Source organism: Propithecus coquereli, unplaced genomic scaffold (assembly GCF_000956105.1).
Source record: "Propithecus coquereli isolate 6110/MARCELLA unplaced genomic scaffold, Pcoq_1.0 Scaffold111, whole genome shotgun sequence".
Classification (NCBI taxonomy): domain Eukaryota; kingdom Metazoa; phylum Chordata; class Mammalia; order Primates; family Indriidae; genus Propithecus; species Propithecus coquereli.
The window spans coordinates 795,478-903,962 of record NW_012135081.1 but is presented as its reverse complement, the minus strand read 5'-3'; the positions used below and the strand labels follow the sequence as shown (position 1 = coordinate 903,962).

The window sequence follows — 108,485 nt, the reverse complement described above, 5'->3', positions numbered from 1 at the left end:
AGGCAAAGGTTTTTAAAGAAAAAAATAAGGAGAACTGCATAATTGTTTTGAAATAATTATCCTGGGCTACAAAGATCAATAACAATGATGATGCCAGTCCCAGGTTGGACAGGCAAGAAGTATTTTTTTGTGTGTGTAAGGTTGCAATGGCCTTTGTGCAAGGTTGTAATTTTTGTAGAGTCTTTTTTGTTATCAGGCACACAGTGTGAGAACCCTCTCTTCATGGCTTTCCCCAGCTCCATTTGTCAGGGTTTTCTTAACATTGTATACTGCTTATTAGATGCTAGACAGTGTTCAAGATGCTTCATATGTATTAACTCATTTAATCTTTGCAATCCCTTGGGAGGCAGGAACAATAATTACACTACAAACAATAAAACAAAGGCTCAGTTTCCCCAAGGTCATAGAGCTTGAATTTGAGCTCTGGGAGTCTCCTACTAGAGCCCACGCTCTTAATCGTTAGGCTATACTGCCTCTCATGGTACAAGCGGCATGTATTAAAGTAATTTTGAAAGGGTTTATGGTTTTTAAAAAACAAATAAAACCTGTAAAAGAAAATGGCAGTTGGAGCATATATTCAGGAAAACTTGCATCTATACTCCTCGGTTGCAGTCTTTAAACTTAGCCCAAATAAACTCTCTACTTATATTAAAAAAAAAATGGCAGTAGGCCGGGCGCAGTGGCTCACGCCTGTAATCCTAGCTCTCTGGGAGGCCGAGGCGGGCGGATCGTTTGAGCTCAGGAGCTCGAAACCAGCCTGAGCAAGAGCGAGACCCCGTCTCTACTAAAATTAGAAAGAAATTAATTGGACAACTAAAAATAAATAAAAAAAATTAGCCGGGCATGGTGGCGCATGCCTGTAGTCCCAGCTACTCGGGAGGCTGAGGCAGGAGGATCGCTTGAGCCCAGGAGTTTGAGGTTGCTGTGAGCTAGGCTGATGCCACGGCACTCTAGCCCGGGCAACACAGTGAGACTCTGTCTCAAAAAAAAAAAAAAAAGGCAGTAATACTTGACTTTAAGGGATAGGGAGTGAGTAGAAGGGAAAAGAGGAGAAAGGTAGGAAGACAGCAACAGATCTGCTTTCCAGGAGTTGGGGAGAAGGATGTGGCAGAGTTAAAGAGGAGATAAAAAGCAGGTTGAATTCCTCAGCCTAGGACAAGGATAGAGAGGAGAACAAGGTGGGGGCAATTTGGGAATGACTTGGGGGTCCTAGTCTAAACCTAACCTTAGGGAGACCAGTGTAGTTTCTCAACACATAACTATAAATACGGCTTTCCTGAGGTCACTTCTGTATCTCACACCCTTCCTTGTCTACTTTTATAAACTTCCTTCATCTCAAAACCACTGACCTTGTTCTGTTCAGTAAGTATGAGAACAAGCAGCTAACAGAAATGAAATACGTTAAAATCCACACCATCACCTATAAATGTGTGTGAATATTTAATGTTCTGGTTAAGATGCACGATATGGCTGGGAGCGGTGGCTTATGCCTGTAATCCCAGCTACACAGGAGTCCAAGGTAGGAGGATCACTTGAGGCCAGGAGTTCAAGATCAGCTTGGGCAACATAGCAAGATGCTGTCTCTACAAAAAAAAAAAGAAAATTAAAAATTAGCTGGTCCTGGTGGTGTGGACATGTAATCCCAGCTACTTGAGAGGCTGAGGCACAAGGATAACTTGAGGCCAGGGATTTGAGGCTGCAGTGAGCTATGATTGCACGCTAGGCCCGTATGTTAAGGAACAGAGGCCTTTGGCTAACAACTAGCAAGAAACTGAGGCATCCTGCCAACAACCATGTGAGTGAGGCATCTTAAAAGCAGTCAAGACTTCAGATGACTAGAGCCACAGTCAATAGCTTTATTGCAACCTCATGAGAGACCCTGAGCCAGAAGCAACCAGCTAAGCTTTTCCCAGATTTCTGACTCTCAGAAACTGTGTAAGAGAATACATTTTTGTTTGTTTGTTTTAAGCCTCTAAGCTTTGGGGTAATCTGTTAGGCAGAAATATATAACTCATACCCTTATGCAGTTTCCTTTCCTGATTCCAGCTTATAATGTGACAAAGCTTGAGGGTTTCACAGCTTGAGCACATTGAGGGTGCTAGCCATTGGAGTAAAGAAGAGAACTAAATGACAAGGAGCTAGCATGGAAGAACTAGGCATGTGACCCAATTAGTGTTGTAAAACAATCATTTTAAGGCTGGGCACAGTGGCTCATGCCTATTATCGCAGCACTTTCGGAGGCTGAGGTGGGAGGATGGCTTGAGGCTAGGAGTTCAAGACCAACCTGGGCAACATAGCAAGACCCAGTCTCTACAAAGAAATTTTTAAAAAATCTGTGACAAAATGGATTGTAAGGAAGCAGGAGTAGATAATGAGAGCTTGAACTAGAGTAACAATTTGTAATGACGAAGCCAAGTGAATGGATACTGTATATGGGGAAATCTGGGGGCGGGTCTAGGGGAGGGAAAAACAACCTGGCTTCTGTCAGAAATCACTTTTTTCGGGTCACCAGTGCCTTCTAACTGCTAAATTAAAAAATCCAGTGGCCTTTTTCTAATCCTTCTCCTCCCTGAAACTACTTTCTTTGGCTTCCCCTGCACAGTACTATCTGGCTGTCTTTCAGCCTCTCAGACTGTTCCATCTCTCCCTTTTCCTCCTGATTGCTGAATGTCTATCAGTAGGAACCCATTCTTCCTTTTACCCAGGGTTGAAACTTGGAGTTGTTCTTAACTCTCTTCTTTCTTCAACAAATAATTGTCAAGTTCCTGGTATGCACCCGATTCTATGTTAAACAATAGAGATACATTGGTGCAAATAGGCATGGCCCCAGCCTTTGTGGAGTTTCACTCTGGTGGGGAAGATAGACATCAAACAAATAATCACATAAGTGAATATATACAAGGAGTGTAGTTTTTTCTCCAGTCTAAATGTCTCTTCCTTACTTTAATTATTTATAGCTTTATTCAGGTACAATGGACATATAATAAACTGTATGTATATATTTAAAGTATACAGTTTCATGAGTTTTGACACGAGGCCATCATCATAATCGAGACCATGAACGTATCCATTATCCCCCCAGATTTCCTCATGCCTCTTTGTAATCCCTCCTACCTTCACCCTCCTCTATCCTTGGGCAATCACTGACCTGCTTTCGATCACTATAGATTAGTTTGAATTTTCTAGAATTTTATGTACATGGAACCAGACAGTATGTACTCTTTTTGGTTTGGCCTTTCACTCAGGATAATTATTTTCAGATTCATCCATGTGGTAGTATCGTAATTCATCTTTTTTATTCCTGAGAAGTATTCTATTGTATGGATTGCTGTAATTTGTTTATCCATTCACTTGTTGAGGGATTTGAATATTGTTTCCAATTTTTTACTATTACAAATAAAATTGCTAAGAACGTTGTGTACAAGTCTTGGTATACCTCTATGTTTTCTTTTGGGTAAATATCTAGGAATAGAATGGCTGGATCATACAGTTAGGTGTATGTTTAACTTTTTAAGGAAATGCCAAACTGTTTTCCAAAGTGGTTGTATCATTTTACCTGCCCAAAAAGCATATGAGAGGTTCAGTTTCTCCATGTCTTAACTAACACTTAGTATAATCAGACTTTTTAATTTTAGATGTGTAGTGATATTTCATTGCGTTTTTAATTTGCATTTCTCTAATGACTAATAATGTTGGATATCTTTTCATGTGCTTATTTGCCATCTATATATCTTCCTTGGTGAATGATCTGTTCAAATTTTTTGCCCATTTTTTAATTGAACTGTTTGTTTTCTTATTATTGAGTTTTGAAAGTTCTTCATATATTCTGGATATACATCTCTAGTTTGTGGCTTGTTTTAGGTTCTCCTAATAGTGCTTTTCAAAGAGCATTAGTTTTTAATTCTGAGGAAGTCCAATATATCAATTGTTATTTTATGGATTGTACTTTTGGAATCATAGCTAAGATATTTTGCCTAACCCAGGTCACAGAAAAGGTCACACAGTAGCCTGAAGGAGCAGACTAAGGGCCAGAACCAAAGACTAAACCAGCCACTGGGGTAGGCCCTGGGTGAGGAGAATAGGTGCAGAGGAAGAGATCCAGTTGCAGATGATAAGACGGTGGGTGGATTTTCAGACAAGCAGTGTGGTATATATGGTTGATTAGCATTCAGCATGCATTGCCATCTCCTTCTAGTGTACTTTCCTAAACTTAAGAGGCTGAAAAGCTAAGGAGTATATTTCTCAGAATACCTTGCAGCAGCCAGTCATATGTACTTGGGTGGGATTAAGAATGCAGAAGTAAGACAAAAGCCAACATCCTGCATATTTCTATAGCAGTGATCCTGTGATGTCTACAGCTTTGCAAATATTGACAGGTGGTTGCATCAGAGTAGCAGTGGCAATGTCCTTTTGAGATAGAGTCTCACTCTGTTGCCCAGGCTAAAGTGCAGTGGTGCAATCATAGCTCACTGCAACCTCAAATTCCTGGGCTCAGGTGATCCTCCTGCCTCAATCTCCTGAATAGCTGAGACTACAGGTGTGTGCCACCATGCCTGGCTGATTTTTCTAATTTTTTTTTTTGTAGAAATTGGGTCTTGCTATGTTGCCCAGGCTGATTTTGAACTCCTGGCCTCAAGTGATCCTCCTGCCTCGTCCTCCCAAAGTGCTGGGATTCATGAGCCACTGTGCCCAGCTGAGCCACTTATTTTTTTTTTTCTTCTTTTTTTTGAGACAGGGTCTTGCTCCATCACCCAGGCTAGAGTGCAGTGGCATCATCATAGCTTATTGCAACCTTAAACTCCTGGGCTCAAGAGATCCTCCTGCCTCAGCCTCCCGAGTAGCTGGGACTACGGGCATGCACCACCACACCTGGCTAATTTTCTGTTTTTCTGTAGAGATGGGGTCTCTCTATTGCCAGGCTGGTCTCAACTCCTGGCCTCAAGCAATCCTGCCATCTTGGCCTCCCAAAGTGCTAGGATTATAGGCATGAGCCCCCATGCCAGCCAAGCCACTTATTCTTAAACCCAGTCATCAGTGGAAACTTCCAGGTGCCTCACCCTCCCTGACTATGGCAGAGATAGCAGCTTCCCTGGTGGAGCACTTCTACCATGTCCTGGCAGTCATTCCTGGAGTTTCAGCCCAGAGCTGGCTCCTCGACTTTCCAAAGGATTTTATGAGCACTTATTTCCTTGTATTCTTAAAATATTTGGAGGGATTTCTGTTTGCTGCACTGAATCCTGAGTAATACATGCAGTCAGGATGTATCCGGGAGGAATGAAAGAATAAAAGGTCTTCCATCACGTGGGAAGAATGTGGGAAGTCATTTATTTGTTCAATAAGCATGTAACAGACATACAGTGGGTTGCACTGTAGCTAAACACCAGGAATATCTACCTGCACTGAAGGAGCTCATATAATCTGATGATTTCATGGTATGATGATAGAGAAATGTTAGGATACTATGTGTTCACAGAGATGTTCTCAACCAGACTTGGTAGAGAAGTCACAAAAAAGGTGACCTCAAAGCCTGATTTTAATGGATGAGTAGGAATTAACCAGCTAAGAAGAAGAGAATTCTATCTGCAATAGGGCAAATTATTCATTAAAACTCTTAAATATCTGTGTTCACATTTCCCCCACACCCTTCTAGGAAAGAGATGGAGAGAGGAGGTGTAAAGGGAGGGAGCTAGGGATAATGTAGGTGCTTCCTTGATAGGGGGTGGGAGTGGAGGCAGGAGTTTGAAAGTGCTGTCAGTAAGGAGGTGGAAGCAGTTGACCTAAGAGAGATTCTGGGCTTCCTTTGAGACTAAAGGTAGGACATCCTTAAGGGGGCCTCAACTCTTCAGTCTTCTTTACTTCCTCACGTCTGCTGAGAGAATCATAATGGCCTGAGATTCTGAAACAAAGCCCGGGTTCAGTGCCAGGGATACCACTTACTGGTTTGGTGGCCTTGGTCGTATTACTTAACTACTTTTAGTCTGTTTACTCATCTATAAAGTGAGAATAATGATAATATCTCCCTCCTATGGTGTTACAAAGATCAAATCAGATAATGGACGTGAAAAAATACAAAACACTGTAAAACTATTAGTCACTATTATTATCTGATAGGCATTATCTGATAAGTCTGGTTGATTCTATCTTGGTATATTTCCTTCCCCAACTTTACTTCTTTTCATCTCCCTGCTCTGATTTGATATCATTTCTGTAGACCTCTTTGTATTCTCAAACACTCCTAAAGAAATCTTTCCAAAGAGCTTACTTAAAACTGTCCAGGACACAGAACTATCTGCAGAATAAAGGGCAAACTACTCAGCTGAGCACAAAGTTCCTAAACTTGATTAGTCCTGCCTTTCTAGCTTTATCTCCTCTCCTCCCAGGACACATCCTACACTTCAGCCTCACTGAATTTCTTAACACTGCTCAAACATTCCACACTCTTTCACGGTTCTTCATTTTTACCTGTATTGTTCCCACCTCCCAGAATGCCTTTTCTCCTTCCTGATCATCACTCATCACTCTGTTCTTACTTTTCCATCTGGCATATTTATTCATCCTTAAGCCCCGGCTCAAGTATCATCTACTCCCCAAAGCCTTCCTTTGTAGATCTGTTCCAGTCTTCTCAGTGGCACTTTGTACACCCCTCTATTACAACATTTATCACACTGTTTTGTAAACATTAGTTTGAGTGCCTGATAGATTCCTACTAGATTGTGAGCACCTGGAAGAAAGTCACTTATTCATCGCTGGATCTTTCTTAGTACTTGAAACAAAAGAGGTATTGGACACATATTACTTAAGTAAATAAACAAATAAGTGCCACAGTCCAGACAAGACATAGACAAAAAATTAAACAGCACAAGGCCATTAAGGATCCAGGAGTTACATATCTACACATCTTCCATGGCATCTAGGACTAGCACAGTGTTTTGTATGTAGTAGGCGTCAGTAAATGTTGTTGAATTAAGTTTCAAATGAAAAGCAGAGAAAATAAGAGTCATGATCATTTGAATTCGGAAGAACTCCAGGACAGAATTTAAAAGCCAGTACCCACAAATATATTAATAACACCAATAATCTTATCTGGTACCTTCACATTTGGTCCCTGCCCTTCCTCCTCTCTACTTTGCCTCCTCTGCTCTAGACTTTGAGCTCTTTTGAAGTCAGTGGTGGGGGGGTGTCTCTTGTTCATATTTGTATTTTACATTCTTTCTCTATATACTAGTATCTAGCCAGATGTTTTGCACATGATAAACACCCAATAAGTGTTTGTTGCATTTTGTTAAAAAGTAAAGATTGCAGTGAGCCTGGTGGGATTTGGATAATCTGAGTAGGAGGAAGGAGAAATCCAGATCAGTAGAACTGCATTAGTTTCCTATGACTGCTCTAACAAATTACCAGACAGTGGCTTAAAACAACACACATTTACTATTTTATAGTTCTAGAGGTCAGAAGTCTGAAAATAGGTCTTATAGGGCTAAAATTAAAGTGTCAGCAGAGCTATGTTCCTTCTAGAGGCTCTGGGGGAGAATCTGTTTCCTTTACTTTTTCAGTTTCTAGAGGCTGCTGTATTCCTTGGCTCATGGCTCCACATCACCTTGACCTCTGCTTCTGTCATCGCACCTCCCTCCCTCACCCTGGCCTGTCTGCTTCCCTCTTATAAAGACTCTGGTGATTACACTGAGCTCACCTGGATGTTCCAGGATAATCTTCCCATCTCAAGATCCTTAATCACATCTACAAAGTCCCTTTGCCATGTAAGATAACATATTCACAGGTTCTGGGGATTAGGACATGGACACTTTGGGGAGCTATTATTCTGTCTACCACAAGGAGCAAAGCTACAGACATAAGAACGAGCAACTAATGTTTGGAGATGGACCTTCCCAGATGAAGCAAAGAGTTGATTTGATTAGAGCTGGGTGAGGCAGGAAAAGTAGATTGAAGGTGTTAGGGTTTGGAGATGATATAGACCCTTGAATACCAGATTAACAAGTTTTAGTTTTATGCTGTAGAAAGTAAGAAAGCATTGAATGTGAGTAAGCACAGAGTTAACAATGAAAGCAGTAATCTTCCAGAAGACTCTAGGATATGTAAATCTGGTGGGTAAGTTTGAGGCAAGCAAAAAAAAAAAAATAAAAGATTGGGGACCAAGAGACCCACAAAAGTGAATACAGTGCTGTTTGCTGTCCTATCAACTTTCCTCTTTCTGCTAGATGTTCTTTGAGCATCTCTGATGAATGACTGATGAATTATTTCTCCTCTTGAATTCTCAATTTTTGTCTAGTCTACAGTCTTGTTATAACCCCTCTGCCCAAAAAAGTCTGCCACAGAAGTTAGGAGAGTATGTATTTGGGGTTGTGGGGGTGAGGGTGGGGAGAAAAGGAGATAAGATGTGAATTGATTAATTTATCCAACTGATTAGAAGAGGCTGAGCTTCACAAGAGAGGGTTTCAATGGTCTGGAAAGACAGGGATTCTGCTTTTTGGTTGTAAACAACAGAAACCCAAGGCAGACTGATTTAGAAAAAGAATCTACTAGCTTTAGTAGCATCTATATGCTGATGATTTCCAAATTTATATCACCAGCCTGGATCTCTAGACTCATATCCAATTGCCTAGTGGACACCTCTACTTGGATGTCCAATAGGCAAATCAAACTCAATTGTGGTCAAAACCTGTTCCTGATCTTCTCTTTCCAATTCTCCCTCACAAAAACTACTCCTCCCATAATCATCCCTCATTTCCATTAATGAAAACTCCATCCTCCCACTTGCTCAGGTCAAATACTTTGGAGTTATTTTTCATTTATCCTTCACATTCAAACCGTCAAGAAATTCTGTTGGCTCCACTTTCAAATCCATAATGAATCTGACCATTTCTCTCCACCTATACAGGTACCACTCTGGTCCAAGGCACCATCATCTCTCACCTGAATTATTGTAATAGCCTGTTAACTGCTCTCCCTGCTCATACATCTATTCGGTGTGTTTTCAGTGCAAGAGCCAAAGTGATCCTGTTATAAAATGTAAGTTAGATCATAATATTCCTCTGCTCAAAATTCTCCAATGGCTACCTATCCTACTAAGAGAAAAACGAAAGTCCTTACAATAGCCTACAGTGCCCTATACAATATGGCTCTGGTACCTTTCCAACTTCCTCTTTTACTACTCTTTTCCCTGTTCATTGCACTCCAGCCACACTGGCCTCTTTGGGTCTCTAACACATTAGGCATAGTATGCACTTGTCATTCCCTCTGTCTGGTTAATTCTTCCCCAGATATCCACATGGCTTACTTCCTTACTTCCTTCAGATCTTTACTCAGATGGTGTTTTATTAGTGAGGCCTTCCTTAATAATCATCCTATTGAAAATTTTAATACCTCTTCCACTTCTATCCCCTTCCAGTTTTATTAACACTGACCACTAACATCTATGCATTTTACTTATTTAGTTTATTGTCTACCTCTCCTGCTACACAGCATGTAAATTCCAAGAAGGCAAAATGTATGTCCTGTTTGTTCACAGATGTATCTTCAGTGCCCAGCACAGTATCTGACACATAATGAGCTTTCTAATAAATATTTGTTGAATAAATGAATGAAAAGTCTAGGTGATAACTTCAGACATGGTTAGATCCAGGTCCTAAGCATGTAATTAGAATTTTGTGTCTCTCTCTTAGCTTTCCTTTCCTCTGCATTGGCTTCATTCTCAAGCAGGCTTAATGTGTGATAGGTGATGGATAAGACGGCTACCAGCAGCTGCATTCTAACAATTCAGCAGCTCAAATGGAAAGAAAGTGCTTCTTTCCTGATTGTTCCAGTGAAAGCCTTGGATATGAGTCTTATAGCCTGGGCTCGGGTCAAATGACAAGCCCTAAAACAGTGTCTGAGGGTAGAGAAGGAAAATGTTGTGACTGCTGGGGCCTGCTGGAACAAGAGTGAAGTTCAGCTCCACTTGGACTGAGAACAGGGCATAAGTGGTTCCCTAAAAGAAAGAAGAGGGCGGGAGGCTAGACTGGCAGAAACACCAGATATCCACCACATCATCAGTGATGACCCACTAGCACGCTGAGCCCAGAACAGCATCCTCTTGCCCCTCCATTTTCACACCCAGCCAGCTGAACCTCTGAACGTTGTTAAGGTTCTCTCCTCCTAAGTGCCTTTTCAGCTGTCTCTGTCAGTTAAGGGTCCTCTCAACTAACAGTTAAGTATGATCTCCCTCTTGATGACTCTTAACAGATGTGGCCTCTCTCCCTCTTCTGAGTATCCTAGTTATTTCTACCTCTTTTGTAGTTTGCTTTGTACATGGTGCCCTATATTTTACTTACTTGTACACGTTATGAGCTCCTTGTGAAAAAGGGCAGGGTCCATCCCCCTGGTGTCCCGGCCAGCGCCTCACGCCCGGCAGCAACCGCGACGATTCACTGTCTGCCACGGCCGCCAGGGTGTGCTCGGCCCTAGGCACGAGGCCGCCGAGGGCGGGAGGCGCTGTGATTGGTAGACGCGGTCATCAATCGGGCGCAGGCGGGGCGGGGCGCGCCGCCTGGAGGCCTGTGGGCGGGAGGCGGGAGGCGGGAGGCGGAGCCTGCATGAATGGGACGCGCGGCGCGCGGGCTGCAGTCGGCGCTCGCGGGGGAAGCCCGAGTCCCGGCCGGGAGTGGGTGGGAGGAAGCGAGGTGGGGGGAAAGGGAAAGAGCGCGGGGGGTGGGGAGGGGCAGCGCCCGAGCGGAGCGCCGAGAGCCGCTGGTGTGAGCTAGAGCTGGGCGCCGCAGTCTCCGTCGCTTCGGTGCTGCTCTCCGCTGCACTGCCTGCGCCTTCGCCGTGCGCCGGGCGGGACTCCAAGGAGCCCCCGGCACCCCTCCCGAGGCCGAGGAGTCGGGACTCGGGAGCCGGCGCTGAGGGAGGAGCCTGGTCTGAGCAGCCTAGCCCAAGGCCCCCGGGAGTGGAGGTAGGGGGCTGAGGCCCCCGAGGGGGCCCCGCTGCGATGGGCAACCTGGAGAGCGCCGAGGGGGGCCCGGGAGAGCCTCCCTCTGTTCCGCTGCTGCTGCCGCCCGGCAAAATGCCGATGCCTGAGCCCTGTGAGCTGGAGGAGAGGTTCGCCCTGGTGCTGGTGAGAGCCGAGCCCAGCCCCTTCCCCCTCCTACTGCCCCCCAGGTCCCGACGCCCCGGTTGGGACTTTGTGCTGGGCCCCTGTCCCTCCCACCCCTTCAGTCAGGGCGCCGACAGATCCTGGCTTCCAGTGTCTTCCCGGGAACCTCTGAGCAGCCGCTGGCCGGCCCGCACTACCCCACTGGGGACCTCGGGACGCCCCAATTTCTCAACATTTAGGAGGAGGGGTCCCCAGCCCGGAACCGCCCCAGGATCCAGGCTTCTCCCTCCTCCCTCCCCCTTCTGCCGCCCTTCTCACTTCTCCCCACTTCCTCTTCAGTCTCCCAGTCCCTACAATTCTCCTTCCTGAGCCTCTCGCTGGTGGGGGCGATTCAGAAGCTAGGGGCTGGCTTACTCCTCAGCCTAAGTCAGGCTTCTCTGAGCTCTGAGTGGGGAGACTGCCTCTCATGTTAACATGGAGGCTTCCCAGGGTGTGGGTCCCACTCCCAGCCCAGACCAGATGTTTAGGGGAGAGGGGGAGTGGGGAGGGGGCTGGCAGCTCTTGAAGGGGGTGGAATAAGGAGTGATGCCATTCTACTTATTTTCAGAAAGGCCTGCAGGCATCCTGCTAAGTTATAGTGGATTTGTCTGAAGGGCTGAACATGTGGATAAGCCATTTCACTGGGGGGTTTTTCCAAGTGAATGAGTACACAAACCACCCCCCCTCCTTCGAACTTTTCATGTTAAGCCCTAGTGCCTGGTTCGTGTTCTTTTGCCTGTGCTTCTTTTTAGTTTTTCTGTAGGTTCCAAAATGGTCTGTGTAGATGGGTTTTTAGAGCTGACTTTGGGATACTTCTTTGGTGTGGGAATTGGACATTGATGTCACTGGCTCCGTGAATAGAGAGGTTCTGACCTGGCATCATTGAGATGGAGCCAGAGAATATGTTGGAAGAATATGAAGTTTTGGAGAAAGAAAACATTTGCTAGCAAAGGTAAATCTTTGAGAAACTTGGGGAAATAGTTCTCAGTTGCCCAAAGAACTGTCTAAGAGGCAGTAATAATTCTGGTGTTATTGTTAGTATGGCCAACATTGCCTGTGAGGAGGGATAAATTGTGGACTTAGCAGCCTTACTGGATTTCATCTGCCTTGGAATAAGGAGATTAGATCTGTTGGCAACAGTGGAGCTGTCTAGAGATCCTGGCCTCTGCGATGGTAGAAAGCCTGACATCAGCCCACTGGCACCAGAGCTGGCTCAGAGAGGGTCCACGGTGTTCCAAGGGGAAGCAATGTCACTGGCAGTCCTCTGCCTACCAGCTCTGCTAAGGGCCAAAGGGATCTGGGCCACACATCCTGTGGCCCTCTGCATTTCCCCCAGCTTCCTCAGGGGGATGGGGTGAGTCAGTGATTACTAATGCGCTGTGACGGTCTTGGAGGCTGAGGAGGAGAGACTGGGACTTAGTGCCCTTGAGAACAAGAGCTCAACTGTTGGGGAAAAGAGTGGGAGGGAATCTGCACTCCAGTGGGGGTGTGAAAACCCCCAGCATGCTGGCATGAGTTAGCTATAGAAATGGAAGAGAAAGGGATGGCCTGAGGTGGATTGGGTGGGAGGCTGCCTTAGGTAGGGGCTGCCAGGCCATTTGTTCTGAGAGCCCAGAACTACAGCCCATCATGTCCTCATTGGAGCTTGGTTGACCAGTTTGTTTGGTTAGCAAACTGTTGGATTAATAGTCACAAAATGTACGGGGTGTGCTGGTTACTAACCAGAGCACCCAGATAGCCCAGGTCAAACAGGGGACTGGACCACCCACTTGCAAGCCTTCCTTTCTGTATAAAGTTTTGATTTGTTTCCTTATGGCTTTTGTTTTGGTCTTGTTTCTGTGTGCCTGAGCTGCTGCTGATGGAGGTTTGGAAGAGGGCAGGCCAGGGCTAGTTAGCTATTTCAGGAGAGGAGGGGATTTTACCTCAGTTTTCTAATACTGGGAAATCATGCTTTCTTGGGATTTGAGTTCTTCTCTGGGGGCTCTTAAAGGTCCCTCTTTCTATTGCTCCTTTCTACTATCTTTTGGGAATGGTACTGACTGCGAGTTAGATGTGTGATCTAGGTACAGGCTCAGGTGTATTTCCTGAACCATCAGGAGAAGCTCAGTAGTAGAAAAAGCAGTCTCTGTCTTAGCAAGTGTCTTCTCTGAGCCTAGATTTCCTCACCTGTAAAATGGGGCTAATAATCCCTGTCCTGGTGAGATTGTAGGAATTAAGTGAGCTCGTGTATGTAAGGTGCTTGGCACCCAGTAGGTACTTAATACAGATTAGCTTCTTTTCCGGTGGTGTGAAACAGTCAGACAAGCTACTCCTTTCTCACCTTTTTCTTTCCTGGATTGTCAGCTTCTTATCATTGGTTTGCTTTATGAAAAACGTATTTGAGGAGTTTGTTGAGGTGACATACTGGTGTCCTGGTTAAGCATGTGGACTTACAAGTCAGAGTAGTTTAAGTACTGTCTCCTCCACAGTCTTCAGTTAGAAAAGTGACCTCAAGCAAGTTACTTAATCTCTTTGAGTCCCAGTTTCCTCACATAAATGCAGATAATAATAGCATTTGCTACATGAGGTTGTTGTGTGGATTTAATGAAATTTGAAGTCATATACTTAGCAGAGTCTGGCATCTACTATATGCTTAGTAAATGGCAGCTTTTAAGTTTTGTACCTCTCAGCAGAGAGTCTGATCTGAGATCATTTGTATTCCCAAAAAGGGGTTTTAAGTTTAGAAATCCGATGAAGCCAGTTACCCCATTCTGTATACCCAGTCTCAAGATAAGGCAGCTGCTGTCAGATGGAGAGCTTCCTCTGCCCCAGTGTAACTATGGAAACCCCCCTGAATAGCACCCTGGCTGGGGAAGTTGTATCAGTGTTAAGTCAAGACCACAGGCTCCCAGCTTTCTGGCGCAGACACATGATCTGACCCACAGCCTGTCAGCTGAGGTTGGAGAGCTCAAGGTCTGAGGCCCTGAGGTGATTTTTTCATGACATTGATCGTAAGAGTCCTAACTCAGCCCAGTGCCTTAATCCAGGGCTTTCCTGTGGTGTGCTACACATGGGTCACAGGTGTGCTGGGATACTGAGTCTCTTATTCCTAGGGGCAGCTAAGGTCCCCAGTCGGTTCCCTCTCGCTGGGATCAGCTTGTGCCCCATATACTGTATAAATAGTATTATTTTCTATGTGTGCCCTGATGTGAAAAAGGTTGTAAAGCTACTGTGTTACACTGTTTTCAGGGATCCTTCCTTACCCCCTTATCTGAGCAGCAGTTCCCATTCTGTTCAGTATTGAGAAGTTTGGGATTGGGGCAATTACTGGAGCTCTTCTTTGATAATACCAGTGTCAGAGCCAATCTCTGGTCTAACAAATCCCCGGTGTGTGTTTTGGTTCCAACTAGGTAACTACCCAAGCTCAGTTGCTCAGAAGCTAGTGTTCTGGCCAGTAGTGGACATTCTTTTGAGAGAGGAGGTAGAGGGTTCTAAAGGCTTCGAAAGGATAGCTCTCTGCCTCTGGTGTGTTTGCACCCTGATTTTTCTCTTCATTGGCTTATTACAGACTTAAAACTGAATGTAAAAGTTCTGACGCCAGAAAAAGCCCTGGATATCCCTCAGGAGGAGGCTTGCAGGGTGTGAGGGCAGAGTGTGTGACAGGGGCTTTCCCTGCTGCAGCTCCTCCTCTCACATTTCCTTGGTGATGTCTGACGACTCAGGGTTTCGCTTAAGTGTAGCATTGATCTGGGAGCTAAGCTGGCCTGGGTGCTAGTTGTCTAAGAGGCTTCGAGGAGCCTTCTTTGATACAGAAAGGGACTAGGAAAAATTTGGACTTAAATATCAGGTTCCCAATCGCCATGGTGGAAATTTTTTCCCCAGCCCTGGGGATTGTGGTGAATTAGTTCAGGCTGGAATAAGACTTGGGGAGAAAGGGCCTTTTGACATCAGCTGGTCAGAGGAAACTTCTTGTTCAGAGACCCCGTAGAGAAGACCCTAGGCCACAGAGAGGAGTCTCATTCCCTTGACCTTCCATTATGAACCAGCCTTAGTCTTTAGTCTGGGAGAGGTGTGTATGTGTGGGGAAGGGACTGATGGAGTGGACTCTGTCATTTGGGAATGTTTTCATTGCCCCAGAGGGAGATTCAGATTTTTTTTTTTTTCTCTTAAAGTAATACTCATTCTCTAAAGAAAGTATGGGACAATTCAGAAAGAAGAGAAGATTGAAGATTTAGGTTGAAGAAAAACATCCCTATTTTCTCTAGTTCCATTACCAAATGCAGTGAATGTTTTTTAAAACCTTTTATATTTTTTTCTCTACGTAGAGTTTTGCACAATGTTATGATATTTGGTATATATATTTTTTATTCAGTTTTTTTTTGCTTTAGTTATTTCATTAGTTTTCCCAGGCTAGTAATTGTAAACATTTTAAAATGCTTGTACAGTGGTCTGTCAAGTGAATGTACCATTGTTTACTTAACCATATACCTTTTGTTGGACACTTAAGTTGTTTGCTTCTATTTGTCATCATAAACAATGCTGTGGTGAACATCTTGTTATACAAAGTCTTTTCAATATTTGGAGTTTTACTTAGGATAGAAACTCAAAATTTAACTTGCTAGATTGCAGGATATAAATGTTTTTATTTTCAAATGTCTTTTTTAAAAGGAAGTAACACATGTGAATGTCCTTAAAGAGAGGGAAGATGATTGAGAATAGCTTCTTTTCTCCTGATTATGAAAATAATACATATTTATTAAGCAAATTTGGAATTTGCCGAAAAGTATAAGGAAGAGAATTAAAATCACCTATAATCTCATCATCTATCAACATTTTGATGTACTTATATGTATATTTTAACAATTAGGATCATACTGTGCATATTGTTTTGTAAACTGATTTTTCATTTACCTTTTTTTTGAGACAATCTTGCTCTGTCACACAGGCTGGAGTGTAGTGGCATCATCATAGCTCACCGTAGCCTCAAACTCCTGGGCTCAAGCAATCCTCCTGCCTCAGCCTCCCGAGTAGCTGAGACTACAGACCCTTGCCACCATGCCTGGCTAATTTTTCTTTCTTTTTTTTTTTTTTTTTTTAGAGATGGGGTCATTTACTTTTTGAAGCATTGTCTCATTTGTTTATTCTTCAGTATCATGATTTCATGGCTGCACACTACTTTATAATATTTTATTACTGCCTTATCTTGCATTTTTTTTTGCTTTTATAAATAACACTGTGATGAACATCCTGTGCATAAATATTGTGTCCATCTCTGATTATTTCCTTAGGATAAATTGCTAGAAGTAGAATTATTGGGTCAAAACATATATGCTTTTTAAAGGCCTTCTAAAAAAAGTTTTATCAGTTACCTTTTCCACTAATAATATATGTGTGTGTGTCCCTTTCTCTGTAAGCTAACCATTACTGGCTGGTTTAATTCTTAAAAAATCTTTGCCAATTTCATTAATGAGAAATGAAATCTTGTCTTTGCATTTCTCTGAACATTTCATCATAAGTGTTTTGGCCATCTTTTGTTTGTGCCCTTTGTTCTCTGTTGGGAATTTATTATATATACATATGTCTGTGTAATAAATATATACATTTCCCACACTTTTTCATTATAAAATATTTTGCACATGTAACTATTATGTAAGGTTAAAATAATAATGAAATGAACACCGGTGTATCCACTGTGGATTTCTTGGAATTGCTTCCTGCCCCTTATTTTCTTCTTGCTGTCTGGGATGAAAAAACCCTTTAGCTCAGAACTTGTTGGGTCTGTGTTCTGCAGCTGGGACAGTCCAGGTGGCGGTCACACCAGTGCTTCATAACTTTTTCTGTGGGGAAACAACTGCTGCAGCTGGTGAGAACAGGAACTGGTCTTGGTGGAAATAACTAATCTTCAGTGAAGTGAAAAAAGAAGCCAAGGTAGAGAGGAAATGAGACCACAGATCCTCCCCTGCCCCTGAGGTTGCCTGGGAAGGCTGGGCAGAGCCAGGACACTGGTTCTATGGTCAAGACCAGAATATCCACCTCAGAACTGACTATAGTGAGCCCAGGGCACAGCAGCACTGGCTGCCTAAAGTCAGCATGTCATCTGGTATGCCAGACCAGCCACTTCCATTCTGGGGAAACATTTCTCCCACGTCTGAGCTGAGCTGCAGCAATGCCAGGGAGAGGCTGGGGATTCATCCCAGTTCGGAAATGACTTTAGAGAAGGGGAAGGACCTTTTTCTTTGAAAATAAGAGAGAGTACTGTCATCACACAGCCTTTTCCTCTCCTGCTCCTCAGTGGGTAATTTGGGGCGACCTCTTTGAATAGTAGCAGATGAGAAGGTCAGGTTTTTAAGGTTGTCATCCATGGAGAAGAGAAGTGGATTCCAGAATAGAGCTGAGATGGGCAGCTACAATTCCCAAATTCCCATTTCCAGTCTCTCTCTTTTGCCTCCCGTGGCAAAGCTATGTCATTGTATCTTGTTTTTCTTCCACATGAGAGTGAGCCTCCCGAGGAAGGTGTGGAGGTGTCAAGCTGCCTCTCTGTACTAGGGAGACTCTTACCGTTTTTGCCTCCCACCCTCCGCTCTACTTTTCCTCTTTCAGAATCCTCTTCTTTGCAGGTTCTCTTACCCTTTCTGTCTTCCATCACCTCACAACAAAGTTATGGATTGAGAGTTTGTGTTGAGTAGGGGAGGACCTTGATAGGGTTTTGGGGGGAGCAGTGTCCCCTCTCTCCTCAGCTTTACTAATATGCAGACTCTTCTATAAAGTACTTTGAGGTCCTTGAAAGGTGTTCTAAATACTGTTCAGAACCACAAGGGTCTAGCAGAATTATTTACATGGCAGTTTTGCCAGTAGAGGAAAGGTTTAGGCTGTTGGGGACCAGTGATGGTTCAATTCTTATCCTCATCTCTCCTCTCCCCTCCCCTCAATTTCTTTTACCACCTTCCCCTCCTCACCTAGGGTTATGGCCAGAGCTGGAGTTGGGGCTTGTGATCTTGCCTCTGGGTCCCTTACACATTAACGTGTGTTCTTTCTCCCCTGCTTGCTTGACTCTACTCAGATCCGGAATGGAGAATATCATAGTCCTCTTCCAATTGTCTGGCCCCTCTCTAAGAAAGAGCTGGGCATGAGCTAGGCATGGTGTTTGGGTACTTTAGGAGATAGTTATTCTGTTTTAAGAACCACTTACAGCTCAGAGCAGAGTTTCTGCTCTGTTTTTTACCTGCTTCCTTAAAGAGAGCTGGGGAGCCACTAGATCTTCCCAGTGTATCCCATGAAACTTAACAAAAAAAAAAATCTGTCCTGGGAGGAAGTAGCTGGTTTTGACACTCAGGTCAAGATAGTTTGAAAGAAAGACCATTAGTTCTGGAATCAGAAGATTTAGATTCTGATCTAGTTGTATAGTCTTTTTCAGCTGAATGACCTTAGGCAAATCCTGTAACTTTTCTGAGCCAATTTCATTCTTTATGACATGGCTATTCTAGGTCTTTTGTGGTTCCATATAAATTTTAGGATTATTTTTTTTTTCTATTTCTGTGAAGAATGTCATTGGTATTTAGATGGGGATTGCATTGAATCTGTAGATTGCTTTGGGTAGTATGGACGTTTTAACAATATTGATTCTTCTAGTCCATGAGCATGGAATATCAGCTCTTGACTCTATTATAGCCAACCAACTGGCCTTCCATTTTTCTCTATTCTCCCTTTCTTCATTCTCTCATCCATTCTCCACAAAGCAGCCAAATTCAAAATAAAATTCAAATGGCATCATTCCCTTGCCCAAAAACCTTTAATGGCCTCCCTTTGTATAAAAAAGGAAAAAAAGCAAACTCCTGCCACTGACCCTTAAGACTGTATCACTTGGCTCCTGCTGGTCTCCATACCCTTACTTGCCCTCCTATTTACTGAGCTCGCATTAGCCTTTGCTCATTCAGGACAAGCTTCTTTCTATCTGAGGGTCTCTGCGCAAGCTGTTTCCTCTCCTGGAATGCCCTTTGCCTGGATATTCAAATGACTCATTCTAGTTTGTGCTTTAGGTCTCAGTTTTTAAAAACTCCATGTCTCAGACAGGCCTCCCCCACTTATTATTCTCTTAGCATCTTATTTGTCTCTTGTATTATTTTCCATTTTGAAATTACTTGTTTGATTACGTGTTTATTATCCATCTCCCCAGACTGTTGACTCCACAAGGGTGGGGACATTGTTTGCTTATCACTGTGCAGCCGAATACCTGGCACAGGGTAGGCACTCAATAAATGGCTGTGACTGATAGAATCTCTCATATATATGTGTGTATAAATATAATCTAAAAAGGCAATTAAAACAAGACTACATACACTGCTTTATAACACCACATTTGTATGTAAATGTGTAGAAAAAAGGCCTGGAAGATCAACACCAAGCTGTTAACTCTGGTGACCTGTGGAGGGGAATGAGTAGGGTTGGGGGCTGAATAATGATTCATTTTTTATTCTATAAGCTTTTGAGTTGATTGAATTTTTTTTACAATATTTACTTGTTTATTTATTCCTCCTCAACTTTTAATGCAAAAAAAAGGAAGCTCCTCTCTCTTACTCTCTGCACTGAGCCAAAGGAAGAGTGCAAGAGAGAGAAAGGACACCAGTGGGGTCAGCAGCTGGCCACAGCCATTCCCTGCCCTGGCTGAGCTTGGCACTGGTTTTCATGTAGAAAGAATCCTAAGAAATGCTCTTCTGCCCTAAGGCTGTATTTTAAATTCTTAAATGTAGGCATGATCCTGGTCCTCCAGACACAGGCAGATTGTATATTTTTAGCCTCTTTCATTTCCAGGCCAGGGAAAGCTGCATCTCCAGCCTTAGCAGAGCTGCAGCAGGTAAAGTCAGCAAAGGGAATACACCTGAGCTTAGGCTTCACTGCACCTAAGCCTCTCAAAGTCAAGTCAGTTCAGAAACTCTGACCACCATGGAAATCATCTTCTCTAGATTCTTGTCTACTAGGGATAAGGATAACTAATAATTCTAATAGCTAACATTTATTGAGTGCTAATGGTATGGCAAGCACCATGCAAAGCACTTTACACACGTTATCTCATTTAATCATCACAACTCTGCGGAGTAGTTGTTATTATCTCCATCTTATAGAAGAGCAAACTAAGGTCCAGGGAGGTTAAATAGCTCACTTAGGATCACACAGATAGTAGGTAGTGAAGTCAGGATTTGATTCCAAGCAGTCTGACTCCAAAGCCCACATTCTTAACTATAATCTCCTCTTTCCAGGGTTGACTCCCCCTTGCTCTTAGTACTGCTTTGAAGAGGACTGAGTAAATTATGGCAGAATGTAGGGGAGGTACACCAGAATAAGGCCTCCTTTGCTAAGAGGTCTAGTGGAAAGATTTGGGCTTTGGAGTCAGCCAAACTTGGGTTTGAATTCTAGCTATCCCACTAGGACATTTGCTATTCAACAAGTTTTTTTTTTTTTAACTTATTTTTTATTTAACTATTTAACAGCGATACCACTAGTGTTGAAAAAACAAATAATGCCTCTGCCTTTATAGAGTTTAGAGGAAAAGACAGATATTAAACAAATAAATATTACAAATTATGATAAGTCCTTGGGAGGCAAAGAACAGGTTGTTAAACAGGTTGTTAAGAGAGAGCATGACAAAGAAGACTTCATTTAGGTTGGGAAGTCTTGGGTCTATTCTAAATGTTCATTCCCTTTTTCCTTTTCTTCTTGTTTATTAAGGAACTATGTCTTAGGTGTCCATTGTATACACAGCACTTTCCCCAGTGCTTTGGAGTATACCAAAGAAATAGAAGATAATGCTCCCTGTCTAAGTTGGAGAGACAATATGTACATTTAAAACTGTATTTTGAACTACAGAATTAAAGCAAGTGTGTGTCCTATTGTCTGTGAGGCTTTCCATGTGCCATAGTTATTTTATCCATAACATGGGAATACTATTTGTCTTGCCCAATCACACGTTTTGTGAAGACCAAGTGAGATCATGCAGCTAAGGGTGCCAGACAGCTATGAGCACAGAAGGATCAGCATGGTATAGGGTCACTAATCAGGCAGTGCTTTAAGAAGTACATGGGCTTTAGTCAGGTGTTAAAGGTGACAGGTGTAGATCAGGAGAGAGGAGGTTGTTCCAGGCCAGAGCAGTGTAGAAGGGAATTAGAGAAGAGGAATGAGGCAGCTATGTGAGGGGCAGCCAGGAGCCCTGCTGCTGGAATAGAGGAGCCTAGTTACAGACAGGCAAGCTCAGATCAGGACATATGGTCAACTCACCCTGAGCTTTGTTTGACTTCCTGATTGTTAGAAAAGGTTGTGGAGGCCTCCCTGCTCACACTTTCAACGGGTAGTAGAGATAGTTGGTAAATCGTCCCTGGCCAGTCATGAGTTTGCTCATTAAAAGTGAATGATTGAAATTTATGAGAAATAAATGCTCAATCCTCCTAGGTTAGAGAATCAGGGTAATTTGATTTAAGTGAAACTGGATAGAAAACGATCCCACATGTTGGAGACAGCAGAAGTCTCCAAATGTGGAAGCTTCCATTTCTAGTCACTGAGTTTTAAGCTAATTCTTTCCATTGCCAAATATATCTTGCCTTCCCTTAGAGTGAAATGCTGTCTTGTACTGAATAATTTGTGTTAACAATGCCTTTTTTTCCCTTTTATTCTGCTGCCTCCTATGTGATGAAACAATGCCTTATTTGTGGTAGGTGCTCAATAGATATATCTTAGTGTTCAATAAATATATCTCCTTATATATAAACAGTGTCCAATGTTTGTGAGCCAGTTTCTACCTGCTGGTGGTTTCTTGCACACTGTATTTTGGGGGGCATGGCCAGCTAATTATCCAGGCTGGGCACCTGGGAATCACTCTAGGCTACTGCCCCCTCACCTTCCCTCCATCTGTACTACCACTGTGGTAGTTGGTCCTCAGCTTTGGCCTGGTCTGTTGTGGTGGACTCTTTAGTGATCTCTTTGCTCCAGTTTTGCAGACCTATCCGCTCTAAGCCAACATCACAGCCATATGTAAAGATTTGGGGGAAGGATTTTCTAGGAAGAGAGAACCTGTGCAAAGCTTTGGGATGGGAAAGAACTTTACACATTTGAGGAACTGAAAGAAGGCCAGCTTGGTTGACAAGGATGCTGAGGAGATGTCCGAGAAGGCATAAGACAGGTGAACAGGGCCCAGATCACATGGGACCTTGTCAGCTTTGGTAACGAGTTTTGAAATTAATTGTAGAGGGAAGTTTTAGGCATGATAGTAATCTTATCTGCTTTATAGCATCGAGTTCACTCTGGCTGCTATGTGGAGAGTCCTGGAATCTGCCTCCCCATTGGGCAGCAGGTTGGCCTGAGTGAGACCCAGGCTCCTCACTGTACTCTGCCCAGCACGGTGGATGCTGCCCTCTGCCCTTTCAGGTTTGACTGGTGCTCAACCCTCACTCCTGTCTGTACCTACCCTCAGGCCAGAAAGGCAGTTCCTCTGCTAGGCTGGCCCCAGTGTTTGGCGTGCCTACCGGTGGCCTGAGCCTATAATTTGGTGGGTTGGCTGGTTACAAAAATAAAAAGTGTGACCTATAACTAAAGCTGAGTGGATTCAGTGAAGAGGGAGCTTTTAATTTGCAGAGGTTCTGGGCTGTATTTAACTGGAGGAGAAATGTGTCTCCTCCCTAGGTGCTGCTCCATTTTCTCTCTTTAGTACCTACTGTGGGGCGGGTTAGGGTTTGTGGGCCCCGGGGTGAGATGTGGAGGACTTTAGGGAGATATTTGGAGGGGACATTAGGGTCCAACAACATGTTTGGTAGGGCTTCCCGGGAAGTAGGCATTATTCAGTCTTCTCACATAGCCCACTGGGATGGAAGTAGAATTTTAAAATGTTTGCATAATCGCTCATTTATTCATTTAACAACTGTTTATTGTTTTCTCTGTATTTTAGCCATTAGGGATACCACAGTGAACAAAAAAGGCAAAAGACCAGCCTCATAGCATTCACATTGTTGTTGGGGAAAGCAATAAACAAATATACAGGTATTTAATGTTAAATAGCAAGAAGTGCCATGAAGAGAAAGAAGGCAAGATAAGGGGGTAGAAGAGTGATGAGGGCAATATTTTAGAGAAGATGGTCAGGCAGTTTGGGGGGTTTGAGGTATAAGAGAAAGCAAAATAGTGAAGAGCAACTTTCCGTGGACTCTTGATCCCAGCGCCTGAGCGTGTCTCCGAGGAAGGGGCTCCCTATGGCAGCGCAGCCAGTCTGGGCGGAGATCAGAGTCAGTGCTCAGGTGGGGGCCCAGGTGGGCCCCAGTCAGAGCCTGTGGTTGCTTCTTCCTGGCTCCAGCTGTCAGAACTGCCTGCAGGGCTGGGCAGGGTGCTGATTAACTGTAAATAGATACTTGTCTTTCCAGGGCTCATCAAGCCCGATTCTCTCAAGATTTCCCGAAGTCACTCGGGAAATCTTGAGAGAATCGGGCTTGATGCTCTGGGCTTGAGAAGGAGTGTGAAGTCTGGCCTGGGAAATAGCTGCAAGGAGTGCAGGGACTCCTTCTGCCTGTGTCCGGGTGCTCAACAAGGCCTTTTGCAAGAGCTTTGGGGCTTAATGGATTTGGATTTGAATCCTGACTCTGTTATTTATTAGCTCTGTGACCTTGGGCCAATTTCTTAACCTCCTTAAACCTCAATTTCTTCAAACCTCAGTATTATCCTGGATAACCAAGATGATAATACTTACCTTTTAGTGATTTTGTGAGGATTAAATAACATGTGAAGGACCCAGGGCAGTGTCTGGCATAGTGGATGCTCAGTACATTTTAAGTAGAAATATTATTTGAAGGCTACTAACCTCTTGAGTCAGGGATCTGCTATCAAGGAGCCTAATGGAAATATTCAGGAAATGTGGGTTATTGTTGATGGGTAGAGACTGGTTCGCTGTACCTTGAAGTTGTAAAATCACTGAACTGCCCACGTTAGTCACCTTTCTTTTCTACTCAGTGATGTTGGCCTAGTCATGACCTCTCCACAGGCCTTAGGGACCTTCAGGGACCAGGGAAACCCTTGGCTTTGCTGGGCTGCCTTTTAGCACATTTTATCTCTGGCACAGCCATGGAAGGACCCAACTTTTAGAGTCTTCTAACTAGAGACTTTTTACCAAGGCCAGGATAGCCATCATAGGCCTGCCAAGTCGAGACCTGTACTGAACTCTGGGATGGTAGAGCCACTGTTGTGTGGGCTCATTTTGTAGATTGGAGATCACACACTCCCCTCCCCTCAATGCCAGCCCTGGAGTGAGGCCCAGACAATGTTCTGGAGTTAATGAACTAGAGCTATCTGACTAGGAAAGAGCATCTTTGTTTGAACCTTCTCTGGCCAGAGTATGTTTGGGCCCCTTACTTGGGACAGACCTCTTGTTTGTGGTTGTGGTTATTTTGTTTTTGCTTGCTGCTCAGCAGAATCAGCACCACACAAGCTCTCATTATCCTCAGGCCCTTGGCAGGCAGGGCACTTGGTGAATCCTGCTCCCTTGCTCACGTCTGCAGATTGTTTTTTGATGCATCTGACATGAGTTCCACATTGATGGTCCAATAGCAGCTATTAATTGCTCCCTTTGGGCTTGTTTAATTATTGCTGGCATGGCGGGTGACTAAGGAATTAAGAATCTCTTGTGCATTTAGGGGGCAACAGGTTCTAGTGACCTCCCAAAGCATTTATTTATTTGTCATTTCCCCAGAATATCCATGTTAAAAGTTGGTAGCAAAACCTCAGGAGTTGAGGGGTAGCTGGCCTAGACAGTGTCAGGTAGCATTTGGCCTCCCAGTTGATTCTTTCCAAGAATTGTAAAGAAGCCATATATTAATAGCACTTATTGCCTGCAGATGCCCAGAGAAATGTCAATATGGTGTCATAACAGTATAAAAGCACTACCAGCTGCTTCTGATGGTCTTGGAGACCAGAAGCCTTACTCCATCCTTATTCTGGAGGCAGGTGAAGGTTCACATCAGTACTCCGGAGGGCCTCTGAGGAGGTGAACCGAGAGTGGTTAAGGTGTCATCTTCCCTGGCTGGAGACAGGGAGAAGGACAAGATACCAGCCCTCAAAGACTCACCAAGTGCAGCCTAGTACTCATTCACTCAGCAAGCGCTTAGAATTGTGTTACGAGCCAGAGAGATAAAGATGACTAAGACAGTCATCCTGCCCGCAGGAGTTCAGTCTAGAGTTTACATTAAACATATAATTATAATACACAGCTGGGTAAGTGCAATGGTATAGATAGGAAGCATCGGGGAGCTCCAAGGAGAGGTAGGGGCTCAAGGAATACTACCTGGAGAAGGAAATCTCTGCTGGCTGAAAGGATAATTAGGAGTTGGACAGAAGTGTGGGAGAGAAAGCATTCCAGGCAGTGGGATGGCATGAGCAGAGATATCGAGATGAGACAGAGCATGATGTGTTCAGAATCCTCGTAGAGCTGCTCAGAGCGGTTGAAGTATGAAGTGTAAGGCTGGGAGGCAGGGCTAGAGTGGTAAGGAAGGCTTTGAATGCCATGTGGAAAAGAATGTACTCACATGTTTCGTAGGAGAGTCAGATTGTGAGTTGTGAGTGGGTCAGTCTGCTAACCATGGGAGGGAATCAGAATTGGAGGTGGGCAGCCAAGTTAAGAGCAAGGCCTTGGTAGTATGGTGATGATGATGGGCGCCTGACCAGGGCCAGTTTGCATGGCGGAGATGATGGGACAGAATCAGATAAAAATTAACTATTAATAAAGAGTCAAAAAGATTAAAATTTCAAGATTTGATGACTAATTAGATTTGACATTATGAGGGTGGAAATGAGGGAGAAGGGAGGAATTTAGGATGACATCCAGATTCTAGTTTGCTAGATTAGTTAGATGGAGGTGCCATCAGTTAGGGGAACACAGAAGGAGAAATGCCTTAGAAGAGGAAGTGATGAGGCCACTTTGAGACACTTGAGGCAGCAGTGCCTGTGGAAGTCTGGGTGGAATGTCTAATGGGCAGTTGGATATTTAAAGCCGAAGCTCAAAGGAGAAGTCTGGGGTAGAAATACATATTTGAGAGTCATCAGTGTTTACTGGTTAAGTAAAATAGAGATTTGTGGCACAGTCGGACCTCAGGTTTGCAGACCACAGGTTTAACCTGAGGAAGTCAGAAGTTAATTGGGGAAGTGAGGGATTTGAACACTGTAGATAACTTGCAGAATCTTCAGATCTCTCCGCAGATAACAGGACTGTGGCCCCTAAAGTTTAGAGGAATGGTCCCAGATCATTCAGCTGCTCAAATAGCAGAGCAGCTTGGTCCCTTAATTCAGTCTCCCTAAATTCTGGTCCAGGTTTCCTTTGAATATCCTGGATGGCTGTTGGTGTCTTGATTTTATCTTTTGAAGTGGTGTGGTACAACCTCTGCTCTAACCTAGAGAATTATTGGATCACATGAGATAATGGAACTGTATCCTATGTATGTTTAACCTATACTGTTCAGCTATCTCTATATGCTCTTTTATGTATTATAAAGTACTATGAAATCATATTTTGCATGTGTACTTAGATGGTAACTCAAGTCAGATGCAACTTCTGGAGTGAGTCATTCCAGTTACTGTTTATAGAATCTTTCTCCTATGCTAGGCACCAGGCAGAGTCCTTTTCATTCATTCATCCTTTCACTTAATGTGATCAGTAAGAGGTAAATATAATCCATATTTTATAGATGAAGAAACTGAGGTTCAGAGAAAGTTAATAACTTTCAAAATTCAAATCCAGGTCATCCCTAATTCCAAAGCCCGTGCTTTGGAGCATTCTGGAAAGTTTAAAATGCCACTTAGATGTAAGGGATTTGTCCAAGAGGATGATTTCCTTGCCCCTGTGCTCTGCATAGTCAGTGAAGCTTGACCTGCAGGTGTCCAGCACATATACCTCATCACCTTGTTTCACCCAGTTGTGCTGGACAGGGAAGCGGTGTCTAATGATCAGCCAAAGCCAGTCAGACAAATCCTGGTGGACCTTTCCAAGTTAGAAATGGAGATTTGTTTGCTTTGTAAGGAGCTGCAGGACATGGTAGAAAACCTGTATGTTGGAGGCCACATATCTGGGTTTGAATCTAGGTTTTGCCACTTTCTGTGTGACTTTGAGCTAGTTGGTCGTAGATTCTTTTTTTTTTTTTTTCCTTTAGAGACAAGGTCTTGCTCTGTGGCCCAGGCTGGAGTGCAGTGCTGCAATCATAGCTCACTGCAGCCTCGAACTGCTGGGCTCACATAATCCTTGTGCCTCAGCCTCCTGAGTAGCTGGGATGACGTGCTCACACCATCACACCTGGCTAGTCTCGGATTCTTAATTCGCTCACTGGTTAAATAGGCATAATAACTTTTACCTCCATTAGTTATTGAGAGCAGTGAGTGAGATAATATGAGAAAAGTACCTGGCATATAAGAGATGCTCAGTGATGTTTTTCTCTCTATCTCTGGCCCTTGATTGAATATGACACTTATGATGCCAGACATTTCAAGAAGCAGAGAAGATTTGAGGTCTGTTTAGGTCGTGGGGAGGAAAATCTCAGAAGGCTAACTCCAAAAAGGTGTTTATTTCTGGCTGGACAATCAAACTAGATATAAAAAAGCTGGAACAACTGAAAAATGGTGTTAGGGTGTGGGTAGCCAAGACCTCCACGTCAAGCTCCAGCCTTAAAGGCATGGGGGACAACATTGGGAGCACAGCTCATGGGTCTAGAGCAGACTGGGGTCATTGTGACTTCTCCCAAAACAGGATAGCAGCACTGAGGCACTGAAGATATATCCCCATTTGAGAGCAGTTAAAAAAGCAAGGAGACAGAGAGGACTCGTAGTGCTTCTCCCTGACTGATGACTTGTGACAGATGTGTGCCTGTGCTGGGCCTCAGTTTACCCTTCCATAAAGCAGAAGTCATGCCCCTCCCACATGTGTCTGGAAGTAGGAAGGGATTCATTAAGTTTTATGATTTTTATGATAAGCTCCTGGATTTATGATGAGACTCCTGGAAAGCCAGAGCTGGGCCCCTCCCAGACTGCCTCTGCCATCCACTTGGGCAGCCACAGCATCTGTTAAGCTGCCTCTGTGTCTAGGAACAAGTGTGTTCAAGGCAGGGTCCTCAAGGAGCTTGCAGTCTCGTTTGGGAAATAATGCAAAATGTGAAAAATGAATAACAATATGAGAGAGAAGTGATTTTTCCCAAGAAATCTTGTAATTAAAGGATCTAAGGGAGGTAAGAGCAGTGAACCCTGCAGAAATTCAGAGGAAGGAGTGTCTGGGTAGTTTGGGGGAGGTTCCACGAGGAAGGTTGAAATTGTATTGGTTGGTCCTGAAGGAGGCGTACAAATTTAGAAAGGTGCAAAGAAGGGCTAACAGTTTATTGTCTCAGAGGAGGCATTGTGGGAGGTTCAAATCTCAGGGTTTGGAATCAAACCTGGGTTCAAATCCCAGCTCCACCATGTACTCGCTTTGTGACCCTGGGCAAGTTCCACAGCCTTTCCAAGCTTTTGTTTCCTGAATGTACAACAGGGATAATGATAGTCCCTACTTCATAGGACTTCTTATCATTGTGAGAATTAAATGAGATAATTCATATAGAGTGCTTACCACAGTTCTGTCAATAAAGGTTAGCTTTTGTCATTATTACTATTTTCATTGTAACAGTATTATTATATTGTCGTTATCCTGCTTATTCCCACCTACTCACCTTAGCTCATAAGACCCTTTGTCATCGTTGTTTCCTGCCTGCTGTAATTTCCTCCTACATACTTTCATTCCATTATAGCAAATCACTTACAGACTCATGGATTTGTTAATGGTGTTTTGTGCTTCCATGTATTTGCACATACTGTCTCCTTGCCTAGAATATCACCATCACCATCTTCCCTTCCTCTATTGCCTTTGCTTTACTCCTTCCTGCTTAATGTTTAAGACTAAATCCTGGCCGGGCATGGTGGCTCGCACCTGTAGTCCCAGCTACTCAGGAAGCTGAGGCAGGAGGACTCTTTGAGGAGTTGGAGGTTGCAGTGAGCTATGATGACACCACTGTACTGCAGCCTGGGTGACAGAGCAAAACCCCATCTCAAAAATAAACAACCCAACTAAATCCTATAACATTTCTTCTAGGAAGCCTTGCTTGACTCCTTGGTCTAGTTAGATGTTGCCTCCCTGGGATCCCACAGGGCCGTAGGTGTCTCTTTCACAGCAGTGAGCAGTGCTGTCTGTGCTCACCCCTGGTTTGCTCGTCTAACTTTCCTCAGGCAGGATATAAACTTCCTAAAGGTCGTGATCATGCCCTGTTTATTTTGGTGTCCCCAGATTCTAGCTTCCTGCTTGGTATATAGGTGTTTCCCAGCTACATGTTGAATAAAAATCCCACACAGAAAGACATAGCTAGCATTATGTGTAACATATACTATCTAGGTTCTGATTTAACTTATTTAATCATCACAGCAAACCTATGGGGTAGGTACTATTCCTACCTCCATTTTACAGATGAGGAAACTGAGGGTCACAGAAATTAAATAACTCTGCCAAGAACAAACAACTGGAAAGCAATGGAGCCAGGATTTAAACCCAGGCAGTGTGGCTCCACAGTCAGTGCTTTAACCACTACATTGTGTTTGTGCCTCTAAGTATCACTAAGATTTGTGATAAGGATGTTTATTGAATGTCCAAGAAAAGGCGAAGAAACTTTTGCGATAAGTCACAACTTCACGAACACGTAAAAGAGTTAATAGATGTGTGAAGGCAATGTTGGGGGAGTGGATCTCATCACTCTCACTTATGAAAGATTTGCTGGAGATGGTGGATTTCACCTGCTGTGAATTGGAGGCGGGGCATGGTTAGCAACTGGAAAGGAGGTGGTTTCTTTCGGGTGTAATGGAATAGAAAACTTGGGGACAGGAGAAAGAAGAGTATGTGTGTGGAGAAATTTAATTTTCCCTGTCATGTAGCCATACCTAAATTCAAGGGAAGCTGAGAAATATATTAATTCTAGGCTGTCGAGTGTTCAACTGAGCGTTGGAGGTTCATTACTGAAGAAGGTTTGGACAAGAGGTTGTGGGACAACAAGCAGGTCTCTGCCATGTCATCTTCACATGTGATTATACTCGGAGCTCAGAAGAGGGGTTGATTTTTTAGGTCGGGTAGTCACAGAGCTGTTGGATTTTAAGTCAGGTAGTAATAGGTAAGGATTCAGAAGATTGAGGAAATGTCAGTTACAATGCTAGGGTTAGGGAATGGCAAGAGTGGCCGTCCCAGGAGAGAGACAGTCCACAGAGTAGGAGAGGATGAGGCTGGTCAGAGAAGCTGGGACCAGCTTGGAGAGAATCTTATCTTGGAAGCTCTTACTGTGAATTGCTAAGAGCAACAGGCCAGGGAGTTCAGGTTCTTGTGTAAATGATAAGGAGTCAAAAAAGTTTCTGAACCAAGAAGAAACATGATTTATGTGCTTGGAAGTTTGGAAGTTTCATCCATGTGCAGGGTGGAGGGGGAGGGAAGTCCTGGAAGTCCAGGATACCAGCTCGAAGGTTATCCCAGAGGGCCAAGAGTGAACAATAAGGGCCATCCAGGTGGTGACAGAGGGATGGAAGGGAGTGTATAGATGAGAGACCTTGGGAGGGAGACCCCCTGGGCCTCAGTGGGAGATGTGCTGTGGTGTGGGGAGCGATGGGGATGTGACTCCAGGAATATTGTGTCCTCTCAGAGGTAGCACTGCCTGTTGGGCTCCCCAAGCAGGAGGACAGAACCTCATAAAGAGAGGGAGGACACTGGTTGGCTGTGGGGAGCATGTGAGGCTCTGCCCCAGACTCTTTGGCTTTGGAAAACCGGCTGCCCCCAGCGGAATAGTTTCCATTCTGCGTAACTGGGGAGTGTGTGGGTCTGGCTAACCGCGAGGAGGGGCTGAGGAGCCAGTAGACAGATCAAGTTGCTGTGGCAGTGGCTTTTTAGCTAGGGCCTGGGGGCTTGGTTGGGAAGTGCTAACAGGAGTTCTCCTATCTCAGATTGTTTGCTTCTTCACTGAGTAGGCTGAAGGGGGTGGCCTCAGCCAGGGTCTGGGGGCCAGGTTATCTGCAGGGTTACCTGATGTCAGGTATGAGGCCAACGGTGTGGCAGAGGGTAGAGCTAGGGGCTTTACTGGCATTGGGGACATGGCCAGTTTCCTTCGCCTTCTCAGAATCTGGTGGAGGAATCCTCTAGGGTGAAGAAGAGGCCTCAGGGGTGTAATTGTATTTGGAAAAAGCCATCTCTGAGTGATGCTGGCCTTTGAGGACCTTTCCTTCATCTGACTTCCCTGGTGTGAATTGCAAAGCTCAGCCTGAGACATCTGGTCAATCCATTTCTTTTTCCTCCAGGCTGCTCAGGGATGTGGCCTGAAACTGCTCAGCAAGTCATTTCTGGTTATAGAGTCATCAGTGACCACAGAAGCACGTTCTCCAGACGTGGTTCTGAGCCTTTGAGACCTGGCTTTTCCGTGATAGCTTGTCCCCAAAGTGATAGCTTCAATTAAACAAAAACAAAAAGGCAGACCTAAGCCAGACAGACACGTAAGTCAAATAGCACCCCCACTCTTCTGATGTCTTTTGTCATGCAGTACCCCAGCAACTTTCCCATATGTCTCACAGGGCAGCTCAGGCCTAGAGAAAACTGTGTGTAGCTAGAGTGTATTATACCCACATTGTCCTTCCTGTGCGTGGGGTCACGTAGGATGGGGAGATGGGCAGCAGTGGGGGCTGCACTGGTGAGGCTGTGGAGCTTGGCAGAACCAGGCTGGGAGGCCTAGAATCCAGGGAGGTAACTGCTGCCTTCCACCCTTCCTGTTCTGAGTGCTTTGGTGTGCAGGGGCTGGATGAAGTGTTTACCTCCACTCCATCAAGGCAGGGCAGAGACTGCCTATCCTTCCAGCCAAAGGCTGTTGACTGTTCCTGTGATTTCCCTTTCTGCCGTAGGAGATAACAGTTCTTCGCCCAGAACCTTTCACAGTTGACTCAGGCCAATTTTGAGCTGCCTCAAGTTATCATCTCCAAACCTGAGCTCTGGAGAGGAGGATGGGCGGGAGTCAGGCGGGGAGAGGAGAGCAGTCAGCTTCATCTACCCAGTTGGCAGTGAAGCCAGGCTTGGCCTTGCTCTGTGAGGGCTGCAGTGGGGATCTGGCCATCGATCTGTTCCATTTCCTCCCCTGCACTACTCCAGCCAGTCACGGGGCCGGGGAAAAGTGTGGGTGTTTAGAGGGGCTGCTGTGCTTCCCATGTCTAGACTTTTGGGAAAATTTTAGCTCTTGGACCTCTGGTCAAACTCTCTGATTTTATTTTTTTGGTTTTCTTTGAACAGGATTGCAGTTTTTGGGGGGAGTTAGGAGAAGCTGTGCCGAAACAATGAGATAAACAAACAGTGACGTGGAGGTGGCAGCAGCATAGGCAGTGGGCTGGGCCGGCCTACCGTCTGGGCCGGCTGGGTGGAGGAGGACTCCCGCCCTGCACACTGGCCAGCTGGCTTGCGTTAAAGCGCTGGCTGAAAATAACTCTCATTGTCTGGGAGCTGCTACTGCAGCAGGGCTGGCTGTGGCCACCAAAGGGCTAAGGCAGCAGGAGCTGGTACCTCCCACCTTCTTGGGCTCTCGCCCTTTGGGAGCGGTGCCCAGCTGGCCACAGCTGTGCCTGCTGCCCACCAGCAGAGACATGTGGATGGCAGGCTGGGCCATTCCTAACACTCTGTCCTTTTGGTGGCTGGTAATGGGCCTTTGTGCCTTGTGTTGCCTGCTTTGCCATTGGCTCGGGGGCAGATTCGTTGGTTTGTGAGGGGGATCCTAGTAGGAACACAGGGTGGGAACCCAGTGTTACAGCTGCTCCTGTAGCAAAGTCCTGGACTCCCAAACTTGGTGCCCTCTCACCACTTTCCATCTCTGCTCCTCTGCCCATGGGCTGATCTGTGGATGCCAGAGAGGACTTGTGGCACCTGCAGCCAGGTGCCCAGCAGCATGTCGAGAAGCATGTGATGCCTTGTTTATCTGCAAAGCAGTCCTAGATTCTTCTCCCCAGGGCTTCCCATCGCCTGAGCTGAGCACAGGGCTGGGGCTACCACACTTGGGAGAAGTGTCCAGCCATAGAAAACTTGGTGGGAGGTGGTTTCAAGAGGGAAAACATTAATAAAACTACCACTCACTTTCTGTATTTGCTCAAAATATACAGCCCCCACTGGAGCTTCCCTAAACCCTCCGTGGTCCTTTTTCCAGGAACATTTCAGATGTTTCTTTCCCTGTTTCTCAAAGAAGTTGTGCCATTTTTGTCTCTGCTAAGATTTATCATGGCTGACTGGGACTAACAGAAATAGTTGGGAAATTTTGGTCGTTCCTATCTGTTTGTTGGGTTTTCCCCAGGCCTGGTCCAAGAAGACTGGCAGAGTAGGGGTGAGTCCCAGAGCAGGGTCTGTAGCTTTGAAGGAAACTCCAAACCCCACTGGCATTTCCCTTCCCCTGCAGTGGGAAGGAAATGAGGAGGGGCAAACTGGACGGGGGTGCAGAGCAGGAAAGGGAAGGGAATCTCTGCGACCAGCACTGCCACCTCCTCCATGGCTTCCCTGGGGCTGAGGGCTTGGGTGGAGAGTAAGGAAACCTCACTGGAGGGACTGGGAACCCCCAGAGCAGGGCAATCTGCCTGGCCTCACGCTGGCAGCAAACCAGAGCAGCCTTGCAGGAGAAGCATCAGACCCGCACCTTTTGGCTCCTTCCCGTTACAGGTTTTTATTGTTAGACTGCTTGCTGGTGCCCTGCGATTTAGGAATCAGCCCCAGAGTTGCTTCAGTTTGGGTTCATCTTCCCCCTTCTCTTCCCATCTCCTGTGTGGTTGTTTTGGCTGTGACTTGTCTCCCCCACTTCCTCCTTGGGGTCTCCCATCCCCCCAAGGGTAGTGGGACTTAGATTGCCTCCTACTCTGAGAGGAAGCTGGAGAGGGGTCAGTGGAGGGGAAAGGATTGCTCTGTAGTCAGAGTGTTGAGAAGCAGTTGCTGAAAGAGGGATCAAGGCAGAGAGAGACAGCCCAGAAGCGAGAGGAAGGGTCCCTGGGATGTCAGAACATTACACAGGAATTTTCAGGCGGAAGGAGAAGGGAACTGTGTTGAACACCCACAGTGTTCATACGTAAAATATTTATTATTTAATCCTCGTAAAACCCTGTGAAGTAGGGAGATTATCTCCAATTTATGGATGAGTTCACTGAGGTTCACTAACTCTGAAGAGCTCAAGTTGATCTTGGGCCCCCTGACTCCACCCACACCAGTGCTCTCGCCTTTCCCAGACCCTTTCTGTGCAGCAAGGGTCTCAACCAGGAGTTAGCAAGAACTCAGATTGGCTTCTGCCTTCTGAGAGCCCACAGTCTCTGTGGAACCACTGAGGAAAAATGTCAAGGAAACAAACCTTTGACTGAGACCGGAACCATGTCAGGTTGCTCCCTGGCTATACCCAGAACTCAGGAAATTGACCTTCCTAAGAAGCTAAGCAGAGCTTCCTCAGGACACGGGGGCCCTGCCGGACTCATGCACGTCATCAGGTGGAGGCGGAAGCCCTGACACCCTTGTCTGGCAGGAAGAGAACTATCCTGCCAGGCCCAGTCGTGCCCCCTTGGCAAGTGGCTCCCACGCACAGGTTTCTTGTGGGAGTGCTGGAACCTGGGGGACTTCCCCTTCCTCATCTCATCCCCCTAAAGAAGCAGAGAAGGCTGCAGCCACTATCCAGAGAGTGCCACCCAAAGCTCTAGGCAGGAGAATGTGGCCTGTGGTCAGATCTGCTTCACACTGGTGCCATCCATTCCATACTCTGGGGTCCACCTTTCCCAAGGATCTAGAGTTGGACCAGATCCCTGATGTACTTCTTCCATGCTTTAGGTAGGGTTCCCAAAGGGGGTGACTTTGCTCAGTCTTTGAAACCCAGAGGGGACCAAGCATTTTCTTACCAGTTCACCCGGTAGGGAAGTGTGAGCCACAGCACTGATAGTGGTGGCTGAGGGAGGAAGTTGGTATAGACAGGATGCAAAGTCTGCCACAATAGTGACAGGCTGCCCCTCCCCACTCCAGCAGCTTTCTTCCAGGGGAGACAACAGAAAACTATTTTCATGGCACAGACGGGAGAAATGGTCAGATGGCAGCAATGTGCACAGAGCCAGGACCAGTCCCGAGGACTGTTTCTGCTCAGTTCTGTCTTGGCTTCAGCTGGCCACAGTTAGGCTGGAGACCTGCTCTGGGCCTGCCTTCGACTGTTGGGGCCCTGTTTTGTTGAGGCCTCCTGCTTCCATCCTGCCATCCACACAGACATGCTGCCCAGTTCCAGAGAGAACATTCCAGGCTTGCATTTGTTCATCTTGCCATCCGTACCACATTGGTTGTAGGGAAAACTTGGTTAGCCCCTCTTTCCTATGGAAATTCAGGCAGATTCATGGGGCAGCAGAAAGCACGGGGAGCGGTTCGATGTGGTGGTCTTTTCCCTTCTTTTCTTATCTCACTTGCCCCACTTCTGTAGTCCTGAATTCTTCCGTTTGTAAACTCCAACCAGAGACCTCAACCCTACTTTCTTTTTTGAGCCATAGTGACCCTGTTTCTAGCCAGTAGCTGGGCCCAAATCTTGGAACTGGGAGCTCTTACCCATAGGTTTGTCATCACCTTACTCCCCGCTAGGTGCATGTTGGGAGTTGGAGACAGTAAGAATAGACACAGCCCTCTAGGAGCTAGATGAGCTTACAGGTGGTTTAATAGTGTGTGTGAGATAAGTACGTTAAATGGATAGTGTTGCAGAAATAAATGATGTTTAAGAATTTTCTTTTGGTTCCTTAGAAAGCGGAGGACCCCCTCCCAGGATTCTTTTGCTTCTGGAATAATGCAGGGCCTATGTGACTCCTCAGGGACCCTGGGTGCACATGATTCACGTCCCCAGAGATGAGGATGTCAAGGAGTGGGCAGGGGTAAGCCAAGTGGCATGCTTGGGTCACCAGGGAGTTAGAGCTGAACTTGGAACAGTAGGTAAAGGAGAGAAAGATGAGAGGAAGGCCTTCCAGGTGGCTGGCAGTGTGCTGGGGGAAGAGGCTGCATCTGTGGGAAGTCATGCAGGTTATCAGACAGCTGTGACACTTCGGGTGGGGGATCATATTTGATTCAGGAGTGGGGGGGGAGGCAGGTGTAGTGGTCCGATTAAAGTGTCAGAGGGCTAGGCATGGTGGCTCATGCCTGTAATCCTGGCACTCTGGGAGGCCGAGATGGGAGGATTGCTTGAGGTTAGGAGTTTGAGATCAGCCTGAGCAAGAGCGAGACCTCATCTCTACAAAAAATAGAAGAATTAGCCAGGTGTGGTGGTGCATGCCTGTAGTCCCAGCTACTCAGGAGGCTGAGGCAGGAGGATCGCTTCAGCCCAGGAGTTTGAGGTTGCAGTGAGCTACCGCTCAGTCACAGTACAGTGACACCACTGCACTCCAGCCCAGGCAACAGAGCGAGACTCTATCTCAAAAAAAAAAAAAAAAAAAGTGTCAGACTGCCGTTAGAGGCAAGGGCTGTGACCTGGAACAAAGGCAGCCAGACTGATGAGCAGACAGGCTTGGCTGGGTGGGGATAAAGGCGGGAAGGTGTCCTGGCATGGTAGCCATGGCGGGGCTGCATGGATGCCTTTGGCTTCACTCACTCACTTGCTCACACTTTATTTGTTATTCATTCACCAAACAGTAGTGAATAAAATAAAATGACTCCTGGTCTTGTCCTTCAGTGTCCTATGTCAGAGTGTTTCAACAAGGGGTCAGGACACTTTGCTGTGTCTTAATTAATTGGGAGGTGTGTTGTAAGTAATTTGCTACTAATAATTAAAGTCCTTGATTTTTGTGAATTTTTTCATAAAAAAATTTGAGCAGTTATCTTTATGCTGATGTCCATCTATCACTTGTATGCTGATTTGGGGAGGAGGGGTAGAGTTGCAGCATCTACAGAGGCTGTGGGTGGCTAAGGATTCACCCATGGAAATGTGTGGCACAGGAAAGTCATGGGGGAAAGGTGAATTGAAAAAAAATTGCTGCTTTAAACTGGTGGTTTTCAAATTTTTTGACCCATCTCATGTTAAGAAGTACATTTTATAGCATGACCTATGTGTATGACATATATGTGTATATGTACATAAAATATAAAAGAAACATGCTTCATGAAACATTTATATTTCATACTTGTGATGAATTCTGGTATTTTCTATTCTATTTTAATCTGCTCATGTCCATTTAAAATAAAGTTAATCTTGATACACTAAATTGAATTCACAACCTGTGGTTTGGAAAATGTTGCTCTACCAAACTCAACTGAATAGGAAGGCAGAACTGTCCCGCTTTTCCAAGCCTCCCTTCTCGGCAACAGAATGTCAGGTGAAGTCTGAGGGCCCGGGAGAGGGAAAGGTATGGGCATGTGGCCTTTCTCTCCTCCAGGTGGGTGGTGGTTTCAGCCCTGTTGACTCAGATTCTCTCCTCAGAGCTCCATGAACCTGCCTCCCGACAAGGCCCGGCTCCTGCGGCAGTATGACAACGAGAAGAAGTGGGATCTGATCTGTGACCAGGTACGGGGTTTGGGAAAGGGCAGAAAGGTGAGGAGTGTGTCTTGGGCTGGACAAGGCAGCAGGGCTGAAGGCATTGACTGCAGCCCTGAGTCCCTTGAGGAACCCTGGCCTGGACTTGGCCTCAGTCTGTGCTCACTTTCTGTTCCAAGAGGACTCTCATGACAGAGACAGAGCTGGTAGGCCACGTTCCCCTGTAGCTCCTGCCAAGCCCTGTCTTGATTTCTACCAGTGGGCAGCGGCATGAAGGTGGTTTGTGTAGGTCTGGAGTGTAGGGTCGGTCGGCTGTGGAGTTTGGTGGTTTTCCCAGCAGAGCCTGTGTCTGCCTTTCCCCAGTTAGGGCTGTGCCCGGCAGGGTATTCCAAAGGACCGTTCATCTGTTACTCTTCCCCAGACCTGGCACATAGCAGGGTGTTTCTCGTTACTACAGGCCTTTAGGATTGAGAAGCCCCAGTTCCTCTGTTCCCAGATCTCAGAACAGCCAAGAACCGGAAGCTCTCCCTGCATGGTAGTGTTTAGAGCTGGAGGAGAATAGAGATCGTTGCTCAGAATCGAGATCTTCTAACACCTACGACCTGGCTCTTTCCCCTGTACACATATGAAGATCACAAGTCATAAGTCTGTGAACTCAGACAGGCCTGTCTGCAGGGCTGGGAGAGTTGGCTTTTGCTTCCTTATCTCTTGAAAGGTATGGAAGTACCTGGCACAGAGTGTGGGCTGTGTGTGTACGCAGCACTTTGCCATGGAGGCTTTATCATGAACAATGTTATTCTTTCTTTTCAAGCCCTGAACAAAATCATAATAGCTAACGATTATTGAGTGCTTATTATGGACCAATACTGTACATATACTGAAATATCTCATTTCATCCTCGCAAAAACCCTCCGAGGAGGGCACTGTTGGATTTTATAGGTGAAGAATCCAGGGCTCAGCAACTTGCCTAACGCTGGTGAGTGATGGAGCCAGGGCGGGGCTCGGGCCAGCAGATGCCAAGTCTGTGCTAGCGGTTCTGTTCCGTGGCCTCCCCGGGGCACGCTGCTTGACCCGAGCTGGGATTTTGTTTCAGAGATCCTAGACCTAGTCCAAGTCCCTTCCTCTCCAGCTGAGACCCATGTCCTTGTGTTCTGCAGTAGGAGAGGCTGGTTAGCACCTGCTTGGGGTTTGGAGAATAGTAGCCCTTTGGTATTAAGGCTCTTTAATTGATAATCTCTCAGTCTTTTCTAGGTCACATAATTTCAGCTCTTTCTCAAACCTTTCTTTTTTTCTTTCATTTATTTTTAGGTTCTATCTTCTAACATTCTATCATTATACCATTCTCCTGGATCTTTTCCAGCCCCTCCACCCCCAGCTCTTCAGATAGCTTACTGGTGATGGCCCTTATAGGGCCAGAGTGCTTAGAGATTTTCCCTGAGTTTCTTAGTAAGTTGAAGGGATTGGGCCAACATAGAGAGGACCCGGTCTTATGCCTGTGTAGAAGGGGATTGAGGGATTGCCTTGCTGAAAGTAGCTGTCAGCATTTGAGGTTGCTTTGGATTGTTGGGGTTTGGGGCCTGGGCAAGAAGCAGAAAGTGTGTTTGCAGCCCTGAGCTGTGTCTATGCTGCAAAACCAGGCCAGTCCTGACTGCAGGGTTCAGGGCTGAGAAAGCTGGACTCTGTGAGGCCAAGCACCTCTCCCCTTGGCCGTTCTGATCCCTGTCCATCAGTTGGCCAGGCAGTGAGCAGCCTTTCCCAACCATATCTTTATTTTGGGTACTGTTCACAGATCTGTAATCCCTGCATCTTCTTAGCAAGCAGCAGGCCCTTAAAATAACTTTTGACATAGAAAAATATTTTAGGCTCAGGGAGCACTAATTGGAGGAGAAGATGTCAACAGATGGGAAACACCTGGGGATAATATGTCATAGAAGGGTTTGGGTGATGTTTAGAGCCTGGTGACAACTTTGGGAGGCTGTCCCCTCCCACTGAACACTATGAGTGCCCCACTTCTCAGGGTAGTCGTCGGGTATCTGGGCGTGTATGTGTGTACACGTATGCATGTTTCCCTTGCAGGAACGATTCCAGGTGAAGAATCCTCCCCACACTTACATCCAGAAACTCCAGAGCTTCTTGGACCCCAGTGTAACTCGGAAGGTGAAGTATGGGGCAGAGAGGCCCCGTCTTGCTGCCCTCAATAGTCCTGTGGGGATTGGGAGCAACCTTTGACTTGTGGCTCAGAATCTGTTTCTGAGCAATGGGAGTTGCGTTTCTGGGTTCTGCGGCCAGGGGCCCGGAGTGGCTGGCCAGTGACTGAGGGGGAGTCTGTAACTGCTCTCTTGTATCCCTTCCTTTTCCTTTTCTACCCTTTTTGTTTGTACTGTAAAGTTGGATTGGGGGCCCTCCATCAGTGACAGAAAATTCCATGTTTACAGAAGTTCAGGAGGAGAGTGCAGGAGTCAACCAAAGTACTAAGAGAGCTGGAGATCTCACTTCGCACCAACCACATTGGGTGAGTTGGATCTGGCCACTGAGGCCTCCTAACCTGGCCCCGGGTGGTTGGTGGCTGTACAGGATCTGGTGTCTTCTGAGGATGGCTTGTCCTTCATGCTCCCTGCCACAGGGCAGAGTTGCCTCTTGAATGGCTTCTGGCTTTCCAGAGCTTCAGACTGTTCCTTTTCTGGCTTTTCCTCCCTCTCAGCCCTGCCAGCTGCTGACTGGATGCTTCTGGCAAGCCGGGGGCCTCTCGTGGGGTCCTCAGCCTGTGGCTTTGAGTGGGAGACATTCCCACAGCAGCTGAGACTGGAGTCTGCCTGTGGCCTGGTGCTAGGCCAAGCGAGGCCCAGAGAAGGCGGGGGCGGGGAGGGCAACATACAGCAACTGAGACCTCGTTCCTATTTGGTAACTTTGTGGACTTTTTGGTGCCCAGGGCATTATTTGCTTGTTTGAGAAATGACAATCTTAGTTCATGAGCAGAAGCAGCTTCCTGAAATACCAAGAAAGAAGATGCGAGGCAGAAGGGCAGGAGCTGAACGTTTTCTGGATTCACAGGCTGGTGTTGCCAACCCATCGACAGGGCCCCTAGGAGCTGTGTCTTTCTTTCCAATCTCTGCCTGTGGAACCAGGAACTACTGAACAGGCAGAGGGCTAATGGCGTGAGGTACAGCAAAAGAGGGCAGTGGCCTTAGTTTTATGAAACCATAACCAGCAAGGGTACGTGTAGTGAAAGTGAGAGAGAGAGAGAAAGAGCGTGTGTGTGTGTGCGTGCACACGCACGTGTACACATGCAGAGAGGACAGTGAGGGACACCTGACGTAGAACTGCAGACAGGATCATGGACCTGGCAGGGGCCTGGCATGCATGTCAAGCTTACAGGAGTGAGGAGCGGAGCCCGGGCTGGGGTGGGGAGTTCCTGGTCTTCCTGAGAGTAGGGTGAAAAGAGCCAAATGACATATCAGCCTTTCCCCTCCTGTCACAGCAGCCACCTACTTGTCCACCCCCAGGGTGAGCCTGCCTGGAGCTGTTTAGAGGGAAGGGACACCGGCATGTAGCCAGCTGCGGCAGCAGTCACAAGGGAAATGGCATAGGAGAGAACAGGAAAGGGATGGTTCCTGGCCTTGGGAGTTGTGCTCTGGTGGCTTCCATATCTCATCTGTGAACCAGACATTGCAAGCCAAGCCTCTGGGAAAGGTGTGGTCAAGCCCCCACCTTTGTATGGTAAATCCTTCATGGAAGGACAAACTGGCAGAGGCTTCTCAGTTGCCCTGCGTGTGAGGGCAAGAGTGACGCCGATGGCAGCCCCAAGCACCACCTGCCACCCCGTGTTCCTCCACAGAGCCCTTCTTTTCCTTTCAGCCCTTCTGTCTTCTGCCTTAAGTCCTGCTGTAGTCGGGGTGAGGATGAGGTCTGCTCTTCTTGGGAGACAGCCACAGAGCAGTGTGTGACTGTCCCTTCTGCCTGCCCCCTCTACCTGCTGCCTGCCCCTCTGGCTGCTAGCCAGGAGCTAGGGCCAGAGCAGCATGGTTCCCAGGCCCAGGGCCTCTTTGCAGCTGGCACACAAGTTAGAGGTCTGAACCTGGTCCTTGGTTCCCAGGGGATAGCTTAGTGCCTGGCATTTTAGGAAGCGCTGCCATCTAAACTGAGGCTTCTCTGGGTAGAGTTATGTGCAAGGGCCAGCGTCCTTCCTGGATCTCCGAGCAGGAAGAGTTTGTCAGACTGTCAGGCTGGCGTGTGGTGCTTCAGGGTGATAGGAACCCAGGGCAAGGTGGGGAGTGGAGTGTCCTGTGTTGGTCATAACCAGGGCCCGCAGAAGCTGGGTGTGCAGGGGCAGCAGACAGGAGCTCAGGCTCTGGAGTGGGGCGGGCTGGGAAGTGGGATTCCAGAGCCTCTCCAGCTCCTCCTCTCTCCCTGATTTGTATTGGCTTCTCCGCCTTGCCTAAGTGCCCTTTAACCTCTCCTCAAAGTGTCAAGATCCTGAAATAGCAGTACAGACTCAGACAGGAAATGAGAAGGGGGTGGGGAGCTGGAGAGCAGACAGACAGGAAACAGGAGGCCTGTCGGGCCCCCAGAGAGGAAGCTAACTTCAGGCAGCTCCAGTGTCAGTCAGCTTCAGCCAAAGCCTGCTGCCAAATCTCAGCCGGGCCTGTGCTCTGGCCCCCACGTCCCTCCGTAGCTTGGGGTGTGGCCGGCCGACATGGTGCTGGTTTTCTAGCTGTGGGAGCAGCTGCCCTGCAGGGCAGTTTGGGCACAGCTGGCCTGTAAAGACCCCCCAACATTCAGAAGGAGTAGAGCACTCTGGAGAGTAAGGGTTTCATACTGAGGGTTTTCCCTCTCCTGTGGAACGAGCCTGTCATGTAACAGTCCCCTAGATTCGCTCTTGAGTTTCATTCCAGGGATATGTCAGCCCAAAAGAATTGAAGGCAGAAGGGTGAAAATGCCCTGACATTGTCCTTGGGGGCCTTCTCGTCTGCCTTCCTGCCTTCCTGACTGAGGGGCCCAAGTCCTCAGTCTGGCTGCAAGTGGTCACAGCCATTCTGGAGTTCCTTGAGTTTCTGATTGTTCCCCAAGCCTGTTCCAGTTCTACTGAACTTACTCTGACTAAACACAGAGCTCCTATACATCCCTGTTTGCTCACTGCTTCCCCAAACTCCTTCCCTGGGCATGGTGGAGAGCCCTTTGGCCCAGTGTGCCTCTATCCCAGAGCTGTCTTTGACCCTTCCTGCCTGTATCTAGGCTGAGACGTCAGTCAAGCACGACTCTGCACGTGGGCCTGTGGTGAATGTTCTTGATACCTCCCCAATTCTTCCAGCAAACACTGAGCACAGGCAATGCGGGGGGTACAGAAGATGACTGAGCCGGGGCACTGGCCCGTAAGGAGTGAGTGCCTGAAAGCTCGTTTGGCTGGAGCACTTTCTAGATGAAGTGCGAGGGATTTTGGAAGGGCCTGTACTTTCTCCATCCCTGGCTCCCCTGCCTAGGGGACATCTAGGCCGGTGATGTGACCATAAATGGATCTCTCATGTGTTTTGATCTTCAGAATTTTCCTAGCCTGGTGCTAGGTTCCAGAAGGATACAGGAGAAATTGGTGTTGGGTCAGAGACCCATCACCCTCCTCACCCTTGAGCCACTCTAGCAGATCCCCTTCACTGGGTTTCCTTTATCTGCAGGTGGGTGCGGGAGTTTCTGAATGATGAAAACAAAGGCCTGGATGTGCTGGTGGATTACCTGTCCTTTGCCCAGTGTTCTGTCATGTGAGTATCACCCTGGGGCTAAGGCTGGCGGCCAGTTGGTGAGTTCCACTCTGCTTTGATGAGGAGGGGTAAGAGTTCAACAGTGAAGATGGAAATGGGAATTGCAGAATGGGAGGGAGGAGCCAGGCAGCAGTGTGAAAGAGGACAGGCAGCCATGGGGGTGTCCAGGGACCAGTGAAGAGTGCCTGTTGGCTGGAGTAGAAGGTGCATTTGGGGAGCAAGAAGAGAGAGCTTTGGAAAGGTAGCTTGGAATCAGAACCCAGAGTATCCAAATGCCAGGCTGCAAGCAATCCAAGGAAATGGTCTGGCTTCTGGGAGAGATGCCTTGATGGGATTCATTGATCTTTGCAAAACTGAGTCTTCAAGAAGCAACTTTGGGTCTCCAGATGTGAGAGGGTTGCCCCTGGTCATTATTGAAGAACCCAGAAGAAGTGAACATGACCTTTTGACCTGAACAGAAAAATGAAGCATTGAGGAGACTTTTTCAAGCAGTCTGGGGGCTTGGAGGCATCCGGAAATGGGTTAGCACAGGAAAGACAGCATGGTGTCGTGGAAGGAGTGAGGGCTTTTGAGTCATACAGAACTGGATTTGGGTCTCAGTTCTGTCATTACTGTCTGACCTCAAGCAAGTTTATGTCGTCTTCTATGAAGGGCGATCCACATTCCAGGGTTGTTGTAAGGATTAGATGATGATGTGTGTTAAAGCACCCTAATATGTTTTGAACATTCTAGGTCTATACTGTGGTAGCAGCTTTATGGTTAATTTTATTATTTTTCAAGGTGGTTTACCCTACCATAATTACCTGAATACATGGAAAGAGGAATTATAATGATAACAAACATGGTGACCAACACATTCAGACTGATGCCCTAGGAAGGCCAGTCTTCCTGGTGTGCCCGTGGTTTTCCTAGTTTCCCCAGCATCCTCAGAAATCCCTCAGTCCTGAGGCTTGGCCCTAACCTAGACTCCACTGTTCCTATTACTGTCTTGCCCCCTTAGCCATTGTGCTCTGTCTAGCAGGTCTTGAGTGTCATCTCCTTTGGAGTCTGAACTAATGCCTTTCCTGTGTTTGGCTTCTCTGTCACCTTTTCCGGGTCATCTTCTTTTAAAACCAAGAGTGGCCCACTCCCCATTCTTTCCCTGTAGAAATCATACCCAGTGATCCTCCTAGCCCTTAAAAAACCACTCTTTTTATAGAAAGAAATGAAAAACATTTGCTGAAGTGTTTTTTTTTAAATTCAGAGCTTTTATACTAAAAAGATGGAGATCGTTTTTTCCAAATAAGCCTATCTCTCTTATTTGAAAAACAAACAAATCCCAGCTGCTCTAAACCAAGAATACACTGGAACCTCAGTATTGTAGTGTCCATGGCAGTACCGTTGACTGTTTTAAAAAGAAAGACTTTGGGAGGAAGAGAGAGAATGTGTGTTTGGGAAGGGTTGAGAAGAAGAGGGTGAGGCCAAATAGAGTTTGAGTGAAGGCATTTATTTGTAAACTGCCTACACCAGTGCTAGGTGATACAGTGCTATTATTGATGGAGGGAAGCCACCAGCAAGCTGTTTCCCTATGAGGAAGACTGCTCTAAGGTCTATAGGAGAGCCCATTAAACACCCCCCGATCGTCAACACTGCACTGCCTGCTCCCACTTCCTTCGGAACATGCTGGCATCTATGGATATCCCTTCATATTCCAGAAAGCCTCAGGCTCTGTGCCTTTGACCCTGGGGCTGTGCAAGTCTGAGCTCATTGGGGGAGAAGGGCCTGTGGCAGATGCTCCCTCAGTCCTTAGTGACCTACATGGGGGAAGAGGGCAGGACAGGAGAAGGGGACTGTTTCTCAGAGGGGTGTATCCTGAAGCGGGGATGTGTAAGAGAAGTCCCTGTGGGTTTGTGACCTCAGCTGTCCTCCTTGCCCTGGCCACAATCACAAACTGCTAGTGGTGGGAGACATCTGGTTCCAGAAGCAGTAAGTGAGAAACAGAGAAACCATCCCAACTCCTATAGGGGCTATACTGCAGGACCCCAGTCCACAATCTAAACCTGCGATGTCTTCCCCCAGGGAAGCCCAATGAGCATCTAGACCTAAAAAATCTAGAAAGCTCAAGTAGCCAGAACCATAGAGAACCTGGTCATGAAAACCCAGTGCTAGGACAGGGCAGTGTGGTGCCCCTCCTAAACATCAAGGACTATCCCACGCTGGGTTTGCCAGGACCCCACCTCTCCCTTCTGTTCAGTCCTGCCCAACCCAGAGCCAACTGGGCTCCCTCAGGGCACTGAGAGGCCATTTGGCCGCTGCTGTTTGCCAGCTAGCAAGACCTGCAGTTGTCCTGTTCCCTACCACTCCCTCTGAGGGGCAGCCTTCGCAGGGAGCCACAGCTTCTTGGAGATGTCCCATCAAGGCTTGGAGTATGCAAAGACTACCAGCTCCCCAGCTGTTTGGGGTAGCCATTCCTCCTGGAGTTGCCTGGCCAGTGGGGAGCAGTGGAGTTGGCCTCTGTCAGCGTCCCATCTCCTCAGATCCGCCTCCTGGTTGCTGCCTGTGCCTACTCTGCCCCTGTTCCATGTCGGTGGCTCTCCCGACCAGGATCGGGTCTCTGCTGCCCAGCTCTGCTTTCTGTCCTTGCTGCCCTTGCTTCTTGTTGCCCTAGAGGCCTGAAGGGTAGGGGCAGGCTCACCTGGTGGGGGCTTGGCACTGAATTTCTCCTATGTATGTGCCTCTGTGTGCGCACGTGTGTCCTTTCGTGCTCCAGGTTTGACTTTGAGGGTCTGGAGAGTGGTGACGATGGTGCATTTGACAAGCTCCGGTCCTGGAGCAGGTCAATCGAGGACCTGCAGCCGCCCAGTGCCCTGTCGGCCCCCTTCACCAACAGCCTCGCTCGCTCTGCGCGCCAGTCTGTGCTCCGGTATGTGTGCTCTCGCTCGCCCGCCTGTCCCCAGCCCCCGCCCCGTCTCCCGTCTCAGTACAGCGGTGAGTGCTCATGCTCCTCCCTCCACTCTCGCTTCCAGGCTCAGCTCTCTTGCCCTCTGCCTGCCAGTCTGTCTCTGGTCTGTCCTCTCTGTCTCCTTGACTCTGCCCAGCAGTCTGTCCTGGGTAAGTACACGGTCTTCGGCTGTGCCCACCCCCACCTGGGGTTCTGGCTGTCCCGGCTCCTCACCCCTCTCTGGGGCCCTTCCACTCCTCACTCTCGCTCTGCCATTCCTCCCGGGCCTCTCAAGCAGGGCACATCTCACACAGGTCCTTGGCCTTTGTTCTTCACCGGGTGGTCCAGCTCCTGCCCTCATTCTCTCTCCCTCTGGCTCTTCACTCTGCCCCGCCAGCTGCTCGGAGACCAGCTCCCCCAGCGTGCTTGCCCCTCCCCCTCCCCTTGCTTTTTCCTTCCAACCATTTCTATCCAAGACTGCAGCATGTTCATTTGTGTGCAGTGTCTTAAGAGCCACCCTATCTAGAGGTAGGCGGATGAACCGGATGACTTCTCAGAGACCCTTCCTCCTCAAGGCTTTCCTTTGGGTCTTGTGGCCCTTTCCTTGGTCTCTGTCTCTCATGGCCATGCTTTTCATTCAGTCTCCTTTGGGTTCTGTCCCTTGGACATTGTTCATCGTTCTAGTCATGCATGGGCAGATCTCATAATCACTTCTTCCTCTTTTCATGAAACATCATTGAGAGGGTGGAGGGGCAGTGCAAAGCCAGATGTAGCCCCCTGGCCTTCTTAGAGCCTGTGGGGATGTGCTCTGCCTTTTCGGGGACAGAAGTGGGATGAGAGCCAAGATGCTCCTGCCCCACAGATTGTGCAGAAGGTGCAGCAGCTGGAAGTGGAAAGAGGGAAGGCTGAGATGAACACCTTTCTGGAGCCATCTGGAGAAGTGGGAAGGCCTATACAACTACTGTTGTATTTTGAAGGATCTCTAGGGTTAGCACGGTTTGGGCACTAGGTATAAAGCTGGGATCCTGGGTAGTTGCTGACAAAGGCCTGTTCCAGGGAGGTGAAAACAGGCTGACCACCCTGCCTCCTGCACCCTGTCTCTCTTGGCTATTGGTACAAGGTTCTCTTTCCTCCTTTTTTGCTGCTGCTAAGGGGCAGCTTGCTGTCTGGGTGATGGTGAGCACTCCTAGACACTGCACCAGCAGCCCCAGCTCCCACCTGACTGCCTGGCCCGTCTCCCCCAGGTATAGCACTCTCCCTGGGCGCAGGGCCCTGAAGAACTCCCGCCTGGTGAGTCAGAAGGATGACGTCCACGTCTGTATCCTTTGTCTCAGAGCCATCATGAACTATCAGGTAAGGGGCGGCGCTAGCCATGGGTGTTCTACCTCTTCTGCCACATCTGCTGAAGAGCAGAGCTAGGAGGGCAGCAGCTTGTCAGAGACAGATTTGCTGGTGGGCCTGCAGTCAGGGTTGGCTGGGCGCTCCCTTCTCCACCATCAAGGTCCCCTTCTTCTGTCCTTTCCCTTGTAGTACGGATTCAACCTGGTCATGTCCCACCCCCATGCTGTCAATGAGATTGCACTCAGCCTCAACAACAAGAATCCAAGGTGCGTTCCTTCCTTCCCGTTCCTCCCGACTCTGCTCAGGGCTCTGGAGATACGGGCTCCCCATGTCCCTGACAAGAAATCCTGCCTGGATTTGGGTCCTGTCAGAGCCTTGCTTTGGCCCCCTCACCTCTGCTGGAGGAGAAATGCTCCTGGCTTCCCTTGTCTGCACAGCTCAGTGGGGGAGCAAGCCTGCCTGCTCCTGCCTTTTTCCCCAAACCCACCCTCCCCTACCATTGAGGCCATCTCCACTCTCCAAAGCTACTCCCCTGTCGTGGGAGTGAGCTGTGCGGTTGTCATCATGGGGAGCCAGAGTGTTATCTTCCTTCTTCACCCCTTAGGACCAAAGCCCTTGTCTTGGAGCTCCTGGCAGCTGTGTGTTTGGTGCGGGGAGGTCACGAAATCATCCTTGCTGCCTTTGACAATTTCAAAGAGGTCAGTCTGCTGTCTTCACGTGTGTGTATGTATGTGTTGGGGGAGAGACTGGGGAGCCAGGTAGGTAAGCACCATTTCCCATGGTCTCCAGTGATGTTTAACATCCCAGTGCTTGGCTAAGCAGCCTCCCCCATCCCTCATTTTTTTTTTTTTTTTTTTTTAAGAGACAGGATCTTGCTCTGTCACCCAGGTTAGAATACAGTGGTATAATCATAGCTCACTATAACATCAAACTCCTAGGTTAAGCAATTCTCCCACCTTAGCCTCCCGAGTAGCTAGGACTACAGGCATGCCACCACACCTGGATGGTATTTTATTCTTTGTATAGATGTGTCTTGCTGTGTTGCCCAGGCTGGTCTCAAACTCCTGGCCTCCAGCAGTCCTCCTTCCTCAGCCCCTCCAAAGTCCTAGGATTACAGGCATGACCCAGTGTGCACCTCCCCCACCCAATTGTCACAGTTTTTAAAAGCAAAACCAGAACTTCAGTCTTACTAGATTTTGTGATCTTGTGCTGGGAAACCTCCGACTGGCCAGCTATAGTCTGAGATAGCCGAGGGCTACAGTCCAGTGGTCCTAATCTGGTCATGCATCAGAATCACCTGCCTGAGGAGCTTCTTGCAAGTACAGATCCCTGTGTCCCATCCTGGACCCACTGCAGGGCTGGGTGTCTATACTTGAAGAGACTCCCCAGGTGGGAGTAGGATGCGATGAGCCCACTAGTAGAACCCAAAGCAGATGTGTTTGCAGTGGGAGAAGGTGTGCAAGGATGTTTCCTGGGTTGTTGGCTGTTATTGGTAAGGGGAAAGGTAGCTCCTATGTGGAATTTCCCCAGCCTCTGGGCCTGGCTCTGGAACCTCTATCTGCTTGAATAGGATTCTTCGACATCCAGCCACAGCTGCTGGTCCCACCCCTTCCTCTTCTTTGGACCTCTTCCCTGGCGTCCATTGTTCAAGCCAGGAAATGGCGCTTCCTCCGTGAAGCCCAGAGGCTCACAAGAGCCTCTGGACCCCTCTCAGAGAGGGCTTTCCTGCACACTGGCCCCTCCCCTACGTCCCCACTAGGACCTCAGCCTCCTGCCTCAGCCAGGACCTGCCTCCCTTCCTCCTTCCTTCCCTCCTTCCTTCAGTAACTTAGAAGCATCAGATCCCTGTGTTTCTTGGCCTATGCCCAGAGGTACCTAAAGGCCGGCCTAAGGGCACAGGCTTTACTGAGTTCCCTCAGCCAGTGGTGGGAGCCAGAGACCCCGAACCAGATTTCAGGTCCCAGGTTTTCTTTTATAGTGTCCAGAATGGCCCATTTTATAGATAGAGTTGTGATTAAACTTTGTCTGAACCAGTGCTTTGCTGTGACATTCCTGGGATTCAGAGGCTTGAGTTCTGCATGGGGCAGATCTTTTCACTGAGAAAGTTTGCTCATACAGGTGTGCAAGGAGCTACACCGCTTTGAGAAGCTGATGGAGTATTTCCGAAATGAGGACAGCAACATCGACTTCATGGTGAGGAACTGAGCCTGGGTCAGGCACACACCCAGCAGTGCTGTGCCCTACTCAAGAACAGGGGCCAGGCCAACAGCATATCTTTTTGTTGTTCTTGTTGTTTTGAGACAGAGTTTCTCTCTGTTGCCCAGGCTAGAGTGCCATAGCATCAGCCTAGCTCACTTTAACCTCAAACTCCTGGGCTCAACCAATCCTCCTACCTCAGCCTCCTGAGTAGCTGGGACTACAGGCGTGTGCCACAATGCCAGGCTAATTTTCCTATTTTTAATAGAGAGGGCATCTCGCTCTTGCTCAGGCTAGTCTCGAACTCCTGGCCTCAAGTGATCCTCCCGCCTCAGCCTCCCAGAGTGCTAGGATTACAGGCATGAGCCACCACGCTTGGCCCCAACAGCTTATCTTGATGTTCCATGTGGAATCCAGAATGATTCTCTCTACTCATAAATGCTCCTTGTCCACCCACACACCCCAGAGAGCTCTTAGAAACTTCAGGACAATGTCATTTCTGTATCTCAGATCTAACTTCTTCTTTTCTGAGCACCTTTTGTCCTTGATTTCGATCCTATTTGAACTGCCTTCTGTTTCCTAAGCTCTTCCTCTAACTTCTCTTCCCCTCAGTCCAGTGTCTGCAGCTAGGTCGGGTTGTCTCAAGAAATACCTGCTGAGGTACAAAGGAAATCGGATCGCTGTGTCTTCATTTACATCTGTTTTTCATGTAATTTACTTGTCTTTATACGCTGAATGTGAAATTTGACCTTTTTTGAAGTTAAAACACTCTTATTACCCCATAAAGACTTAACTTTTTTTTTTGAGACAGGGTCTTGCTCTGTCGCCCAGGCTAGAGTACAGTGGCATCATCATAGCTCACTGTAACCTCAAACTCCTGAGCTCAAGTGATCCTCCCACCTTGGCCTCCCAGAGTGCTAGGATTACAGGCATGAGCCACCACACCTGGCTAATTTTTCAATTTTTTGTAGAGACAGGGTCTTGCTATGTTGCTCAGGCTGGTCTTGAACTCCTGGGCTCAAGCCATCCTCCCGCACTGGCCTCCCGAGGTGCTAGGATTACAGGTGTGAGCCACCACACCTGGCCTTAAACTTAACTTTTTTATTCACTCCTTTTGATTATCCAGCTGATGATAATGTTCTAACAGCCGCCTATCCTCCCTGTGTCTTGCTCTGCTTTCTGTCTCTGCCTCGCTGGGCTGCTTCTCCTCCAGGTGGCCTGCATGCAGTTCATCAACATTGTGGTGCACTCCGTGGAGGACATGAACTTCCGAGTCCACCTGCAGTATGAGTTTACCAAGCTGGGTCTAGAGGAGTTCCTTCAGGTGAGCTGTTTGGGTGGATGAGGCGCTTTGGGGTAGAGGACCAGCTTAGCCATATCACAAAGGGTTTTTCTTTCACAAGTGCCTAGTCCTTGATGCTTCTGGAACCCTGCTTGTCTTCTGTGGCTTGATACTCAGGACCCCTTGCAGATGACTCCCCAGTCAGGCACCTCCAGGAGCAGGAAGTCCTTGGGTTTAACGCTCTAGGAAGTGATAGTGAAGGGTGAAGAGGACTAAATTTATCTCAGGAGGTTCCCCTGATCCTGTGCCTGCTTCCCCAGTTACCACTGTCTTTGCTCTTCCCCCAGAAGTCAAGGCACACAGAGAGCGAGAAGCTGCAGGTGCAGATTCAGGCATACCTGGACAACGTGTTTGACGTGGGGGGTTTGTTGGAGGATGCTGAGACCAAGAATGTAGCCCTGGAGAAGGTGGAGGAACTGGAGGAGCATGTGTCCCATGTAGGTGGTTCTCCTTGCCTGCCAGAGCCACTGGTGAGGGTAGGGGAAGATGGGGATGTCTGAATTCCAGGAATCCTGAGCTGACCCACTTACCTCCAGATTGAGCCCTGGGGAGACGTTAGCTCCAACCGGGGCTCTCTAGAGCATACTCTGGCTGGAGCTACTGAATCATCCACCGATTAGAACACACATTGACCTCCAGGGCTGGCATGACATGCATGGCCTTGGGCTTGAGAAAGTCAGAATGTGGCCATTTGCCTTGTATCTGTTGCTGTTTCACATGATATCAGAGCCCGGGCCTGTGAGTGGGATGTAGGGGAGCCTGACCTGACCACGCTGCTTTTGGGGCCCTGCATGGGGATGTTGGGCCCAGGTCATGTCTGGGGTTCAGGCTGTGCTGGGTGCCCAGGCCTTAGGGCCAGCCCCAAGCCTGCCCTTCTTGTCCTGCAGCTCACGGAGAAACTTCTGGACCTAGAGAATGAGAACATGATGCGGGTGGCGGAGCTAGAGAAGCAGCTCCTGCAGCGGGAGAAGGAACTAGAGAGCATCAAGGTGCGTGTGCTCTGGGGAAGGCAGTCCCTGGGCTCCAGGGCCTTGGGGTCTTGCTTTTATTTCTTCAGTCATGTCAAGTCCTCTAAGATTCAGATCTTGATTCACCCTTTAGGCTTTCAGATGATGATGATTTTACCCCATTTTTTACTTGGAGAGGGAAGCTGAAGCCAGAGTGAGCCAGAAATACCCAGAAAAGGGTGGGAGCAGATGGGGCCCTCACGGGCCCCTCTGGAGTCCCAGTCCAGGCTCCTCCCGCAGCCCACACTATTGGTTTTGTGCCCCTGCACCTCCACGTGCTTCCCCCAGCCGTGCCTCCCAAGCAGTCAGAGTAACGCAGGCGCTCTGCTGATTAGGATGTCCACCAGGTTTCCTAATTGAGCGAGCAGGGGCTCCTCATAGTTCAGTCTCTTCTCTGCCTTCTAATCTAACTCTTTGTTAGTGATAAAGTTGTGCTCCGACCCTACCTTTTCTTCCAGATTATAATGTATGCTAGCTCTGTGGAGCTCAGTATCTATCTGCCTAGCCCCTGCTAACCACTGTATGGGAAGCTGCGGAGGATACAGAGATGAGTGAGACAGGGTCTTGTCCATAGGGTCTTGTCCAGTTGAGCAATCATACAAGGCCAAACAAAAAAGCAAAATGAAGCCCAAAGGGCTATGGAGACAGCAGCTGTGTCAGACTGACAGTGGGTCAAGGCGAGTTTCACAGGGGCAACCTTTTCTCTGGCCTTGAGGGGCCTGTGCAGTGAGAATAGGCTGGAGCAGAGAGGAAGACACTCCAGGGTGCCAGAGAAGCAGGCCGGTTCTTCTGTTTGCCTCTGGTTCTGCTGCGTTGCAGCTTCCCCGTCCCCCTGACGTGGATTTCTGCCACTCTGAGCACCCTAATGGAGAGGATCCTTGGGTAGGACTTCTCAGTCCTAGGGGCAGTGACTACGGTGCCTTTAGCCCACTCTCCCCTTAATGGTGTTGTTTGCCCACAGGAGACATATGAGAACACGAACCACCAGGTGCACACCCTGAGGAGACTTATTAAAGAGAAGGAGGAGGCTTTCCAGCGCCGATGCCGCTTAGAGCCAAGTGCCCGGGGCCTGGAGTCCATGGGCAGTGAGGCCTTGGCCAGAGTAGGCCCCACGGAGCTGAGTGAGGGCATGCCACCCTCCGACCTGGACATCCTGGCTCCAGACCCAACCCCGGAGGAGGTCCTGCCTCTGCCTCCACCACCGGCTCCTCCCTTGCCCCCTCCACCTCCCCCATTACCAGGTAACCACGACTCCTATGGCCCCTGGGGGCTGGCAGGGGCAGTTTCACTGTGGGGACTAAAACCCTAGTCAGCAGTGTCTTCCTTAGAGAGAAGCTGGGACTATGGCATCATTTGAGGGCTGGAAGGATATAAAATCAGGGTCAGAGAGGGCTGAGGGAGGGCTAGAATCTGAGGGAGGCAAAAGTTACTAGCAAAGGGGTGCCCAAGGGCAAATGTGGACCTGTTTTAAGGATCATAAAGATTCCTTTGAAGACAGCCAAGGAGAAGGCTTAGACTATAGCAGGAAAGACTGGGTCAGAGACTAGCAAGAATTGCCCTGTCAAAGTTAGGCTTCCTGGGAGCAGCTTGAGCAGAGTTCTTAGAGCCTCCTTCTCTGAGAGTCTTTAAGGACTAGATTAGGGGGATAGGGGGTGGGTGCAGAGAGGAGGGCAGCCTGTGAAGTCTCTTGACCCCTTGGTCACTGTGCCATTTCTTCCCCCAGACAAGTGTCCCCCAGCCCCGCCTCTCCCTGGCACTGCTCCCTCTGTAGTATTGACGGTGGGCCTGTCAGGTGAGTGTCCCCTGGCTCTGGGCAGGGCTGGTGGGACCAGGGGAGTGTGTCCTTGGCCCCTGCCTCACTGATCCTCCTCCCAAACTAGCCATTCGAATTAAGAAACCTATCAAGACCAAGTTCCGGCTGCCTGTCTTCAACTGGACAGCACTGAAACCCAACCAGATCAGTGGCACTGTCTTCAGCGAACTTGATGATGAGAAAATCTTGGAGGTGACAGGGTCTGGGGCCCAGAGGGGTGGAGTTGGGGGCTGGGGACCAGGTTGTCCTTTGAGCACATCTAGCCTTGATAAAGCTCTCAGACAGGCTGGGACTAGGGTCAGCTCCATGAGCCCTTTATCCATGTATGTAACATACATTTCTAGTTTTGTCTTTACTTGTGTCTGTATGCATGAAACACGCCAGAGTGACAGAGCTCTGGGCCAATGCGGGGCAGGCTGCCAGGGGTTCTTGCAGTAGCATGAGGCCACAGCATTTTCCTGCTCATTTATCCTGCCAGGACCTGGACCTGGATAAGTTTGAAGAATTATTCAAGACAAAAGCCCAGGGCCCTGCCCTTGACCTCATCTGCTCCAAGAACAAGACAGCACAAAAGGCTGCTAGCAAGGTGACCCTGTTGGAAGCCAATCGTGCCAAGAACCTGGCCATCACCCTACGCAAGGCTGGCCGCTCAGCCGAGGAGATCTGCAGGGCCATTCACACGTGAGGCTCCCATTGACCTGGCCCTGGTCCACAGCCAGTTGGCAGTGCAGTTCTCTACCCAGGAGCCTGGCTTTCCCTAGATTTCAGGACTTCTGACAACTCCCTCACACCCCCCTCAGTCATCCACTGGCATGGCCAGAACTCATGCATCCAGGCTGTCGCCAGGCACTGTGTGAAGTGCTGGGAATTCAGCTCTGACCTTCACCCAAGGAGCACCTAGTGTAGTGGGAACAGTGCAGTAACACGGAGAGATACCACCAAGATGGCAGAGGTTCAGGCAGCTTTGGGAGAATAGGGAAGGCCACATGGCTGAGCCTGGTGATAGGGAAGGTCTCCCAGAGGAGGTGATGTCTCAACTGGGACCTGAGGGAAGTATACGAGTTAGCCCAGTTCAGGGCCTGGAGGGAGAAGGGTGGTGCCTTGGGCACTAAAAATGGCATCTGGCTTTAGTGTAGGGAGGAGACTAGGGGAGAAGGAAGAGAGGGGCAGAAGTCTGGCAGGCTGGGCCTCCTACGCCATGCACAGGTGTTTGGATTTCACCTAGGTACAGAGGGAAGACATTAAGGATTTTAAACAGCAGCATGGAATGTCCCCCAAGTATTGTCATTGCTGGTACTATGACAAATGAGGCAATGGGTCCTCTACCACTGGCTGTGTTCCGTGTTCAGACCCCTGCCCTGATCCTTCCAGGAGCAGGAGAATAAAAGGGATGAGGGAAAACATGGGCAGATGTGAGATCTGAGACGGTCCCTTCCTCCCGCACAGGTTTGACCTGCAGACACTACCTGTGGACTTCGTGGAGTGCCTGATGCGCTTCCTGCCCACAGAGGCAGAGGTGAAACTGCTGCGGCAGTATGAGCGGGAGCGGCAGCCCCTGGAGGAGCTGGCAGCTGAGGACCGCTTCATGCTGCTCTTCAGCAAGGTGGAGCGGCTCACCCAGCGAATGGCTGGTATGGCCTTCCTGGGCAACTTCCAGGATAACCTGCAGATGCTGACTCCGGTACAGCCCCAACCCAGCTCACAGTGCTGCCCCTCCACCTTCCACCTGCTAGCCACCTCCCCTGCCCAGCCAGTCCTTCCAGCCCCTCCCTGACTTTACCCAGTCTGGGGTTACTCAGGTGTTCGTCTCACCTTCCAGCAACTCAATGCCATCATCGCAGCCTCCGCGTCTGTCAAGTCCTCGCAGAAGCTGAAGCAGATGTTGGAGGTGGGGAGAGGTTGTAAACGGGGGTGCTAGTGGTTCCCAGGTCCTAGGTGGGGGCCTGGGGCTATATGGAGAGGAAGAAGGAGCCCTTGGGGCTTGGGCCTGACCTGCTCCCATGCATCTCTTGGCCAGATCATACTTGCGTTGGGGAATTACATGAACAGCAGCAAGCGGGGAGCTGTGTATGGCTTCAAGCTCCAGAGCCTGGATCTGGTAAGATGGCGGGGGCAGCACAGGCAGGCAGCCTGGGGCAGCAGTGGTGGAGCCAGAGTGCTTAGCCCTCCCATTCTGTCCTCACCCCTCTCCCAGCTGTTGGATACCAAGTCCACTGACCGCAAGATGACGCTGCTGCACTTTATTGCCTTGACGGTGAAGGAGAAATACCCAGACCTGGCTAACTTTTGGCACGAGCTGCACTTTGTGGAGAAGGCTGCGGCAGGTGAGGGGAACCTGGCCAAGTGGGCCTGCCCCTCGTGTCCAGCCCAGGACAATCCCAGGAAGCTGTGAGGAGAGGGAACGCTTGGGTCCATTTGTTTCTGCCTTATGTTATCTTCCGAGTACTTCAAAGCTTTCCGCTGGAGCCATGAGCAGGGGCCACTCAGAGGGAGGCTTCCTCCAGGCCCGGCCCAGCCCTTCCCAGCTAGGTGCAGTGGGAGCAGGAACAGGAAGGGGAGTTGGGGGCAGTGGCACTTTACTCCCAACTCCCTCAACACGGCCCTGGAGACTGTTCTACAGAGTATGTGAAGTGCTTCGAAAAACCATAAAGCCCTCTACAGACATAAGATAGCTGTTATTTCTGCCCCACCCACGAAAACTGTAGCAGGCCTGAGGCAGCTCCATTTTAGAGAGCAGCAGCCTCTATCTTGCCAGCCTTTGCTGCCTTGTTCTTTGGGATCATGAACTCACAGCCTGTTCCTTTGCCCTGTAAGGGCGCAGCTGGCTCCGTGTGCACCTCTCTATGTCCATACGGGTGTGAGAACCTGAGTGAGCCCATGCTGGTGGGGAGGGCAGAGTTTGCTAGAGCCCTGGGCTGGGAGGTGGGCATGCCAGGCCCTGAGTGGGCCTCAGCCAGGCCTCGCGTGACCACAGTGTCCCTGGAGAACGTGTTGCTGGATGTGAAGGAGCTGGGCCGGGGCATGGAGCTGATTCGGCGGGAGTGCAGCATTCATGACAACAGTGTCCTGCGGAGCTTCCTCAGCACCAATGAAGGCAAACTGGACAAGCTCCAGCGAGACGCCAAAACGGCTGAGGCGAGCATGGGGTGCAGGCGGGTGGGAGCAACCAGGGCCAAGGTGCCAGGGCCCCTCTAGGTGGCCGTAGTTCTGGTTCCTCAAGCAGCTGGCCAGCTGGCTGTGAGGTGAGAGAGGGCTTGCGGGTGGCAGGCAGCCACCTCTGGAAACATTAGGAGCCCCGGGTTCTCTCCAGCTCTTGGGCTTGGGTAGTTGGTTTTCCTCCTATGGCCCTGGGCTGCACTTTCCGCAGGCCTCCTGTCCCTGGTCCAGGAGCTGAGCTTCTTCCTGCCAGGTGACCCCTTCTGCCCACCCCTTCCCCAGGAAGCCTACAATGCAGTCGTGCGCTACTTTGGCGAGAGTCCCAAGACCACGCCACCTTCTGTGTTCTTCCCAGTCTTTGTCCGATTCATTCGTTCTTACAAGGTAAAGTGAAGCATTTAAAGAGGAGTTTGGCTCAGAGAAAACTGGTTGTCGGGGAGGAAGCCTGGGCTTCAAGTCTGGGCCTTTTCTGACTGTTCCTCTGAGTAAGGGGAGGGAGCAATGGAAGCTGCAGCAGACCTCTTAGCTGTGAACTGGTGGGTAGGGTGGGGGCCTTGGCCCTTCCTGTCATTGTTTGGGGCAGGAAGTACCCTCCAGAGGGTGGACACCTGGGGTCAGCTGGTCCTATTGCCACCCACTCTCCACCCTCAGAGTGAGCCCCTCCCCTCACAGCCTGTGTGAGCTTCACCCCCCACCCACCTTCCATGGCTCTTAGGAAGCAGAACAAGAGAACGAAGCCCGCAAGAAGCAGGAGGAGGTAATGCGGGAGAAGCAGCTGGCTCAGGAAGCCAAGAAACTGGATGCCAAGGTGGGTGGGACCAAGATAGGGGTCTGGAGGAAAACAGGGCAAAGGATTGGGGGCTGGGGGAACAGAGCTAGAGAGGAAATGAGAAACTGGAGTAGACAGACCAAGGGCCTGAGGACTAGGGTCCAGTGGGGAGGGGCTTTAAGAAGGTGATTCCTAGCAGTGCACATCCAGGGGTGTCCTTGGACTGCATCATGAGGCAGGAACCGGCCCCATGTTAGGTCAGTGACTTCCTTCCCTCTCCAAATCCTAGACCCCATCCCAGCGGAACAAGTGGCAACAGCAGGAGCTAATTGCAGAGTTGAGACGGCGCCAGGCCAAGGAGCACCGGCCTGTCTATGAGGGGAAGGATGGTACCATTGAGGACATCATCACAGGTGAGCCCCTTTTCCCTCCCTGGGATCTGGCAATCAGACCCAGCTTGCAAAGCTCAACCCAACCCCTTTGGGTCCTCTTCCTCCACATCCCCCATGAGGCCTGACAACCGTGTCTCTCTCCTGGGCCACAGTGCTGAAGAGTGTCCCTTTTACGGCCCGTACTGCCAAGCGGGGCTCACGCTTCTTCTGTGATGCAGCCCACCATGATGAGTCAAACTGTTAACCCCCAAGGCTGGGGCCCCTGACAGGTACCGGGCACCACAGCTGCCCCCTCTGCATGCCCCCCCTCCTGGACTCCTAGAGCCCACAGGCACCTCCTCTTTTGCATGACTACAGCCTCCCAGTGATGGGGACATGTTCTTCTCCTTGCATGCCCCATGCTCTGAGAAGAGTGGCTTCTCCCCTGCATGTACCAGGGTAGTGATCTCTCTCCCACTAACGCTGTCCTGGCTTCTACTAAGACTCAAGGGGTAAGGAGTCGCCAGGCCAGGGTTGAGAGCTGTGCCAGGGCAGACAGGACCAGCCTATGGTTCTGATCGTTGAGGCTGAAGCTCCATTCCTGGGCCCAGAGGATCTTTGGTCCTAGGGTTCCCTCCTCACAAGAGCTGACAGTAGTTTCTGCCAGGAGCAATCAGATGGCCCTTGATCTATTTCCTGACATCCAGGCAAGCCTGGGGTCTCTTCCCAGCTTCTGGCTCTTGCTGAGTCTACCTTATTGCGGCCTCTGGTCACCTCTCCCTGATCCTCTGAAACTGCAGAGCCCCAGCAATCTCCGTAACTACCCCTCAAGCCTGCCCTACTAAGACTACCCCTAAGCTTATCTACCTCACAGCAGGCTCCTGCTGGGCCCTGCCTGTGGGGCCGCTCCTGAAGGCACGGTCCTGGCTCAACCTCCCTTCCTCTTCACAGGCCTCCACCACCAGCCTATTGTCGTTCGCCACCAAGCCAGGAGTGCTGTACCGCAGAGCCCCCCTCGGGCTCCAGGCCCCCACTGAGCGCCTCTTCACTTCAACTCATGGACTTGGAGCCTTGGAATCAGCCAGGGGCCCAGCAGAGGGCTGTGCTGCTGTCAGTCATTTTCACCCCGGCTCTTCAGGCTGGATCTTACCTGTGCCACTGTGGGCACTAGGTCTGTGGGGGCCTGGCACGTTCTTGGTGCCTCCAGTACTGCACTTTGCCCCAAAGGTCTTCAGCTTCATTTCCTGAAGGGTCACCAAGGGTCAGCTCTGGCCCCTTGGGCCTGGGAAAAACCATTTCCAGCTTTAGCCAATACAGGGGCACCTAGGTCCCTTTCCCACTAGAGCCCAGAGGGATGAGAGCAGGAGCAACTATCCCTTCTTTGTTTCCTTCCTTTTTGCTGGCCCATGGTCAGCTCTGGTGTAGAAGTATCCAGGCTTAAAGGGAACCCTGGGACCCTGCCATTCTCACATCATCTCTTAGGAGCAAGGCCCTGCTAAGCCTGGGCCCCGCCCAGCTGTGCCCCAGTGATAAGGGTAGAGGAGAGATGCTGGGCTTGTTGCCCTCACCCCTTGGCTGTTGGCCCATTTCATTCTAGGCTGACACTGTCCTTGCCAAGGTGGGCAGAAAAGCAGAGGTTTTCTCTGCAGACAAAGCATGTGCCAACATCCTCACCTTTTCTCAGCTAGGTTTTTTTTTTGGCAGGGGGCATGGTGGTCTTGGCTATTTGCTCAGTTTCCTGCCAGCATCCTCTCAGCCCCTAGAAGGGAATGTGGGGGCCCATTTCTTTTTGTACATGTACCACCTCCCTTCTCTCCTGTACATAAACCCCAGACCTTCCCTCTCTCAACAAAGGCTTAAAGCACCAGGCCTGACTCTGTCTCCTCTTTCTGAGCTTGGGGCGTAGGGTGGCCATTCAGCCTGAGCATTGGGCTAGGACACCTGGGGGCAGCTGCATTCAGAAGCCTGGGAGGAGGAGAACCAGGCTGGGTAGGCTCCAGCCACACCAAGGGAGGCAGGTCTGCGTGAGATACTAGTGCCCTCTGCTGGACATGCGTACGCCTGTCAGCCCCCAGCCTGTCGCAGTAGCACATGGAGGAGACAAAAGAGTCACTGACCATGTTATAAATATCGTTATTTAAAAAACAAAACAAAACACACATATACTGGGTTCTGGGCAGGAGGAACCAGTGGTGGAGCGCCACGGCCAGGGCAGGCAGGAGCAGGCACTGATGCTAGAGGGTGAGGACTCTGCCCTCTGCCACCCAGGCTGTGTCCACCAGCCCATCACTCTTCCCTGGATACCCCTTCTCTCACACTTTATCTACTGGCATCACCCACCTCACATGGCGTACACCACCCATCTCTGGTCTGGGGCTGAGGGCGAGGACTGCACTAGCTGTCCGGGGAGGAGGGAACCCTTGAACACCAGGAGCAACCTTGAGAGGTGCCAACAGTGGTGTGCTGGGGGTGGGGCTACTTTAGGAAAAGTGAACACAGACCAGACTAAGGAAGAAGTCTGCGGCAGACGGCGAGGGTGGCCCAGGAGCCACAGCCGCACGCAGACCCAAGGCAGGCAGCAGTTTGTCGGTCACTGGTGATCATCCAGCTGCTGCAAGAGTGTGCGCCGCCGCCTCTCCAGCTCACCCTCGCTGAGCTCGCTTTCCGACGTGTCCCAGCCCGTCTGTCAGAGCAAAGGCACAGCTCACCCTAAGCCTCACTGAGGGCCGTGGAGGCCTGGAGAGTGGGGGCTGGGACCCCCGCCTCTCACCTTCTCCTTCTTGATGCCAAAGCCTGGGGAACGGTTAGGGAGCTCTGTCTGCCGGAGCTCCCTGTCCTTGTCCTGTTCCTGTTCTTTGTCATCACTGTCCTTGGCTTTCTCCTCAGGGTCTGTCTCACTCTCAGGGCTGTTCTGTAAGAGGCCAGAGCCCACCTCAGCTCCTGTGCAGGACAGCCCGGAGGCAGGTGGAATAGAGCTCACAAAATAGCAGGGCCTTAGGTAGAAGTTCTCTCTCTACTCACCGACTTGTGTCTTCTCTTTTTAGTTTTCTTTTTTGGTTTCTTGGCTTTCCGAAGGCCATGATCTGGAGATAGAAAAATCCCTATTAAGTCCCAAAAAGAGAAAGGAGGGCTCATCCTTTTCTCTGCTGTAGCCCCTCTGTTCATTCTTCACAGGTGGGGACCTCATGGTCTCAGGCAACAGTCTGAGGAAGTCTGAGTCACTCCAGTTTTCCTTCTCCCAGTTTCTTGCCTGGGCAGGGACAGGAAGTCCTTCCTACTCTCCCACAGGTGTAGCCTTCCCAGTCCACTCTACCCTCAGCGGGGCTGGGACTTGCCAGTGGCCTTCTCTCAGTCTGGGCCAACAGTTCTCTAGCTTCCAGGCTCCTAGCAATTGCTTACCTGATCCAAGGAGAAGGTGGGAGGAAGGGGAGCCCCGTCCTCCAAGGGCAGCACCCCCACTTTCAACCGAATCAAGTGAGGAAGAGGGCTCAGAGCCTGACTCTGAGGGGTTGCGCCTCCTCCGCTTGGGGGGCCGGAGAGACGGTGGGGGCAGCTCCTCCTCTTCCGACTCAGAGCCCTGGGCAGATCAGCAGATACGCGTCAGCGCAGAGGTTCTCTGGCTTCCAGAAGCCCTTGTCTGGGAACTGGGGACAGAGGAGGATCCAGGGCCAAAGGAATCCTCAAATCTCCCTCCAAGGGAGTTGACGCAGTGGAAAAACAAGGAAAGTGTTTCTTATTCCCCCGAAACAATCCAGCCTCACCCCACAACCCTTCTACCCGCTAACTCACTGAGGGCGAGTGAGAACGCTTGCGATGGTGCTTCTTGCCCTTCCTGCCATGCTTTCGGCCTTTTGTGTGGAGGTGCTGGCATTCAGTCTGCTAGAGGCAGAGGGAGGAGGGAGAGGACAGCACCAGCCTTAGCCCCAGGAAGGATCCTGCCTCCTAAAACCTGGCTTTGCCTCCCTCTCTCCAGGTAAGGCCTTCTGCCCCTCCCAGGGCTCCTCAGGCCTCCCCTCCCTTAGCTGGCCAGGGAAAGCAGAGCCCTAGGGGTGAGAGGCCACTGAGGTCTCCGTTGAGCTGGCCTAGGGAGTTTAAGGGCCTGGGACAAATCCAGAGGACAAGAAGTCTGCCTCACCTCCAGCACCTGGAGGAATTCCCGGAAGAGCCGGATCCGTTCCGACTCCAGGGTGATCTGCTCAAAGGCTGAGTCGCACACAAAGCGCTCACGGACCTTGAACGGGGAGAGCACTGCTGATCAGACCAGACCCCGTTTGGCCCGGCCTCGACACTGCCACGAGCACAGGGCAGGGCTGGGGCAGAGGAAGGAAGGGAACTGGAGCTGGCCCAGGGCTGTGCTGTGACTGGGGTGGGCCCTCAGAGGTGGAGAAGCACCGCTGCCCTCAGGCTTGAGGGGTGTTTGGGGCCAGGCTGCGCTCCTGACCTCTTCCCAGGTAGTGCCTAGCTCCAGAGCAGGCACGGCCTGCCTCAGCATGCTTCGAAAGGCAGCTTCCCTGCGCCGCATCCTTCGTGCCTCCTCCTTCTCCCGCTCCCTCTCCCGCGCCTCTGCTTTCTCCAGCAGCTGAGGGTAGAAGGGACACAGAACAGGGTGACCCAGGAGGGTGGGTGCCTGGGCCCCACTCAGGCATACCTTAGGAAGTGGAAGTTGGGATCTGGTCTTACGACTGTCATCCCCTGAACTGGGACTAGAGTCAGGGGGCAGTGAGCGAGAAAGAATGGAACAAGACACTGGGATGAGTTAGAGAACCGAGCCCCACGCCCTGCCCGGCCCCTCACACTATTGAAGGTCAGCTTGATGTTGCCTGCGTCCAGCGCAGCAGCCCTCTTGTCAAAGCTTATGACGTGGGCGAAGTCCTCAAAGGCTGTGTTCACCTCCACGCAGAAGCCCCGGTCCTGTGGGCACAGCAGTGCATGAAGCAGGGGGCACCACGGGCCTAAGCTGGCACGTAGAGGGGTCAGACTGCAGGATGGTCAAGAAAGCCCCCGTCTCCAGAAGAGAACCACAGGCCTGTGACATGCCTCAGAAACCGAGTTGTCCAAGTCCTCTTCATCTGACAATTAATCCCCTATGCCTACCCTTGATTTGGATGTCACATGGAGCTAAAGGGGTTGGGAGGTGTCTCCCAACTGCTGAGTGATGCCTGAGTTTCTCACAATCAGCTTTGTTCCTTCGGCTTAAAGCTCTGGCACCAGGCGGGCCCTCCCGCTGCTCAGTAATGCTCCCGTTCAACATCTGCTGGCGCCTCCCCTGGCTCTATTCACTGAGGCTTACTACACGCCAGGTACTGTGATGAGTGCTCACACAGTACCTCATTTACTCCTCACAGTTCTGCAGGTAAGTATAGGTCCTAGTACCCTAATTTTATGCAGAAGGAGAACCCCGGTTTAGAGAAACTAGAGCACTTATCCAAGGTCTCACAACTTACATATGGCTGGGCAAGAATTCTACCCCAGGTCTTTCTTCCTCCAAAACCCGTGCTTTCAAGCACCACACTCACACAGACCACTCAGTCCCTGGGAGAAATGGAGGCCACCAGGTGTGCAGCTCCCCACCAATATGGAGAACACCTCCGCGAGCCAGGCTCTGTGTTCTCATCTAAGCCTCACAATATCCCGGTGAAGTAGAGGCTCAGAAAAGTAATCTCACTTGGCCCAAAATGACACCAAGTGTTAAGTAGAGCCACTGGAATCTGCAGTCTGGCTCTTGAGTGAGCTGGGCACAGGCCAGATTCCCTTCCCATCCCCCCACACAGCTCTAATCTCTGGCCTTCCTACTGATGGCAGATGCATGCACTTGCTTCTTTCTAAGAGTACTTCCTCGACCCACATGCTCCAGCCCTTCTCAGACACAGCATTCCCTCTCAGGGGACTGAAAGCTCAATCTCACCCTCTTCACTGGCTCCTTCCATCAAGCACTCACCTCACTTAATCTGGAACATTCCATCCACCCTGCTCTCACTTTCCTCAAGCTAACTACCTCTGCTGCTTTCCCTTCGTTTCAAAATCTCTTGAAATGCAGCACAAAGGAAAAGGAATAAACATTTATTGCAAGCCTATTATAAGCTTGACACTTTACAGATGTTATTTAATTCTCACAACCTTACGGATTATCCCCACTTTTCAGATGAGGAGCCAGGCTCAGAGACATGTACCTTGCAGAGGTCTCAGGGCCAAGGAGCTATCTAACTCTAAGACGTGTGCTGCCCCCATGCCACCCCTTCACAACACTGCTCTCCCAGTGGCTGCTCAAGTCCTAACAGTCAAATCCAAGGCTGCCCCTTCTTGGTCCTCACTCATCTGATTCTCAGTGCCCCTGCTGTTTCCTTCAACACTCCCCTCTCCGGGTCCCTTCCTCTCTGGCCTCTTTTACTTCTCTTGCATGTGCATGTTCCTGAGAACAGCACTTAGCCCTTTCTCACTACCTGATCTATACTCTCCCTAGCAATCTCACCTTCACCTCTCCTGATTTTCAGACCCATACTAGCCTGGACATTTCATAAACACTTCAAATTCAACAGATCCAAAGGGAATACATTTCTCATGAGAACCCCGGATGCCAAATGCCCCATGGATCTCCCAGGCCCAGATATTCTGTCTTCTACCTGCTCCAAGTCCAAGGCTCTTTGCATTAACCTATGGGATGACAGGTGCCATCAGAGTCCACCTGGCTACAGATGGCCACAGGGACTCCTGGGCTTATTTGTCCTCGCCAGGCAGGAACCCAAATGGGGGATATGAAGGGGAACTGTCTCAAAAAGCTGCTTTCTCCGGTGATGTGGAAAGAAAGGACTCAGCGAAGACAGGCCACCCGCAGGCCTGTCAGTAGCACCTGCCACTCTGTGGTTAAAAGTTAATTGTCCAATACAATTTAGCCATCCTGGTATTAGGTATTTCTACTTTATATGATTATTCTGTTTAAAATATGGTATTTGCTTTGTTCCTCCCTGCCCTCGGTTGCTGTTGAGAATAATTCCCCAAATGGAATTCCTATTTTCCCCAGCCCTGCTCTTTCTACTTGATCCTTACCAACAGTGCCGTCATCTACTACCCTGACATCTCTAACCCACTCCTGCTTTCCCCTCAATTTCACAAAGCAGTCTGTCAACTCTACTTTAGTGCCTCTATCCCACTGGTTTTAAACTTTCATGTTTTTTTAACAGCACAAACATTTTATAAAAAGTCTTATGTAGAACCTTAAAGCATAAAAAAGATGCCAGCTGCTCCACTTGAAAATAGCGGAAGTATAAAATCCCCCACTCAACCCCCAGCCCTTGCTTGTCCCAAGGCACATATGAGGAAACCTAGGGCATCTCAGCAGCACAGCTGAGCGCTACAGCTCTCTCCCCATCTGCCGTCCCTGCCTCAGATCACCTCCCACCTGCATTCCTCCAGCGGCCTCCTGACTGGTCTCCCTGCTCACCCTCTTCCACGCCTCTAACCCAGCCTTTAGCATCTGGTGCTTCTCAGAGTGTTGTACCAAGTAGCCCCGACAGCAGGGGAGAGGTCTGGGGATGAGTCAGAAGAGGATGACTCAAAGTTTGAGTTACCTGCCACTATTACTTTTAGTATCTCGAGGTTTCAAGAACTGTCCTACCAGCACCTCCACCATCACCTCCCCGAGGAACCCCATTTTATAGTCTACACTGAGAGGTGCTACTATACACCATCACCAGTGGCTTTTCCAAGACACCATCTGATCTTATCCATTCCCCGGTTCCTCATTACTTACAAGATAAAAATCCAAATTTCTTATTTTAGCATTCAAGGCACTTTACATGCAGGACTCTACTTCCAAACTGGGGCATGTGGTTTCAGAGAAATAGAGGAAATCACAGGACAATATGATACATCTTACATAATGGTAAATAATTTTAAAATATTAAATTTATATTAAACAGAGGTAATACAGTATTAAAATGCAACACCTACATGAATTTGTAAGGCAAAACACAAGACTTAAAAGAAATATATGTGTAGTGGGACATTTCTAGCTTTACTCTCAGATCCATCTCAACCCAGGTACTAGGTTACTATCCTCTACAAGTAGGTGTACTTTGGCAGAACACTCGCCATTTTCAGACAAGGAAACAAAGGTTCAGAAAGGTTAAGTGACTTGTCTATGGTCACACAACTAGCAAATGGTTAAGCTGGGACTTTTACCCCAGGCAGTCTGCCTTGAGTTCTGCTCCTCAACACTGTACTATACCATCTCCTCAGATGTATTAGAATGTTCTTCATTTCCACGAAGAAATATGCTTTCTCCTTATTTTCTTCTTTTAGAGTACAAGGCTCTCTTACTTAGTCCATCATTCACTCACTCTTCTACTTTTTTTTTTTTTTTTTTTTGAGACAGAGTCTTGCTCTGTTGCCCAGGCTGAAGTGCAGTGGCACAATCATAGCTCACTGCAACCTCGAACTCCTGGGCTCAAGTGATCCTCCTGCCTCAGCCTCCCAGGTAGCTGGGACTACAGGCACGCACCACCACGCCTGGCTAATTTTTCAATTTTTTGTAGAGACAGGGTCTTACTATGTTGCTCAGGCTGGTCTTAAATTCCTGGCCTCAAGTGATCCTCCTGCCTCGGCCTCCCAAAGTGCTGGGATTACAAGCATGAGTCACCACACCCAGCTACCTTTCTACTTTTTTTTTTTTTTTTTTGAGACATAGTCTCGCTCAGTTGCCTGGGCTAGAGTGCTGTGGCGTCAGCCTAGCTCACAGGAACCTCAAGCTCCTGGACTCAAGCGATCCTACTACCTCAGCCTCCCAAGTAGCTGGGATTACAGTCATGTGCCACCATGCCAGGCTAATTTTTTCTATATATTTTTGGTTGTCCAGCTAATTTCTTTCAATTTTTAGTAGAGACGGGGTCTCGCTCTTGCTCAGGCTGGTCTCGAACTCCTGAGCTCAAATGATCCGCCCGTCTCAGCCTCCCAGAGTGTTAGGATTACAGGCGTGAGCCGCCACGCCCGGCCCCTTTCTACTTTTGATAGACATAGATATTGAGAACTATTTCTTTTCTCCAGCATAAGAAAAGGAACAGTGCATATGTGATGATAAATGATCATCTTCTCATCATGCAATCGTGCCTTTTGCTGCAGTATCAACAAGGCGCTAAGGAGTGGTGAGGACAAGGAAGACTTTGCCCTTGCTAAAAGAGCAGTGGCAACTCAGCTGGAGTCCACAGAATGCCTTGCAAATTCAGCCCAGTGTTGCTAAATAATTCAAATTGATAAGAGAAGCTAAAGATCCAGATTTTTATGTGAAATCTCCTGATTTTAAAATGTTAGCAGCAAATTCCAAATTTTTCTAAAACACTGTATATATAGGCCAGAAAGAACAATCTGTAGGCTACTAGTTTACCATTAGCTATGCTTCTTGCTCCTCATACCTGGCATGCCCTTTCCACGCCCTTGCCTTTGTTCTTGTACTACCCTATACCCAGAACATTCCATCCTCCTCCACCTACTCATTCCTAAAGGTGCAGTTCAAATGTCAATTCTGATTCCTGTCTCTGTAATAACTGCCCCTCTATATAATAGTTCTTATCTCTATTTTCCTATTAGGTCATGACCTCTTGTGTGCAGAAATTGTGTCTTATTCATTATTGTATCCCTAGAGCACAGTAAAGGACTTGGTTCTACTGAACCAAGCTATAACGCTCCTACAAAACAGGACTTCTCAGGGAGTCTTGTCCAGGGAGTGTGCCCTATACCCAGCATGCATCCATTCATGACCCCATGCCTCCCTCACCTTAAGGATGTCCTTAATGATCTTCTTCTCATCATGGAATCGTGCCTTCAACTCCTCTACATAGAACTTGAACAAGTCCAGAGGGGTGGAGCCTGCAGGGAAGGAGGGAGGGGGGCCTGGCGGGCGGCAGCTTCCCAAGGCCTGGGGTTGGGGCTGAGGACAGGACCAGGGAGGAGGGGTGCAGAGAGGCTGGCAGGCCAGGAAGCCAGGCCAGAGAAAGGGGAGCCTGGCTGCCTTACCCGGCTGGCCCAGCATGTTGGCAAAGCGGACATCAGTGCTGACTGCTGGGTAGAGCTCCATCCAGGTGGACATAGAGTGCAGCTGCCCTGTCTCATGCAGCTCGTCCAGGAAGGTCTGAGCAGGGAGAGGCCAATTATAGGGAGAGTGAGATAGGGAGGGAAGCAGAGCTACAGAATGAGGAGAGGCAGGAACAATCCAGATCAAGGAAATGCAGGCAAAAAAGGCAGAAATGAAGAGATACAGATAGGGAGGCTGAGAACAACACGAAAGGGGAGAATATAAATACGCAGAGGACAGAACAAAAAAATGAGTACAAGCCAGCCTGGGAGGCAAAGAGACAGAAACCCAGCCTGCAGCAACTTCTTGACATGTTACAGCAAAGCAACCCCCACCGCTACTACCATCACCACCACTGCCACCCCAGAGCTGGGACATAAGCTCTGCCTGGCCCGCTCCCCTCCCAAGGGAAATAAATATGGCCTAGCTGCCTAGTCATGCCTGTAGGGTGCCCTCTGCTGGTAGTTTCTGGATGGTGCATACATCTAGTCTCCTTAGAAGAGCACAGTCCACAATTGAGGGGATATAGCAGGAGCAGACTGCAGGCAGAGAGAGGCCTCACAGAGCTTGGACAGGGCTAGGCACAGACAAAGCAGGCAGCCTAGCCAACAGGAGGCAGGGAATGGATGAAGAGATTGTGGTCTGGGGCAGAGCTGAGCTCTATCCAAAAGGGCAGCAGAGATACCTGGAAGGCCTCCCTGTTCTTGCGTTGCTGGCGCCGCTCCCGAAGCCGAGCCCGCTCCCGCTCCTCCTCCTCCTCCCTCTCCAAAGCTCGGATGTGCTCCTCAAAGCAGATCAGGGCATCTTCCTTGTCCATGTCTAAAGGCAGGGAGGAGGTTCAGCAGACACCATACCAGCAGGACACCCTCTCAGACTCCAGCACCCCTAGTGTTTAAATGATGCTGCCCCTATAGGTAGTAGGGACACCCAGCATGGTGGGGAAAGCTGGGGGAGAGGGCTCTGTGGGAACAGCCACTGGAATGGTGGTTCTTGAGGGGAGGATCATTAATTGCATAAGAAAAAAATTAGCAAGTATTCAGCTCTTGTGAACTCAGTTACTAGAGGCCATCACATGAAACCAGTTGTGTTGGGACCTGAGGTTTCACATCATATGGAACTGGGAATCAATGAGGTTTTGATGCAACCTCAGAAAGTGAATTTATGATTATTGTCAGTGATTACAGACCAATAACAGCTTATTGTAACACACGTGACCAGTTAAGGCCCATAGTGCTATGATGATTAAGACCATATTCACATGAGCTATAGACAGCAGCAGCAGCGGCATCTTTAGGACTTCTGATTCCTATCCCAGAGCTCTTCTGCCAAGGACACAAAATGTCCAGGTCAACAATGGCCCCCACGGGGAGGGAGGAGGCGTCCTGAACATGTCCTGGGATCCCCAGAGTCCAGAGAGGTCCAGGGACTGAGTGCTGGGCACTCCTAGGATGTCTGGGAGGCAGGAGGCGCAGAAGAGTGGTGTGAGGCAGACTCTGGGGTCCTAGGATCAGTAGGAAAGGGGAAGGATCAGGCGGGAGTGGAGACCCAGGCTTACTCTGCAGCTGATGGTCCTGTGCAAAGCTGGGGTTATCCATGAGGTACTGCTGAGCCTGGGACCATGTGGTTTGGAAGGTGACACTACTCATCCCATCCAGGATGCTCTTCAGGGCCTGGATGTTGCGGCGCCGGAGCTGCTTGGCCTGTTCCTGGGGGACCACAGGATTAGGGTAAGGCAAGGCAGGCCAGAGCTACCCAAGTAGGCTGGCCAGAGGAGGACTAGTGGAAGAGAAGATAGCTAGGGGACCCTAGGAGGAATGCCAGACTCAAGATTTTTGTGTCCTGGGGATGGGGAGGGAGTACAGGTTACAGACCTACCTCTCAAAGACTCCTTCTTGCCCTCCCACACCAAGGGCTATAGACTCAGAGCAGAAATAGGGGGATGTGCAAGTGCCATAGCAGCTTCCAAATGAGGAGCTGGGACACCGGGGAAGTGGCGAAACGAATGGCCAGGGTCCATAAGAAACCAAAGACAAGCAGAGTCCAGGATGAGACTGGACTGAAGGATCCAGCCCAGTGACCATTACCTTTTCCTTCTTGGCCAGGAAGAAGAGGACATCATCATAAACCTCTTTTCGATCCCTCTCAGGGACCACAGCCCAGACCTCTAGCTCTCCAAAGGTCTGTTCTGCCCGCCTGTGGAGCACACGGGCTGTGAGTAAGTAGGCAGAGAACAGAGACCCTGGGTCTTTGTGTTCTTAGGGTTCCCAGGCCCCAGCCCAGCCCAGCCCCCTGACCGGTAGCGGGTGGTGGAGGTCATGCGTTCATGCTGCTCCAGGAAGTGCTGCAAGGTCTGCTTGGCCTCCTTGGCCCTCAGCCGGGCCTCCTCCTTCTCCTCCTTCTCCCGCTGCGCCTTGTAGGCATTGAATGCTTGCTTTTTCTCACTCAGTTTGGGCAAGGCACTGAGGTGGAGATGGTGGGAGTAGGGTGGGGATAGAGAAGGAGTCAGCCTGGACCACTGCGCACAGCCCACAGAGTAAGACGGGGAAGGGTGTCCACAGGGCTGAGTGGGGGTCCATGCACAGGCGCATCCAAGGGCACAGATGTCTGGGATCTGAACACCATTCATGGACAGGTAGTGGTAAGAGGCACTGAAGGGGAGAGATGTGGCTCCAAGACATTGCTAATACTGGATCCCCTTACTTTGGGGTTCTCAAGTCACCATCAGACCTCTGCCATATCCAGCCTCCTCCTTCCCCAATTAATTCAATTCAATTTGATTCAGTTCAACAAGCATTATTCAATGTCTCATGTCAGATACCTTTCCCTTTCCTTCTCCTGGAGGCCTTCCAGCTTTTCTTCCCCTTGTGCCCTACCCTAGTCTATCATTTTCCTGACCCTGGTCCCCTTGGGGCTGAGTGTTGAGCTAGGGTTTCTCAGGGAATCCCCGGCCTAGCTGCTCTCATAAATAGGGCCTGGCTCCCACTGCCTAGGCCTACCTGTAACGGGGGTCGGTGACCACCATCTTCATGGCCTGTTCCCATGAGGCATTGGAGGGGACAGCCTGGAATGGAGCAGGTGGGGGTCATGGGGTCTGCCCACCTCCAGCCCCTTCCAGGCCTTCCCTGGGAGCCCCAACCCCAGCACCTTGTCCCTCAGCAGCTCCTTGAACGCCTGTTTTGCCTTCTCCCGGTTGCTCCAACTGAGGCCAGACCTTTCTGGTTCTGGCTTTGATTCCTCTTCCTCCTGCTGTGGTGGCTGATGCTGTCCAGAACTGAAGGGGAGAGAAGACTCAAGCACAGGGCCCCCCAGCTCTCAGGGTTTTCAGTTCCCCATACTCTCGGCAACATATCATCCCCTGCTTGCTCCCTGGGCAGCCCTCTTCTGCCCTTCAGAGGTCATGCCCAGATCTTCACATCCCTCCTGAGAGGCCTGGCGGAGGACAAGGGTTGAACCAGGATGGGAGCCTGAGACCAGCATCTAGAGTGCCATGGGGAGCAGCCTCACCTGCTGGGGCCCTCCTCCAGCTGCTGCAGGAACCTCTGCTCCAGGGGCTGAGGAGCCTCTGACACATCACAGTCTTCACTCCCACCTGGCTCAGGTTCCAAGAGGCCTGTGGGCACTGGGGTGGGGCCAGGAGGTACAGGTGGGGGGTCGGGCTGTGGCTGAGGAGGCTGTGGCTGTAGTGTCTGTGGCTGCTGCTGCTGCTGCTGCTTCCTGTAGGTGAACAAGAAGAGCAGTGTCCAGGAGTAGAGCAAGGATAGAGGAGATCAGGGGCTGGCTGGTCTCTATGGGAAGGACTGGGACCAGAGTGGATGATTCTACAAGGAGACAGAGAGCTGGCCCTTCCCCCTACAGAGTGGGGATAATGCAGAATCCACTCCCAAGCCCCCAGTGCCCGAAGTATGAATGGATAGGTGGGCAAGGTGGGTAAGTCACTCACCCTGCAGCCTCTTGTTTGACTAGAGCTGCAATAGGAAAAGACAACACTGTCAGTCACAGGGTAACAAGGAACCCCCAGAAGCCCTGATCAGGCCTAGCCCCTCCTCTACCTAGGACCCCTCACCCTCCAGGTCATCCAGATCCTTGGGTCGGGTCCAGCGGGATTCCTTACTCTGGTTGTTATAGTAGTAAGGTTTGCCTGTGTCCGACTTGTACTCTTTCCAGGGACACTGGGACAGCAGCAGCTGCAAGAGGACGGGTCAGGGGACATCAGTGGGCTAGGCATGCTCTCCAGCCACAGTCAGGGGAGCTAAGGGGACCCAATGAGGAGAGGACACAGGAGTCTTTAGCTACCACCTAGCCTAGCTCAAATGGGAGAAGGTGGACTTCCTAAGATCCTAGGGAGACATTTTCATGGAGGATGGAGGGTGGTGAGGGATCCTGGGATCAGAGGAACCGTAAGAGTATGGCTAGAGACTCAGGGGAGGCCAAGGACTTGAAAGGGTCAGGGCAGCTGAAAGGAAGGGCCAGAATGTCCGGCTCAGGACCTCCGCCTTGGACTTGAGCACGCTGGGCTTCTCCCACACGGACTGCTTGTCGTCAGCATTGTAGTAGTAGATGCGCCCATCAGGGGCCACATGCTCACTCCATAGGGCCCTCTGGCGGGGGGGGGGGCACAGAATGGTGGTCAAGGCCCCTTTCCCAAAGCCTCTCCTCACCCCAAAGATTTAACCATCAGCCCCCCACTCAGCCTTTCTACCCAGAGACCCCTGAGCCAGAAGAACTCACCGGAGGGCCTGTCCCAGCCACAGCAGCTAAAAAAGAAGCCAAAGGAAACATATTAAGTCCTTGCTCCAACCTCCATCTTATCCCCACCTATTCCTCCCTTATTCCATCCCCAGTAAATATCCCTCTGGTCCCATCAACATCCCAGGCTCCCTGGCATCCCAACAGGCATGATCCAGGGTGGGCTCCAGTCCATGGTCCCCTCTCCCCTATACCCCCCAACCTCCGAGCCTGGGGGGAGCAGGCCCCCAGAAGACTCACAGCTGGCGGTGTCCGCACCCGGAGCCGTCTGCCGAAGAAAGAGGAGGGGGAAGGGTTGGGGCCAAGCCCAGTGGCCCCCAGGACCCAGGCCATGGGGGATGGAGAAGCAGGCCAGGCCAGAATCCACGTGTCTTGTTCCCAGGCATCTCTGTTCCCTAACAGGCTTCCCCCACCCTCCGGGGCTATGGCTCTTGCATCCCAGAGGGGAATCACACAGCAGCTCCATTCTTCGTTCTCCTCAAGTATTTTGTTGAGTCAATTCCTGAGGCCCATCTCTCCACAATGGATGCCAAATTCTACATCCTACCCAGACTCTACTACACTAAGCGACAGCACAAGAAAGTACAGCAAGATCCCCAGGTGCTGTTGCCTCCTCCAGAGGCAAAGAGGATATAAAGAAGGGACCATATTCATGTGTCCACAGTGCACGGCTCTATGAGGGTGAAGCGTGTTTGGCATGAGTGCATTCCTTAAGGGAGCTGGGCACAGCTGGGGAGTAGCAAGAGAGAATGTATGTGCCTTTGCGAATGAGTGGGAAACTAGGAAAGCTGAGTATGTCGCTGGTGAGGAGAATTCGAGTGTGGGGAGTGCTGCAGGGGCAAGGATGGATTAGATGAGAAGAGGGAAAGAATGGAGGCCATATCCCTGTACTCCAAGTCAGACCCTCAGGACCGCAGGGCAGAGCCTGCTTCCTGCCTACCCTCAGTGCTTACCGCTGCAGTGACAGGCACTGCTGGCATCAGCATTCCTGGCATCATCGGAGGTACCATTCCTGGTATCTACGGATACAAAGAAGACAAAAACCAGCCACCAAGATGAGGGCAGGCACAGGCTGGGCAGCGTACCCTGAAGGGTCGTGAGAGATCCCACTAGGGCCATGACTCTCACTTTGGCGCCTCGTCAGGCAATCCTCAGGTTCTGGCCTCTCACCCTTGCCTGCGAGTTGTCTCAGTCATTCAGCAGACAAATCCTCATAGGCCTGGCCCAAAGCTCTCTTCCCTCCCCAGTTTCTGAAGTCCAAATGCCCATTCTCATCTCCACCCCCAGCTAAACTGAAAGGGTTTGCTGAGGCCACAGGGGAGGAGAGACAATTACCTGTGTGAGTGGAGGTGGCGCCCCCATTGGTGGAAGCATAGGGGGCAGGATGCCAGGTGGCATGGGGGGGATGGCTGGTGGTCTCTGACTCATGGGGGGTAGCCCCATCGGAGGAAAGGGTGGGGGGATCCCTGGAGGGGGCATCTGGAAATGAGGAAAGGAAGAGACATTGAGCAGAGAAGACACTGTCATATCAGAGGCAGAGAAGACCTGTCAGGAAACACCCACCACCTCCCACCCCGGCTCTGAGGCAATTCCAAGGTTTTAGTCTGAGAAGCATAAGGCATGAAACTGCCTCCCTCCTCACCACTGAGAAAGACTGATAACTGAGGGTGTTCTCTGGGCCTAACAGGCAAGCACACAGCTTCTTGCTTAAGAAGCGAAGGGAGAAGGAAAAGGGAAGTGTAACAGCACCAGACTGTGCCTAGAAGGCTCTACCTCCTCAATTCTCCCCCGAAGAGGCCTCTCAGATGAAGGGGCAGAAGGCAGGTACCTAAGTTCCCCAGTCCACTGCCTCCCATGCCCTTCTCTTCAACTCACGACCACCAGTGCTATTCCAGCCTGAATTCCGTGGCATATTTAAAGAGCATAGGCAAGGAGTAGTGAAAGAGAAAGACAGTCCCACTCTGCCCTCACACTAATGGGGTCTTTTCCCTTCCACTGCTCCTACCTCCAGCCCCAGTGTGTCCCAAGGACAAAAAGACAAAGAGGGAATTGTCAATTTTATGGACTGAGAGCTTAACAGCAGCTCTCCCCGCCCCTATGCCCAAGCAAAACCATCCCTCTTCCAAGGGCAGCAAAAGGGGGCATCACAGGAGAATTGTGCTGGCGATGCAGCAGTGGCTAGGGGTTGGGGGCGCTGGGGTGCAGGCTGGAAAAGCCAAGCCCAGGGAAAGACATAAAACTTACGAAGGGTGGTGGCATCATGGGGGGCCCCGGTGGGAAGGGGGCAGGCGCTGCTGGGGGCCGGGGACCAGAATCGGGAACCGACTGTTGAGGGAGAGAAAAGTCATAGGACCCAGGATGGGCACAGAGATGGGCTTTTGCAGAAGGGAAGTAGAAGAGGTAAGGATGAAAAAGGAGCACAAAGTTCAGAGGCAGGATCTCCAAGCCCAATTTCTTGCCCACCCCACATTCTGAGCCCTAGTTAGGTTCGCTCTCTCTTGTGCCAGCCCAGAGCCAGCTGGCTGAGCCCCTTCCATGTCATCTTTATTTTGGACGTTTCCATTTTGCCAAAGCCACAGGCAAGATGGAGGAGGCTCTACCACAGGTACAGACTGGCTCTTCCCAATGCTTTTGATCTGTTCTCCCACCTGTGGGCAAGGCTGTGCCTCTCTCAAACCACTTAAATAGATGTCTCTCCCTCCCAAAGCACCTAGGGAGGGAGTGGCCTCTTTTTCAGTTCTCCTACCTCAATTAACCCACTTACTGAGATTCCATCCAAAGCTCTCGAAACACAAATAGTCACTAGTCCCTTAAAGTGCTACTCTCCCAACTTTCCTCTTCACTACTAGCTTCCTCCCCTAATTGGCCCCAACCTTAGTCACTCACTTTGACATCTTCTACTCCTAATCACCAACTTCATCTCTTTAGCTCTACCCCACACCCATTTTGTTGGCCATCCCCTCCTCTAAAAATCCTCAACTCCTCTCCCTGCAGATGCAGGCTGTGGATAGCCTAGGTCTCCCCATCCTACACCTAATGGCTGACCACATCCCATCCTGAAGTTCTCAGCTTAAATACCACTTATTCTAAGAAGACTCTTGACTCTATTTAAAGCAGCTCCTTCCAATTTATTCTATCTGATCCCCTTTTTAGTTTCTGCATGTATACAATTTTGTAATTATTAATATTATGGTTGCCTGGATATGTGTTCCCCACCCCCACCCCTACTAGAACATAACATTCCTATGAGGACTGGGATCACAACAGACTTGTTGAAAGCTGGATTCCTGGTACCTGCCACAGTGTCTGGCACATAATAGGTACTCAGTAAATATTGAATGAATGAAGAACAAATGAAGGAACAAATCCTATCTATACAGAACCTTCCCATTCTAAAAAGTAATCCTATAGGCATAGCCCCGCATGGCCAAAATATGTTGTGTAGGTTTTTGTTTCAGTATTACTTGTAAAAACAGAAGACCGGAATCAGCCTAAATATCCAATAGTAAGGAACTACGAAATTACACACACGCACGACAAAGATGACACACAAAACGTGGGTGGAAAGGGGACAGAGGCGGAGGGGAGACTTCACTGTATGCCCTTTTGTACCTTGTGAAAATGCAACCACATGACTACATTGCCCGCTCAAAAAAATAACTGAACCGAGTCTTGGAGATACAGCTAAATGGCCCTGCACTTCTTCCTCTTTGCCTGGAAGCTGGGGAGGCTGTGGTAGGGGGGAGTTCTAGAGAAAGGTGGTAACTGGCTGAAGAGAAGCTACCTCACTGCTGCCCAATCTCCCCTGTGTTGAGAAGGCTCAGCATTTAAAAATGCTTTCTTAGCTCTACCTTTAAAACATCTGTCCTTCATCTTGTCCTAAGAAGAGAAGGGTACGAGCTAAACTATTCCAACCTGACTCACCTTCTCTCAGTGTTCAATGACTTTAGCTCTGTGTTCAGACTTGCTCCTGCCCTGTGAAACTCTCCTCAGCATGGAAAGTCAGAAACTAATCAATATGGGAGGAAATCCAACTTTCCATGTCACGCTTTCCCACCTCGAGCTGCCTCAGGAGCCTCTCTAAGCTCCCAGATAACCATCTTTTGGGTCCTAACGGACTCTGAGTTGCGCAGCTCAGAGACTGGCACTACATCTCCCTCTTTCTTGCTGATACATCATTGAGTCTATTAATTTACCTCCTAAAGATCTCTTGAATCTACTTCTCTCCATTTCTTCTTCTACCACCACAACCGCTCTTATCCAAGCCATTGTTTTTTCATCTGACCTATTGCAGTGGCCTCCCAACTGTTCTCCTCACAGCCACCCCAATCTGCAGCTGTAACAAGTGCACCTCGTTACTCCCCTAACTTAAAACTCTTCAGTGGCTTCCCACTGCTCTTAGCATAAACACCAAAACCCCTGCCAAGGGCCTGTGAGGCTATGGGAGGGAGGTCTGCTCCCCAACTACCTTGCCAGTCTCCCCCAGCTGAGCTCCAAGGTCTGTGCTCCAGCCACTCACTAGCTCTCGGTTCGCCCACCTCAGATATTCACCTGTGCCTGGTTCAACCGTGTTGCTCCTGCCAACCCCACACACCTTGCCTATGTACACTTCACATCTACCGAACATAACGTCCTCAGGAAAGCTTTTCCCAGCCCACTGGGCTGGTCAGACCCCTTTTTTATATGCTCATACACCACCATGTACCTTCCTCTTCAGCAATCATCCACTAGAATTTTACAGTTATTTGTGCAATTCTGATTGTACTATTACTTTGTGGCACTAATAAAAAAACAAATGTTACCAATTAAATTATGATACTCATGAATTTTTTTTTTTTTGAGACAGAGTCTCACTCTTTTGCCCAGGCTAGAGTGCCGTGGCGTCAGCCTAGCTCACAGCAACCTCACACTCCTGGGCTCAAGCGATCCTTCTGCCTCAGCCTCCTGAGTAGCTGGGACTACAGGCATGCGCCACCATGCCTGGCTAATTTTTTCTACATATTTTTAGTTGTACGATTAATTTCTATTTTTAGTAGAGACGGGGGTCTCACTCTTGCTCAGGCTGGTTTCGAACTCCTGAGCTCAAACAATCCGCCCGCCTCGGCCTCCCAGAGTGCTAGGATTACAGGCGTGAACCACCACACCCCGCACCCCGGCCAGCCCGATACTCATGAATTTTAAGATGCATCCTGACTTCAGAAATGTTAAAATGTGAGTGTTAGAATTAATGAAATATAATATCTTCAAGCCCCTACTAGACTGAAAACTCTTAAGGTCAGGGACTTTGTCTGGTTTTGCTCACCTCATATCCAATTCCCATTGTATTTTCCTCACCACCACCCCCAGCACAAAGTAGGTGCTAGTAAGTATTTGTTGACTCAATGACTTAATGGTCTTGGCAAGTCCCACAAAACAGCAGGTGGCCACTGGTAAGGCCTAGTAGTAATTCGGGCAACACAAACTGTCATATCTTGAGAGGACCCTGGCAACCACCCAAGGTAGTCCCCTCTTTTCAGGGAATAATCTGTCCAAGGTCCCACAGCTGGTTACGGACAGAGCCGGGACTGGATCCAATCTGCCCCGCAGCCCTCCTCCCTTAAAAGCACAGTTCCTGCCACAGGAAGCAGGTCTCATTTTCAATTTAGCATATCCCCAGCAACCTAAGCGGTTAAATCATCAAGGATCCCACATTTTCTTGCTTGAGAACTAATGGTGGTTCCCTATTGCCTATCCTACAAAATCTCTCATCTAACATTCAAAGCCTTTTAACAAAGGCCATCCCACACTCTTCTTGGCTCACCCTGACTCAATGGCTTTCCTCCTCCTCTTTGCACAGGAATTATTGCCCTCATGCGTTTTTATTCTACTTTGTCTCTTGCTATGTTCAAGACGATCCAATATTCACCTCCTCCGGGTTACCTTTAAGACTATCCCATACACACACACACACTCCTACCTACTGCATCCCCTCAGGATAAATGCTGCACTACTTTGCAGAGTGACTCGCTACTCTGTGATGTTTGCTGGGTGTTTCACGTGGGACTGCCTGTCTCCTCAATCAGGTGGGGATTTCCCTACCTCCTGGGATTGAGTTTCCCCCTTTTAAACCTCCCCCAAATGTCTAGTCGGGGCCCTGCACGCAAAGTGCTATGATAATTGCAGTCTCACTCCTAACCTTATTAGATTTTTGCACACTAGAACATCCTAAAATGGTACATGCACATGTACCCATGTACATTTATATAAATTCTCTAAGTATAGGCTAATTGTGACAGAGGTAGCTTGGCAGAGGCCTGTGTGGCTTGGGGAAAGGAAACTGGAATCAAATACTGGCATGGGAAAACTTAAAAAGCTAACTGTATATGACCATCTTCAACTTGGGATGAAGACCTCCGGCCAGGATTCAGACACTGGCCTGTTTTGGACAGTTCCCCACAAAGATGAGCAATGGAATCAATGTAAATTACTATGGAACTTCCAAAGCCCTTCCTTCCTGAGCTTCCCTTGTGCTATGTGTGTCCTTTCTTTCCTGAAACACCCCTGTCCCTCCCCGACCTGGAGCAGTGCCATACAACTTTGGGTCTTATTTCACTCTGGGTTAGAATCTGAAGAAGTAACCTGTGAGAGAGAAGGATACAGGAATGGGGGCTGAAAAAGAAGCAGATCCTGCATTTTCCCTAGAACAAAAACACATTTGTGGGCTAAGGACAGACCAATAGATACTTGATCAGTGATCATCATGGGTTCACCTGGGCGAGTGGAAGGACCACCCCCAACACCAAAGATGCAATCAATTCTTCTCAGTCTTCACATCTAAGGGGCATCTCAGAACTGAGCTTTCAGAACAAGAACAAAAGGAGAAAAGGACAAGAATGGAGAGAAAGAAGGAAGAGAATGGAAAGAGGGAATGACAACAGCTAATAACTAATATTTACTTAGTGCTCATTATGAGCCAGACACCATCCCAAACGCTCATTTAAACTTGGCAACCATTCTAGACGTCATTAACCCCATTTTATAGATCAAAAAACTGAGGTTCCAAGAGATTAAATGGGAGAGGTAGGTTTGGAATCTAAGCACTCTGACTCTAAAAGCTGTGTTTTCAACTACTCCACCAAGCTGCCTCCCATCATGGATGATGGTGCCACAGATGACACTTCTTACACTCAGATTCATTCCCGTTTTCTATTTACCCCAATTCTCACACAGTCCTGAAATCCTCAGAGAGCCAGGTGATCCCAGGGTCTGCCTGGTCTGACTCATTCCCACTCCCTGAAAGGATCTGTGCTGGAAAATGAAGGCTAGGAGGCACATCTCTCAGAAAGAGGTAGCCATCATCAAAAAGAAAAGGCTGAGAGACCAGCTGTTCACCCTCTGAGTATCCACCTGCTACCCTTCTTCAGCTGCCCCAAACAGCACCTGCCCCTCCCTCCCTGTCTCCAACACCATCCTAGACGACTCTCTCCTGTACCAGCCCTATTCTTCCCACTGCTCCCCAAAGATACCAGGGGCCTTACTAGAAAATATCTTCCAATTGCTTCTCTCTGATCCTGCCATCTCTTCATCACTCTCCCTCTGAAGAACAAAATTTTAATTCTGGTCTCCATATTTCTGGGGTTAGGTCTCCACCTCCTCCTCTGCTTCCAGAGTTTCTCCAGCCCTTCACCAGGATTCCAGAGGCACTGGCCAGCCTGCCCCAGCCTTGAAGGCTTTATGTCTACCATCCCCCCACACCCCTGAGGACTTTCTCCAGTCCTAGCTGAAGGCTCCATCTTCAGCCTTCTTTCCTTCGCTTCCCCGTGTCCTAGAACCCATTCTCCTGAACTTCCTCCTCAAAATCCACCCCATTTTGGAGCTGGAAGAGATCTGGGATGTCATTTTGAGGCATTTTCCTTCTTTTTTTTTATTTTTTAATTGATAGGAAATCTGAGGCCCAAAGATAGGTAGTGACTTGCCCAAGGTCACACAGAGTCGGCGCAATTTGTTGATGACAGAGCCAGGGGCTGGAAGCCTCTCTTTCCTCAGAAGCCCGCTCTTCACCTCTGGAAACAAAGTCTCGCAAATGCAGGTAAACGGAGCAGGGAGCCTCCAAGTGGTCTTATGGAGCACCCAGGGCTTCCAAAGGGAACAAGCACTAAATCTGGGGAGGAGCATGCCGTACGCCAGATATCCCAGGAGAGAAAACTGTGGTCCCACCTTTCCCCTTGTCCTCCGGTTCCCTTATCTCCCGCTCTCTTCTTTCCCAACCTACCTCCACAAACCCATCCCTCACATCTTCCCTTCCTCCTCTTCACCCAGTCCCGCAAATCTCGTCCCCCTCTCACCCCCTGCCGCACACCCCCCGCCATGCTCCATCATGGCCTCCCCCGCCCCTTCTCCCCCAAATCCCCACCCCCCATCCCCCCTCCTGAGCTCCTCTCCCTCACCCCTCGTTCCCCTTGCTCTCCCCCGGGGTCCTGGTATCCCCAGTGGCCTCCCCTCCCCTCTGCCCCCGTCCCGGGCTGCAAGGGACTCTGTGGGACCGCCCCGGGCCCCTCCACCCCCGCGCGGGGACGTTACCATGCCAGAGCCTCGGAGCAGCTGGGCCAGCTCAGCCCACCCGCCAGTAAAAGCCGTTCTGATTGGCCAGGCCGCAGCCGGGAGGGCGGAGCCAGTGGGGGGTCGCACCCCTTCGTGGCCGGGGCTCCGGTTGCTCCCGCCGCCAAGCGGGGCTCCAACCGGCCCGGTGTGCCCGGGCCCGGCCCCGCCCCCCGGCGCGGAGATCCAGGCCCCGCCCCGCGCCACAGTCCCGGGGTCCGCCCCCCGAGGGGCGGGGCACGCCTGCTCCCGGGCTTGACTGACGGCCCCAGCGGCCAACGCTGGGCTGCGTCAAGTGGCGCCGAGCGCGAGTGCCCGGGCACGGTGCGCCTCTGCGACTCCCCTGCCTCGGTGCTGGCTGTCGCGTCCCCGGCCATCGCTGCGGGGACTGGGGGCTGGGCCGAAGCATTCATTCCGCATATAGGATACCCTTGCACGTCATAAAGCATTTTTTAATTTGCTGTAATTATTTTAGCACTTTTACATTAATTAATTAACTCATGAATTATTTATTGAGCACCTGTTAGGTACCAGGAACTGTTCCAGGCACTGAGCATACAGCAGTTTGAAAAAGAGCAGACAAATCCCCGAAATGCCTGCCCTCAAGGGTGTACACGTGCTTCTCACACAACCCTGAAGTACTTTTGGAATCTGGCTCCCACTACGCGGTGAACTCAGCAGGGCAGGGGCCCGATCTTTCATAGGAATTTAAAGTGTGAAATAAGTAGGTAGGTAAGGAAACTAATCTAAAGCTATTTGATGAACATGTTGAAGGTCTCAAGGCATGCGGGTACACAAGGATTGAATGCCTTCCCGCCAAAGCCTGGGTAAAAAATGCTTCCCGTTTGCTTTATTCATCTGCGCTTACCTGCGTTAGTACTCCATGCTTGGCACTGTGCTAGGTTCCTGAGATCCAAAGAACTGTGAGCCGGATTATTGGAAGAAGCTTAGAATCTAGCAGAAGAGAGGCAAAAAAACAATTAACGTGAAGTGGAAGTTGATGTCCTCAATTAAAGGTGACAGACAAATGGGAGGAAAAGGAAGTGGGATTCATTCTGGAAGGCTGCTGCAGAGAGAAACTTCACTGTCGTTTTAATCACAACAATTCCTAGGTGGCTTCAGATGAGGGTCTCGGTCCTGTGGTTTTCAAACTTTATTATTGAGAACTCTAGGTATAGAAATTCGGCAGTTCCATAAATTTGTATCAATCACATTTTTAAAATTTTTAAAAATTTTAAATTTCTTAGGACACATAGACACATATTTTAAAGAATCAAATAATTGCATAAGATTTGTTAAGACAAACAGCAGAGCTCTGCCCCCATCATATTCCCCTTTCTGGAGGCAACCATTTTCAGCTCTTTCAGCTGTTTCTTTTGGCATTTACCTTCATCCCTCTGGCCCTCTTCTGGCTGCATCCCTCCCCACAGGGTGAGAGTCAAGGGGATATGCCCACTTACAGACTATATTCTCGTCAGGTCTGGCCTCTCGGTGGACTGTTGTCCTGGTTCTTTGGCTCCTTGCTTGAAAAATTCACAAGTAGGGCCGGTGTGACAGAGTGGCCACAGACAGGAAGCAATTCCACACAAATGGCTTTTGTTGCAGAGAAGAAGGGAGCTATATGAAGTGAGAGTACGTTCCAGAGAGGAACGGGTCGGTCTCCACAAGTGGAGAAGGACGTCAAGGACTCCCAGGTGGTTTCCTTTTATTAGCCTGGTCCCAACGAGGGCTTATGGGAGGTGTGGGTTGTTACCAGATGATTGATATACATGATTGACAGGTGTTCTTATAGCAAAGTTGCAGCTCCACAGGTGTATATGCCTCAAAACCTCAAGTTCCTGCTCTTTGTGGTTGTTAGCTATGTTTTCCTGTGGTCCCTTCCCTGGCTTCTCCACCCCTAGGAACCTCCCTCCTGTCCTGTATCTGCCACCTGCAGATTTGGTCCCTGCCTAACATTCAGAATACCTGGGTCCCTGGAATTCCTTGCCCAGCTTGCTTCCTGGATTTGCACCAGCTTCATCCTTGTATCTCTCCTCCCCAGGCAGAACTTGCTGATGGTGTGGGCATCCCCAGGCCTGAGAGGGGGCTGGGTAGCCAGGGCAGCTGTTTGCAGAGAGAGGTGTGAGCATTAGCTGGGTTGTCCATAGGACCCTGTGTGAGGTTCTGTCAATGCGCGACACAGCCAAAGGCAGGAGGGAAGGGGGTCAGACCAGAACAAAGGGCTGGAGGCTATCATTTTTTAGCATAGAACTCTGGAGAGTCTGAAAGTTCTAATTTAGAACCTGGCCTTCCAGGTTCTTACAAAGGTATATTTTTGTAAAGTTAGGAGTATAACAGTTTGTTAGCTTAATTTATAACAGTGAAATATTTAGTATTTGAGTCTCCGTTTATAGTCTTGCCCTCACCCTCCCAAAGAGTAGGGGCAGATCTGAGGATTTAGCTCTTTTTCCTCTCCCTCTCCCCACCACTTATACATCATTTCCATCTCCCATCTGCCAAATTTAATTCTATAACAATTTTGTTCAATTTTCAATTCCTATAACACTATGACTACATATGCTATTCACAGTTGAATCAGGTAGAAAACTTTGATTATATTTCCTTTTCTGAACAAATTTTTTATTTTTCCTGGAAATAATTATCTTGTTTTTCATTTGTTTATTTTATGTGTATTCATCACAAAATCTGCCTCAAACTCTTCCCCCAGTTGTCTAAATCCCTTCTCTTTTTTTTTTTAATTTTTATTTTATTTTATATTTTTTATGGAACGCTTCACGAATTTGCGTGTCATCCTTGTGCAGGGGCCATGCTAATCTCTGTATCGTTCCAATTTCAGTATATGTGCTGCCAAAGCGAGCACTAAATCCCTTCTCAGAATACCTAGATACAGCAGATAATTCTATCCACTTCATCTTCTTGAGAACACTTTGAACTGCTCCAGTCTGAGTGTTTATCCCTTAACCTTGCTGCACATCTGGCAACTTGACATCTCCTTTCTCAGTCTCCTGAGCATTTCCTTTGCCTTTCTCTTTTGTTGTATCTTTTATTTACCATATTCCATGTCTTTCTTGATTTACTCCCTCTTTTTGAAGGAGACCATCTTCTGGAAGCTTTCTGAGAAAGGGGAAGGTAAATTGTTTAGGAACTTAGCATGTTAGCCAATGTCATTTGTCCACCCTACCCTTAGATTGGTTGTCTGGTTGGGTATTGAATTCCTTCAGAATTATGAAGGCATTGCTATATTGCCTTCTAGCTCCCATTATTGCTGTTGAAAAGTCTGAAGCCTTTTAATTCCTTATCCTTTGTAAGTTACTTTTCCCCTCTCTGAACTTCTTCAGTTCTGAAATTTCAGTAGTATGTCTTGGTGAGAGGCTATTTTCTTCTGTTGTGCTGGGCACTCAGTGCCCCTCACTTCTGGGGAATAATCTTGAATCATCCTATGGATGATTTCCTCCCTTCTAATTTCTGTATTCTTTGTTTTTTGGAACTCCTATAATTTGGATGATGAACCTGTTGGACTGTTCCTTCTAAGTTCTTATTTTTTCTCTCCAACTTTCCATCTTTTTTACTTTGTTTTCTGAGAGATTTCCTCAACTTTATCTTCCCATTCTTCTACTGAGTTTTTCAATATTTTAACGATTTTTATTGCTTTTATTTTATCTTTATTCTCCAAATACTCCTTTTCATACCATCTTATTTTGTATCAGGGTTGCAATAGCTTATCTTATCTCAGAAGCTATTACTGAGAGTTTTGTTATTTTTCTTCTCTCTAAATATATCTCTGTTTGCTCCAAATTTCTTTTTCTGTTGTTTTAGTCTCTGTCTTCCATGTTAGATTCTTTTCTTGGAGGTTTTACAATCATTGGTTGTCTACTTACACTTACGAGATAGGTCACCAAAAAGCTGATTGGAATCATTTGTTCTCTGTTCAGGTACATGGATGGGCTCGTCAGTCATGAGTTTCTTTGCACAGTGATCTGGTTGGGAATCTCTGATGTCAGCATCCTTAGGTCTCCCTTCTCAGGGTTGTCATACAAAGGAGACTGCCTATCTCTGGTCTGGCACAACCAGTTCCATTAGCCATATGGTTGTCCTGCTGCTGCCTTAGGATCTATCTTTCCCCAGTATAAGTCAGTAACCACTTAACCATCTGGTTTCCTGCTTCCTAAAATATTTTGTTCACGTCTTCTCTTCTGTTTCCCTTGTCCCTGTGGACTTATGCCTTCAAAAATCCCTTTGCTATAGCTTTAGTGGGTTTTCAGTAGAGCAAATTTAGATGCATGTGTTCAATCCACCACTTTCACCCAGAATCCTCAAGTATATTTTAACGGTTTTTAAAACAGTAGTTGAAAAATATATACATGAATATCAAATTTCTGGCTTCATCAAAACAGGCTTGTTGACATTAAATGGCTTTATAACACAAAGATGTCATGAAGTTAAACTTATAATGTAAATATATACTAATAAAATATTGTATTTATTTGTGTTAGATAATAAGGTTCTGCATAAAGCTTTGCTTGGAAAAGGGGGTTGGCTGCTTTTTTTAAAAGTTTGTAAACATCTCTCCTGGGCTAGTGATCACCTGATGTGGCTTTTGAACTGTGGTGAAGGTGTTGCAGCTGGCCATGGAGCTGCCCATGGCAGAGGGTTGTAGAAGGACTAATGTCTGGAAGAAGGATCATCCCAGCCCCAGGGGAAAAGGGTATGAAAATAGAGGAGACTTACCACTGAGAAAGGAGGAAGAGTTATTTCCTTACACCCTCCAATACCCTCCTGAATAACTTCCAGACCCTTATACTATTAATATTTGCCCACAATCCCTCCACAGTCTTGGGCATTACAAAACATTGCATTTTTAAAAATCAGCTTTATTGAGGTATAATTTACATATAATAGAATTCACCAATTTTAAATGTGCAACACAATGTATTCTCACAAATGTATGCAGTCATGTGACCATTATCATAGTCATTTCCTTTACTCAAAAACCTTCTTTCCGCCCTTTTGCAGTCGGTCTCCTGCCCCCTCATCCGGCTCCTGGAATCTACTGATGTGCTTTCTGGCACTATCATTTTGCCTTCCTAGAATTTCATCAATGGAATCATACAGTTTGTAGGAGTTTGTGTCTGGCTTCTTTGACTTAAAATAATGCTTTTGAGATTATCCATGTCATTGCATGTGTCAGTAGTTCATTTCTTTTTAATGTGAAGTACTGTATTTCATTGCATGGACCTACTACACGTTGCTTATCCATCCACCAATTGACGGACTGGTTTGGGTATTTTACAGGTTTGCGCTATTACAAATAGGGCCACTTATGAATATTTGTGTATGACATATATTTTGAAAATAAAAACTAAATACTTAAGAGTAGGATTGCTGAGATATATGGTATTTATGTAACTTTAAAAAACTATGAAACTCTTTTCCAGAGATATACTGTATGAGGGTTTCACTTTCCCAACATCCTTCACAACACTCGGCACTGTCATGCTTTTTATCATCTGATTCATCCTTATCAGAATTGGTATCTCCTTGTGGTTTTAATTTTCATTTCCCTAATGCAGTGACTAATGATGTTGAGAGTCTTTTTATGCGCTTATTTATCATTTGTATATCTTCTTCTTCGTTTTTTTGTTTTTTTTTTTAAGACAGAGTCTCACTGTCTCTTGCCTGGTAGAGTACCATGGCATCATCATAGTTCACTGCAACCTCAAACTCCTGGGCTCAAGCCATCCTCCTGCTTCAGCCTCCCCAGTAGCTGGGACTGCAGGTGCACACCATGACGTCTGGCTAATTTTTCTATTTTTAGTAGAGATGGGGTCTTATTATGTTGCCCAGGCTGGTCTCAAACTCCTGGCCCCAAATGATCCTCCTGCCTTGGCTTCATTTAATATTTTTTAAAAAGCAGCAGGTCAAGTAAATATAATTAGGTAATAGATGAAAAGTTAGATAACCAGGTAGATAGCTAACAGCGAGTCTAATCATCTACTTCCTCTAATCAAACTGATGATGTCACTGGGTAAAAGGTCAATTGGAACCCAGTGTTCGGCAGTTACTGGAGGATCTGTGGCTAGGCAGTGGGTACCCAGGAACAACCCTGGGGCCCTTAACCTCCAAAGCAGCCAATATTATGTGTGCAGGCCTGTGGATCAGAGACACAGGACATCTTATGACTGAAAGAGTGATTCAAAATGGAGAAGGACAACCCCCCACAGTTGGTAACTCCTGCCTCAGTGAAAGCCATCATCTCGAGGATTGAGACTGCCCAGCTAACTCGGGCTCAAGAGGTAGCCCCTGAGATGAAGGAATCACCCTTCTATTGGGGTCTGATGTGGAGGTTGGGGACTGATCCCAGGTTTGAGTAAGATTCCAGCTCTGGTTCCTCAGGGGGTCCTGGGATACTTAGCAACCTGGGTTTGCAGACAGATTACTACAAAATATCCATCTCCTAGACTGGGCCTCTGCAGGGTAAGCTAAAATCAACCACTCCTCTGAGGCAGAGCTGGGACCAGGAAGGAAGAAGACTGCAGGGAAGGGCACTGGAAGCTCCAGGATAGCCCTGGGGCACATAATGGTAAGTCCAAGGAGGGCAGGCAGAAAGGCCCATATTTCTTGATTCAGGGCCTGTTCCTGACAACCCTCCAGAATCCCCCAAGCTGAGCGCTGGAAGTTCATGGGGGTTGGGGAAATGGCCAGAGGCTGTAATCACCCTGCACTGCAAGGCTCTAGAGCATTTTTTATTTGAGCCTCTGATCTGAGGGTTTCTTGGGCCTCATTTTTCCAGTTTTCTGTTGCCTTTGGATCCTCACAAGGACAGACATCCAGAAATCCCCAGCAAGTTCTGAAATTCTAAAGAAATGTGCACTGTGGATTTTTAGCATTCTGTCCCTTCCTGGTCTTCTTAATAATCAAAATTATAATAAGAGCTAACATTTTTATGTGCCAGGTACTATTCTAAACACTTTACAAATATTAATTTATTTAACCCTTACACAAACCCTGGGACATAGGTATAATGATTCCCACTTTAAAAATAAGAAAACTGAGACCCAAAGAGGTAAGTGACCTGTCTAGAGTCATCCTGCTAGCACATCACATCTAATTCAAGCCCACAGCCCTAAATGCTACAATCTGCCGCCTCCCATACAGGATATTTCTACCCAGCTTTCAGACATCTTGGGCAATGTCAGTTGTGTCATCAACCGCTTCCAGGAAGAATTAGGATATGATTTAAAAGAAAAGGCAAAATCTCACCGGATGGGGCAGAAGGGCAAGAAGAGATTCATCTTGCTGGAGAAAATTGCCTCCTTCTCCAAAGATGCTAAGATTAAAGAAAAGCACCTATATGAAATTCTCCACTGGCTGGGTGACTGGGGTGAGTGTGCAGCCTGGGCACAGTACTGACGGTGGTTCCCTCCCCGCAAGACGCTGGTCCCAGCTTGCTTAGTCTTCTCCTTTCTCTACCTAGGTCAGCGTTTACTGATGGGCACAGAGAGAGCAAAGGACATATTGCGATACCCCTTCCCCCATGACACATCCACCACTCATGTCACAGCACATCACCTTCACGCCCCAGAGGGGCAAACATGGAGGTGTCCAGAATGTACCAGATCATGACATTAACTGAATACATGATGAAGCCTAAGTCATGGGTCCATTATAACATCCCATTTTTTTAGCAGCATAGAAACTAAATTCAAACCCACACTAGCTATTTTAGAGAGGACCCCAAGGGTGATAGTCAAAGCACTAAACAACCCTTACTGCATGGGCACTGATGCCAGCTGTAAGCAATGGGTACAGCTGTTTGGGTATGGACCAGCGACATTCAGCCTGAAGCCGGGTGCTACCCTCATTCAGATCAGAGTCATCGCATCACAGGACCTGTGTGCTGTGAGGTGTGCTGGATGCTCCAGTGTTGGAAGAAAATGGTATAGGGATATGCCCTGCTTCCCACATTGCCCTGCCCTCTGGGAGCTCTCAGTTCAGTGGTCCTTCAGCTCACCTCAAGAATTAAGAGAGTTGTTAACTCCACTTAATTCATTTAATTGTTCAGATATTGGACCAGGCAATGGGCATAGAGCAATAACAAGACAGACACTTCCCTGGCTGTATAGCACAACAATACTATTTAATGTCTATTGTGTATTTCTACATGGCAGGCCTTATGTTAATTATTTCATATATATTATCTCATTTAATCTTCACCCAACCCTTTTACAGGGAAGGAAACTGAGTATCAGGGGAATGAGTGACTTGCCCAACGTCACATAGCTAGTAAGAGGTGAAACCAATCTGACCTCAAAGCTGCTGTTACCCCTGTGCTGTAGGGCTGCCTCCCTGGAGGACAGACTGTTCTTAGCCTTCACTCTTACTCCTTCTCCAGGTGACAGTCTGACCTATGAGATCAGGAACAGGAGGAGTGAAGAGGAAGAAGCAGCCCTGGACGAATGGATTGAGGGGATAGAGAAAGTGTTACCTCTCTCCCTCATTGCCACCAAAGGAGGCATCAAGTCACTCATTTCCCTTTGCTCCACTCTCATAGAAGAACAAAAGAAAAGGGCACAAAGTAGGTTCCGGGAGCACCTGGGCGGGGAGCTGGGTGGGGATGAGTGGAGGACATCTCAGGGAGAAGCCACGGACTGGGTTTGTTAGGGGTCCTTCTCACCCTCCTCCCTATAGAAGCTTTACTTGAGGTGGATGGGCAGTGGCACGGGGCTGGGGTGTTGAACCCTGGCCGAGCACTGACGGTCATTGGAGGTAGGCGTGATGTGGAAACAGGTCCCTGGGGGGCGTTCCCTAGAGCTGTGGCCTCACGAGGGTTCTAAGGAACAAGGCCAGAAGGCAAGAAGGCTGGCATTTGTAGCTAGAGCCTGAGGAACATCCTTTCCTCACTTGAAACCCAGCTGCAGGGCCAGGCAGTTTGGGGAGGCTCAGCCAGAGGCTCCTCTAGAGCCATCCTGATTATGGCTGCCCCAGAGATGGCCAGTCCCCAGCATGGCTGAGCCTTGACGTCTTACTCCCATCAACACTGGAAGGAGGCCGGGCGCGGTGGCTCACGCCTGTAATCCTAGCACTTTGGGAGGCCAAGGTGGGCAGATCATTGAGCTCAGGAGTTCGAGACCAGCCTGAGCAAGAGCAAGACCCCATCTCTACTAAAAAAATAGAAATAAATTAGCTGGACAACTAAAAATATATAGAAAAAAATTAGCCGGGCATGGTGGCACATGCCTGTAGTCCCAGCTACTCGGGAGGCTGAAGCAGGAGGATCGCTTGAGCCCAGGAGTTTGAGGTTGCTGTAAGCTAGGCTGACACCACGGCACTCTAGTTGGGGCAACAGAATGAGACTCTGTGTCAAAAAACAAAAAACAAAAAAACACTGGAAGGGACATGAGATTATCAAACTCCTGCACTTTGCAGATGAGAACATGGAAGCTCAGAGAAGGGAAGGAGCCACAAAGAAAACAAGTGGCAAAGCCAGACCCCACGCTTAGGTTTTCTAGCTTCTTAATATTACTCAAGAACATGGCCTTTGGAGTCAAGCAGGCTTGAGTTAGAATCTCATCTCTGCCAATTCCTGGCTTTGGGCAAGTTACTTCATCTCTCTGAGCCTCAGTTTCTTCATATATAAAAAGAGGAGGGTACTGCCTACCTGCAGGGTTGTGGGAAGGCTTCCACACTGCGTGAGGTGTCTGACAGCATGCTGGGAACATGCTCAGGGCTTAATAAATAACAGCTAACATTGGCATTTACCATTGATTCTCATGGTAAGGTTTATTATCAGTCAAGTAAGGTTGATAGTTGCGGGGATGGGGAAGGGAGGGAAAAGTGGATGAGGAGACAATCTCCTACAGTCTTTACCACACTGTGTCTTAAAATATAGTTATTTGTATACTTGACTAATTTCCTTGCTAGATTATAAGCTCCTGAAGGGTATAGATTGTGTTTTATTTCTCTCTTTTTAGGGATTATTTATCAAGCACTTACTAGGTACCTAGTGCTGTCCTTGGCATTAAACATGTATAATCTAATTAAGTTTTATAAAATAGATGCTATGATTATCCTCATTTTTCAGATTAGGAAACTAAGGCACTGAGAAGTTAGGAAACTTGCCTCAGGCAAGTGGGAAAAATGGGATTCAAACTCAAGTCATCTCGTTCCAGAATCCAAGCTCTGAACCACTAGGCCACGTGGGTTCTCCGTGGAGTACTAGAGGGATGCTAGCTTAATTTCAGTGTCACTTACTGTCCACATTTCCCATATCCCCTCATCCAAAGTTAGCCACTGTTTTTTCCATCGGGGATGTTTACTGAACAGGCGAATGAATGGACACTCCAAGACAATCACTCCCCCAGCCCTACACATAGCAGGCACAGGGGGTATAACTACGGCCGTGATCCAGCCTTGGAGGAACTGAGGTCTGTCAATGGGCTTGAGCACCGCATGCACAATCCGGAGAGAGGGTCCACTGATCTCATCAGAGTATCACAGGAGTTTGTGATTCCTCAAAACGGAAAAAGACATTATTCATAAGATGTGAATAAAATAAAATAAAACATGTGGACAATTGCAGGACCATATGATAAATTCTCTACAAGCACAGTCCAGTGGTAACAGGGAAGGGAAATGAAGCTTCCCAAGGTGGGCTTAAGGGTTTGGGTGGTTGGCAGAAGGAAGCCAAACACAGATATTGGGGCTGAGAAGTGGATATTTAGAAAAATAACTCTACTCTAGGGGGATATGGAGGATCAGGAGTGTGTTGAATTGAGTTGAACTGGATTGACTATTCCAGGCCTCTCTGGGCTCTGCAGGCGCTGTGGAGCTGGCAGACCCTGCGGGTAAGCTCTGGGCAAGATCTGAGCCCACCAGCAGAGGTCCCTCCTGACAACATCTCCCCTGGCCCAACATACAGCTCCAACACCTTATTTTTTTTTTTTTTAAGAGATGGGGTCTCACTCCGTTGGAGTGCAGTGACACGATCACAGCTCACTGCAGCCTCCAGCTCCTGGGCGCAAGCGATCCTCCTGCCTCAGTCGCCTGAGTAGCTGGGATTATATGCGTGAGCCACCGCACCTGGCTTCCCAGTGCCTTATTCTTGCCAAATCCCTAAGAGGGTTGGAAAGGAATTTTGGCCAAGCAGGGTCCGGAGAATCAGTGTAATCCTTGGGATTCATGAGAATTTGTTGCCTTTTTTCTCTCCACCTCCCCCAGTGTCCAAATGTACCTTCTGGCAGGGCTGGCAGGAAAAAAGTCCACAAAAATCTACACCTTACCCTCAGCCACCAAGCCCAGAGCAGATGCTCCAGAACAATCACACTACCTGCATGAAGGTCTTCGAGGTGAAGTCCATGTTGCAGGAGCTCCTAGACTCTAACATGTTCAACAAGGGGGAGGTCAGAGCCATCAGGTACATGTCCACCATGGTGGAGAACCTCAACAAGGCCTTGATCCTTCAGCACAAGGAGAACAGGAGCCTGGAGACCAAATACAAGCACCTGCAAACAGAGATGACCAAAGAGCTAAGCAGCCAGAGGCTGTACTTCCAGAAGTCTATTCAAGTCCTTGAAAGCAAGAGGGATGCTCTACTAAAGGAGGTAGAAATTCTAGGCCAAAAGTACCATGACATTCTCCTGATAAAGCATGCTTTAGAGTTCCAGCTGAAGAAGGCTCAGACTGATAGGGGTCAAGCAGAAGACCTTGCCAAGGTTCTTGTTGACTCCCCAGACCCCCCTGAGAAAGACACTCTCCCAAAGAAAGAAACAGTCATGGAGGAAACCCAAGAAGAGCCCAAGGAGGAGAAGCAGTTATTTTCACCACTTTCCCCAAGTCCCTTAGCCATGGCCTGGGCCAGTGGTGCTACACCTTCAGCACATCAGCCACTTTCCACCATGACCACGCACCTGAGGATTGCAGATGTGTTCAGCAGCAAGGGCACTGAAAGCCTTGAGCCTGTGTTGCTACCCTCAGCGCATCATAAGTTTCCTAAAAAATGCGAAAGACTAGTGGTAGAAAGCTCAGGCCACAAAGACAAAGACCACCAGGAGGACTACTTCCAGGAGAAGGAAGGACTCCAAATCAATTCCCATTCTAGGAAGCAGCTGTCTCTAGAGAACTCCAGGAAGGTTCCCTCGCAGAGCCAAGTGGAGCACTGGGAGGAGGAACTTAGCTGGGAGAAGCGGAGGCAGCGGTGGCTGAAGGAGGAGGAGATGTGGCTGCAGCGGCAGAAGAAGGGGGCCCTGCTGGAGGAGGAGCACCAGGAGAAGCTGCAGCAGTGGGAGATGGAGGATGCAGCCAGGAAGCAACGGCACAGATTTGACCAGCCAGAAAAGGAGCAAGAGAGCCCACAGAGAGAACTGGAACAGCCAAAGGAGGATGCGGAGAGGATGATCTTCAAACACACCAGTCGATGGTGGGATTTGGAGAAGGCGGAGCCATTGCTAGCGCCCCCCGGAACCCGGGCCCAATCTGCTCACCAAGTCAGGAGGCCACACTTGCCCAGGTCCCCTAATACCCAGCAGCCTGCCCTGGGAAATTGGAGACCCATGAGTTCAATCGGATTTACCCATAAACAACAGGCCCACCGCGTTCCCACAAAGCCCAAGAAATCTGCCTCCTTTCCCATCCCTGGGACATCCATCCGAAGAGTGACCAAGCCCTCTTTGCAGATATCCCCAGCAACCGTTAAGGAGAAGGTGTACCACATGGACATGGAGGCCCAGAGGAAGAATCTACAGCTCCTGAGTGAGGAGTCTGAGTTGGGGCTGCCCCACTACCTGCGCAGCAAGCTGCTAGACCTCACCACCACCACCATGGAGCTGAACACATTCCGGCTGCAGTACCTGTGCCATAAATACATCCTCTACAGATGCTTCCAGAGCCTCCGGTAGGTCCTCCCTGCACCCACCTGGCACCCACCCACACGCACTTCAGTATGTGGGCAGAGACAACATATTCTCGGTGGGAGAGAAGGAGTGCAGGGCAAGGGGGGTGGGGAGAATCTCCCCAGGCCAGGGCAAGGTCTCCTGAGGAAGGGGACTGACAAAGAGGACTAGCAAAGCACGTCTGGCCTCGGGGCCCTGGGCAACCCCTGCAAATGTGAGAGGTAGGACACTTACAGGTTGCTGTCCCTTAGTGGGCTTTTCCTCTATGCCACTGCCGTATTTCTTCCTCTCTTCCTACTGCCCAGTCCATAACCCACCTAATGTGCTCCCCCTGTCTTGCTTTTTTCTCTTCCTGTTTTCATCCCAACCCCAAGGCTCCTCACCTGATACCACCTCCCACTCTTCTGCACCCTATTTTCCCCAGCTCTCTTCGACCTCCAACCTCTGTTTCTTTTCTTGTTCCCAGGAATTACAGAAGACAGAGTCATCTCTGATTAACAGACTCAGGGGAGGACGAGGCCTCTCTCTATTTCCTAAATTCCTTCTCCTCTCTTCTCAGACAAGAAGTGATCAACCACATACAAATCATGCGAGAAGCAGGGGCTCCCCACAAGGCCCAGAGCCTCTACATCTTCCTGGAAAACATCGACCACCTGCAGAACTGCAGGCTGCAGACCTGGACCAACAAGCAGAAGGGCCTGGAGGAGAAGCGCCGAGAGTGCCTGAGCAGCATGGTGACCATGTTCCCCAAGGTGGGCCCCCCCCCAGGGCTGCCTGGGGCAGGGGTGTGTGTCAGCACAGCCCATGGGGATGGGGAGGTGTGACTGGGGGCAGGGGACAGATGGGAAATGAGAGGGCAGGTTAAAGAATCTGAACCAGGAAGAGGTGAAGGCAGGAAGTGGCCTGAGTGTAAGGGAGGACAGCTTTCCCATCTGTGTGTATGCGGGTCCCTTTGTGAAGGGACCCTTCACAAAGAGTTATGGAAGAGAAGATTATTCCGGAGTATGCGGGTAGCTGGACACTGCAGTCCTGACTTTGTGCTGGGATTCGCCCTTTTCTGTGGCTCTCTCTGCTCTGCTCCTGTCACGTCTGGCTGATCCCCACGCTACGAGCACAGCTGTCACCTTCAGCCTCTTGCATGGCACTTGCTTTGCTTCTCCCCTGGGCCAGCTCCTTCACGTTCTACATTCCAGGTCTCTCCTTTCTTGGTTCACTCCCTTGTTTTAGTGGAGTACCTCCCCAGTCACATTCTGACAAAGGGTGCATGGAAGTTAAACCGCTGAGACCCTGGTTGTCTGAAAATATCTTTACTTAATATCCACCCTCACTCTTAATTGATAGCTTGCCTGGATGTGGAAGTCTAGGTTAGAATCCATTTTCCCTCACCATTTTGAAGGTACTGCTTACTGCCTTTTAGGTACTGATGTTGCTGTTGAGAGTCATTCTGAGTCCTGATCCTATGGGTTTGGCCTATTTTTACTCTCTGAGAGCTAACAGAATCTGTCGCCATTGTTCCATAATTTCATAATTATAAGCCTGATACGGGCCTATTTTTATCCACTTTGTTGGGCATTTAGTCTGCCAGTTCCAGTTGGAAACTTACATCCTTTAGTTCTAGAATGTTTTCTCACATTTTACGTTAGATCAGCCATTTTCAAAGTATGGTCTGCTGACCCCTGGGGATCATCTAGACCTTTTCAGGGAATGCAGGAAGTCAAAACTATTTTTATTATTTATTTAAATACATTTATTGTGTATATTTAAGGTATACAACATGATATGAGATATGGTGGCTCATGCCTGTTAATCCCAGCACTTTGGGAGGCTTAGGCGGGAGAATCACTTGAGGCCAGGAGTTCAGGATCAGCCTGGGCAACATAGTGAAACCCCATTTCTACAACAAATTTAGCTAGGTGTGGTGGCACGCGCCTGCAGTCCCAGCTACTCAGGAGGCTGAGGCAGGAGGATCGCTTGAGCTCAGGGGTTTGAGATTACAGTGAGATATGATGATGCCACTACACTCTAGCCTGAGTGACAGAGGGAGACCTTGTCTCTTAAAAAAAAAAGATACACACATAGTAAAATGGTTACTATAGTAAAACAAATTAGCATATTTATCATCCTCACATAGTTACCCATTTTTATCTCCCCTGTGGCAAAAGCAACTATAATCTACTCATTTGGCAAAAATTCTAAATTCAATACACTATTAACTATAATCCTCATGTGTATGTTATATCTTTTGACTTGTTCATCCTACATATTTGCTATTTTGTATCCTTTGACCTATATCATCTCTCCCTTCCACCCCCCAACCTGGTAACCATTTTATTTTCTCTATATTTGACTTTTTTTTCTTTTAGATTCCACATATAGGTGAGATCATGTAATATTTTTCTTTCTGTACCTGGCTTATTTCACTTAGCATAATGTCATCCAGGTCCAACCATGTTGTGGTAAATGGTAGGATCTCCTTTTTTTTTTTTTTTTTTGAGACAGAGTCTTGCTCTGTCGCCCTAGCCAGAGTGCAGTGGTGTCATCATAGCTCATTGTAACCTCAAACTCTTCCTGAGGCAGGAGGGCTCAAGTGATCCTCCTGCCTCAGCCTCCTAGGTAGGTGGGACTCCAGGTATGTGCTATGTCAGCTAATTTTTCTATTTTTTGTAGAAACAGGGTCTCACTCTTGCTCAGGCTGGTCTTGAACTCCTGACCTCAAGCAATCCTCCCGCCTTGGCCGCCCACAGTGCTAGGATTACAGGCGTGAGCCACCATGCCCAGGCAGGATCTCCTTTTTTAAGGCTAAATAATATTCCATTGTATATACAGTGGTGCGTCGCTTAACAATGGGAATAATGTTCTGACAAATGCTTTGGTAGATGATTTAGTCATTGTGCAAACACCGTAGAGTATCCTTATACACACCTAGGTGGTATAGCTTACTATACACCTAGGCTACATGGTATAGCCTGTTGCTCCTAGGCTACAAACCATGTTGCTGTTCTGAATACTTTAGGCAATTACAACACAATGGTAAATATTTACCTAAACATAACTAAACATAGAAAAGGTACAGAAAAAATATGGTATTATAATCTACAGGACCACTGTCATATATGTAGTCCATTGTTTAGCAAAATGTTGTTATGCAGCACATGACTGTATACACGACAGTATCTTTATTCATTCATTCACTAATGGATGGCTAGGTTGTTTCCGTATCTTTGCTGTCATGAATAATGCTGCAATGAACACGGAAGTACAGTTAGTTGTCTTTATGAAGTAATGATTTCATTTCCTTTGTATATACCCAGAAGGAGGATTGCTGGATCATATAGTAATTCCATTTTTTATTTCTTTTGGAACTTCCTTACTGTTTTCCACAATGGCTGCACTAATCTACCTTCCTACAACAATGTATAAGGGTTCCCTTTTCTCCACACCCTTGCCAACACTTGTTATCTCTTGTCTTCTTGATAATAGTTATCCTAACAGGTATGAGATGATATCTCATTGTGGTTTCGATTTGTATTTCCCTGATGATTAATGATGTTGAGCACCTTTTCATATACCTGTTGGGCGTTTTTATGTCTTCTTTGGATAAATGTCTATTTGGGTCCTATGCCCATTTTTAAATCAGGTTATATGTTTTCTTGCTATTGAGTTTTAAAACTATTTTTATACTAAGAAGACTTTACTTGCCTTTTTTACTGTGCTGACATATGCACTGATGGAACAAAAGTAATAGTGGGTAAAACTGCTGGCACACTAGTGAGAATCAAACTGTTCTAGTGGTCACTGTTCTTTTCTACTGCACACTCGTTTAAAAAAAAAAAAGACAGTTTCACTTAGGAATGTAAGAGGTTTTATTTGGGAATATTAGATGAAGCAGTAAAAATTATTAATCTCAACCCCTGAGTACACGTCTTTTTAATATTTCTGTGTGACAACACGGGAAATGTGCATAAAGCATTTCTGCTGCATATAGACACATGAGGGCTATCTTGAGGAAAAGCAATTGTGTGGACTGCAAACTGAACTAGCTGCTTTTTTCATGGAGCACCATTTTTACCTGAAATAGGGACTGACAAACTATGGTATTCAGCAGATATTTTCCCAAAAGTGAATGAGACAAGTTTATTTTTTAAAAGTAAGAAACAAATTGACAGTATTATTAATCAATGATAGAATTTTAGCTCCCAAGAGAAAATTTAGGATTTTGGAAAACTTGTATTCACCACCATGAGCTTGACATAGTCTCAATATTTAAAGCCTTCCCTGATAAACTTGGTGATGATATTAACAAATGTGATTTTTTTTAATTATATAATGAAATGTGTCAGCATTTGGACGAGTTGCATATCTTAATGACTCAATATCTTCCATGTGACCAAATGCATGATGTTACAAAATCATGCATTTGTAAAAATCCATTCTAGTTGCAAGATAGACTAATACATGTTAGCCTAACTGTATGAAATGTTCACTGATACAATTTGAGTTTCCACAGTGTAACTAACCTTTAAGAAACTGCCATTTTTGGAGTTCTGGTAGATTATTTGTTGCTCCATGAATTGGTATTAAACATGTTTGGGGACAGGATTTGTCTTAGGAGTTTTTCAGAGCTTTGCCCTGAAGGAATATGTGAACGTGTTGGTTTGCATTTCGAATGCTGTTACACTCGGAAGGGCGTCTCTGAAAGGCAGTAGCGGCTGTATCCCACGAGGCGCCGTGTTTCTCAGACCTAAAGAATTGGATTTGCTTTGTAAAGCACAAGTGAATCTGTTAAAAACTATAGGCTGAGAGCTGACAATGGAGTGCCCTCCGGAACAAACAGCTTCCCGGAAACGACAGCTTCCCGAATGGCTAAAAGCAAAGCTTTTGTTTAAACCACTCTAGACTACCTGTCTCCATTCACAATAACCTAATAAACATGGAGCTTACATATCTCTGTTTAACCCCTCTGTTTAAATGATAAACTTACCTTAGAATTTAGAAATTAACCTTTGAAAGACTTTGTAACCGTTTGCTCACGTAAATAGAATTAGTTAAAGAATCTGTAGAAGCCTTCTGTAAAAGCCTTTTGAAAATCTGTTAACCTGAGAGGAACTACCTGCTGTTATGTAAATCTGTTACCCCTGACAATTGTTCAGTATTTCCTATAAGTTACCATGTAAGACCTCATTCGGGGCTTTTGAGACCAACAGAGAGGTCTAAGCCCCCTGAACTCCCGCTTTGCCTATAATCTTTATAAACTTATAAAACTATATCTTTGTCTCAGTGTATTCTTTTATTTCTTCCATTTTCCATTTCTCTCTATTATTTTCTTATCCCTTGCAACTCTACCAAAGGGACCCGGTTTTTTGCAGGGAACACTGGCCACGTTCCCCGCAATTATTATCCGCAATTATCTGAAAGGAAGAAAATCCAACTTCTCCCTTGTCCAGCTACATAGCTGGTGAGGCTGGGTTTCCTTCATATACCTCAAACACAACAACATAATGCAACAGATTGAAAGCAGAAGCCAGATCTGAAATTCCCGCTGTCTTCCAATAAGCCAGAAATTAAATAAATTTGCATAAAATATAAAACAATCCCACTCTTCTTACTAAATGTATTTTGGTTTAGAAAACACAGTTATTTTTCTTAAAGAATATTTTATTTATATTAACACATAATGAGTTTATCATTGATTCTTAATTAATGAATAAATGTTTAAAATTTTTCTGTTTTAATATCTAACACAGCAAACATTGATAGCCCTTTGGTGTCAATAATTTTTAAGAGTGCCAAAAAAAAAAGGTCCTGAGACCAAAATGTTTGAGAACCAGTGCATTCAGTGACTTCCTCTACTTCATTTTTTCTGTTCTTCATTTTTAGAACTCCTGCTATTCAGATATTAGAACTTCTGGACAGATTATCCAACTTTCTTTTCTCTGCTATTTCCCAGTTCTTTTCATTTTCACTCTACTTTCTGGGATAGTTCATTGACTTTATTTTTAGTCCTTTTACTAAGCTTTTTTTTCCTGCTATCCTATCTATCTATCTATCTATTTATTTTCAGAGACAAGAATCTCACTCTGTTGTCCAGGCTGGAGTGCAGTGATGCAATCACTGCTCACTGGAGCCTTGAACTCCTGGACTCAAGTTATCCTCCCACCTCAGCCTCTTGAGTAGCTGGAACTACAGGTGTGCACCATTACACCTAGCTATTTTTTTGTGTGTGTGAATAATGTGAATAATGCTGCAATGAACATGGAAGTGCACTTAGTTATCTTTGTTTGTTTGTTTGTTTGTTTTGAGACAGAGTCTCACTCTGTTGCCTGGGTTAGAGTGCCATGGTATCAGCCTAGCTCACAGCAACCTCAAACTCCTGGGCTCAAGCCATCCTACTGCCTCAGCCTCCCGAGTAGCTGGGACTACAGGCATGTGCCAGCATGCCCGGCTAATTTTTTCTATATATACGTTTTTAGTTGTCCAGATCATTTCTTTCTATTTTTTAGTAGAGACGGGGTCTCCCTCTTGCTCAGGCTGGTCTCGAACTCCTGACCTCGAGCGATCCTCCCACCTCCCAGAGTGCTAGGATTACAGGCGTGAGCCACCACGCCGGGCTGCAGTTAGTTATCTTTATGAAGTAGTGATTTCATTTTCTTTGTATATACCCAGAAGGAGGATTGCTGGATCATATAGTAATTCCATTTTTTCTTTCTTTTGGAACTTCCTTACTGTTTTCCACAATGGCTGCACTAATCTACCTTCCCACAACAATGTGCAAGGGTTCCCTATTCTCCACACCCTTGCCAACACTTGTTATCTCCTATCTTCTTGATAATAGTTATCCTATTAGAGACAGGGCCTTGCTATGTTGCCCAGGCTTGTCTCAAACTCCTGGCCTGAAGTAATCCTCCCATCTCAGCCTCCCAAAGTGCTGGGACTACAGGTGTGAGCCACCACACCTGGCCCTGCTATCCTATTTTAGTTTACAAAAACTCTTTCTTGTTCTCTGATTTTTAAAATAAAAATCATTTCTTGGACACCACATTTTCTCTTGCCACTGTGAGAACGTTAAAAATAGTTTTGGGAAGTCTTCATATCCTTGCACAGTCTCAGGATCCTCCAAGTTGCCTTTTTCAATTGTTTCGGGCTGTTTTTCAAATCTTTTATTTTAGACTTTTTTGGCCGGGCACGGTGGCTCACGCCTGTAATCCTAGCTCTCTGGGAGGCCGAGGCGGGCGGATTGTTTGAGCTCAGGAGTTCGAAACCAGCCTGAGCAAGAGCGAGACCCCGTCTCTACTAAAAATAGAAAGAAATTAATCGGACAACTAAAAATATATAGAAAAAATTAGCCGGGCATGGTGGTGCATGCCTGTAGTCCCAGCTACTCGGGAGGCTGAGGCAGGAGGATCGCTTGAGCCCAGGGGTTTGAGGTTGCTGTGAGCTAGGCTGACGCCACGGCACTCACTCTAGCCTGGGCAAAAGAGTGAGACTCTGTCTCAAAAAAAAGAAAAAAAAAAAGAATTCTTTGTATATTCAGATGCAAGTTCTTTATCAGACATATATTTTGTGAATATTATCTTTCAGCCTGTGGCATACCTTTTCACTTACTTAATGTCTTTTGAAGAAGAAAAAGGTTTTAATTTTAATGAAGTCCAATTTACCAATTTTTTCCTTCTATAGTTCATGTGTTTTGTGCTCTATTTTAAAAAATATTTGCTCAACCCAATGTCACAAAGATTTTCTCATATGTTTTCATAGTTTGATAGTTTTACGTTCAGGTCTGTGATCCACTTGAAGTTAATTTTTGCATATGGTATGAAGTAAGAGTTGAGGTTGTTTGTTTTTTGTCTTTTGTTTTTTGGCACATGGATATCCAATTGTTCCTTTTTTTTTTTTTTTGAGACAGGGTCTTACTCTGTTGCTCGGGCCAGGGTGCAGTGGAATCATCATAGCTTGGACTCAAGCAGTCCTCCTGCCTCAGCTTCCGAGTAGATGGGACTACAGGCACACACCAGCATACCCGGCTTTTTTTTTTTTTTGTAGAGATGGGGTCTCACTATTGCCCAGGCTGGTCTCAAATTCCTGGGCTCAAGTGATCCTCCTACCTTGGCTTCCCAAAGTGATAGGATTATAGGCGTGAGTCACTGTGCCTGGCCATTTTTTGAAAAAATTATTCTTTCCCTACTGAATTGCCTTGGCACCTTTGCCAAAAATCAATTGACCACTCACATGTGGTTCTCCTTCTAGAATATCTATTTTGTTTCTTTGATCTGTATGTCTGTCCTTTTGCCAATACCACGCTGTCTGAATAATTCCAGTTTCATAATAAGTTTTGTAATCAGATGATGTCATTCTCCCAACTTTGTTTTTGTCAGAAATGTTCTGGATATTCCTGGTCCTAATCTATATAATTTTAGCATCAGTTTGTCAATCTCTATAAAAAAGCCAGCTTGAATTTTTATTGGGATTGGATTGAAACTACAGATCAATTTTGAGAGAGATGACATCTTGACAATATTTATTCTTTCAATGTATAAGCATGATATGGCTCTCCATTTACGTCTACTTATTTCAGTTTTATATGTTTGTATTTCAAGTACTTTGAAGCTCTGTAATTAGATGCATACACATCTAAGATTGTTTATGTACTCTTGAAAATTTGGCCTTTTATCCTTATGAAATGGCCCTCCTTATCCCTAGTTATATATCCCTTACTTTTATATGTACTTTGATACAGTCACTTTAGCTTTCATTTATTTAGTGTTTTCATGGCATATCATTTTCCATTCTTTTACTCTTGAACTCTCTGTTTCTATATTTTTTTTTTTTTTTTGAGGCAGAGTCTCACTCTTTTGCCCCAGCTAGAGTGCCGTGGCATCAGCCTAGCTCACAGCAACCTCATATTCCTGGGCTCAAGCAATCCTTCTGCCTCAGCCTCCCAAGTAGCTGGGACTACAGGCATGTGCCACCATGCCCGGCTAATTTTTTCTATATATTTTTAGTTGTCCGATTAATTTCTTTCTATTTTTAGTAGAGACGGGGTCTTGCTCTTGCTCAGGCTGGTCTCGAACTCCTGAGCTCGAACGATCCGCCTGCCTCGGCCTCCCAGAGTGCTAGGATTACAGGCGTGAGCCACCGCGCCCGGCCTCTATGTTTCTATATTTAAATTGGGTTTTTAATTGATATCTTATAATCGGGTCTTGCTTTTTTTATGCAATCATCAATCTTTATCTTTTATTTGGAGGTTTTAGACTATTTGTATTTGATGTGATTATCAACATAGTTAGGTTTAAATCTACAATTTGCTCTTCATTTCTATTTGTCCCATCTATTCTTTGGTCTTTTTTCTCTTTTCCTGCCTTCTTTTGGAGTAATTGAGTTTTTAATAATAATTTCATTTTATCTCCACTCTTGGCATATTAGCTACACCTCTTTGTTTTGTTATTTTTAATGGTTGCTCTAGGGTTTACAGTATAACTTTTTAACGTATCATAGTCTACTTTCAAATAATATTATTTCGTGTATAAGAAACTTACAATGGTATGTATTCATTTCACCCTTCCTGGCCTTTGTCCTATTTTTGTCATATACTTTGCCCCTATATATGTTATAAATCCCCTAACACAGTTGGCCCTGCAAATCCATGGGTTCTGCACCCATGGATTTAACCAACCTCAGATTGAAAAATATTTGGAAAAAAAAACTGGTTGGCAGCATCTGTGCTGAACATGTACAGACTTTTTTTCCTTGTCATTATAATGGTATAGTATAACAACTATTTATATACCACTTACATTGTATTAGGTGTTATAAATAATCTAGAGGTGATTTAAAATATAAGGGAGGATGTGGGTAGGTAATAAGCCAATACTACACCTATGCAAGGCAAGTGAGCATCCTCAAACTCTGGTATTTGTAAGTGGTCCTGGAACCAATCCCCCACAGATAGCACGTGATGACTGTACATTGTTATGACTTTTTCCTTAAACAACCAATAATCTTTTAGATTTACCCACATATCCAGTGCTCTTTATTCTTTTGTACAGATCCAAATTTATATCTGGTATCATTTTCTTTCTGCCTGAAGGACTTCCTTTAACATTTCTCACAGTGCTCATCTGTTGGTGATGAATTTTCTCAGCTTTGGTATGTCTGAAAAAGTATTTATTTAGCTTACAGTTTTGAAAGATATTTTTGCTAGATATAGAATTCTAAGTCAGGCCGGGCATGGTGGCTCATGCCTGTAATCCTAGCACTCTGGGAGGACAAGGTGGGAGGATCACTTGAGGTCAGGAGTTCAAGAATTCTAAGTGGACAGTTTTTTCTTTCAGTACTTTAAATATGTGAACACAAACTCCTCCCAACAATATGTGAGCTCTGAGGAGCGTTCTGCCTGTTCTTGCCCAGTGGTTCTTCCTCTAGCTTAGTAGGTAGTTTCCTTCCATGCCTGCACAAAGACTTGAGGGGACTCTTCTGCAGATTTTTGGAGCTTTCTTATGATATAATTTCCTCCTCTTTGTTACTCTGCTTTTCAAATTCTAGTCATCTTGGCTTCTTGGAACTTTGAACACTGTCTTTTTGACTTAGCAAGGCTACTGAAAGGCCTCTGTTTGGGTTCCCAGCCCTATGCTATGGCCTGGACACACTCTCATTTGTTTCCTTTCTCTCAGGGATCACTGACTTGCATGCCTATTGCCTGAATGTCTAAAATCATTGTTTTATATATTTTGTTTGGCCTATACTAGTTATTTAAGGCAGAAGGTAAACAAGTCCCTGTTATTCCATTATCACTAGTTTATGCCTTCAAAAAAAGTCCCTGTAGTATTAGGATCCATTTTTAATGTTAAAAGTTCCAAGGATTCCTATATGATAGTAGTTTTACTTTTTATTTATTCCATGTACAATTTTTGGTATGTACTTGCATTCTTGGGCCCTTTGCAAAAAATCAATTGCCCCTCAGGGGACTGTGGCCCATGGGTTCAGAACCATTGGTCTAGGGCTAGGCCAACAGAATACCTAGGGCCTATCCTCATTTTTTCCATGTCCTTGTTGAGAACTCATATTTTCTCCCTGGAAACTGACACTAGGAGAAACCTTACTCTTTCGAACCCACCCACTTTACCTTGGCAGCAGTATTCACTAAGGTAATCATCCAAAATGTACAGACCTGATTTGAGCATTCATATATCAGATGCACCCCAAATAAATCCCAAGATGCTATGTGACCTAGTTTGCCATTGTATCCTATTCAGGGATATAAGGCTCAGCAACCAAAAATAATTAAAAAGTTACCCCAACCTTTAACTGGGTCATTCAAATCACTAAAGGGGGTCCAATTTACAATCCATACTAATGCTTATTTTCTCTCATCTTTTCTGTCCTCTCCTGTTCTCCCATATCCAAAAAACCTCTTTAACTCCCAAACACTATCTCTAAGACCCAAATTTCCTTTTCTCTTGGTCTAGATAAGTGATTACTAATCTAGGAGCCATAGACCCCTGAGGGACAATGGATTCCTGTATATATCAATAATTATCTATATACTAAATCGCCAAAAATAAAAGTATGGCGGGGCGTGTTGGCTCATGCCTGTATACTCTGGGAGGCTGAGGCAGGTGGATCACTTGAGCCCAGGAGTTCAAGACCAGCCTGGGCAACACAGCAAGACCTTGTCTCTATTTATTTAAAAATTTATATATATATATATATATATATATATATATACACACACACACACACACACACACACACACATATGTATATATATATAGAGAGAGAGAATAAATTTATTTATATATAAAGAGTAAACTTACTATCATATGGGAATCCTTGAAATTTCTGACACTTCAAATGGATCTAAAATAGTACAGAAAGTTTTAAAAAATCAAAATTCATAAGGCCAAAAAGATAATAGCTAAAATTTGGGGATAATGGAATCAAAGACTCCCATTTCCTCCTCTTTTTACTCTTTATTTTGTATGTGTGTATATACCCACACACGCACACACACACGTATATAAACACATACATAAACACACACTTCTGACATCTTTTAATATTTTTCATTGCTATTTTACCCATTTTCCAGATTCTCTACAACAAAGGAAAAATAGGAACTCACCAAGCAAATAAGAATTCATATCCTTTGAGAATATTAATAATTCTGTTCCTATTACAAGCATTGGGTTTACATTCATATCCATCTTTTATATGTCAGGAGTAGCTCTCTGCACTAGCCATGAGTATTGACCTTTCCTTGCTAGACTCTTTCATTTGCAACACCACGGCTTTGGTATGAGCAGCCCTCAGCTCCGGATCTGAGGCTAGGAGAAAGAAGGCTGGTTTTAGTTTCCTCCACTTTTTCCCTAGCTACTTAGCAGCACAGAGGCAGCAAGTGCTGACATGGTCCCTAGGGACTGGAGAGTCCCAGAGCAGTGAGTCAGAACCTGCTGGGATATACCCTAGGGTTGGGTCAGGGACTATCCCCCCTGAGTCCTGAGCAGCAGTGGCCTGAGTCTGGGAGACAGCATGCTGAGGCATTCAGTGCAAGTGCTGGCATTAGGAAGTTGGCCTTGGCCATGGAGGTTTATCCCAATTGTTTCATAATATGTTATACCAGTCCTGATGATCTCCTGTAAGTATCTTGACTTGCTAAGTTTGTTTGGAGTTGAAAAGGAAAGGGACCATATGATAATTTTTTGAGTGGCTGTGAGGGCTCCCTCAGCAACTTGCCCAGTGCTAGGGCTGGGGCTGGGTGCAAAGATACCCAGTGCACGCCAGGCACGACCTGGCCCCATGCCAGGAATCCTGCACGTGCTCTCTTGAAATTCTAGCTGGTCTGGTTTCTTTTAGTTTTCTTCCTTGCTGTTTTGCCAATTGCCCAGATTCCTCACAACAAAGGAGAAAATAGGAACTAACCCAGGAAATGTGAGTTCAAGGAATCTCTAGGAAAGATCTTATACCCTGGGGTCCTGGAGGTTTCTAAATGGAATAAATGGGATTCCCTGGGCCTTACCTTCTCTGCTCAGCTGTGAGCCCAGCAGGGGCACCAACAGTCAGGGAGTGCCTCTTGCCATCCTAGAGAGGGCATAACTTCCTTCTCCCTGATACCTCTCTGCTGGTTCCTCTAGCTCCAGCTGGAGTGGAACGTTCACCTGAACATCCCTGTGGTCACCTCACCAAAGCCAAGGCAGTGCAAATCGCCCCCAGCCTTACTCCAGCGCATTCGCCCCAGCGGCCCCACCAGCAAGCAGCCCTTTCCATCCAAGCACCAGGGAAGTGTGCCCTTGCAGATGGCCTGGTAGGTGTGGGGAAGCTGAGCCAGCTGGATGGATGGGGAGGCGGGCAGCAAGGCCAGGGCACAGACAGGCCAAGACCACCCCACAAGTTACAAGATGTCTGTCCTCTGACCCAGACACTGACCCAGAGGTGGGGTGCATGTGGTGATGTGTCGGCTAGCCTGACCGAGTGTGTTTCAAGCTGCACCAGCAGGACACGTGCAGTGGCTCACGCCTGTAACCCTAGCACTCTGGGAGGCCGAGTTGGGAGGATCACTTGAACTCAGGAGTTCCAGACCAGCCTGAGCAAGAGCAAGACCCTGTCTCTACTAAAAACAGAAAAATTAGCTGGGCATCGTGGCATGCACCTGTAGTCCCAGCTACCTGGGAGGCTGAGGCAGGAGGATCGCTTGAGCCTAGGAGTTTGAGGTTGCTGTGAGCTAGGCTGACGCCACAGCACTCTAGCCTGGGCAGCAGAGCGAGACTCTGTTTCAAAAACAAAAAACCAACCAACCAAACAAAAAACTACGCAACTGAAGGACTCTGAGGACTGAACACTTACAACCATTACCACCCTGTGCATCAATCTGGCACCTGCCATTGGCCTGTCCATATAATTTTTTTTTATTTTTATT

The 108,485-nt window shown here is 47.9% G+C and overlaps 3 protein-coding genes and 1 pseudogene across 4 annotated transcripts in view; 2 read left to right on the top strand and 2 right to left on the bottom strand.

The window, feature by feature from the left end:
* LOC105814964 overlaps positions 1-2,106 on the bottom strand; it is an 8,716-nt pseudogene extending 6,610 nt beyond the window's left edge.
* Positions 2,107-10,970: 8,864 nt separating this feature from the next.
* Positions 10,971-60,153, top strand: FMNL3 (formin-like 3). Its single transcript, XM_012654087.1, has 26 exons — positions 10,971-11,110; positions 37,588-37,671; positions 39,718-39,798; positions 40,077-40,153; positions 43,308-43,391; positions 46,141-46,293; positions 47,556-47,664; positions 47,842-47,918; positions 48,257-48,350; positions 49,771-49,845; positions 51,062-51,172; positions 51,478-51,627; positions 52,078-52,179; positions 53,159-53,438; positions 53,921-53,989; positions 54,078-54,202; positions 54,489-54,691; positions 55,457-55,691; positions 55,830-55,898; positions 56,028-56,108; positions 56,205-56,334; positions 56,985-57,145; positions 57,449-57,550; positions 57,882-57,974; positions 58,225-58,348; positions 59,258-60,153. The coding sequence occupies exons 1-26, from the start codon at positions 10,985-10,987 to the stop codon at positions 59,341-59,343; spliced, it is 3,081 nt and encodes a 1,026-aa protein (XP_012509541.1). The 5' UTR covers positions 10,971-10,984; the 3' UTR covers positions 59,344-60,153.
* A 269-nt stretch (positions 60,154-60,422) lies between these two features.
* PRPF40B (PRP40 pre-mRNA processing factor 40 homolog B (S. cerevisiae)) lies at positions 60,423-74,594 on the bottom strand. Of its 2 annotated transcripts, none has more exons than XM_012654064.1 (24): positions 74,451-74,594; positions 74,069-74,134; positions 73,356-73,383; positions 73,098-73,123; positions 72,857-72,967; positions 72,433-72,553; positions 72,310-72,334; positions 71,874-72,083; positions 71,514-71,640; positions 71,366-71,430; positions 70,664-70,828; positions 70,454-70,562; positions 69,925-70,075; positions 69,055-69,188; positions 68,312-68,426; positions 68,073-68,164; positions 63,101-63,217; positions 62,748-62,885; positions 62,442-62,537; positions 62,096-62,185; positions 61,706-61,883; positions 61,328-61,389; positions 61,077-61,217; positions 60,423-60,989 (listed from the first exon to the last, which is right to left on the bottom strand). In XM_012654064.1, the coding sequence occupies exons 1-24, from the start codon at positions 74,592-74,594 to the stop codon at positions 60,897-60,899; spliced, it is 2,604 nt and encodes an 867-aa protein (XP_012509518.1). In that variant the 3' UTR covers positions 60,423-60,896. The 2 variants fall into 2 exon arrangements, with proteins under 2 accessions (XP_012509518.1, XP_012509528.1); XM_012654074.1 differs by having other exon boundaries at positions 62,096-62,182.
* Positions 74,595-87,719: 13,125 nt separating this feature from the next.
* Positions 87,720-108,485, top strand: part of FAM186B (family with sequence similarity 186, member B) — a 21,764-nt gene continuing 998 nt past the window's right edge. Inside the window, exons 1-6 of the mRNA XM_012653712.1 lie at positions 87,720-87,985; positions 88,848-89,073; positions 90,085-90,267; positions 92,910-94,581; positions 95,139-95,331; positions 107,704-107,873. Of these exons, the coding sequence (XP_012509166.1) occupies positions 87,890-87,985; positions 88,848-89,073; positions 90,085-90,267; positions 92,910-94,581; positions 95,139-95,331; positions 107,704-107,873 (2,540 nt within the window). The 5' untranslated portion in view covers positions 87,720-87,889. The remainder of the gene's footprint in view (positions 87,986-88,847; positions 89,074-90,084; positions 90,268-92,909; positions 94,582-95,138; positions 95,332-107,703; positions 107,874-108,485) is intronic.

What these genes read in the sequence shown, in the direction of transcription:
- FMNL3 (XM_012654087.1), top strand. Translation starts at nt 10,985, where the DNA reads ATGGGCAACCTGGAGAGCGCCGAGGGGGGCCCGGGAGAGCCTCCCTCT. An exon ending in GAGCCATCATGAACTATCAG is followed by an intron (nt 47,665 to 47,841) that starts GTAAGGGGCGGC and finishes TTTCCCTTGTAG; the next exon opens with TACGGATTCAACCTGGTCAT. An exon ending in TCCACCTCCCCCATTACCAG is followed by an intron (nt 53,439 to 53,920) that starts GTAACCACGACT and finishes TTCTTCCCCCAG; the next exon opens with ACAAGTGTCCCCCAGCCCCG.
- PRPF40B (XM_012654064.1), bottom strand. Translation starts at nt 74,594, where the DNA reads ATGCCCCCTCCAGGGATCCCCCCACCCTTTCCTCCGATGGGGCTACCC. An exon ending in TGGCTGGGACAGGCCCTCCG is followed by an intron (nt 72,968 to 73,097) that starts GTGAGTTCTTCT and finishes CCCCCCCGCCAG; the next exon opens with AGGGCCCTATGGAGTGAGCA. An exon ending in AATTCCTCCAGGTGCTGGAG is followed by an intron (nt 62,186 to 62,441) that starts GTGAGGCAGACT and finishes CTCTGCCTCTAG; the next exon opens with CAGACTGAATGCCAGCACCT.